Source organism: Myotis nattereri (assembly GCF_964212035.1).
Source record: "Myotis nattereri genome assembly, chromosome: 5".
Classification (NCBI taxonomy): domain Eukaryota; kingdom Metazoa; phylum Chordata; class Mammalia; order Chiroptera; family Vespertilionidae; genus Myotis; species Myotis nattereri.
Genome location: NC_138080.1, coordinates 23915172 through 24059350, shown reverse-complemented (window position 1 = coordinate 24059350; position 144179 = coordinate 23915172). Strand labels below are relative to the sequence as shown.

Here is a 144179-nt window from a genome sequence, read left to right as displayed (position 1 = left end):
AGTTTTGCCCCGAGGAACATTCATCCACATCTGAGGACAAACCAGAGAGAGTGTCAGGCCCTCCCTCTACTCTCTGCACATAAAGCTTCCTTCCCCTTCAGAAAACATACACCGATGACACCCCCACTACTCCCTGCTTAAATCCACCAGGCCTGACAGTACACAAAGTTGTTGTGACATTTTCCACTGTAGAAGCACCATAAGCTCAGAGCGCCCCTGCAAGGTGGAGAGGGCAAAATCGTGTGTGTGTGTGTGTGTGTGTGTGTGTGTGTGTGTGTGTGTCTGTGTGCGTGCCAGTGTCATCCTAAAGCTGTGCCTCCATTTGTGGGGAGGATGGATTGGGGGAGGACCTGTAATGGACTTCTAACCAGGGAGGCTGCCACTCTGAGAGCTCCCACGTGCTGAGGCTGTGGGCTGTGACATTGCTGTGCCCAGAGCTGCGCTCATGCCCTTATTAGAACAGAATCTAAGCTCAGCCCTGCCCAGCCTGGTTCACCATCTCCTCACGGCCTGCACCGGGCACACACCATTGCTGAAAGTGTTGCCCTTTCTCTGCCAAAGTCCTATGGCAGCTTCCTTTAAGATGGCCCAGAAACATAGAGAATTTGAGGTTCATTTATGGGATCTGAACTCTGAACCTTCACAGATGGTGTTGTGTGGGCCATTGGGGGACCCAGGAATCGGCTTCCAGCCTGGGCTGCAGCGGCACTCATAGCTGCCCTCGGTGTTGTGGCATTGGGCGGATTTGTGGCAGGAGTTTTGCCCGGAGGTGCATTCATCCACATCTGAGGACAAATCAGAGAGAGTTTCAGGCCCTCCCTCCACTCTCTGCACACAACCCTCCTGCCCTTTCTCTCAAAGTACACCAAGGACACCCCCAGTACAACCTGCTTAACAGCCACGTAGTCCAAACAAACTTGCGGTATACAAACTTGCGGTGATATTTTCCACTGTAGAAGCACCATAAGCTCAGAGCACCCCTGCAAGGTGGACAGGGCAGGACTGTGTGTGTGTGTGTGTGTGTGTGTGTGTGCCAGTGTCATCCCAAAGCTATACCTCTATCTCTAGGACAGGATGGACTGTAGCAGGACCTGTGATGGACTTCTAACCATGGAGGCTGCCACTCTGAGAGCTTCCACGTGCTGAGGCTGTGGGCTGTGACATCGCTGTGTCCAGAGCTGTGCTCATGCCCTTATTAGAACAGAATCTGAAGCTCAGCCCTGCCTGGCCCAGGTGCCTTCTCCTCACTGCCTGGGCTGGGCATACACCATTGCTGAAAGTGCTGCCCCTTCCCTGCCAAGCTCCTCATGGCAGCTGCCTTTAAGAAGACTCAGTCAAGTAAAGAAGATGTACATTTATGGGATCTGAAATGCGAACCTTCACAGATGGTGTTGTTCGGGCCACTGGGGGACCCAGGAACTGGCTTCCAGCCAGGGCGGCAGCGGCACTCATAGCTGCCCTTGGTGTTGTGGCATTGGGTGGATTTGTGGCAGGAGTTTTGCCCTGAGGTACATTCATCCACATCTGAGAACAAACCAGAGAGATTGTGAGGACTACCCTGAATTCCCAGCACACAAAGCTCCGGCCAGGTCTCTCAAATTACACTCTGGACACCCTCCAAACCCTGCCTAAAAGCCACCTAGTCCGACAGTATAGAAAGTTGTTGTGACATTTGCCACTGTAGAAACACCATAAGCTTAGAGCGCCCCTGCAAGGTGGACAGGACAGGACTGTGTGTGAGTGTGTGCAAGTGTCATCCCTAAGATGTGCCCTAACCTGTTGGGCAGGTTGGACTGGGCAAGGACCTGTGATGAATTTGTAACCAGGGAGGTTGTCATACTGACAGCTCCCATGTGCTGAGGCTGTGGGCTGTGGCACCCCTGTGCCTCGAGCTGCACTCCTGCCCTTATTAGAACAGAATCTAAGCTTAGCCCTGCCAAGCCCAGCCCACCATCTCCTCACTGCCTGCACGGGGCACACGTCATTGCTGAAAGTGTTGCCCTTTGTCTGCCAAAGCTCCTTATGGCAGCTGCCTTTAAGGTGGCTCAGCAAAGTAAAGAAGATGTGGTTCATTTATGGGATCTGAACTCCGAACCTTCACAGACGATGTTGTGTGGGCCATTGGGGGACCCAGGAATTGGCTTCCAGCCAGGGTGGCAGCGGCACTCATAGCTGCCCTCAGTGTTGTGGCATTGGGTGGATTTGTGGCAGGAGTTTTGCCCGGAGGTGCATTCATCCACATCTGAGGACAAACCACAGAAAGTGTCAGGCGATATCTCAACTCACTGCATGGAAAGCTCCTGCCCATTACTGAAATTACACTCTGGACACCCCACTAAACCTTGCCTAAAGCTCACCTAGCCCAACGTATACAACTTGTGACGTTTTCCACTGTAAAAGCACCATATGCTCAGAGCACCCCTGCAAGGCGGACAGGGCAGGACTATGTGTGTGTGTGTGTGTGTGTGTGTGTGTGTGTGTGTGTGTGTGTATGTAAGTGTCATCCCAGAGCTGGTTCCCCCTACTGTAGGGCAGGATGCAGTGTGGTAGGACCTGTGTTGGCCTTCTAACCAGGAGGCTGCCACACTGATAGCTTCCACGTGCTGAGGTGGTGGGCTGTGGGCTGTGGGCTTGGCACCACTTCATCCAGAGTTGCACTCCTGCCCTTATTGGAACAGAATCTGAAGCTCAGCCCTGCTCAGCTCAGGTCCCCTCTCCTCACTGCCTGCACTGGGCTCACACTATTGCTGAAAGTGCGCCCCCTTCACTGCCAAAGTGCCTTTTGGCAGCTTCCTTTAAGATGCCTGAAAAAATAAATAAGACAAGGTACGTTTATGGGATCTGAACTCCGAACCTTCACAGATGGTGTTGTGTGGACCATTGGGGGACCCAGGCATCGGCTTCCAGCCAGGGCTGCAGCGGCACTCATAGCTGCCCTCGGTGTTGTGGCATCGGGTGGATTTGTGGCAGGAGTTTTGTCCCGAGGAACATTCATTCACATCTGAGGACAAACCATAGAGAGTGTAGGGCCCTCTCTCCACTCCCTGATCTCAAAACTCCGGTACATTCTTTCAAATTACACCAAGGACACAATGCTAATCCCTACCTAAAAGCCACCTAGCCCGACATATACATAGTTGTGGATACATATTCCACTGTAAAAGCTCCATAAGTTCAGAGCACCTCTGTAAGGTTGGCAGGGCAGGGCTGAATGTGATCCTAAACCCTTGACCCCTACTGTGGGGCAGGATAGTCTATGGGAGGGCCTGTGATGGACTTCTAACAAAGCAGGTTGCCACACTCATGCCCTTATTAGAACAGAATCAGAGCTCAGCCCTGCCTGGCCTAGGTGCCCTGTTCTCACTCTCTTCACTGGGCACACACTGTTGCTGAAAGTGCTGCCCCTTCTCTGCCAAAGCCCGTTATGGCAGCTGCCTTTCAGATGGCTCAGCAAAGTAAAGAAGATGTGGTTCATTTATGGGATCTGAACTCCAAACCTTCACAGACAGTGTTGTTTGGGCCATTGGGGGACCCAGGAACCGGCTTCCAGCCAGGGCGGCAGCGGCACTCATAGCTGCCCTCGGTGTTGTGGCATTGGGCGGATTTGTGGCAGGAGTTTTGTCCTGAGCTACATTCATCCACATCTGAGGACAATCCAGATAGAGTGTCAGGCCCTCCCTGCATTCCCTGCACATAAGCCCTCCTGCCCCTTCTCTTAGAGTACACTTGGGACACTCCACTAAACCAGGCCTGATAGCCACCTAGCCCAACATATTCAAAGTTCTGGTGACATTTTCCAACCTTAAAAGGACAATTAAGCTCATAGCACCCCTGCAAGTGGGACAGGGCAGGGCTAGGTGTGTGTGTGCCAGTGTCATCGCAAAGCTGTGTCCCGTACCTGCGGGGCAGGATGGACTGGGGGAGGACCTGTGATAGACTTCCAATCAGGGAGGCTGCCACACTGATAGCTCCCCATGTGCTGAGGCTGTGGTCTGTGGGCTGTGGCCCCGCTGGGCCCAGAGCTGCACTCCTGCCCTTATTAGAACAGAATCTGAAGCTCAGCCTTGCCTGGCCCAGGTGCCCTCTCCTCACTGCTGCACTGGGCACACACCATTGCTGACGGTTTTGCCCGTCTCGACCAAAGGCCGTTATGGCAGCTTCCTTTCAGATGGCTCAGCAACATAAAGAAGGAGTGGTCCATTTATGGGTTCTGAACTTCGAACCTTCACAGGTGGTGTTGTGTGGACCACTGGGGGACCCAGGAATTGGCTTCCATCCAGGGTGGCAGCGGCACTCATAGCTGCCCTCGGTGTTGTGGCATTGGGTGGATTTGTGGCAGGAATTTTGCCCCGAGGTACATTCATTCACATCTGAGGACAAACCAGAGAGAGTGTCAGGCCCATCCTGCATTCCCTGCATGCAAGACTCTTGTCAGTTCTCTCAAATTACACTCTGGACACCCACTAAAACCTGCTTAAGAGCTACTTAGTTGGAACTGTATACAAAGTGGTTGTGACATTTTTCACTGTAGAAGCACCATAAGCTTAGAGCGCCCCTCCAAGGTGGACAGGACAGGACTGTGTGTGAGTGTGTGCAAGTGTCATCCCTAAGATGTGCCCTAACCTGTTGGGCAGGAGGGACTGGGCGAGGACCTGTGATGAATTTGTAACCAGGTAGGTTGCCATACTGACAGCTCCCACGTGCTGAGGCTGTGGGCTGTGGCACCCCTGTGCCTAGAGCTGCACTCCTGCCCTTATTAGAACAGAATCTAAGCTTAGTCCTGCCAAGCCCAGCCAACCATCTCCTCACTGCACCGGGCACACGTCATTGCTGAAAGTGTTGCCCTTTCTCTGCCAAAGTCCTATGTCAGCGGCCTTTAAGGTGGCTCAGCCAAGTAAAGAAGTTGTGGTTCATTTATGGGATCTGAACTCCGAACCTTCACAGACGGTGTTGTGTGGGCCACTGGGGGACCCAGGAATCGGCTTCCAGCCGGGGCTGCAGCGGCACTCATAGCTGCCCTCGGTGTTGTGGCATTGGGTGGATTTGTGGCAGGAGTTTTGCCCGGAGGTGCATTCATCCACATCTGAGGACAAAGCAGAGATAGTGTCAGGTGATATCTCAACTCGCTGCATGCAAAGCTCCTGCCGATTTTCTGAAATTACACTCTGGACACCCCACTAAGCCTTGCGTAAAGCCCACCTAACCCAACATATACAAACTTGTGGTGACGTGTTCCACTGTAAAAGCACCATAAGCTCAGAGCGCCCCTGTAAGGCGGACAGGGCAGGACTGTGTGTGTGTGTGTGTAATTGTCATCCCAGAGCTGGTTCCCCCTACTGTAGGGCAGGATGCAGTCTGGGAGGACCTGTGTTGGCCTTCTAACCGGGGAGGCTGCCACACTGATAGCTCCCACGTGCTGAGGTGGTGTGCTGTGGGCTGTTGGCTTGGCACTACTTCATCCAGAGCTGCACTCCTGCTCATATTGGAACAGAATCTGAAGCTCAGCCCGCTCAGCCTAGGTCCCCTTTCCTCACTCCCTGCTGGGCAAACACTATTGCTGAAAGTGCGCCCCCTTCACTGCCAAAGTGCCTTTTGGCAGCTTCCTTTAAGATGCCTGAGAAAATAAATAAGACAAGGTATGTTTATTGGATTTGAACTCTGAACCTTCACAGATGGTGTTGTTCGGACCATTGGGGGACCCAGGCATCAGCTTCCAGCCAGGGCTGCAGTGGCACTCATAGCTGCCCTCGGTGTTGTGGCATCGGGTGGATTTGTGGCAGGAGTTTTGCCCTGAGGAACATTCATCCACATCTGAGGACAAACCAGAGAGAGTGTCAGGCCCTCTCTCCACTCCCTGATCTCAAAACTCCGGCACATTCTTTCAAATTACACTGAGGACACAATGCTAATCCCTACCTAAAAGCCACCTAGCCCAACATATACAAAGTTGTGGATACACATTCCACTGTAAAAGCTCCATAAGTTCAGAGCACCTCTGTAAGGTTGGCAGGGCAGGGCTGAATGTGATCCTAAACCCTTGACCCCTACTGTGGGGCAGGATAGTCTATGGGAGGGCCTGTGATGGACTTCTAACAAAGCAGGTTGCCACACTCATGCCCTTATTAGAACAGAATCAGAGCTCAGCCCTGCCTGGCCTAGGTGCCCTCTCCTCACTGCCTGCACTGGGCACACACCATTGCTGATGGTGCTGCTGCCCCTTCCCTGCCAAAGCGCCTATGGCAGCTGCCTTTAAGAAGACTTAGCCATGTAAAGAAGATGGACATTTATGGGATCTGAACTCCGAACCTTCACAAACTGTGTTGTTAGGGCCATTGGGGGACCCAGGAATCGGCTTCCAGCCTGGGCTGCAGCGGCACTCATAGCTGCCCTCGGTGTTGTGGCATTGGGTGGATTTGTGGCAGGAGTTTTGCCCGGAGGTGCATTCATCCACATCTGAGGACAAATCAGAGAGAGTTTCAGACCTGCCCTCCACTCTCTGCACACAACCCTCCTGCCCCTTCTCTCAAAGTACACCGAGGACACCCCCGGTACACCCTGCTTAACAGCCAACTAGTCCTACAGTATACAAACTTGTGGTGACATTTTCCACTGTAAAAGCAGCATAAACTCAGAGCACCCCTCCAAGGTGGACAGGGCAGGACTGTGTTGTGTGTGTGAGTGTGTGTGTGTGTGTGTGTGTGTGTGTGTGCCAGTGTCATCCCAAAGCTGGACCCCAACCTGTGGGGCAGGATGGACTGTGAGAGGACCTGTGATGTTCTTCTAACCAGGGAGGCTGACACACTGATAGCTGCAATGTGCTGAGGCTGTGGGCTGTGGCACCGTTGTGCCCAGAGTGACACTCATGTCCTTATTCGAACAGAATCCGAAGCTCAGCCCTGCCTGGCCTAGGTGCCCTCTCCTCACTGCCTGCACTGGGCACACACCATTGCTGATGGTGCTGCCCCTTCCCTGCCAAAGCTCCTTATGGCAGCTGCCTTTAAGAAGACTCAGTCAAGTAAAGAAGATGTGTTTCATTTATGGGAACTGAACTCCGAACCTTCACAGACGATGTATTGTTTGCCGTGGGAGGATTTAGGAGCCCGATTCCAGCCAGGGGGGCAGTGGCACTCATGGCTGCCCTCGGTGTTGTGGCATATGGCTAATTGGCGGCAGGAGTGTTGCCCTGAGGTACATTCATTCACATCTGAGGACAAACCAGAGAGAGTGTCAGGCCCACCCTGCATTCCCTGCATGCAAAGCTCCTGCCAGGTCTCTCAAATTACACCCTGGACACCCCACTAAACCCTGCCTAAAAGCCACCTAGCCCGACATATACTAATTTGTGATGACGTTTTCCACCGCAAAAGCACATTAAGCTCAAAGCGCCCCTGCATGGTGGATGAGGCAGGACTGTGTGTGTGCAAGTTTCATCCCAAAGATGTGACCCACTCTGTGGGGCAGAATGGATTGTGGGAGGTCCTGTAATGACCTTCTATGCTGTGATGGCTGCCACACTGATAGCTCCCATGCACTGAGGCTGTGGGCTGTGGGCTCTGGCACCACTGTGTCTAGAGCTGTATTTCTGCTCTTATTAGAGCAGAATCCGAGTTCAGCCCTGCCAGGCCAGGTCCCCCTATTCTCACTGTCTTCACTGGGCACACACTATTGCTGGAAGAGCTGCCCCATTCCATGCCAAAGCCCCTTATGGCAGCTGCCTTTCGCATGGCTCAGCAAAGTAAAGAAGATGTGGTTCACTTATGGGATCTGAATTCCGAACCTTCACAGACAGTGTTGGTTGGACCATTGGGGGACCCAGGAATCGGCTTCCAGCCAGGGCGGCAGCGGCACTCATAGCTGCCCTCGGTGTTGTGGCATTGGGCGGATTTGTGGCAGGAGTTTTGTCCCGAGGTGCATTCATCCACATCTGAGGACAAATCAGAGTGAGTGTCAGGCCCTCCCTCCACTCCCTGCACACAACGATGCCTCCCCTTCTCATAAATTACACTGAGGACACCCCACTAGCGCTCGCTTACCTGCCACTTAGCCCAACATACACAAACTTGTGGTGACATTTTCCAGTGTAAGAGCACCATAAGCTCAGAGCCCCCCAGATAGGTGGACAAGGCAGGACTGTGTGTGTGCAAGTGTCATCCCGAAGGTGTGTGTCCCACCTGTGGGTTAGGATGGACTGAGGGAGGATCTGTGATGAACTTATAACCAGGCAGGCTGACACACTGGTAGCTGCAATGTGCCGAGGCTGTGGGCAGTGTCACCATTGTGCTCAGAGTGGCACTAATGCCCTTATTAGAACAGAATCCAAAGCTCAGCTCTTCCTGGCCCAGGTGCCCTCTCCTCACTGCCTGCACTGGGCACACACCATTGCTGATGGTGCTGCCCCTTCCCTGTCAAAGCTCCTTATGGCATCTTTCTTTAAGAAGGCTCAGCAAAGTAAAGAAGATGTGGTTCACTTATGGGATCTGAACTCTGAACCTTCACAAACGGTGTTGTTTCGGCCATTGGAGGACCCACGAATCGGCTTCCAGCCAGGGCGGCAGCGGCACTCATAGCTGCCCTCGGTATTGTGGCACTGGGTGGATCTGTGGCAGGAGTTTTGTCCGGAGGTACATTCATTCACATCTGAGGACAAACCAGAGAGATTATCAGGCCCTCCCTGCATTCCCTGCACATAAACCCTCCTGCCCCTTCTCTCAGAGTACACTCTGGACACCCCACTAAACCCTGCCTAAAAGCCACCTAGCCTGACATATTCAAAGTTGTGGTGATATTTTCCAACCTTAAAAGGACATTAAGCTCATAGCACCCTTGCAAGGTAGAAAGGGCAGGGCTATGTGTGTGTGTACAAGTTTCATCCCAAAGCTGTGTCCCCTAACTGTGGGGCAGGATGGACTGAGGGAGGATCTGTGATGAACTTATAACCAGGCAGGCTGACACAATGGTAGCTGCAATGTGCTGAGGCTGTGGGCTGTGGCACCATTGTGCTCAAAGTGGCATTAATGCCCTTATTAGAACAGAATCTGAAGCTCAGCCCTGCCAGGGCCAGGTGCCCTCTCCTCACTGCCTGCACTGGGCACACCCCATTGCTGATGGTGCTGCCCCTTCCCTGTCAAAGCTCCTTATGGCAGCTTTCTTTAAGAAGGCTCAGCAAAGTAAAGAAGATGTGGTTCCCTTATGGGATCTCCGAACCTTCACAAACAGTATTGTTTGGGCCATTGGGGGACGCAGGAATCAGCTTCCAGCCAGGGCTGCAGCGGCACTCATAGCTGCCCTCGATGTTGTGACATTGGGTGGATTTGTGGCAGGAGTTTTGTCCCGAGGTACATTCATCCACATCTGAGGACAAACCAGAGAGAGTGTCAGGCCTCCCTCCACTCCCTGACCCCAAACTCCTCCCCTTTCTCTCAAATTACACTCTGGACACCCCACTAAACCCTGCCTAAGAGCTACCTAGTGGGACAGTATACAAAGTTGTGACATTTTCCACTGTAGAAGCACCATAAGCTGAGAGCGCCCCTGCAAGGTGGACAGGGCAGGACTGTGTGTGAGTGTGTGCAAGTGTCATCCCTAAGATGTGCCCTAACCTGTTGGGAAGGCGGGACTGGGCAAGGACCTGTGATGAATTTGTAACGAGGGAGGTTGCCACACTGCGAGCTCCCATGTGCTGAGGCTGTAGGCTGTGGCACCTCTGTGCCTAGAGCTGCACTCCTGCCCTTATTAGAACAGAATCTAAGCTTAGCCCTGCCCAGCCCAGACCACCATCTCCTCACTGTCTGCACCGGGCACACATCATTGCTGAAAGTGTTGCCATTTCTCTGCCAAAGGCCTATGGCAGCTGCCTTTCAGATGGCTCAGCCAAGTAAAGAAGATGTGGTTCATTTATGGGATCTGAGCTCCGAACCTTCACAGACGGTGTTGTGTGGGTCATTGGGGGACCCAGGAATCGGCTTCCAGCCAGGGCGGCAGCGGCACTCATAGCTGCCCTCGGTGTTGTGGCATTGGGCGGATTTGTGGCAGGAGTTTTGCCCGGAGGTGCATTCATCCACATCTGAGGACAAATCAGAGAGCGTTTCAGACCTCCCTCCACTCTGCACATAACCCTCCTGCCCCTTCTTTCAAAGTACACCGAGGACACCCCCGGTACACCCTGCTTAATAGCCACCTAGTCCTGCAGTATACAAACTTGTGGTGACATTTTCCACTGTAAAAGCACCATAAGCTCAGAGCACCCCTGCAAGGTGGCCAGGCCAGGGCTGTGTTGTGTGTGCCAGTGTCATCCCAAAGCTGGACCTCAACTTGTGGGGCAGATGGACTGTGTGAGGACCTGTAATGTTCTTCTAACAAGGGAGGGTGACACACTAATAGCTGCAATGTCTGAGACTGTGGGCTGTGACACTGTTGTGCCCAGAGTGGCACTCATGTCCTTATTAGGACAGAATACGAAGCCCAGCCCTGCCTGGCCCAGGTGCCCTCTCCTCACTGCTGCACTGGGCACACGCCATTGCTGACGGTGCTGCCCCTTCCCTGCCAAAGCACCTTATAGCAGCTGCCTTTAAGAAGACTCAGCCATGTAAAGAAGATGGACATTTATGGAATCTGAACTCCGAACCTTCACAGACGGTGTTGTGTGGGCCATTGGGGGACCCAGGAATCGGCTTCCAGCCTGGGCTGCAGCGGCACTCATAGCTGCCCTCGGTGTTGTGGCATTGGGCGGATTTGTGGCAGGAGTTTTGCCCGGAGGTGCATTCATCCACATCTGAGGACAAACCAGAGAGAGTTTCAGACCCTCCCTCCACTCTGCACACAACCCCCCTGCCCCTTCTCTCAAAGTACACCAAGGACACACCTGGTACACCCTGCTTAACAGCCACCTAGTCCTACAGTATAGAAATCTGTGGTGATATTTTCCACTGTAGAAGCAGCATAAACTCAGAGCACCCCTCCAAGGTGGACAGGGCAGGACTGTGTTGTGTGTGTGTGTGTGTGTGTGTGTGTGTGTGTGTGCCTGTGTCATCCCAAAGCTGGACCCCAACCTGTGGGGCAGGATGGACTGTGGGAGGACCTGTGATGTTCTTCTAACCAGGGAGGCTGACACACTCATAGCTGCAACGTGCTGAGACTGTTGGCTGTGACACCGTGTGCCCAGAGTGACACTCATGCCTTTATTAGAACAGAATCTGAAGCTCAGTCCTGCCTGGCCTAGGTGCCCTCTCCTCACTGCCTGCACTGGGCACACCCCATTGCTGATGGTGCTGCCCCTTCCTGACAAAGCTCCTTATGGCAGCTGCCTTTAAGAAGACTCAGCCAAGTAAAGAAAATGTGGTTCATTTATGGGATCTGAACTCCGAACCTTCACAGACGATGTAGTGTTTGCCGTGGGAGGATTTAGGAATCCGATTCCAGCCAGGGGGGCAGTGGCACTCATGGCTGCCCTCGGTGTTGTGGCATATGGCTAATTGGCGGCAGGAGTGTTGCCCCGAGGTACATTCATTCACATCTGAGGACAAACCAGAGAGAGTGTCAGGCCCACCCTGCATTCCCTGCATGCAAAGCTCCTGCTAGTTCTCTCAAATTACACTCTGGACACTCCACTAAACCGTGCCTAAAAGCCACCTATCCCTACATATACTAATTTGTGATGACGTTTTCCACCGCAAAAGCACATTAAGCTCAAAGCGTCCCTGCGTGGTGGATGAGGCAGGACTGTGTGTGTGCAAGTTTCATCCCAAAGATGTGACCCACTCTGTGGGGCAGAATGGATTGTGGGAGGTCCTGTAATGGCCTTCTAACGTCTGATGGCTGCCACACTGATAGCTCCCATGCACTGAGGCTGTGGGCTGTGGGCTCTGGCACCACTGTGTCCAGAGCTGTATTTCTGCCCTTATTAGAGCAGAATCCGAGTTCAGCCCTGCCAGGCCAGGTCCCCCTATTCTCACTGTCTTCACTGGGCACACACTATTGCTGGAAGAGCTGCCCCTTCCATGCCAAAGCCCGTTATGGCAGCTGCCTTTCAGATGGCTCAGCAAAGTAAAGAAGATGTGGTTCATTTATGGGATCTGAACTCCAAACCTTCACAGACAGTGTTGTTTGGGCCATTGGGGGACCCAGGAACCGGCTTCCAGCCAGGGCGGCAGCGGCACTCATAGCTGCCCTCGGTGTTGTGGCATTGGGCAGATTTGTGGCAGGAGTTTTGTCCCGGGGTACATTCATCCACATCTGAGGACAAACCAGAGAGAGTGTCAGGCCCTCCCTGCATTCCCTGCACATAAGCCCTCCTGCCCTTCTCTTAGAGTACACTTTGGACACTCCACTAAACCGTGCCTGATAGCCACCTAGCCCAACATATTCAAAGTTCTGGTGACATTTTCCAACCTTAAAAGGACATTAAGCTCATAGCACCCCTGCAAGTGGGACAGGGCAGGGCTAGGTGTGTGTGTGCCAGTGTCATCGCAAAGCTGTGTTCCCTAACTGTGGGGCAGGATGGACTGGGGGAGGACCTGTGATAGACTTGCAATCAGGGAGGCTGCCACAGTGATAGCTCCGCATGTGTTGAGGCTGTGGGCTGTGGGCTGTGGCACCGCTGGGCCCAGAGCTGCACTCCTGCCCTTATTAGAACAGAATCTGAAGCTCAGCCCTTCCTGGCCCAGGTGCCCTCTCCTACTGCTGCACTGGGCACACACCATTGCTGACGGAGCTGCCCGTCTCGACCAAAGCCCCTTATGGCAGCTTCCTTTCAGATGGCTCAGCAACATAAAGAAGATGTGGTCCATTTTTGGGATCTGAACTCCGAACCTTCACAGACGGTGTTGTGTGGGCCATTTGTGGACCCAGGCATCGGCTTCCATCCAGGGCTGCAGTGGCACTCATAGCTGCCCTCGGTGTTGTGGCATTGGGTGGATTTGTGGCAGGAGTTTTGTCCTAAGGTACATTCATCCACCTCTGAGGACAAAGCAGAGATAGTGTGAGGCCTCCCTCCACTCCGTGACCCCAAAACTCCTGCCCTTTCTCTCAAATTACACTCTGGAGACCCCACTAAACCCTGCCTAAAAGCCACCTAGCCCAATATATACAAATTTGTGGTGACATTTTCTACCTTAAAAGCACATTAAGCTCTGAGGGCCCCTGCAAGGTGGACAAGGAAAGGACAGTGTGTGCAAGTGTCATCAAAAGATATGTCCCACACTGTAGGTAACGATGGACTAGGGGAGGACCTGCGATGGACTTCTAACCAGGGTGGCTGCCACACTGACAGCTCCCATGCGTTGAGACTGTGGACTGTGGCATTGCTGCGCCCAGAGCTGTACTTCTGCCCTTATTAGAACAGAATCTGAAACTCAGCCCTGCCCGGCTCAGTTCACCCTCTCCTCACTGCCTGCACTGGGCATGCACTATTGCTGATAATGCTGCCCCATTCTCTACCAAAACCCTTATGGCAACTTCCTTTCAGATGGCTCAGCCAAGTAAAGAAGATGTATACTTATGGGATCTGAACTCCGAACCTTCACAGATGGTGTTGTGTTGGCCATTGGGGGACCCAGGAATAGGCTTCTAGCCAGGCCTGCAGCGGCACTCATAGCTGCCCTCGGTGTTGTGGCATTGGGTGGATTTGTGGCAGGAGTTCTGCCCGGAGGTGCATTCATCCACATCTGATTTGTAATTACTCTAGTCTCTGTTGTTTTGTTCATATATCTATTTTTCCTCTTCCCTGTTCCTATTCAATATTCTTTTCTCTTTTTTTGGACTACTCAATTTTATTCTCTCTTCTCTTTCTCCTCCTTTTCTCCTATTTTCTTATTTCACTTCTTTAATTTAGGTCTATCTGCTCTCTTCTTCTTTTCAATTTTTTTTAATCTTCTCATTTCTTTTCACCCTCATTAATTCTAAGCCATGCTCCTTATCCTATTCCTCTTATTCTTTATTCTTATTTTCTGCATTTAAGTTCTGTATTTACAGGTTCTTCCCCCTATTATTTGGTGTTTTTGGTTTGTGCTTTTTGTTTATTTGTTTTTTGTGTTGTGTTTTCTTCCCATATTTTTTCTTTCCTTTTCTTTCTATCATTCTTGCTCTGTTTTCTCTTTCCTAATTCTCTTTTCTCTGGTGGTCACTTTTGTCTTGGCTATGAGGGTCTTGTGTACATTCTTGTTCTGTTTCTTCATTTTTATTTATTTATTTATTTATTTATTTTTGTATTCTGTGCTGTTCAATCAGCACCTCCACAAAAGCTGGCACAATAGGGTCAGAGGTGAGTCACATAATCAGATACCCTGAAACGAGACTCCACCCACAAATGGGACAATAACACTCAAGACCCAACAAAAACAGGAGAATCCAAATGACTCAAGTAGGGTGTCTTCCTAGAAGACCCAGCCCAGGAGATCTGAGAAACTGCACTACTGGGTCCCATAAAACAACTATTACATAAGACCAACCCAAATAATTTAGGTGGTATAGCAATTTGACTTAATACATAGAAACAAATAAAGGAACAGCAAACATGGGGAGGCAAAAACAATCCACAAATGAAATAAAAGGAGGAATCAGCAGAAAAGGAACTAAATGAAATGGAGGAAAGTAATTTGTCAGATAAAGAATTCAAAGTAATGGTTATAAGGATCCTCAAACATCTGAATGAGAATTACAGAAACTCAATGAGAAATATAATGAGCTGAATGAGAAGTACATAAACTTGAATAAGAATCAAAAGGAAGTGAAGAATGACATAGCTGCAATAAAGAACACCCTGGATGGTTTTAACAGTAAACTAGAAGAAGCTGTGGATGGAATCAGTGAGGTAGAAGACAAGGTAGAAAAAAATACCCAAACAGAGCAACAACTGGAAAAAAACAAACACTAAAAGGCAGAAAACTTTAGTCCAGCTTAGGGACAACATGAAACAAAACAATATCTGCATAATAGGGGTGCCAGAAGGAGAGAAAGCTGAGCATAGAATATAAAACCTGTTCAAAGAAATAATGACAGAAACGATCTCTTACTTGGGGAAGAAAAAAGTCACACAAGTCCATGAAGCACAGAGAGTCCCTATCAAGATGGACCCAAAAGGACCCACACCAAGATACACCATAATTAAATGGGCAAATATAAAACACAGGAAAAGAATCTTAAAGACTGCAAGAGAGAGACAGAATGTTACCTACAAGGGGTCTCCCATTAGACTATCAATGGATTTCTCAAAAGAAACACATCAGGCCAGAAGGTAATGGCATGAAGTATATACAAAGTGATGAAAATCAAGGTACTGAATCCAAGAATACTCTATCTAGCAAGGCTATCATTCAAAATTGAAGGTGAAGTCAGGAACTTTCAGAAAATAAAGGCTGAAGGAGTTTATTTCCACCAAACCAGCAGTAGAAGAAATGCTAAAGGGACTGTTGTAAAAAGAAGAAATCTAAAGGGAGGGAGGAACACAGGCATAAAGAATAAAAATGGCAACAAATGAGTACCTATTAATAATAACCTTAAACATAAATGGATTAAATGTTCCAATCAGAAGGCAAAGGGTAGCTGAATGGATAAGAAAACATGACCCATATATACGCTGTTTACAAGAGATCCACCTCAGAACAAAGGACTCATGAAATCTGAAAGTGAAGGGATGGAAAAGTATTTTTCAGGCGAATGGAAATTTTAAAAACTCAATGGTAGCTATACTTATATCTGACAAAAGAGACCTCAAAGTGAAGGCCATCACAGGAGATAAGGAAAGCCACCTCATAATACTAAAAGGATCAATACAACAACAGGATATAATTCTGGTAAAGATCTATATACCCAAACATGAGCATCCAAATATATAAAAAGTACTTCTGGAGAATACCAAGGGAGATATCACAGCAATACAATCATAATAGGGAACTTTAATATCCAACTGACAAAACTTGATAAATCTTCTAGACAAAAAAATCAACAATGAAACAGCAATCCTAAGTTACACACTCGAGCAGATGAAACTAATTGACATCTTCAGAATATTCCACCCCAAAGCTACAGCAAATACATTCTTCCCAAGTGCACAAGGGGCATTTTCAAAGACAGAACACATGTTAGGACACATGCTAAGTCTCCACAAATTCAAGAAAATTGAAATCATATTAAGTATCTTCTCAGACCGCAATGACATGAAATTAGAAATCTAATTTCTTATAAAAGCACCCAAAAACAATAAAACATATGCAGGCTACATAGCATGTTATTAAACAATGAATGGGTTACCAAAGAAGAAATAAAAAACATCCTGGAAACAAATGAAAATGAACACACAAAAATACAAAATCTATGGGGTACAGTGAAAGCAGTCCCAAGTGGAAAATTCATAGCACTATAGGCCTATCTCAAAAAACAAGAAAAGCTCATAAGTTATCTAACACTACAACTTAAAGAATTAGAAAGAGAACATCAAGAAAAGTTGAGAGTAAGTAGAAAGTAGGAAATATATGACACAGAGTCCAAAAACCAACCAACAAACAAACCACAAAAACCAATAAAACCAAGAGGTGGTTCTTTGAAAGAATAAACAAGATTAATGAACTTCTAGCCAGACTCACTAGGAAACAAAGAGGACTGAAAATCAGAAAGAAAAGAGGTGAAGTAACAACTGACCCCACAGAAATACAAAGGATCATAAAAAGAAATACTATGAACAACTTTATTCCAACAAACTGGACAACCTATAAGAAATGGACATATTCCTAGAAAAATACAACCTTCCAAAACTCAATCAGGAAGAATCAGAAAACCTTAATAGGTGGATAACCTCCTATGAAGTTGAAGTAAAAAACAACAACAACAAAAACAAAAAACAACAAACTTCCAGTAAACAAAAACACCAGTCCAGACAGTTTCATAGGGGAGTTTTACTAAATATTTATTTGGTTATTTATCATAACAAAAATAACATCTATCCTCCTCAAATTACTTCAAACAATCCAAGAGGAAGGAACACTTCCAAGTTCTTTCTATGAGGCTAGCATTATCCTAATACCAAAACCAGATAAAGACACTACAAAGAAAGAGAATTACAGGCCAATATCACTGATGAACATAGAGGCTAAAATCCTCAAGAAAATTTTTGGAAATCAGATCCAGCAATACATTGAAAAGATCATACACAATGACCCAGTGAGATTTATTTCAGTAATGCAAGGCTGATACAATATTCACAAATATATAAATGTGATACAGCACATAAACAGATTGTAAGACAAAAATCACATGATCATATCAATTGGTGCAGAAAAAGCATTTGACAAAATACAACACCCTTTTTTGATAAAAACTTTCAGCAATATGGGAATAGGGGGATCATACCTCAAGATAATAAAACCCATGTATGACAAACTTACAGCCAATATATTCAATGGGCAAAAACTAAAAACATTTCCCCTAAGAATAGGAACAAGACAGGGATATCTGCTTTCACCACTGTTGATCAACATAATAGTGGAAGTCCTAGCCATAGTGAAGACAAGAAGAAGAAATAAAAGGCATCCAAATTGGAAAGGAGGTAGTAAAACTCTGATTATTCACAGATAACATGATACTGTACATAGAAAACCCTAAAGCCTCCACCAAAATACTACTAGATTTAATAAATTAATTCAGAAAAGTAGCAGGATACTAAATTAACATCCAAAAATCCATGGCATTTTTAGTAACCAATAATGAACTCTCATAAAGAGAAACTAAAAAAATAAACCCATTTGCCACTGCAACAAAAGCATTAAAATACTTAGAAATAAACTTAACCAAGGAGGTAAAAGACCTGTACTCAGAAAAGTACAAGATGTTGAGAAAAGAGCTAGAGAAAGATATAAACAACTGGAAGAATATACCATGCTCATGGATTGGTAGAATAATCATCACAAAAATGTCCATGCTAACCAAGGCAGTCTATATATTTAATGCAATGTGTATTAAAATACCAATAGCATATTTCACAGACCTAGGCCAAACACTCCAAAAATTTATATGAAACCAAAAAATACCCCATATAGCTGCAGCAACATTGAGAAAGAAGAGCAACATTGGAGGGATCACAAGACAAGATATCAGGTTATACTACAAAGCCACTGTTCTCAAAACAGTCTGTTCCTGGCACAAGAACAGGCATATAGATCAATGGAACAGAACAGAGAACCCAGAAGCCAACGCAAGCCATTTGCTCAATTAATATTTGACAAAGGAGGTAAGAAAATACAATGGAGGAAAGATTGTCTCTTTCATAAATAGTGTTGGGCCCTAACCAGTTTGGCTCAGTGGATAGAGCATTGGCCTGCAAACTGAAAAGTCCCAGGTTCGATTCTGATCAAGGGCACATGCCTGGGTTGTGGGCTCGATCCCCAGTGGGGGACTTGAAGGAAGCAGCCAATCCATGATTCTCTCTCATCATGGATGTCTCTCTCTCTCTCTCTCTCTCTCTCCTCTTCCTTCCTCTCTGAAATCAATAAAAATATATCAAATCAAATAAAAAAATAGTGTTGGGAAAATTGGACAGGTACTTGCAATAAAAGAAACTAGACCACCAACTTACACCATACACAAGAATAAACTCAAAATGGACAAAATACTTAAATGCAAGATGTGAAACCATAAAAATCCTAGAAGAAACTATAGGCATCAAAATCTCAGAATCTCTTGTAGCAATATGTTTGCCAATACATCTCCTAGGACAATGGAGACTAAGGAGAAAATAAACAAATGGGACTATATCAAAATCCAAAGCTTCTGCAGAGCAAAAGAAACCATCAACAAAACAACAAGAGAGCCCACTGCATGGGAGAACACATTTGCCAATGACACATCTGATAAGATGTTAATATCCAAAATATACAGAGAACTCATGCAACTTAACAAAAGGAAGATAAACAGTTCAATTAAATTGGCCAAAGGACCTAAATTAATACTTCTCCAAAGTGGACATACAGAAATCCAAAGAACATATGAAAAAATGCTTAAAATCACTAATCATCAGAGAGATGCTAATCAAAATGACAATGAGATATCACCTCACACCTGGCAGAATGGCTATTATCAACAAATCAAGAAATGCCAAGTGTTGGTGAGGATGAGGAAAAAAGGGAGCCCTAGTACACTGCTCTGGGGAATGCAGACTGCTGCAGCCATTGTGGAAAACAGCATGGAGCTTACTCAAAAAATTAAAAATGGAACTACCATTTGACCCAGTGATCCCACTTCCAGGAAAATATCCTAAGAAAATCAAAACACACATCAGAAAGAATATATGCAATCTTATGTTCATAGCAGTGCAATTTACAATAATTAAGATGTGAAAACAGCTTAAGTGCCCATCAACAGATGAGTGGATAAAACAACTTTGGTACATTAACACCAATCTTGTCCAATTTGTGGCCTGCAGGCTGCATTGTCTCATTTATTTTGCCCCTGTTAGCCTTTGAGTTTGACATGCTTGATTTACACAATGGAATGCTACGTGGCTGTGTGAAAAAAAGAACTCTTACCATTTGCAGCAGCATGGATTGACCTGGAGAGTATTATGCTAAGGAAAATAAGCCAGTCAGAGAAAGAAAAGTAAAAAAGCTAATGAATAAAAATAGACCCAGAGACATAGAAGCATGGAATGGACTGTTGAACCTCAGAAGGAAGGCAGGGGAGGGTGGGTGGGAAGAGATCAACCAATGAACTTATGCATAACCCGTGGACACAGACCATGAGGTGGTGAGAACCTGAGGGGGCAAGACGGGGGCGGGCTGGTAGAGATTAATGATGAAAAAATAGGACTTACGTTAATACTTTCAGCAATAAAGATAAAAAGTAAATAGAAAGAATGAGTATAGTCTACCAACCACTATGTTGTGCTCTATGATCACATATACTTTCCCAGCATTTTTGGGAGGTAAGCACAATTGTCACTCCCGTTTACAGATGGGTAAACTGAGGCACAGAGAGGTAAAGAACATGTCCAAGGTCATACAGTTAACAAAAGGCATAGCTACTTTTGGTTTTCTCTATAAAAGGTAGGTGCTCTTTTAAAACACACGCGCACACACACACACACACACACACACACAATCACAATCACAGTAATATTATCACATCTCACCATTACCAGTAATTCTATATAATAAAAGCTTAATATGCTAAGTGTCTGGTCGACCAGTAGGCTGTTCAACCAATCAAAGCATAATATGCTAATGATATGCTAAGGCCCCTCAAAGGCTTGCAATGATGTGCACTGACCACCAGGGGGCAGATGCTCAGACTGGTAGGTTAGCTTGCTCTTGTGGTCCGGCAGATCGGGACTGAGCAAGATGGGCTCGACAGGCCCTGGAGCTCTCCCTTGTTCCCTTCCCAGCTGGCCAACCTTCTGTGTCCTCCCTAACCCCGATAGTGCACTGGTGGGGTCCCTCGGCCTGGCTTGCACTTTTTCATATTCCAGGACCCGTCAGGGATATTGGAGAGCCAGTTTTGGCACGATCCCACAGGCTAGGCCGAGGTTCCCCACTGGTGCACGGATTCATGCACTGGGCCTATAGTTTCTGAATAAGTGTCCTGGCTGGTGTTGCATACCCAGCTGTCAAAGTGCAAAACCAGGACCTGGGTCCTGGCTCAAAGGCCACCCCACCTCTCTGTGCTTTTGGGACAGGCACAGGCACACTTGTCCCCACTCAGACCTGGTGCTGCACCTGTATCCAGGGCCTGGCACACTGTATGCCGCAGGAATGGCTCTGGTGACTCCAAGCCTCATAGACGGGGAGATGGAAGATGCAAGACATTCTTACCTTGACATGTGTTCTCACTTGCATTATTAAACTTTGTTGCCCCAAAACCAGGCCTGTATCCTAGTCTGCATGTGCAGTAGTAGCTCCCCTTTGTGTTATAGCAGAGTGCGTCTTTTCCACAGGTCACTATCAGCCGTTGTTTACATTCGTCAATGTCTGGAATAAAATGGGGTAAAGGGTCACCTCCCAAAGCCATGTGTGCCCTCAGGGCAGAGAGCCTGGTTCCACACCTAGCATGGAGCCTGATGCTCAATCAGTGTCTTTTAGGAAATATTCAGACTCTCAGGCAGCCCTGATGTGGCTGGAGCAAGCCATTCCTGAAATCCACTAAATCAGCTCTGCCCTGCTCAGCTTTCTGTCTGTCACCTGGATTTGGATACAGGAGGAGGTGCTGAAGTGGTGGGTGGTTGGAAGCTCAGCATCCCCCTCCCCAGTCCTGGAAGGATAAACTGAGGCATAGATTCTGAAGCATAGTAATGATCCCTCCTTTGGAAAAACTGCTGTTTGAAATTTTCTGCTATTTTTAGATAGTCCCTTGCTCTGTAAGTCAACTATGTTATTTTTAGATGGTCTCTTATTCTGTAAAAATAACTATTTTAGTATGAATAATAGAAAAGACAAACTTAATTGTCTAACTTTATAAGTTAGCAATCTAACATAAGGAACTGATACGCTGATACTGATGCCAGGTATGGTATAGATATGTAACTAGGATTACAGGTGTCGGTATAGATATGACAGGTGTTTGCTAGATATGAGATATACTCAAGGTCACAAGCTGTCTGCAAAAATAACTTATACAAGGACCTGAGAAAATATAAAAAGAGAATGCTTCCTCTCTTGGGTGTTCAGAATTTGACAGAGGTAATCTGCTCTGAACCTGTGCACAATAAAGATGACTCCTAACTAATTGGCTCATTAAGGAGCCTTGTCCAGCTCGCTGATTAGTGATACAACAGTTCCAGGGTCCTGGAAACCCAGCTCCTCCCTCTGTACGAAGCCATGTTTATTCACTTCTCATTTTCCACCTTCATATCTTTTTCTTTCTCTTTTCTCTGTCCTTCATGATGGTCTGAGAACAAGGCTGAGGCTACCTTCTACCATCCTGTCTCCATGTAGCCCTCCACCACCCCAAGCCTCTGTACCTTCACAAGTCTCCCCGTGGTTGACTTTGTTCTTTCCAAATGGAGTTTGGAATCCTGGATCACAGTGACAGGCAGTGCCACTGACACATGAGGAGTCTGGAGGGCACTGCTGGGGACAGGCAGAGGCTGTGGGATGGAGACCATGAAAAGAAGATGCGGGCTGAGCCAGAGGATGAGTAGTGGTGTTGGGGAGGGCAACCCTGAGCTTCCTTCGGCAACAGGCCTTTCTCTGCCTGGGCTGAGAGGTGCAGATGGGGGTTGGGACTATGGCTGGGGCTGAGTTACTCCCAGCAGACTCACCCCTGGTGTTCTCGGATCCATCTTCCAACAGAATCAGCAAGACACACAGCGCTGGATCAGAGAGATGGAGGGTCAGGAGGACACAGAATGGGGAAGGGTGCCCTGAGGTTGACACATCTGAGGGAAGGGGCGGCTCACCCCTCCCAGGCTCAGGCTCTGTCCATTACTCAAGGAAAGAGTGGGCAGGTGGCACCTCCCTGGCCTCCAATGCCCATGGCCAGAGGGTCTGCACCCATCGCCTGATGGTGGCTTTCAGGAACTGAAGGATGGGTAGGGGCCCGAGCCTAGCAGGGGTCTTGGCTTCTGCTGACCCGTGGTCAGCAGTTCAGGAAACATACTGGAGCCAGATGGCCTTGGTTCTACTCCCAGACCTTGGTAAGGTGCCTCAGTTCGTCAGTTTCCCCTTCTGTAGAATGGGGATGAAGAGGAGACCCATTTCCTAGAGTGTAAGAGTTAAGCAGATTAAGTACTGCCTGGTGTTTCAAAGTGCTTACTGCCGTCCTTTCTTTATGTAAAAATGAAGGGGTTGGGCCAGGTGTCCTCTCAGATCTCCCAAATCTAAGGTGCTCCAGCCCACACCCTTCCTCTGGGACACAGGTGCAACACACTGCACCCACACCTGTCCACCACAACGACCAGCTTGGGACCCGGTGGTGACATTTCACACCCTGGCTCCCCGCACACAGGAAGATGCTGGGGGCTCATGTTAGGGGTGGAGCTACACAGGCTCCCCAATCCTCCTCTTCCTGCTGCTCAGGACACCCCATCCCAGGGCATGTCCTGGGGGTTTTCCTTAAGTCAGCAGGGGCTAGAGTAGAGGACTTCCTTGCTGTTCACCAGAGAGACAGACAAGGGGACAGATGGAGAGAAAATAAAGAGGAGGGAGGGAGAGAGAGAGAGAGAGAGAAGGAGAGAGAGAGAGAGAAGGCACTAGAGACTTAGAGGAGAAAGAGGGAGACAGAGATGGAGGGAAAACAAAGAGATGAAAGCGAGACAAAAGACAGAGAAATAGAGAGAGAAACAGAGGCAGAGTTAAGAAGACAGTGATCTAGAGAGATGGACAGAGAAATAGGAAACTCCTAGAAAGGGAGAGACACAAATGCCAGAGATTAGATGGAGAGACATGGAGAGATAGAGAGATTGAGAGCCAGATAGAGAAACTGAGGGAGAGATAGGGTGGGAGTGAGTGCGGTGCCTGGGCAGCATGTGGGGTGCGGGGAGGGCTTGAGGGATCCATCCAGTCCCTGCAGATCTAGAGATGCTGGGGAGGCAGCCCAGACCCAGATAATCCAGGGAGACCAGATGGGGGCAGCGGGTGGAGGGGTGGGGGCCAGGGAGGCAGGCAGGAGAGAGTCACTTCCTGGGCCAAATGAAGGGATAACTCATGGCTCCCAGTCCCCCATGGAGGGCCTCCCAGTCCCCCATGGAGGGGCTTCCAGGGGAGTTTTGGGGTCGGTCATTGTGAGCACAGCTTGAGGACCTGTGGAGGGTGCAGACTGGTGGGCCCCCTGAGCACTCAGTCCCAATGCCCAAGCTTGATGCCCCTCAGGCCAGCAGAGGGCAAAGATCCCCACACCCTCCCCGAGGCCCTCGCAGATGCGGTGAACAGGCTAGAACTCCTGTCTTCCTCCTCTCTGGCCACAGGGTTTGGTTAGTTCTCCCTTTGGTGGAACCCACTTCCTCTTTGTAGGACAGACCACAAAATGACCTTCCCTGGTGGGTTTTGGGCCAATTCGTCTACAGCTCCCAAAGCCCCAGTAGCAACATTTATACTCACAACTGCCCTATGAGACAGAGGGTCTGTTTATGTCCACTCTGCAGATGGACAACTGTGGCTCAGAGCCCCAAAAAGGGTTATAGAGAAACTGGTGAAGAGGGAGCTGGGGAAGATGGAAGTGAGGGGTCAAGATCTCCAGACCCTGCAAGGAGGGGGTATTTGTGTTGAGCTGGGCTTTCCTGCCCCACCACAGAGGCCGCTGGGCCAGACCTCCACCTGGGGCCCAGCACGTCACTCAAACAGGAGCCTGGAGAGGGGTGGCTGGTTGCTGCTCCCAGGCCCATCTGGTTTGCATTCCCCTAGCTGAGCCCTGAGCAGTCAGATTCCTGCCTGGGGCCCCTGTGGCAGGGGTGGGGCAGTCATTCTCTCCTTGCCCCTCCTTCTAAGGATCCCCCTCCTGCAGCCCATACCCAAGACCTACCAGTGATATAATAATAATAGTAACATTAAGAACAACAACAATAATGTTACTTAATTCTTACTGTGAACCAGGACTCAACCCTTAACACAAGCCTGTAAAGTGGAGACCAGCCTTGCTCTGCCCCATTTCACAGATGTGGAAAGTGAGCATCAGGGGCTCTGTGACTTGGCCCCTGACACGTCGCCGCCTTCAGCTGTGCTCCACACGGACTCGGCAAATTCACTAAAAATCATCTAATTGTAACCATGCAACAGTCAAATTACATGCTATGTAAATTACACCTCACCTTGATAAAAACAAACAAACAAACAACAACAAAATAAAAAACAGTTTACGCCTGGCACCCTGGGCCAGCACAGGCAGCCCCATCCCTGTGGCCTTTGGAAGTTCTGAGTGGCACCCCAAATGTCATTTTTTTTTTCTTTTTTAAATATATTTTATTGATTTTTTACAGAGAGGAAGGAAGAGGGCTAGAGAGTTAGAAATATCGATGAGAGAGAAACATCGATCAGCTGCCTTCCGCACACCCCCAACTGGGGATTTGCCTGCAACCAAGGTACATACCCTTGACCGGAATGGAACCTGGGACCTTTCAGTCCGCAGGCTGACACTCTGTCCACTGAGCCAAACCAGTTAGGGAAGCCAAATGTCATTTCTTAACTCTCTTTGTTGCCTGGTTGCCCAGGCAATGAGCTGCCCTGATAACCTGATAATCCTTGCAAAGTGGTTCTCAACCTTCCTAATGCCGCGACCCTTTAATGCAGTTCCTCATGTTGTGGTGACCCCCAACCATAAAATTATTTTCGTTGCCACTTCATAACTGTAATTTTGCTACTGTTATGAATTGTAATGTAAATATCTGATATGCAGGATGTAGTTAAGGGGTCGCGACCCACAGATTGAGAACCACTGCTAGAGCCACCCTGGGTGGGGCGGGAAGGGAGGCAAAGGGGAAGTCACAGCAGAGCTCAGGTTAAATCCACAGCAGCAAAGCCCTCCAAGGCCCAGCTGAGGCCCAGCTGGGTCTCTGGGAGCAAAAATGGGGAGTCTCTGGGCCATCCTCTACCACACAATGGGAGAAGTGTGGGGGTCACCCTGCTGTGGAAGTGTCCCCCTTAGCTCCGTAGCCCCAACTCTGCCATCTGTTAAGAGTGACTTCCTGAGGGGGTCACAGCACTCATTCGCCCCCTCTCTTCCACCTGCTTCAGTTTCCCCTCTTAGGGAGCAGCTTCCAAAGTGGATCTGGAAGGAGGTTGGAGATCTCTCTGGGGTGGGGAACAGACCCTTAGAGCACCAGAGGGGTTCCTGCTGGGCGTGGGGGTTCCTGAGCACTGCCAGCTGTTCTCCCATGTGCTGCGGCTCCCGCCTAACCATGTGGATTCCTCCATGTCAGTCCCAGAGCTTCCAGAGGTGCCTCTTATTTGTCCTCGGTGGGGGGTGGGCAGACAAGGAAGCAGAGGCATGGAAGGGGTGCTTCCAGTGGTTCCCTTGGTCCTCCCATAGGGGCCCCCAAATTCTCACCCTGTAGGATGTGAAAGGCGATGAGGTGGGAGCCTCCCATGGTCTGTGCAGGGTGGTTCTGTGTCACCAGGCTGGGCAGCTGTGCATCCTTCTGAGGCCTCCTGGCCTTTATACTGTGTGTGAAGGGGGGGGGGGGTGTGGGCACTGCCTCAGGGCGTTGTCTCCACACCCTCCACAGAATCATCTATTGTTTTGACTTCTTCACCCTGGCTCCTGTCCCCACACTCTGTTCCCCTCTGTCAACCGAAGAAACATTCAAATCTGTAGAGAATTTTTATGAGTTTATTTAAGCCAAACTGACAGCAATTGCCTAGAAGCAAAATCCCAACAGATTGAGAAAATTATCCAAGAATGGCAGTTTTGAAAAAAATCAATGGAGGAGAAAAACCTAGATGGCAGCACAGGTAAACACCGGAGTTTGCTGCCTCGCACAACCACTTCAAAAATACAACTAAAAGACGGAACGGACATCACCCAGAACCACAGGAAGGCTGGCTGAGTGGAAATTCTATAACTAGAAGAAAAGAGAAAAGCATACCGAGACTCAGAGGAGGCGCAGTGCGGAAGTAAAATAAAGAGGTGCGGAGGTGCATGCGGAACAGGCTGGCGGCTGAGGGCACGGTTGTCTTTTTCAATCGGGAGGTAGTCTCAGGCTCTGAGCTCCAGTTCCGGGCGAGTCTCTGGGGACCCAGACTCAAATGGGAGAAGCGGGACTGTCTGGCATCGGTCGGAACTCGAGGGCAGCTTTCTCTGCGAGGTACTTGCAGCAATTGCTAGGACACTGAGAAGCAGAGCCTCTGAAGGCAGGACTGAGAGCAGCCATAACTGGTTGCTCCGCCACCCTGTTGATCCCCTGGGACCCGCACCGCCCAAGCCTTGCACAGAGGCATTTGCTGGATAGCCTCAGGCAGAGGCTAGATTAGCACCTCCCTAAAGATCCAGGACAGAAGTTTTCCCACTGCAGACACAGCTGATTCTCACAGCCAATTGACCTGGAGGACAAATCCCTCCCAGTGTTACCTACAACAAGCAAGGCTTAACTACAACAAGATTGTGCACAAAGGGGGTACACCAAGAAAGCATAAAAAATGCGGAGACAAAGAAACAAGACACAAATGACAGAAATGGAGAAAAGCAAACTGCTGGATATAGAGTTCAAAACCACACTTTTAAGGTTTTTCAAGAACTGGCTAGAAGCCGCTGATAAATTTAGTAAGACCCTCGAAAAGACTGGTGAGACCATCGATAAATGTAGTGAGATCCTCAAGAAATCTAGTGAGACCCTCGATGTTGTGATAAAGGACCAACTAGAAATTAAGCATACATTGACTGAAATAAAGAATACTATACAGACTCCCAACAGCAGACCAGAGGATCTCAAGAATCAAGTCAACGATTTGAAATGCGAAGAAGCAAAAAACACCCAACTGGAAAAGCAAAATGAAAAAAGAATCCAAAAATACGAAGATAGTGTAAGGAGCCTCTGGGACAGCTTCAAGCATACCAACATCTGAATTATAGAGGTGCCACAAGAAGAGAGAGAGCAAGATATTGAAAACCTATTTGAAGAAATAATGACAGAAAACTTCCTCTACCTGGTGAAAGAAATAGACTTACAAGTCCAGGAAGTGCAGAGAACCCCAAACAAAAGGAATCCAAAGACAAACACACCAAGACACATCATAATTAAAATGCCAAGAGCAAAAGACAAAGAGAGGATCTTAAAAGCAGCAAGAGAAAGACAGTCAGTTACCTACAAGGGAGTACCCATGCGACTGTCAGCTGATTTCTCAACAGAAACTTTGCAGGCCAGAAAGGAGTGGCAAGAAATATTCAAAGTGATGAATGCCAAGAATCTACAACCTAGATTACTTTATCCAGCAAAGCTATCATTCAGAATTGAAGGTCAGATAAAGAGCTTCACAGATAAGAAAAAGCTAAAGGAGTTCATCACCACCAAACCAGTATTATATGAAATGCTGAAAGGTATCCTTTAAGAAGAGGAATAGGAAGAAAAAGGTAAAGATACAAACTATGAACAACAAATACACATCTATCAACAAGTGAATCTAAGAATCAAGGGAATAAATAATCTGATGAAGAGAATGAACTGGTGATTATAATAGAATCAGGGGCATAGAAAGAGAATGGACTGACTATTCTTGGGGGGGGGGGGGAAGGGGTGTGGGGGATGTGGGAAGAGACTGGACAAAAATCGCGCACCTATGGATGAGGACAGTGGGTGGGGAGTAAGGGCGGAGGGTGGCGTGGGAACTGGGTGGAGGGGAGTTGGTTTTGGGGGAAAAAGGAGGAACAAATGTAATAATCTGAACAATAAAGATTTAATTTAAATAAAGAATGGCAGTTTTGCACATTATTTTATACATTATAATCAAAGGAAGAGGCCTAAGGGGGTTATAAGAAATCCACTGGTGGTAGATCAGGGAGGCAGGCACAGAAATCTCTGGGATTAGATAAAAAGTAAAAGGAACAGACACAGACTCCTTTACGCGGGTGGGTACAAGAGAGGTAAGAGTTCACAATTCACATGGTAACAATAACAGTGAGAGGTTGTGTGATCTCTTGTCTAGGTGGGAGATTGTGCCCCTACGGGTCTGGAAAAAAGGAAATTACCCTGACATTGCAAAGGTATGTTATGTAGATGCCAAAAGACAGTAGACAAGCTCCGTTAAGGTAAAGATTGGCCTTTGTCAGGGAAGCTACAAGTCTAAGACTTGACCTCCTTCCATGACTAGTTTTGAGTTTAAAAGTTTTTATTTCAGACTATCCCACCGTTATCAGTGGAATTGGAGTTCATGGGGTGCTGCAAGGAACAGATTTGCTGAAGCCGCAGGGGGAGATGGGGTTTCACGGAAAGCTTTATTGATGATGAAAACTTAAGCGGGTTCCCCTCCAAGGCCTCATCTCTGTCCATCTCCTCAGGGAAGAAGTCCAAGCTTGTCTTCTGCAGGGCCAGAGTTAAGGTCATTCCCAGAACTTCTGTTCCCTATTAAAATCCAGTCCAGTCAGCCTGCTTAAGGTCACGTGCTATAGGTGGGAGCACTGGAAAGCAGGCGTGAGTGCGGGGCACAGACTGAGAAGGAGCACAAGAAGAAGAGAGAGAGGACTCGGGATTTGAACCTTCTCACATTGTGTGTGTTTCCATCCCCTGGCCCAGGGCTGAGAACCTTTTACCTACCAAGGGCCATTTGGATACTTATAACATCATTCACAGGCCATACAAAATTAGCAACTTAAAAATTAGCCTGCATTATTTGGTCCAACATTTAATTTCCTCACCCCTAATGCCTTGGCAGGGCTAGACCAAATGATTTTGAGGGCCCGACGTCCACACCCCTGCTAGCCAATCCATTGTTCTCCAGGCTAGACTGACAGGCGACCACCTTCCCTCTTCACCTGACTTCACTGCGCAGGTGCCTCTCTCCCCCTTTGCTCGATCCCTTCCCCAGCGGAGTGATCTGCAGGGAATGGACAGTGGTTCCCTGAGGAGCGTGAACCTGTAGGTTCCTGGTCAACTGCCCAGATGATCACCCCCAGCAGTGGCTGTTAGGATGACTGTCCTCTCTGCAATGCCCTCCGCTGTGCGGAAGATGAGGGGACCTCAATGTCCTGGCCCCTTCCTGTGCCACCAGCCCACGTCCAGCACCCTTCCAAGCCCCAGTTGAGGTGAGGGTCAGTTGGGGTCTCTGGGTGAAGGGGGACATAAGAGGGCGGCACAGCTATTGTGAGGCCAGACAGCTGTCCCCAAGCAGGAAGCACCAGAGAGTGAGGAAAGGGGGTGGGAGGCTGCTGGCCAGCCCTGACCCCAGACCCAGGGTCAGGTGGGTCAATGGACCCTTTGTCTCCTCCTGCAGGCTGGACACCTGGGTTCCCCCCAGGCCAGGTTTTCAGAATCCACTTGACCACATACTCCTGGTCAGACCCTGCCCAGTCCCAGCTGCCATCCTCCTGAGCCCTGACCCCCACCCAGCACAGCCCAGCCCAGGGAGTTGGAAGGCAGTGTTGAGCTGGGTCATGTTTATAGTTCCCTGGCACTGCTGAGGGAACTCCTAAACATAGGGTTTCCCTTCAAAAATTTATACACACACTCTGAATAATTATAAAGGCAGTGTTCATTAAAATACATTTTATTTTCAAAATTGAGTTGTCAGCTGTTCAATTGTGCATACATTATTTTGGGACACCCTGTATAGAAGCCCAGCTATTTGGGGCCTTGACCTGAGGCAGAGTGTGGGTGGGGGGACCACATGTGTGCCTCCGGGCCTGGAGCCCCAAGATTAGCCCAGGCTTCTGAGTTTCTGGGATTGGGACTTGGGGAATCTAGGGTTGGAGGGTAAGGAGTGTGTCTGCTTGAATGTGGACATAAATGGAGGTCGGGTGACGGAACCCAAAGTGATGAGAAGAGAAGCAAGAGGCTGTGATGCCTTGTGGGGGGACACCTTTCTGTCTCCTTCACCCCAAGTCCCTACTGTGGTAGGAAAATGGGGGGTGAGCTGTCAACCTTGCATGCCCTCTGCTTCTAGGAAATGAAGGCCTCAGGAAGCTGCGGGGACACCCACAAAACCCAAACCAACCCCAGTTCCTAGCAACCCACTTCCCCTTCCCCATCAATGCTGAGCTCACTGGGGGCTGGACTGGGGGCTGGGACATGGGCTGGGGTGGAGTGGGGTTATAAGCAGCTGCAAGACTCTGGGCAGTGAGTGCCTTGCCCCCGTCCCCTCCAGGTGGAGCATTGAGAGCTCCTAAAGGGGCAGCTGGACCTCAGAGTGTCCCCAGCTTCACCCCCTCCCAGTGATCAACAAGATAAAGGGAAGTAAGAGCCAACTGAAGGGTGAATTATTTAAAAGGGGCAACACCAATGATCTTTAATATCTTTTTTAAAATAAATTTATATAGATTTCAGAGAGGAAGGGAGAGGGAGAGAGAGATAGAAACATCAATGATAAGAGAGAATCATTTATTGGTTGCCCCCTTCACACCCCACACTGTGGACCAAGTTAGCAACCTGGGCATGTGCCCAGACCAGGAATCAAACCATGACCCCCTGGTTCATAGGATGATGCTCAGTCACTGAGTCCCACCATTTGGGCATACTAATGATCCTCAAGGCATCCCAGGAATATGATGGTAATTAAGACTTTAATGGAAGCCCTGACTCGTTTGGCTCAGTGGATAGTGCGTTGGCCTGCGGGCTGAAGGGTCCCGGGTTTGATTCCAGTCAAGGGCATGTACCTTGGCTGCGGGCACATCCCCATTAGGGAGTGTGCAGGAGGCAGCTGATCGATGTTTCTCTCTCATTGATGTTTCTAACTCTCTATCCTTCTCCCTTCCTCTCTGTAAAAAAACAGTAAAGTATATTTACAAAAAAGACTTTAATGGAACCTTAATGCTTCCTTAGTCACTGGATAGAGTAGATTGGAATATTACACAACTGTGAGAAAGAACAACAGGGATATACAATGAAATAGCTGAGTCTTAACAACATACTCCTTTCTCTATTCTAATCAGAGTTACGTACAAACATGTTAATTTGCTCAATGGATTTTGTAGTAGAATCTTATTTTTTCAGCTTTACTGAGGTACAATTGACAAATAAATTAAAATATATAGAAAAGGTATTACCTAATGATTTGATTGTAGTAGAATCTTGAGCAAAATGAAGTCCCCAGAGCCCCATACAAAAGCTACCTTTGTCATAAAGCTCAGACACAGAGAAAATGAAACAAAGTTTTGGCATACAGATGTACAAGAAAACAAACAAACAAAAATGAATGAGAGAATAAGAAACAAAATTTTAGGTGGTGGAGGAGAGAGCAGGGTAATCCCAGTTCTTAGTGGGGGACTGAAGTTTGGGGTCCTTATAGAATTAAAAATAAAGTAAACTAAAGCTGGTCATGGGAAATATTTTAAACATATTTTTTCTTTTAAATATATTTAAAAGAATATTGATTTCAGAGAGGAAGGGAGAGGGAGAGGGAGATAGAAACATCAATGATGAGAGAGACTCATTGATTCGCTGACCCATGCATGCTCCATACTGGGGATTGAGCCCGCAACCTGGGCCTGTGCTCTTCACTGAAGTCAGACCTGGGACCCTTCAGTCCACAGGACGACACTCTATCCATTGAGCCAAACCAGTTAGGACTGGTTATGGGAAATTGATTCTCTGAACCTGAGACCCTGTAAAACTTTTTTTGGAACTTTAAAAATGTTTAAATTTCTAATGAGAAGTGGTTAGAGGAAGAACAGGAATGTGAGATGCAAAGAGGTGCCCAGGCTGGGGGTGGCCCCAGTGGGGAAGGGATCAGCTGGAGGGGCATGGAGGGTGGTGGGCAGTGGAGGAACTGACAGAGGCCAACAGGAAGCTATGCAGTACAGAGCTGATAACACTCAGCGGTGATCTGGTCTCTTTATCGAAGCTCACAGCCTCTTCCCCATTCTGCAAGGGCTCCTGGGAGTGGTGGGCTGAGGGCTGACAGTACCCAGTGATGATGGGCTCCTGCATCCCAGGGACCCTGCAAGGGTCCCAGAATATGGGCCAGGGTGTGGAAGGAAGGGGGTTTAGGCTGAGTGCCCAAGTCAACCTCTCTTTATGCCTCAGTTTCCGCAGCTGAACCCATCCTCCATCACAGATTTTTGGGGTCTTGGGCAATGGTGCTGATGGCCATGACCAGGCTCAGAAAGAAGTGATGTATTCTGAGAGCCAGGGGCTTCAGTAAGAGTAAATCCATCCCAGCACTCTATCAATTGGGGTCTCCCTTCATCAGTTGTATACACATTTTGGCACTTACTTAAAAAGTTAAACAGAGTTCCCCCATGACCTAGCAACTCAACTCTTAGGTAAATACCTAAAATAACTGAGAGCAAGGACTCCAACAAATACTTGTACACCATGTTCATTGCAGCGAGATTCCCAATCGCCAAAAGGTGGAAACAAACCAGGGTCCATTGACAAATGAATGGATGAACAAATGCGATCCATTCACACAATGGAATAGTATTCAACCACCAAAATGAATGAAGTAATGATAGATGTGGTGGCCACCCAGCATGTAAATGTTTAATACCACTGAATATTCACTTTTAAATGGTAAATTTCACCTCATTGTGAATCTCACCCCAATTTTCAAAAGTCCTGAGTGGGTGATGGCACTGTCCCCCACCATCTGTGCTGTCACAGCCTCTTCTTTGTACCTCACAGGTTGCTTAGTTCATCTTTCTACTGTCTGAGATGAAGTAGGCGGTATCCTCCTCCTTTTATAGATCTGACAGTCACTTATTCACTCAACAAATGTTGCATCGCAGACACTGTTCTAGGCTCTGGGGGTGCATGTGGGAACAAGCCAGAGCAAAACCTCTACCCCATGAGGCTGATATTCCCATGTGGGAGATCATGAATGTGATACATGAGAATATTGTGGAGAATGTCAGGAATGGGAGCATTAATGAAGAGGAAGGGGGATGCTGGTGGGGCAGGGTTGCCAAACTAAGTAGAGTGCTGGGGAGGCCTCCCTAAGAAAGTAACATTTGAGGAAAGACATGAAGGAAGTGAGGAGGCAAGAGCTACGAAGATATCTGGGGAAGAATGTTCCAGACACATGATAATTAATATGGCAAACATTAAAGACAAAAAGAGATTCTTAAGTGCAGCAAGAGAGAGACAATCAGTTACCCACAAGGGAGTTCCCATAAGACTGTTAGCTTATTTCTCAACAGAAACACTGTAGGCCAGAAGGGAATGGCATGAAGTATTCAAATAATGAAAAAAAAGAAATGGTAAACAAGACTCCTCTATCCAGTAAGGCTATCATTTAAAATTGAAGGTGAAATAAAGAGCTTCCCAGACCAAAAAACCACCACCACCACCAAACAAAGGAACAAACAAACAAAAAACAAACACTAAAGGAGTTTATTAAGGCAAACCAGCATTGCAAGAAATGTTAAATGTGAGAAGATGAAGAAAGAGAGAGAGAGAGAAGAACATAGGCGTAAAGAATAAAAATGGTAATAAATAAGTACCTAGAAATAGTAACCTTAAATGTAAATAGATTACATGCTTCAATCAAAAAACATAGGGTAGGTGAATGGTTAAGAAAATATGAAGCCTATATATGCTGTCTACAAGAGACTCAACATAGAACAAAAGACTCACAGGATAAAAGTGAAGAGGTGGAAAAATATATTCCATACAATATAAAAGCAGGGGAAACAATACTTAATTCTGAGAAGCTATACTTCAAAACAAAAGTTATACCAAGAGACAGAGAATGATACTACATACAGGCAGTCTTCGGGTTACATTGGACTTGATGTACGTTGTTTTGTGGTTACATTGCCATCTCCCATTTATTCATAAAATTTTTTTTTTGTCATTTAATGTATATACATATGTGCTTTATGTTTTTTATTATTTATTTACCACAAGTAAAGGTCAGGAATTGTTATCTTTCTTTTAATTTTTTTTTACTGTTTAACTTCCTTACTGCTATGTATATGCTCCATGTGAGTGACATAGGGGCTTATGTAGGTGGGTTCTGACTTACAGTAAAAATCACATTATGTCGTGCTGTAGGAACGGATCTCCCACATAACCCGATGACCTACTGTACTAGTAATAATAAAGGGATCAATCCAACTAGAGGATATAACTCTGGTAAACATATATGCACCCAACATAGGAACAGCTAAATATATAAAAAGCACTTGCAGGACTTAGGCAGAGATAGACAGCAATGCAATCATAGTAGGGGACTTTAACACCCCACTGACTACACTGGATAGATCTTCCAGACAAAAAAATTAAAAAGGAAACAGTGACCTTAAAGACATACTACATCAGATGGATTTAATTGATATTACAGAACATTTCATCAAAAAGCTGCAGAATATACATTCTTCTCCAGTGCACATGAAACATTCTCAAAGATATACCACATGTTATGACAAAAAACAAGTCTCTACAATTTCAAGAAGATTGAAATCATACCAGCCATCTTCTTGGATCGCAATGGCATAAAACTAGAAATCAACATCAATAAAAACTCTCAATAACATTTAAACACATGGAGGATAAATAGCATTCTATTAAACAATGAATGGGTTACTAATGATATCTAGGAAGAAATAAAGAACTTCCTGGAAACAAATGAAAATAAACATGCAACAACCCCAAATCTATGGTACACAGCAAAAATGGTCCTGAGAGGGAAGTACAGAGCATTACAGACCTACCTCAAGAATAAGAAATATATCTATTTGTAAGAGGCCACGGGGCTGCAGGCATGGCCTGACCCCACTCCAAGTCATGTAAAGGAAATGAACTTGGCTTGCACCCCAGTTCTTGTGATCTAGGCAAGCAGACATTTTGTCATAGCAACTGTTTGACATAGCAACTGTCAAACATAGATGGAACTAGACAAAGCTTGCCCAGTCTTGCCCAGTCTGTAACGATCTGCTACTTCCCCATGATAGGCCAAGCCCTAGCAGTGATCTATGAAACATGACCAGCCACAGTTTAGCTAAAAAACGGTGTGCGTAAAAAATAAAGTGGCTGGTGCCTTGTGCCCGTCCTCCTAAACCCCGGTCTCTGGTGCTTTCATCCCACGCCGCCATTACCCTACGGGACCATTTGGGAGCGGGTCTCCACATCTATTAAACTATCTAACCCTATAACTTAAAAAAAAAAAAAACAGAAAGAGAACAACAAGTAAGGCTCAGAGTAAGTAGAAGGAAGGAAATAATAAAGGTCTGAGTGGAAATAAATGACATAGAGACTAAAAAATAAAAACACCACAACAATATAAAAGATCAATAAATCCTAGAGCTCGTTTTTGAAAAGATAAACAAGATTGATGAACCTACAGCCAGACTCATCAAGAAACAAAGTCAGAGGACCCAAATAAATAAAATCATAAAAGAAAGAGACGAAGTAACAACTAACACCACAGAAACACAAAGGATGGTTAGAAAATGCCGTGGAGATCTATATGCCAACAAACTAAACAACCTGGGTGAAATTGGGAAGAATCACAAAACCTGAATAGGCTGATAACAACTGATGAAATTGAAGCAGTAATCACAAAACTCGCAGCAAATGAAAGTCTGGACTAGATGGATTTATAGGCGAGTTTTAGCAAACATTCAAAGAAGAACTAAAACCTATCCTCAAACTATTTCAAAAATTGCAAGAGGAGCCCTTACCGGTTTGGCTCAGTGGATAGAGCAGGGGTCCTCAAAATTTTTAAACAGGGGGACAGTTCATTGTCCCTCAGACCGTTGGAGGGCCAGAATATAGTTTTAAAAAAACTATGAACAAATTCCTATGCATACTGCACATATCTTATTTTGAAGTAAAAAAACAAAACGGGAGCAAATACAATATGTATATTTGCATGTGGCCCGCGGTCCGTAGTTTGAGGACCCCTGGGATAGAGCATTGGCCTGCGGACTCAAGGGTCCTGGATTTGATTCCGGTCAAGGGCATGTACCTTGGTTGTGGGCATATCCCCAGTAGGGGGTGTGCAGGAGGCAGCTGATCGATGTTTCTCTCTCACTGATGTTTCTAACTCTATCCCTCTCTCTTCCTCTCTGTAAAAAGTCAATAAAATATTTTTTTTAAAAAAATTGCAAGAGGAGGGAAGACATCCATACTCTTTTTATGAGGCCAGCATTATTTTAATTCCAAAACCAGATAAAGACACCACAAAGAAAGAAAGTTATAGGTCAATATCCCTGATGAACATGGATGCTAAAACTCTCAATAAAATTTTAGCAAATCAGATCCAACAATACATTAAAAGGAAAATATACTGTGACCACTTGGGATTTATTCGAGGAATGCAAGGCTGGTACAATATTCACAAATCAAGAAACGTGATACATTACATAAATAAAATGAGGCATAAAAATCACAAGATTATAAAAATAGATACAAAAAAGCATTTCAAAAATCCAGTACACATTTTTGATAAAAACTCTCAGCAACATGGGAATAGAGGGAACATTTCTCAATATAATAAAGGTCATATATGACAAATCTACAGCTAACATCATGCTAAATTAGCAAAAACTAAAAGTGTTTCACTTAAAACTGGGAACAAGACATCATGTTCACTTTCACAACTCTTATTCAACATAGTACTGGAAGTCCTAGCCACAGTGATCAGATAAGGAGAAAAAAATAATAGGATCCAAATTGGAAAGGAGAAAATAAAACTGCAGTCATTTTCAGATTACATATTGTACATAGAAAACCCTAAAAACACCACCAAAAAAACTACTAGATTAAATAAATGAATTCGGCAAAGCAGTAGGATACAAAATTAACATGCGAAATCAATGGCAGTTTTAGACATCAATAATGAACTTTCAGAAAGAGAATCTAAAAAAAAATTCCCATTTACCATTGCAACAACAACAACAAAAGATATCTAGGAATAAACTTAACCAAAGAGTTAAAACATCTGTATTTGGAAAACTACAGGATGTTGAAAAAAGAAATAGAGTAAGATACAAATAAGTGAAAACATATACTGTGTTCATGGATTGGAAGAATTAACATCATTATAAAGTTCATACCTACCCAAAGCAATCTATAGATTCAATGCAATCCCTCTTAAAACACCATCAATTTGTTTCACAGATCTAGAACAAATATTCTGAAATTTTATATGAACAATGACAAAAAAGGACCCTGAATAACCCCAGTAATCTTGACAAAGAAGAACACAGTTGATATCAAATTATACTACAAAGCTTCTGTAATGAAAACAGCTGATACTGCCATAAGGACAGTCATATAGATCAATGGAACAGAACAGAACCCATAAATCAACCCATAGCATTCTGGTCTATTAGAATTACACAAAGCAGGCAACAGCATACAATGGAGTAGAGACAATCTCTTCAAAAATGATGTTGGGGAAATTGGACAGGCACATACAAAATAAATGAAACTAGAACACCAATTTACACCACACATAACAATGAATTCAAAATGGATGAAAGGCTTAAATTTAACTTATCTATAATAGTAAAAGCATAATATGCAAATCGACAGAATGGCCGAATAGCAGAATGACCTTCTGGACGACCATGCTATGACATGCACTGGCACCAGGCCAGCCAAGGCAGGTGCAATGTGATTGATCACCCCATGATCGCCCTGCAGAGGGAGGCTCAGGCCAGGGGGGCAATCAAACCGTGGGTGGTGATGGTGGGGGTGGGGCGTTGGTGGTCTGGGCCTCCCTCTTTGGGGTGATCATGGGGTGATGGCAGGGGCCTCGACCAATTGCATCGCACCCACCTTGGTCATCCGGACGGTCGTTCTGCTCTTCAGTTGATTTGCATATTATGCTTTTATTATTATAGATATGCAGAGGCCAAGGACTCAGGCATAGTGCAATGAAGGCTTGTGGTGGGGTGGAAGCTGGGACAGAGGGTGGTGTTGGGGAGGTGGGGAGAAATGGCAGACATCTGTAATACTCTCAAGAATAAAAATAAATTTTAAAAAATAAACATTTGCCCTGACTGGTTTTGCTCAGTGGATAGAGCATCGGCCTGCGGACTGAAGGGTCCCAGGTTTGATTCTGGTCGAGGGCATGTGCCTTGGTTGCGGGCACATCCCCAGTAGGGAGTGTGCAGGGAGCAGCTGATCGATGTTTCTCTCTCATCGATGTTTCTCTCTCATCGATGTTTCTAACTCTCTATCCCTGTCCCCTCTTCTCTGTAAAATATCAATAAAATATATTTAAAAAAATAAAAAATTAATTAAAAAGAAACATTTGAAGAAGGGAAAAAATATCTAGAAGGAAAAGTTACATCATTTACCTGACAATGTAAAATATTTTGAAAAGTCAAAACAAACATGAACACATCATGAAGTCATATGCAAAAACACTTGATATTTTAATATTAGAAAACACACCTTAAAGGTATTGAAAGCTGTTGACAAACTACTCCAAGCCCCTGAAGATTTCACACTCCTCTGCTGTTAAGGACACTTGAGGAAGAGGAGGAAGAGGGGGAGGAGGAGCTTAAGAGACTCTGCAGTATTCTGTCCTAAATAGGGGTATTATATGTTGTCTGAGAGTTTCACCAGTTGTTATGTAAATTTCAGTCCATCATAACTTAAGCAAAACAATGTTTTGCAAGTTAGTCTTAGCTCATAAGCCTGGAGTAGAGCAAGTTAGACTTTCATTTAAAATTGAAAAACAATATAGTATAAAGAGACATGTTTCTTTAAGCAGGCTACCAAATCTGATATTCCAGACATTGGTAAAAGCTAGCATAAAAGCTGCCATTGCATTCTGGCTAAACTGAAGGGATGCAGCATTACCCAGAGGCGATGCTTGATGGTAAAGATTACGAAGGGTAAACAGGGGGAGCTAGTTCAAGGTCTTAGGGAATCCACACACTTGGACTTCAATTATTTCTCTAGTATTACTAATTTTGTGAAAATAACATTAGATATTTACTTTCTTCCTCATGTGAACTTGAACTATTAAAACTGCTAGATTAGCCAACTAATAAATGTTAGGCAGAGCTTGGATTTTAGCTGAAATACATGACTGTGGTACTGAAAGGGGGCAGCAATAGAATGTTGGGAACCAGCTAGCATTGTAAGAAATAGTAATCATGCTCATGCTCTGTTAACCATGACTGTTTTATTCTGATTAAAGAAACACATTCTATCCTGGCTGGAGCTGACCTGGAGATGCAGCCCTTCCTCCCCATTTGGAGCTGCATATTACATTTAAAGATAAAGATTTGTGACAGAAACCAGAATCTCCAGCCCTTTGAAGATCCCAGCCCTTTTTTTTTTTTTTTTTTTTTTTTTTTGCAGACCTGCAGGACTTTATAAATCTCCGGCCTGCTTACCTGTTAATTTTGGCACTCCCTTTGGCTATTTCCCTATGTAACCCCAGCCCTTGCATATCACTAAGCCTTTGAAGACCCCCTAGTCCTTTTGCATATCTGTAAACTGCCCTTTTGCCGACTTCCTTTGTAGTTCTACCTCTATAAGCAGCTGGTTTATGGTGGGCTGCAGAGCAGATTTTTATGGATAGCCTGCTGCTCTCCCATACTGCCAGCAATATTGGAATAAACGATCAAATATGATTCAACCCTGTCTCTGCTTAATTGGCTCATGTAGTGACAGGCAGCAAGAACCTATTGTTTGTCCGGTTACAATAGCAGATACAATGGGTCCAAGGATGCCTATCACTCCTTGAGCCAAACGAAACCATATAATTATTATTGAGAGAGATATATGAGCATTTATTTCAATCATGCTTGCAGTATGGAGAGAGCAGTCACTCACCCTGGAAATTCTGCTCTAACATTTAATTTTAAACAAACTGTTACATAGAGTTAGTGGGTGGGGAAAAATCTAAAGCTAGTGAATTCCCAGAGTCCGCCTTCTTTCATTGTCCTTGCAAAGATTAGCCCTGGAATGCTCTCTCCCTTCAGATAGGTTCCATCCTTGATCTGGGCCCCAGGATACCTTGTCTCCAGGGCTGGATCTCCTTGTAACATGTCCGTCTGTTTCCCAGGGTCTGTAAGAAAACCTTTTGTCTATAGTAAGTGAATAATCATTAGACAATTATGGTCCTATTCTTACTACATGTCTCATTTAGTATTATCATTTCATATCTGTGAAATTAGTTTTATATGGAAGGTGTCTTATTGTTGAACTGTATTTGTCCTGTCCTGTTGTTATTTTCCCTTATGGATTTTTTGACTCTGAATTCTTTCAGGGAAAAGGGGCATAGGGTCTCTTTTGTAGCTGTCAATTTTTTAACTGAATTGTGTTTTTTATGTTCAGTTGTATGAGTTATTTCTATATTTTGCATTAACCCCTTACCAGCTATATCATTTGCAAATATCTTCTTGCATTTATTAGGTTTTTTTTTGTCTTGGTATTTTTGTTTTTGCTCTTGTTGCTTTGTGCTGTACAAAGCTTTTTGGTTTGATTTAGTCCCATTTATTCTTTGAAACCTTTATTGTTGAAAGTATTACATATGTTCCATTTTTCCCCCATTGACCCTGTATAGTCTGCCCCTGTCCCCCACCCCAGGCCTCCAACCCCCTATTGTCTGTGTCCATGGGTTATACATCTATGCATACAAGTTCATTGGTTGATCTCTTCTCATCTGCCCACCCTCCTCTGCCTTTTGTTTATTTTTGTTTTTGATGTCTGGCCAATTTTATCTTAAAGTCAGCTGATTAGCAAACATATCTCATTTAATACCTTAATTGTCCTATGCTATGAAAAATGACATATTACAATTTTCTGGGGCTACGATGCTAGCATGTTTTGGAGGTGCTCATCCTGCTACTATACATTATTTGGTCTCTCAAGGACCCTACATAAAATAATTAAAGGAAGCATTTTCAGGAGTATATCATATTATATTCTTCAAGAATCCTTAAAGTAAATGGACAATGAATTTATAACAGCCACTCAAATTATTGAATACCCTATTTTTAAAAAATTACATGCAACTATGATTTTGTTGTTGTTCAGAAAATCTAAAACTACCTGCACCTGACACTAACAGAGAACCACAGCCTTCTACTCAAAGAGTGGTCCTGTGACCAGAACCTGCAGCATCAACATCACAGGGGTGACTGTGTGATTCTCAGAATCTCAAGCCCACCGGGACCTGATCATTCAGATTCTGCCTTTGAACTAGACTCCCGGGTGACTCGTATGCACAGTGAAGTTGGATAAGTGCTTGTCTCTACTAGGTGTTGTCACCTTTTCATGCTGTCAATTGAGGCAGGATAATTATGTGTGTTGGGAATTGTTGGTGTCCAGCAGCATCCATCAGACATTGCCAAATAGCCCCTGAGGCACAGTCATCTCCACTTGAGAACCACTGCCCCACAGTGAAAGCTAGAGGCATCTTGAGAGAATTCCGTTCAAAACCCCATGTCTTATTAGTTTTACCTCTGAGAAGATCAGTAAATTCATTTGAGACCTGTTCCTGAAATGGGGAATAGAGAATGAACTTTTCTAAGAATTAAATCAGACAATTCTTATAAAATGCTTAGCTCAAGTCATGTGGCATAACAATGTCTAAGTAAATCTCTTGAAATTAATGAATATTTTAAAAATGTTTTTATTGATTTTTTTTGAGAGAGAGAGAGAGAGAGAGAGAGAGAGAGAGAGAGAGAGAGATACATCGATGATAGAGAAACACTGATTGGTTGCTTTCTGTATGCCCCCTACTGGGGATCAAGCCCACAACCAGGACATATGCCCTGACAGGAATCAAACCAGCATGTTCTCAGTGCTCTGGATCATGCTCAACTAACTGAACTGATGGGGAACATAAGACATTTTTTGGGGGGCGGGGGGGGGGGGAAGGTTAAGAATCTGAATCTGTGCCAGTAACCTGCCTTCTAACGCACACTCTTGCTAGCTGATAATTAACTCCATTTGTGAAAGATTTCAGGAGGCTAGCAGCCCAACTCTGTACCTAGTTAACATGTAGGAGGCTAGCAGCCTGACTCTGTACCTAGTTAATCAGTATCCCTAATGTACATTCCTCTTAGCCCATAATCAAGTCACTGCCCCTTCCTTAATTATCTGGTCTGGCAAGACCTATTTGCCCATATACTCCCAATTTACAAGGGCCATAAAACAAGAACATAACAGCTTAACTAGAGTGAGGTCACTGGAGCCATCCAGGATAGACATTAGATACCATCTAAATTAACCATTCTAAGTGACTCAGGAGGGGCTGTGAAAGTCCACCACAGAAGCTTGGTAGTTAGAAAACAAAGAAACTCAGAAATATATAAGGAGAAAATCTCATTGTCTAAGTTGTTTAGGATCTGGATCTTTGAGTCCCCTGAACTGTTATGCCCAGATTTCAAGATCCCCAATAGACCACACCAGGGAGCCAGCCGTGTCCGATGCAAAAGCAAAGAGTATTTTATTATTATAGACCCAGGTCTGGCTCCCAGCCTCCACCGACAAAACGGCAAGACAACAGTGCCAGCCCCGTGAGAAAAAAAGGGGTTTTAATAGGGGGGTGGAGTGAGGGGAGGAGAGATGACTGTGGGCCCTGCCGATTGGCCAGGTGCAAGTCCGGTCTTGTTACACAGGATGTGGTCATACCCATGACACGCACGTCCCTTGATTGTCATTGGTTAGTTTAAAGAAATCCTGGGCGTGGCTAGCAGAGGCTTGGGCTTCCGGGAAGAAGGTGCCCGCTGAGCACATGGCTGCTGCCCCAACATGGAGGATTCGGGGCAAGATGGAGGGCGCAGCCATCGCCCTTTCAGAACCACCAGCGCTGCTCTGAATAAAGGCTTACTTTCCTGAACCTCTGAGTGTTCAACTGTCCCTTCTTTGGTGCCAATTCCACAAGCCATACTGGCCTTGGTAATGAATACATTATGAGGTACTAAATGACAGCTCTTAACATGTGATATAAGTATAAAATCCCTAATGATTTTGACAAATGTGTCAGGAAGCCAAAGAATGTGGAGCCCTGGATTGCATATCAAAGGAACATAGTTCTGTCTTATTGAAGAGGAGAATAGCAATTTTCCAGAGATATCAGGTCAGTGTCCCACCCCAATCAGACACTGAAGAAATCGTGAAGTCAGGATGAGATAGAGTAGTAGAAAGCATGTGAGATTAAGACAGGGAGTCATAAGATTTGAATTAACGACTTCCAACCTGGCCGTTTAGCATCAGAGAATCATTAGGAAAAATTTCCTTTGTTTTTCCAGATGCCCAGAGTGAAATCATGTGCTTAGATCTTAGAAAACATGAGGGAAATGTGCCCGATAAGCTGTAAATATCCCACCTGTGCAGTCCTCAGCCTATACAACTCTGGGCAACAGGGAATGGCTATTGCTTTTGATTCCTAAACTGGCTCTGAAATGGATAATTCACTCCTTCCTGCTCTCTCCTGTGGGGCAGAGCTTCAGTTTCCATCATCAACCATCCAGGAAGCAATTCAGACTTGCACACAGAGACCTTCCTCTCAGAGACCCAATGAGTCTGGGAGGCCAGTAGGTACATCAGGAGAGGGTCAGAGAGGATGGAACCTGTCAGCCTTTACCTGACACACCTGGGAGCACAAACAGCCTAGCCCAGAGACAAGAGGTCACTCTGTCTGCATTCTTGGTTAAGTAACAATCTATAATTTATTGAACATATTAAGAAAGATGTGTGTTAACGTGAAAAAACCATTGAAACCTGTAAATAATTTTTTTTGAGTTTATTTGAGCCAAACTGTCGCACATATGCCGGGAAGCAGAACCTCAATGAATTGAGATAGTGCTCCGGAGAATGGAGGGGTTACATTTGTATTTATACATTTGCAATCAAAGGAGGAACATAGGTGGGTTACATTAAATTCATTGGTGATAGATTAAGAAGGAGGGATAAAGCAAAGCAGGGAAATCCCTGGGATTGGATAAAAAGTAAAATGATGGACACATATACTTAGGTGGGTGCAGGATCAATTAACATGATAATGAAGGAATTTGTGCTATCTGTCCTGGCGCCCAGCACATTTGCTTGTGCTCCAGGGGCTCCAGAAAAAGGGAAGTTACAAGTTACCCAGACATTCAAGGGTATGTTATCTTAGAGGCAAAAAGGCAAATGGGCTCAGTAAGGATCAAAGTTGATCTTGTCAGTGAAGATACTGGCCTAGGACATAACTGCCCACCATAACTGCTTTTAGTTAAAGTTTAATTTCAGACCATCCTTTGTGGTTACTTTAGGTCTCTGAGTCTGCTAGGCTGCCTCGCAGGCCTTCCCTGAGCTTGTCAGGTCAGCATTTGGCCCCTTTCGTCCACATGTGTTTGATTTATTTGCACTACAAGGGCCATAGTTGACAATTAAGTGATGGGTATGCCTATACAGTTGACTGACACTGCAGAATGAGTGAGATACATAAAGTGATTACAGTAAAATGAAAATGTATCTGAGATTCGTTTTTTTAGGAAGGAGGTAATAGGGTATTAGGTGGGAAGAACAGTGCATTGGAATGAGAGTGTTTGCATTAAATTTCAATGACAGTGTCTATTTGAGTATGTTTATTGAAAAAATCCTGACCAGTGGAGGTAGATGGCACCTTGCAGAGCAGTTCCTGAGACATTCATTGCAGTATTGCGGGAAGCCCATTCTAGCATGTCATAATTTCAAGAGTTTCATCAAAATGTTGATGGAATTTGGGGTCTCAATGCTATGCCCAGATTTCAAGATCCCCCAAGACAGACCACTAGGGAGCCGAGTCCGATGCAAAAGCATAGAGTCTTTTATTCAAGCCCGGGACTTGGTCCCCCCCATGCCTCCATTACTGGATGCAAGAGAGAGCCCCGAGTCCCAAGGGAACAAAGAATTTATAGGGCTTGGGGTCGGGGGTGGGGGCACACTCTGACCACTGATTTGGCCGATTCCGGTTGGTTGAGTGAGGGCCGGGGGCTAGTGATGCAAGGGCAGGGTGCAGCTAGGGTCTGGTTACACAAAGACAGGGGGGTGGCTAGCATACTCTTGGCCTTGGGCTAGTTTCCCCCGCTTTCCCATTGGCTGAGATAAGGGCAGGCTGAGTAACTGATACATTCAGCGGCTTTTTCTTGGAAGAGGGGATAAGGACACAGCTATCAGTCCTGTTCTGTCCTTTCATCAACAAGGGCTGAGTCACATATATATGTTGTCACCTGTTGGGAATGGCTGATGGCATTTCACCAGACCTGAATAGGATACATTAAAATGATTGCTTGGCTGCCAGACAGCTCAGAGCATCTTAATCTACATGTTATTGCCTCCTACTGGGGAAACACCTGAACAGCCATAGGCTAATACTCCATTCTGACAATGCTTGTGTATACCCTTTGAAGTGTATATCTCTGCCTTGATTCAGTACAAGTTGTGTTAATAAAAAGCATGGCGTCCTGAGAGGAGGAGACATTAGAACTTAGATGTTAGTTTCCTTTAAACTAGGCTCCTCTGACTCCCAAATGCCTTTCAAAATTATCTTTCATCTCTGGACTCTTATTTAATCTATGCACAGACTTCTCCAGATTGCTGAGACCTTCTTAATGCTGGAACAAGAACCCCAGCACAGTATCTCCTCTTATGCTGGGTATTCAAATCAGAAAATATTATTTAATAAGGCTAAAGAGGAATACTAAATAGTTTTGCTTTGAATTATTTTATTATTGGCTAGAATGCATATATTCTTGGACTATTTATCCATATCCTTTCTTTATTTTAACAACTAGTAGGAATTCCTATCCCACACTCAGCCTTTTCCCCCAGTGGTCATGCGTTCTCTACTTTTAATGAGAAATTCTGTCATGTTCTTGCAGAATATAAATTGAGGACTGGCCAACTTCCAGGGAAAGATACAGGGTGCTGAGAAAAAAGTCACTATAGTTATGTAGATGGAGAAATAGAGGTCACCTGTTGTACCTTAAATCTTAATGCCACAGAGGCAGCACAGTCCATTTACATTTATGCAGTGAGGCCTTCACTGTACCAACTGAAAATCTATTTAAATTTATTTTCTACTTCATGAGTGTCTTTAATATAAAATTCCCGTACCCAAGGAACCTAATGAATGAAGAGGCTTAAACTCAGTTTCCTCAGACAAATTTTATTGAATAAATGTCTTATTAGAATCCTATAGCTGCTGTAAGTATTCCCACGCTAGTTGTTTAAAACAAACAAACAAACATATACTCTTATAGAAGCTTGAATTGAGTCTCAGTGGCTAATATCCAGGGTTGTGCAGGCTGGGGTCCTTCTAGAGCAGTGGTTCCCAACCTTCCTAATGCCGTGACCCTTTAATACAGTTCCTCATGTTGTGGTGACCCCCAACCATAAAATTGTATTCCTTGCTACTTCATAACTATAATTTTGCTACTGTTATGAATCGTAATGTAAATATCTGATATGCAGGATGTATTTTCATTGTCACAAATTGAACATAATTAAACCATAGTGATTAATCACAAAAACAATATGTAATTATATATGTGTTTTCCGATGGTCTTAGGCGACCCCTGCGAAAGGGTCGTTTGACCCCCAAAGGGGTCGCGACCCACAGGTTGAGAAGCGCTGTTCTAGAGGCTCAGGGGAAGATCTGTTTCTCTCTAATCCTGTTAGTGTTGCTGGCCACCTGCATCCCTTGCTTCATGTTCCTTCTTCCATCTTCAAAGCCAGATGTACAGCATTTCAAAAGGTCTCTGAGACCAACTTTGTTGTCTCTCTCTTCAATGTTAACAGGACCACACAGCTAGGCCTTATTGATTGGTTTTGACATTTGTCATGAAATCTACTTTGCAAGAAGACTCTAGACCAGTACTCAGAGCAGTGGTGACAGTCTGCATGGAGAGCAGGAGCTTGCACCAGAAAGTTACACAACACACTGCTTCCTTTATTGATAAAATCTTGTTATGGAATAAATGTCAGTTGAACTAAAGCTTAGTGATGCTGTTGATTTACAGTCTATCCCAAGGTTCTTTTTACCTTCAGGGCCAATAACAGTTCATGCACCACATTTTGAGTAACACTGCCATGGACTATGAGCGCCTTGATGGCAAGGAACCTGCTATATTCATTTTTGTGTAACCGGCAGCCAAAGCACATGGACATAACAATGTGTATTGCACAGGAAGGGCTGGAGCAGGCAGAAATTTGGAAAGAAAAATTAAGATATGAAGAAGTGGGCAGTGGTGATTCTCAACACCTGGCATGTTAACTTGCTTCAAAGATGATGGATGGGTGGATGGATGGATGGATGGAATAAGTATGATTAAACTTATTTGTGACTGAGTCATGTTGTTCTAAAGAGCAGGGTAAGAGAAAAAGAGGGCAAAGAAATTGTTAGTACTCTGGATGTGTGCATCAATTACTAATTCTTTGCATACACCTTCATATTTTTGCCTTTTCCATATGCTATTCACACTAACATTTATTAATTCAGGTATCTACTGCTTAATGCCAGTTATTCCTAAAAAGCAGATGCACACAAAACTGTCTGTTTTGACTCTATAGTCCATTATTTTAAATGGGAAAGATTGTATTATATATCTTCACCAATTTCTTGAAATATAACCAAAACCAATTAAAGATTTATGTTTCAGTAATAAAGTATCATGTTAGGATATAAAATACTTAAAACATTGCTTCCTATTGACTGCAAAATAAACATAGTTGTTAATAGGTGTTTGGTAAGAAGTCATATTTCTACTCCATTGCTTACATTTCCAAGATTTTCTTTTTACTCCCTCAACTTTTGGAGGACTGACTCGTAGAAAATAACCTTTGCTTTTGGCAAAATGTAGAAGGTCCTGAGGAAACAAGTTCAGGACGAGCACACAATAGGAAGGAATGGCTGACATTGAGTGTGATGCTATGATGACCTCTCTTAGCACCAGCAATATCTGAGACATACACTTTCCTTTGTTTTCACGTGGGGCACTTTTTCTATAAAACATTTTTATTTGAGCTTGTTTGGAGGTTCTAGCAGGGGAGCGCAGCTACTCTTATACCCTTGACCGAAGACCGGTCCTCTCCTGGGGGGGGCAGGAGGGGGAAGGTCGTCCTCTTCGACAGAGCACGCAGCTTCGGGAGGGACGCACATGGATCGGTGAGGGAGGAGGGGGACACCTGCCTAGCCAGCCAGATCAGCCAAATCAACCCTGGCGATCAATGGGGTGACAGATGTCACAGCCAGATCGCCCTCACATCCTTTATTTGAAACTAGAGACCCAGTGCATGAAAATTCACGGGGAAAATTCATGCACTGGAAGGGGGGAGGGTGCCTCAGCCAGCCTGCCCCCTCTCACAGTCCGGGAGCCCTCAGGGGCGGGAGGCAACCCAGTGATCAGGGGAAGGTGATACCCCCATTACACTTCTTCTGCTGCCACTGCTGGCAGCACAAGCTTTGGCCTGCCCTGGTTACCTGAGCCTCGGGTGGCCCTGAATGGCTGGGCAGCTGCCATCTGAGACTTGCCTGCAATTCAGGCCGGCCCTGGGTGGCTGGGGGGCTGAGGAGACTGGTGGACTCCAGAGGCAGGCACGCAGCAAGGCCCTGGCGGAGTTGAGGGGAATGGCACCGCCATGTTGTGTCTGTGTGCACCACCATCTTTTAGGGTGGGGAGGTCAATTAGCATATCTTCTCCTTATTGGCTGTGGGGGCTGCAATCTTTGAGGGTGGAACAGTCAATTAGCATATTCCCTCTTTATTGGCTGTGGGAGCCACCATCTTTGTGAAAGTGTGAGGGTCAATTAGCATATTCCCTCTTTATTAGATAGGATAGTGTATTTAGCTTGAGGTATAAACTTTTCCTGTGTAATCATGGGCAAGAAAATATTATATTGAGATATAGAAATTTAAGCATTATCACCAGAAAAGTGCATTCTACTGGGAAAAGTTTAACCAGGAAGACAGTCTGTGGAATATACCCATATTTTTCTTTTATTTATTTATTTAATATTGGGGTAGCATTGGTTAATAACATTATAGGTTATAATGTTAACTTTAATATGTAATTTGACATAATTTAGCAATTTTTCTTCTGAGTATCTGAGGAACATAAAAAAACAATTAAAAAAGATATATATACCCTTATGTTCATTTTAGCACTATTTCCAATAGCCAAGATATGTAAACAACCAATGTGTCCATTGATGGATGAATCAACAATGAAGAAGTGGTACATATATACAATGCAATACTACTCAGTCATAAGAAGGATTAAATATTGCCATTTGCAACAACATCAATCTGGAGAGTACTATGTTAAGTGAAATAAGTCAGAGAGAAAAGGACAAAAATCATATGATTTCACCTGTTTTTCTTTAGTCACCCACTTTTAGTTTTCTTAGAATTGACTTAATTTCCTCCTTTATGCTGTCAATCCATCACCTTTTACCTGGGAAAGAGATAAAACCAAAATGATGTAAATGGCTAAAAATAAACAACTAATAATAAAAACATCAAGTCTTTTCTTAGTTTTTCTAAATTTTTTACTTGAAAAATTTTAGACCTATGGAAATTTGAGGAACATCCATGTACCTTTAACCAATTATTCTGTTGACACATTGATTTATCTCTTTGTGCACACATAAACACACACTTTCACTTAATATCAAATTTACAAACTATGTAATATATGAAATTCACATAGCATAAATTAAATCATTTTTAGGTGTACAATTTAGTGGCATTTAGTACATTTGTGATATGAATTCATCCTTCTAACTAGTTCTAAAACATTTGCATCAACTCAAAGAAGACTCCATGCTCATTATGTAGTCATTTCCCATTACCCTCTCCCAATCCTGGCAACCACCAACCTACTGTCTGTCTCCACAGATTTACCTATACTGGATATTTCATATAAATAGAATTTTCCAATATATAACCACTGTGTCTGAATTCTTTACTTAGCATGTTTTTGAGGTTCATCGATGTTATAGCATTTTATTGGCTGAATTATATCCCCTCAAAATTCATATGTTGAAATCCTAACTCTCAGGACCTCAGAAGATGACTGTATTTAGACAAAGCATTTTTACATTGTTTTATGACTTCATTGTTGTTAATCCTCACCCAAGGATATTTTTCCATTGATTTTTAGGAAGATTGGAAGAGAGAGTGAAAGACAGAGAGAAACATTGATGTGAGATGTGAGAAAAACACATCGATTTTATGTCTTTGATTGGAATTGGTCCACAGGTGATGCTCTATCCTCTGAGCCAAACCAACTAGGACAAAGCGTTTTAAAAAGAGGTTTTAAGTTAAAATAAGGACATTAGGGGGAGCTCTACCGCAACATGACTTGTGTCCTTACTCAAAGAAGGGAGATTGGGGTAATGTCAGCAAGATGGCAGAATAGGAAGCTCCAGACTTCCTTCCCCTCATGGATACATCAATTCACCAACAATACATGAATCCATTTCCTTTGTGAAAAATCCAGAGATCGCTTGAGAGGCTCCTGCACCCCAATTGAGTATGACACCAGCTGCATTGAAGCCAGTAGGGAAATTCATTGCACCATCCTGCCACAGGAGATGACTGAATTGTACCACCAACATTCTAACATTTTGAGGGTCTGCCTGAGGAACTGGGTTTTTTCATGCCTGATAATGGGCACTAATGGGAAGGTGCCACATGTTGGCAGCCAATTGGTTTTCTCCCTCACATTTCTCTCTCTCTCTCATCTTGAGTATTAGAAAAATATTTTAAAAAATTAAAAATGGCCGAAACCGGTTTGGCTCAGTGGATAGAGCATCAGCCTGCGGACTGAGAGGTCCCAGGTTCGATTCCGATCAAGGGCATGTACCTGGGTTGCGGGCATATCCCCAGTAGGAGATGTGCAGGAGGCAGCTGATCGATGATTCTCTCTCATTGATGTTTCTAACTCTCTATCTCTCTCCCATCCTCTCTGTAAAAAATCAATAAAATATATATTAAAAAAAATTAAAAATGGAACTACCTTTTGAACAATAATAGATACAGAGGCAGAGCTGCCTCAAACAGATTGTCAAACTGCAGCGGGAAGGCCGGGGAGGGTTGGGGGGCAGGAGGTATGGGGGTAAGAGATCAACCAAAGGAATTGTATGCATGCATATAAGCATAACCAATGGACATAAGACACTGGGGGGTAGGGGAGGCTAGGGGACTGTCTAGGGCGGGGAGTAAAAAAATGGACACATATGTAATACCCTTTGTAATACTTTAAGCAATAAAAATAAAATAAAATAAAATAATAATAAAAAAGAAAGTAAAAAAATAAATAAATAAATAAAAATAAAAAAATAAAAATGGAACTACCATATGACCCAAAGATTCCACTTCTGGGAATATATCTGAAGAAACCTGAAATACTAATTCAAAAGAATATGTGCATCCCTATGTTCATTGATTGCAGCATTATTTACAATAGTCAAGATTTGGCAGGAGCCTAAGTGTCTGCCCGTACATGAGTGAGATGTGAGATGTGAGGATAAAAAGCTGTTGGTACATTTACACAATGGAATACTATGTGGCTATAAAAAGAAGGAAATATGATTCTTTACAATAGCATGAATAACTGGAGATTATAATGCAAAATGAAATAAGCCAGTCAGAGAAAGACAAATGCCATATGATCTCACTTATATGTGGAATCGAGTGAACAAATAAATTTAACAAAATAGAAACAGAAGCATAGATACATAGAACAGACTGACAGCTGTCAGATGGGAGGGGTTTTGGGAAGCTGGGTGCAAAACAGTGAAGGGATTAATAAAAAAAAACATGGAAAAAAGTATGGTGATAGCAAAAGTAAAAGGTGGGTGGGTAGAGGTGGAGGTGGGCAAAGGTGGATAAATGGATGCAAAGAGAATTTGCTTTGGGTGGTGAGCACATAATGCAGTGTGCAGATGATGTTTTATTGAGTTGTACACTTGAAACCCGTCTGTTTCTTTAAACCAATATCACCCAAAATTCAACAAGAAAAATTTATAAATACTGCACTTCAGGAAATTATTCAGAACTGAACATAAGAGAAAATACACATAACAGGTTTAACACAGGAGTGGCATGATTTCATTTGTGTTTTGAAAGAATCCCTCTGACTTCTGTGTAAAGAGGCATTGGAAAGTGACAAGAGTAGGAAGTGTTAGTCAGTCAGGAGGGAACTGTAGTGGTTCACACGTGAAGATGACATCCTGGCTCAAGAGGGGGTGAGGGAGACTGAGCCATCTGGGCACATGAGGGACATACTGAGAAGATAAGAACAGTAGGGCTGTATAATGGATAGGTTGTAATGGGAAATATGATAACTGTGGAGTAACATTCAGGTTTCAAACTTGTGCAAGGGAAGGGATGTAGTGCCATTCAGAGAGGGAAAGACACCATGGGAAAGGATAGGATTAGGGAGAAGAAGGTGAGTTATAAATTGGAAGACTGAGTTTAAGGTGTCTTGATGACATCAAGGATGTCAAGTAACTAGAAATAGTTCTCAGCAGAGAGGTCAGAGCTAGAGAAAGAAATGTAGTCATCATTTGCATCTATATGGTGACTGAATCTATTGCTTAAGAAGAAAGAATTTAATGAGAATTGCAGTTTTTCTGGACTCAATCCATTGGTTGAAGCTATACAAGAAACAGAGAAAAGCTAGAAATACCGGAGAAAAACATGGAAGAGGGGCATGTAAGTAGATTCTAGACAGGATAAGGATGGAGTGTTTCACGAGAAAGAGTGATAAATAGTGTAAGAAGTTTCTGGAAGGATATTAGGAGCACAGAGATCATTGAATACATAAAAGATATTTGCTTTGGTAGAATGATGGGGGAAAGAAGCCAAAATACATGAATTGAGGGAATAAATTTAAGGCAAGGAAAGGGAGACAGAGAAAAGTCAACTCTTGGCTGGTAGCTAGAAGAAAATGGTAGGCCAAGTGGTACATGTTTGTAAGATAAAAAAAAAAATCAAACATGTTGCTACAAAATTGGGAATAAAACTTTTGAGAATGTGAGGGAAGAATGAAGGGTATAAGAGTGGGAGAAAGACAAGGAGAGAGGAGGGAGAGAGAATGTGTGAACAATAATGTAAGGATAATTGATAAGGCAAGAATGATGGGATTCAAAGTGAAGATGAAAGTTGTCTTTAGAGAGAAGGGAATAGTGTCAATGATACAGCAATGTGGACAAGATGCATGCTAATTTATGTGTGGTTGAGAGTGTAAAGTTCACAGAGTCATTATGATGATTTGGATTTTCTCTGTGAATATATGGTAAGAATATTTGCTGAGAAAGGGAAATGGGGTAGAAGATTCAACAGTGCAACCAGTGCTTGTGGAGGATGGGTGAGCAGGTGAAAGATATATAGGACTTCCTGGGAGTATAGTAGGTTCCTTATTTATTTATTAAGTTATTTTTAAATATGTTTTATTGAGTTGAGAGAGAGAGAGAGAGAGAGAGAGAGAGAGAGGAAGAAAGAAGGATAGAGAAATAGAAACATCAGTGGACAGCCTCCTGGCTGCCACCTACTGGGGATTGGACCCTCAACTCAGGAGTGTGCCCTGACCAAGAATTGATCCCAGGACCTCTTGGTTCGTGGGTCAATGCGCAACCACAGAGCCACAGTAGGTAGGCATAGTAGGCTCCTTTAAATGGGAAAGAACACTCAAAGGGTTTAATGGAAGATGGAAGAAGAGGTGCGAAACTACTAGTATAAGTAAGAGAACTTTCTATGTCTAAAAAAAAAAAATTAAGAAGAACTTGGTAAATCTAAACCACTGGTGATTCTTAGTAATCATTGCCATGAATTATCCCATGCAATGATGGCTTTTCATCCCTGTTTTTACAGTTGGTGGAGGGTGCTGAACATATAAGGCAGCCTCCTTAAGTCTAAAATGCTAGCTCATACTTACTTTCATTTAATTCTTAAATATGTACATCATTTCCCTCCATTTTTGTCTTTTTGTTGTGTGGTGCTGAGTGACTATGAGATAGAGGTGAATGGAAAGTAAGATATCTGGGTCTGAGTGAAATGTAAATCCCTGCTTCAGATTATTGATCCTTGCTTATTTAGTTAAACATGCATGGCACACAGCAAGTATTCAATAAGAGTGCTAATGTGGGATTCTGGAGATGGCGGCTAGCATGACAGAGGTGAGGGAGCGGATGTGAGTGAGTGAGGGTGTGAAAAGGGAATGTGTGGAAGTGTGTGGTGTGTGTGTGAGTGAGAGACAGTTAAATATGGCAGGAGTATCAGAGGGTGGAAGGCCAGGCTCTCCTGGATAGGGAGCACCTACCACTGTTGTGGAAGCTCCCCAGGCTGTGGGGCTTGGGCACAGAACCCACACCATCTTGAAGGGGAGAGCAGCCTCCTCTAGGAACTCATCAGCATCACCAGCCAGACTGGCCTTGGACATTGCCTGTGACCTTGCAGCCACACCAGCCCAAATCCTGCTTCCCCACCCACAGACATGCAGACCCTAAGACATCCACATCCAAGGGTGCACGGCTCCCGCAGCAGTAAGTGTGACTTCCCCCTCCCTGGATGCTGACCCCGGATACCTCAGTGCACAGGCCTCCTGAGCCCACTGCTCCATAGGTGGCTCCTGGGTGCCTCTGTGAGCCCCTGATAGGTGAGCTCATATCCAAACAAGGACGCATGGCTCTGGCAACAGAAACTTGATCTTTCCTTCCCCACCTCCCTGCACACAGACACTGAGGTCATGTGGCTTCAGTGCATGGGTCTCCCCTGAGATCACCACCCCGGAAGATGGCCCTTGGGCACCTTGGTAAGCAGCTGCTGGGCATGCATATCTAACCAAGGGCGCACATCTCCTAAAGCAGAAACTGGGAATTCTTCCTCCATGGGACTGGTGGCACACCATAGTCACTCTGATTCAGCATGTGGGCCCCACGAGCACACCCCTGGCAGACAGCTCCTAGGCCCCTCTATGAGCTGCCACTGGGCATGTGACTCTCCAACCAAGGGCACATGGCTCCCTCAGCAGGATCCATGACATCCCCCTCCTGGCTACCTACCTCTGGACACCTTGTTGAGTCACTGAGGATTTGCCTCCCTATACAAGGTCACATTGTTTGAGCCACAGACTCCAAGATTCCCACATCCCCAGCTGCTGGCTCCTGAATCCCTTTGTGAATCAGAGAGGGAAATCACTTTGGCCAGAGTCCCACTGCCTCAACCACAGACTATGAGACACCTGTCCCCTACTGTCATGGGCTCCAAGACCCTCATAATGATTTTCAGAGTGATGCTACTCCAGCATGAGTCACACAACACCAGCCAAAGTCACAGTACCTGAGCGTCAGGCCCCAGGAATCCTGTCTCCAAGGCTGTGGACTCTGGGAACCCACAGTGAGCATATACCAGTAAGACCTCAGGCAACCATTTCCACAAGAGCTGGACTCACGATCACATCCAAAACAGCTTGCACAATGAAGCCGGGGGTGAGTCACATTACCTATCCATGAAAAGACTTCATCCACAAATAAGAAACTAAGATTCAAGACCCAACTACACCAAGAGAACCCAAATAGCTCAAGTAAGGAGCTCTGCTAGATCAACAAGCCCCGGAGACCTGAGAGAACACACCACTGGATCACCAACTACATAGCACCACCTCCAAAAGAACCTCAGTAGCAAAGCAGTTGGATCTAAGACAGAAACAATTAAAACGCAATAAATGGGAAAACAAACAAAAAAAAACAATCCCCAAATGAAAGAAAAGAGGATCACCAGAAAGGGAATTAAATGAAATGGAGGCAAGTAACATGTCAGAGAAAGAATTCAGAGTAATGGTTGTAAGGATGCTCAAATAGCTAGATCCAAGATACACACAACTCAATGAGAATTATAAGGAGCTGAATAAAAATATCACCAACGGGGGACCAAGAGGAAGTGAAGAATGACCTAGCTGCAATAAAGAACACAATGGAAGGCTTAAACAGTAGACTAGAAGAGGCTGAGGACCGCATCAGTGAATTAGAAGACAAGGTAGGAAAAAACACACAAACACAGCAGCAACTAGAAAAAACACTTAAAAAGCAGGAGAGCTTAAGGGAGCTTTGGGACAACATGAAACAAAACAACATCTGCATAATAGGGGTACCAGAAGGAGAGGAAGCGGAGCAAGAAATAGAAAACCTGTTTGAAGAAATGACAGAAAACTTCCCTGATGTTGGGAAGAAAAAAACCACACTAGTCCAAGAAGCACATAGTGTCCCAAAAGAGATGAACTCAAAAAGGCTGACACCAAGACACATCATAATTAAATTGGCAAACATCAATGACAAAGTAAGAATTTTAAAGGCTGCCAGGGAGAGACAGAGTTACCTACAAGGGATCTCACATCAGAATATCAACTGATTTCTCAACAGAAACACATCAGGCCAGAAGGGAATGGAATTAAATATACAAAGTGATGCAAAACAAGGTACTGAATCCAAGAATACTATACCCAGCAAGGCTATCATTCAAAATTGAAAGTGGAATCAGGAGCTACACAGACAAAAAAGGGCTAAGAGAGTTTATTACCACCAAGCCCGCAATGTAAGAAATGCTAAAGGGACTGCTGTAAAAAGAAGAAATAGAAAGGCAAGAAGGAGCACAAGCATAAAGAATAAAAATTGCAACAAACAAGTACTTATGCTATATAATAAAATCCTAATATGCAAATCAACCAAACGGTAGAACGACCAGTCACTATGACATGCATTGACCAGCAAGGGGCAGATTATCAATGCAGGAGCTGCCTCCTGGTGGTCAGTGTGCTCCCACAGGAGGCTCATCACTCAACCAGAAGCTGGGCTCACGGCTGGCAAGTGCAGCAATGGTGGCACTCCTGCCTCCACTGCAGGTGGGCGGTAAGTAGTGAGGAGTACGGGACTGTGAAAGCCCCAGACTCCAAGAGGGATGTCTGACTGCCAGCTTAGGCCTAAGCTGGCAGGTGGACATCCCCCAAGGAGTCCCGGACTACAAGAGGGCACAGGCCGGGCAGAGGGACCCCACCCGAGTGCATGAATTTTGTGCACTGGGCCTCTAGTCAAAAATAACATTAAACATAAATGGATTAAATGCTCCTATCAAAAGACATAGGGTAGCTGAGTGGATAAGAAAATATGACCCAGAACAAAGGATTCACACACACTGATAAGGATAGCAATACTGATAAGTGTAGCAATATTTATATCTGACAAAATAGGCCTCAAAGTAAAGGTCATAACAAGAGATAAGGAGGACCACTTCATAATACTAAAGGGAAAAATTCAACAAGAGGATATAACTCTGGTAAACACATATGCACCCAATACAGGAGCACTCAAATACATAAAAAAAAAAACTGGAAGATATCAAGGGAGAAATGGACAGCAATATAATCATAGTAGGGTACTTTAATATCCCACTGATACCACTGAAAAAATCCTCTAAACAAAAAATTAGCAAAGAGGAAGTGCTGGAAAATGGCAGTGAAATAGGCGAATGTGTCCCAAGCCTTGTCCTGGAGCAGATGGAATGAGCAACTAAGTCAAATAATATCCACCCCAAATTGGTGAAGTAGACACAGATGATGAGACAATCCTCAACTAGGAAGGGCAGAGGATGCCTGGAGGTTGGTAAAATGAGGGCTCTGGGCTGGAAAGAATTGCAAGACCCCTGAGCCCAGAGGGTCAGAAGGAAGCCACATGGCATTGAGGCTGTGTCCTTTTGGACAAGCTTAGTGTCTGACTGTGGAAAGAAGGTCTGCAGCACTGCTGGCAGCAGGGGGTTCTAGATCTGGGTCCACAGTCACAAGAGACTGAGCCCAGAGGGACAGCTTGGATGGCTTCCCAAGCTGTGCCATGCCAGGGGGAGAGAGGATTGCAGTGGAGCAGCTCTTTACCCTATTTTTGGTCTTTGTTTTTATTCACTAAACCTAGTTCATAGGACCTTTCAAATATAAACACTCACCCGTGACTGGGGTGTACCTGGAGGTGCAGACTTGTGAAATCTGGGGAGAGGCTGGAGAGAGGAGAGGGTCAGGGAGTGGTGGCCACAAGTCTGGTGCTGAGTCACAACTGACATGCCAGACCTAGGCAGCCATTTTCTCCTGAAGAGATAGCCCCTCCCTGCAGTCTCCAGGCAACCAATACAGCCACACCCAGACTACACCCTGAGTGGCACAAAGGATACAAAAAAAAAATCTGAATAGTCCTTGAGAGTCCGCAGACCTGGCCTAAAGAGAGGTTCAATCCCAGCAATAGGAAACTGAGAAGTGGCAGACAGTACAGAAGAGTGGGACCTTAAACCAGCCCTCATGGGGAAATACAACTCGGTGGAAAGGAACGGCAGTTCACTTTTTCATTGTTATTTTATTTCATTATTTTTTTATTCTTTTTTCTTTATTCTTTATTTTTCTTTTTTAGTTTGTTTCTTTATTTTCTACTAGAGGCCCGGTGCACAAAAATTTGTGCACTCGGGGGGTCCCTCAGCCAGGCCTGTGCCCTCTCACAGTCTGGGACCCCTCGGGGGATGACCACCTGATGGTTTAGGCCCACTCCCTGGGGAATTGGGCCTAAGCTGGCAGTCAGACATCACTCTGGCAGCCCAGAAGCCCTCGGGGGATGTCCACTTGCCAGCGGGGAGCAGGCCTAAGCTGCAGTTGGACATCCTTAGTGCTGTTGAGGATGGGGGAGAGGCTCCCACCACCACTGTACTGGCAGCCATCGGCCTTGCTTGTGGCTGGGCATAGCTCCCCCTGTGGGAGCGTACTGACCATCAGGGGGCAGCTCCTACATTGAGCGTCTGCCTCCTGGTGGTCAGTGTGTGTCATAGTGACCAGTGTGTGTCATTCCCAGTCTTTCTGCTGTTAGGGTCAGTTTGCATATTGCCCTTTTACTATATAGGATGATCCAGATCAGGGTGGGGGTCCCGCTTGGGTGCCTGGCCAGCCTGAGTGTGGGGCTGATGGGTGTTTGTAGCTGGTCACATCCCCTTCAGGGTGGGGGTCCCCACTGGGGGGCCTGGCCAGCCTGGGTGAGGGGCTGATGGCTGTTTGCAGGCTGGTCACACCCCCTTCAGGCCGGGAAGCTTGATTTCCTCCATCACTGGAGCAACCAAGCTTTCTGCTCACTTCAGCTCCGTGGCTTCCGGCCGCCATCTTGGTTGAGTTAATTTGCATATAGTCACTCTGATTGGCTGGTGGGCGTGGCTTAAGGTGTAATAAAGGTACAGTCAATTTGCATGTTTGTCTTTTATTAGTGTGGATTTCATTTTTCATTATTCTTTCATCATTCTAATTTTTTATTTTATCCTATTTTAAATTAATTTTTAAAAATTTATTGTTATTATTTTTCTTCTCTTTCTCTTTCTTCTTATCCACTCATCCTCTTTCTACTTCCTCTATACTGAACTCAGATCCTCCCCATATTCATCTAATTCCTTAACCTTACTTTCTGTATATAAGCTCAGCCTCTACAGATTCTGCCCCCAACGTCTTTACTGAGTATTTGGTGTTTGTATGTTCTGGTTTATCTGTTGGTTCTCTGGAGTTTTCTCCATATATATAATTTTTTTTTCTTTTTCTTCCTTTTTCTTTTCTCTCTCTTCAATATCATTTGTGCTCTCCTGTCTCTCCCCTAATACTCTTTTCTCTGGTGGTCACTTATACTGTTGTTATTGGTGTCCTGAATACATTCGTGTTTGGTTGCCTTTGTGTCGTGTCTTGTCAAGTTGAATTTTGTCTTGTTTGGCCAATGTTCTAGAGAGCAACCTGCGAGCAACCTGCCCCACATAACCAGACACCAGAAGAGGAGACTCCATCCATGAATGGGTCAATAACACTCCATATCCAACTACAGAGGCAGGAAGAAGGCGGCAGTGAGGGAGAGGGCAAGAATGAGTGAGGGAGAGAAAGAGGAGTGTGTGGATGTGTGGTGTGTGTGTGTGTGTGTGTGTGTGTCAAAATTAGATCCCACAGGTCCTTTGAGGGTAGGCTGACTGGGCTCACCTAACCAGGAAGCCTCTGCTACCATTGCAAAGAGTCCTAGAGAAGCCAAATATTCTGAAGAGGTCATGCCTTTTTGAAGAAGAGAGCTGCTGTGACTGGGAGACCAGCCTCACCTCCACCCAGGGTGCCCTCAGACAATACCAGGACCCTACAGCTACTGCTACCAGGGACCTGTTGCCTCAGCTGTGATCCCATGGTCGCTGAGACTCCATCCACCCTGAGTGTGGGCTCCTGTGAGTTCCAAAGAATGCTTCCCTCTGGCTTGCCCAATGCTTAAGCCCAGGCTATCACAACCATGTGAGCAGCAGTTTTGTGACCAGCCCGCCTCCATCCGAGAAGCAGCCACCCCGTGAGCACCCCACACCTATCCAAGGAGCAGCAGCCATGCAAGCAGCCCTCCTCTGTATGAGGAGCAGCAGCCCTCTGAGCAACCTGCCCCAGTCTGAGTAGGAGCAGCCCCGTGAGCAGCCTGACCCCATCTGAGGAGCAACAGCTTCTTAGGCAGCCCGCCTTCACAAGCCAGAGGAACCACCACTGCTGTAAGCATAGCCCACCAGAGGAGCCACAGCCAACTGAGGCACAGCCCCCACATGACTCAACACCTACATCCTGTGGTGAGAGCAAAAATGGGGAGACAAAGAAACCACCAAAGGAAAGAAAAGGAAGAATTGCCAGAAAAGCAGCTAAGTGAAATGGAGGCATGCACTATGTCAGAGAGAGAATTCAGAATAAGCGTCATACAGTTCATAAACTGGATGGATGAAAAAATCAACAACTTATGTTGATTAAGTTATGTTGATTAAGAATTAAGAAGACATAAAGAGTGATATAGCTGCAATAAAAAAACACCATGGGAAGTTTCAACAGTAGACTAGGAGAAGCGGAGGACTGAATTAGCGAATTAGAAGACAGGGAAGCAAAACACACCCAAACTGAACTGCAATTGGAGAAAAAAATTAAAAGACAGGAGGAGAGCCTAAGGGATCTTTGGGACAACATGAAACAAAGCAACATACAAATAATAGGGTGCCAGAATGACTGGAAGAGGAAAAGGGTTAGAAAACCTATTTAAAGAAATAAACCTATTGTCAGAAAACTTCCTTGATGTGGGGAAGAAAAAAGTCACACAAGCACAGACAGTCCCAAACAAGATGAACCCAAAAAGAACCACACCAAGACACATCATAACTATGATGGCAAACATTCAGGACAAAGAGAGAATCTTAATGGCTGCAAGAGAGAGAGAGACAGAAAGTTAAGTACAAGGGAACTCCCATTAGAATTCAGCAGTTCTCAACTTGTGGGTCGCGACCCCTATGGCGGTTGAACGACCCTTTTACAGGGTCGCCTAAAACCATCCTGCATATCAGATATTTACATTATGATCCATAACAGTAGCAAAATTACAGTTATGAAGTAGCAACGAAAATAATTTTATAGTTGGGGGTCACAACATGAGGAACTGTTTTAAGGGCCAGAAGGTTGAGAACCACGGCATTAGATTATCAATTGATTTCCCAACAGAAACGCATCAGGCCAGAAAGGAATGGAAGGAAATTTACAAAGTGATGCAAAGCAAGGGAATGAATGCAAGAATACTCTATCCATCAAGGCTATCATTCAAAATTGAAGGAGAAATAAGAAGCTTCACAGACAAAGAAAGGCTAAGGGAGTTTATCACTACCAAGCCAGCAATGCAAGAAATGCTAAAGGGACTGGTATAAAAAGAAGAAATAAAAAGGGAAGAAGAAACACAGACATAGACACACACACAAAAAAAAATGGCTACAAATAAGTACCTATCTATACTAATAAAAGCCTAGGTGGCATCACGCCCTCACATGCGACATCATCACAAGATGGCCACCACAAGATGGCACCACAAGATGACTCCACAAAGATGGTCACTACAAGATGGCCACATGCACAGTGGAGGTGGGGCCCAGCGGCCACTCCACGCAGTGAGGCCTGGGGGTCCCACAGCTCTGTGTGACAAGGAGGAGGCCAGTCCTGACATCTCCACCGCCTCACACATAGGAGGCGTTTCCTGGTGGAGGAGGCGGGTTGCAACAGGGGAGGGCAGTTGGGGCGATCAGGCTGGCAGGGGAGGGCAGTTGGGGTGATCGGGTTGGCAGCAGAGGGCAGATGTGGGTGATCAGGCCTGCAGGGGAGGGCAGTTGTGGGAAATTGGGCCAGCAGGGGAGGGCAGTTGGGGCGATCAGGCTGGCAAGGGAGGGCAGTTGGGGGCCATAGGGCTGGCAGGAGAGGGCAGTTGGGGGCGATCAGGCTGGCAGGGGAGAAGTTAGGCATCAATAAGGCCAGCAGAGGAGCAGTTAGGGGGCGATCAGGCTGGTAGGCAGAAGCGGTTAGGGGCAATCAGGCAGGCAGGTGGGCAAGCGAGATGTTAGGAGCAAGCGGTCCCAGATTGGGAGAGGAATCCCAGATTGGAGAGGGATCCCAGATTGGAGAGGGTGCAGGCTGGGCTGAGGGACACCAGCCCCCCCCCCCCACCCCCATGCACGAATTTCATGGATGGGCCTCTAGTCAATAATAACTTTAAACGTAAATGGACTAAATGCTCCAATCAAAGGACATTGAGTGGCTGAATGGATAAAAAAACATGACCCATATATATGCTGTCTACAAGAGACCCAACTCAGAACAAGGAACTCACACCTACTGAAAGTGCATGATAGAAAAATATCTCTCAGGCAAATGGAAATGAAAAAAAAGCTGGGGTAGCAATACATATATGTGAAAAAATTGACCTCAAAGTGAAGGCCATAACAAGAGATAAGGAAGGCCACTTGATAATACTAAAGGTATTGATACAATAAGAGGATATAATCCTGGTAAACATATATAAATCCAATTCAGGAGCACCTAATACATAAAAAACTCCTGGAAGACATCAAGGGAGAGATGGACACAATACAATCATAGTAGGGGACTTTAATGCCCCACTGACATCACTGGATAAATCATCTAGACAAAAAAATCAGCAAAGAAACAGCAATCCTAAATGACTCACTAGTTCAGGTGAACTTAATTGACATCTTCAGAACATTTCACCCCAAAGCCACAGAATATATATTCTTCTCAAGTGCACATGGGACATTTTCAAAGATAGACCAATATTGGGTCATAGGCAAAGTCTCTCCATATTCAAGAAGATTGAAATCATATCAGGCATCTTCTTAGATCACAATGGCATAAAGTTAGAAATAAACAACATTTAAAACAATAAAAAAATTTAAACAAAGCTGAATAGCATGTTATTAAACAATGATTGGGTTACCTAAGAGATCAACAAAGAAATTAAAAACATCCTGGAAATGAATGACAATGAAAACACAACAACCCCAAACCTTTGGGACACAATGAAAGCAATCCTGAGAGGGAAGTTTAGAGCTCTGCAAACCTACCTCAAAAAACAAGAAAAATGGTAATAAATCATCTAACCTACAACTTAAAGATTTAGAAAGAGAGCAACAAGAAAAGCCCAGAGTGAGCAGAAGGAAGAGGATAATAATGATCAGAGCAGAAATGAATGACATAGAGACCAAAAAAACAATACAAAAGATCAATGAAACCAAGAGCTGGTCCTTTGAAGGACAAAAAAGATTGATGAACTTCTAGCCAGGCTCACCAAGAAGCAAAGAGAGAGGACCCAAATAAACAAAATCAGAAATGAAAGAGGCAAAATAACAACAGACCCCACAGAAATACAAAGGATTGCTTAAAAAAAATACTATGAACAGCACTATTCCAACAAACTAGACAACCTAGAGGAAATGGACATATTCCTAGAAAAATACAACCTTCCAAAATTCAATCAGGAAGAATCTAAAAATCTCAATAGGCCAATAACTATGGAGGAAATAGAAGCAGTCATTAAAAAGCTTCCAGCAAATAAAAAGCCCGGGGCCAGATGGCTTCACTGGGGAGTTTAGCCAAACATTCAAAGAACTAAAACCTATCCTCCTCAAACTAGTCCAAAAAATTCAAGAGGAAGGAACACTTCCAAGCTCATTCTATGAAGACAGAATTACCTTAATTCCAAAACCAGATAAAGACATTACAAAGAAAGAGAATTACAGGCCAATATCCCTCATAAACATAGATGCTAAAATCCTTAACAAAATTCTAGCAAATCTGATCCAACATTACATCAGAAAGATCATACACCATGACCAAGTAGGATTTATCCTGGGGATGCAAGGGATAGTACAATATCTACAAATCAAAAAACGTGATACATTACACAAATTGAAAGGCAAAAATCACATAGTCATATCAATCGATGCAGAAAAGGGATTTGACAAAATCCAACACCCTTGATAAAAACCCTCAGCAAAATGGGAATAGAGGGATCATACCTCAACATAATAAAAGCCATATATGACAAACCCACAGCCAACATCATACTCAATGGGCAAAAACTAAAGCCATGTCACCTAAGAACAGGAACAAGACAGGGATGCCCATTTTAACCACTACTGCTTGACATAGTACTGGAAGTGCTAGACATAGTGATCAGACAAGAAGAAGAAATAAAAAGCATCTAAATTAGAAAAGAAGAAGTGAAATTGTCATTATTTGCAGATGACATGATATTGTATATCAAAAACCCTAAAGATTCCATCAAAAAACTACTAGACTTAATACATGAATTCGGCAATGTAGCAGGATACAAAATTAACACCCAGAAATCTATGGCTTTTTTATACACCAATAATGAACTCACCGAAAGAAAAATTAAAAAAGAAAACCAATCCTATTTACCATTGAAACAAAAAAATTAAGATACCTAGGAATAAATGTAACCAAGGAGGTAAAGGACTTGTATTCAGAAAATTACGGGACGCCGAAAAAAGAGATAGAGGAAGGCATAAACAAATGGAAGAATATACTGTGTTCATGGATTGGTTGAATCAACATCATTAAAAATGTCCATACTGCCCAAAGCAATCTATAGATGCAATGCAATCCCCATTAAAATACCAATGGCATATTTCAAAGCCCTAGAGCAAACTCTCTAAAAATTTACCTGGATTAAAAAAAGACCCCGATTAGCCACAGCAATAGTGAGAAAAAAGAACAATGTTGGAGGGATCACAATACCAGATATCAAGCTATCTTACAAAGCCACTGTTCTCAAAACTGCCTGTTACTGGCACAAGAACAGACATATAGACCATTGGAACAGAACAGAGAACCCAGCAATCAACCCAAGCCATTATGCTCAATAATACTTGATAAAGGAGGCAAGAGCATACAATGGAGTCAAGACAGTCTCTTCAATAAATGGTGTTTGGGAAAATTCGACAGATACTTGCAAAAAAAAGAATGAAACTAGAACACCAACTTACACCGTACACGAAAATAAATTCAAAATGGATAAGGACTTAAATGTAAGAAGGGGAACCATAAAAATCTTTGAAGACTCCATAGGCAGCAAAATAGCAGACATATGTCATACCAATATCTTTACTGATACAGTTCCTAGGGCAATGGAAACTAAGGAGAAAATAAACAAATGGAACTACATCAAAATAAAAAGCTTCTGCACAGCAAAAGAAACCATCAACAATACAACAAGAAAGCCCACTGCATGGGAGAACATATTTGCCAATGTTATCACTGATAAGGGTTTAACGTCCAAAATTTACAAAGAACTCATACAACTTAACAAAAGGAAGATAAACAACCCAAACAAAAAATGGACAATGGACCTAAATAGACACTTTTTGAAAGAGAACATACAGAAGGCCAAGAGACATATGAAAACATGCTCAAAGTCACTAATCATCTCGAGAGATTCAAATCAAAATGACAATGAGGTACCATCTCACACCTATCAGAATGGCTATCATCAACAAATCAACAAAGGACAAGTGCTGGAGAGGATGCGGAGAAAAGGATCCCTGGTGCACTGCTGGTGAGAATGCAGACTGGTGCAGCCACTATAGAGAACAGTATGGAGTTTCCTCAAAAAATTAAAAATGAAACTTCCATTTGACCCAGTAATCCCATTTCTAGGAATGTATCCCAAGAAAACAGAAACACCAATCAGAAAGGATATATGCACCCCTATGTTCATAGCAGCACAATTTATAATAGCTAATATTTGGAAACATCCTAAGTGCCCATCAGCAGACAAGTGGATTAGAAAACTGTGGTACATCTACACAATGAAATTTTACACTGCTGTAAAAAAGAAGGAATTCGTATCATTTGCAACAGCATGGATGGAACTAGAGAGCATTATGCTAAGCAAAAGAAGCCAGTCAGAGAAAGAGAAATATCACATGATCTCACTCATTTGTGAGATATAATGAACAACATAAACTGATGGGGGAAAAAAGAACCAGAGATATAGAAGCATCGAACAGACTGTCCAACCTATGAGGGAAGGCAGGCGTGAGGCAGTAAGAGATCAACCAAAGGACTTGTACTCACGCATGTGAGTAAAACCAATGGACATAGACAGTAGGGGGTGAGGGCTTGTGCTTGGGTGAGGGGGTGGCAGATAGAGGTCAATGGGGGGAAAAGGAGACTCATGTAATACTTTAAACAATAAAGAATTAAAGAAAATGAAATTTAAGGCATATGATACTTTAAAATAATATCAATCAGAGAAAGGAGAAATATGTATATATATGTATGGTTTAATGTACAAGGTTCATATTTGTAAGCCTAAAAAGATGTTATATATTTTAAATACAACTAAGGATAATTTTATTTTAAAAAAAGACTACTAATGTGTAAAAGTCAAGATGAACACAGTTCCTCTGAAATAAGAGCAGCATATATATTTTCTAACTGAGACCATGGCTAATGATTAAGGAATCAAAGAGTAAATTCAGTGGGAGCCTTCCTAGGACGTCACTTACTATATACCCAGATTGTCTAGTGTGTTGGCATGAGGTACTCTATCAGTGAAGTGCTCTGGGAGCAATGCATGACCTTACCACACTGTGTTTAGGGACATCTGACATGGCTCTGCTGGAGAGTGTGTACTTCTCAGAGTCAGCTTTGGTTTTCCTGACTCCTTTCCACCAATTCCTGTATTGCTCCCGGACCTGCAGAGGCAAAGCATACTCTGAGTCACCTCACTGAGTGGAATGAGAGTGGAAAGAGTCCTGGGTGGGAGGTGGACAATGGTACCTGCTGGTTGAGGAGACAGTACACCAGGAAGATGAAGACGCCCTGCAGGCTGTTGATGATGGTGAAGAGATAGGCCATGGCGTGAGCAGCTGGACCCACCTGCAGGATTCCCAGACACCACGTGCAGCCCAAGATGAAGAGCTGAGCTATCGCTTTAAATGTCAGCATCCTGGGTAGGAGGAGAAGAGAGGCCCATATCCACCCAGAACAATAGAATCAATGCTGTTCTTGTCTCTACCCCATGAATGCTCCTGCCTTGCCCTATGGGTGATGAGTTCTTAGACTGCATTGTATCAGCTTTGACCTTTACTGTCAATGATTCTCCAAAATAGAAATGCTACTTGGGTCCAGGATGGCATTTGGATTAAACTGAATTATGTAAGTTTCATAATGCAAGTTTCAAAAAAAATCTATAATGCTTCATGGTGATGCCTAATTTTATTCAGCCAACATTGCTGAGTCTGTACTGTGTATCAGGAAGTGCTGGGCCTGGGCATTAAAAGTAACAGAGGCAAGATTTTTATTTTCATAAAGGTCACAGGCTATTCCAATGACTAATACAGCGGAATAATGACATGCAAAATTTAGAAAGGATAATGGAGAGGGGTGAGAGGGAGCCTGAACCGAGACTGAGTATGAAAGTGTAGACTGGGTTATGGGAGGAGTTATAGATTTTTAAGGGCACACAGGTTCTTTGTACATTTGTTGTAGGACTGCTGAAAAAAGTCCAAAGAATGTTTATCAACAAATGTCAATTATTCCTTTTTCTGAGGGAGTTATAAGGAGATTAGAGACAGAACATTGTGACTGGGAAGTCAGCAGCCCACCACTGAATCCAAGCTGGCTGCCATTGGAGGACAGCTGCATCTCTTTGCTCTTGGTTCCCTCAGAAGACCCCAAGAAGGGACGTCAGGGCTGCGGAGGCACATGGATTTGCTCTTGGTACCACACATGTCTGTGGGGTTGTCACCCTCTTCTCCATTTTACCTTGTATTCTTGAGGGTGGACACATCACTGTTGAGCGAAGAGAGTTTGCTTTTCAAAATCCAGAGGGTCATCAGAAAGAAAGCTAGATTGACCTTCAGGAAAACACACAAGGTTTAGTGAATAACATTTTAGTTTGTTATCTCTAGTCTAGCCCGTCCAACAGAAATTCCACATTTAAGAACTTTTCATATTTAGTAACAGTGTTAGAGCTTGTAGTTTTAGGAGCAGTCTTAGAAAACCAAAGCAAACCCAGACAGCCCGGGGACATTCTTGCTCATGTCATCCTCTCGCCTCGTTATAAGTCTAATGACCCTCAGCTGAGTATTAAGGATGCTCTGATGTCTTCACTCACAAAGAGGATGGCACAGACTGGTCCAAGGAAGCCCCATATAAATCCCTTTTCTGGGTGGAGCCAGCAGCTAAGAAAGAGAAAGAATTAAAAATGCATTCGTCCTTAGACATGTAGAACAATTATTCAAATTCATTCATTAATTCATTCATCAATAAACATTGAGTGTCTCTTCTGTGATAGGTGTGCTCGTTGGCTCTGAAGATACAGTCATGGAGAAAGTAAGTATGCTCTTCAATCCCACACATCTCACAGATAAAGAAACGGGAATTTGCCCTTACCGAGCAGGTTTTCCATAAAGGTGAGGCCTGGATGCTGCAGAAATGGCCACAATCACAGCTGGGACTCCGTAGCCCACAGGGAGCATGAACTTCTTCATGAACCTGCTCACACTGGAGTAGTTGACCACCATCAGGTTGCGTGCAGTGAGGAAGAGGTGCAGGCCCTCCAGCAGCATCCAGGTGAAGGAGGCCAGGTAGAGATAGTGTAAGGCACCTGCGATGATGGCGCACAGCACCTGGGGGAGGGGTGAGAATCACCAGGTGGGATTGTCAGGGTGGAGCATGGCCCCAGGACCTCTCCTATACTTTGCCATTTGGGAGAACTCTGTTGTATATAAATGAATTGTTAAAAGAAGGTAATATATATTTAATAAAAATATATTTAAAAGAAGAAAGAAAAGAAGAAGGTATGATTTCTAGTTGGGTCAATGTGAAATTGGATACTCACCCTTCTAATCTTCCCAGAACCCAAGGTCATTTTATTAAGGTGTCCAATGCACCATGGTCCCATATATTCCTCATTCCGTAATCAGGGCATGCATCCTTGGGATAGTGTCAGTACCTCAGGCTCAGTTTTGTCGATGGCCGTGAGGAAGAGCAGGTGGGCCAGGAAGAGGCAAATAGAGAGCTGCAGGTGGACTGAGGTGCTGGTGTTCTGGATGGCTTTGCACAGCAGGAAGGTGAGGGCCGCCAGGAGGAGGCACAGCAGAGAGAGGCTCAGCCCCACATAGGTGATCACAGCCAGGGCAGGATCATCATCCTGGGACCCAGGAAAGAGGAGAGAGCAGTCACACTCCCCTAATCTGGGTTAATGACCCTTCTACCATTTTCAGTTTGGGCAGAGTTCAGCAAAATTAGGAGTGGAGGAGCCAGGTAAATTTGTGATGTTTATGGACACTGTTAGAATTCTAGGGGGTCCTGAACTGATTAATTCAGACCCTGTAAAAATTGAGGGATAAGAGAGTACTCATTCAGGACCAAGCCCTGGAAATCATAGGGTGATTTTCCTTCATAACTAAGCTTATAGTTTATCATGTGACAGTCACAGTGGTGCACGGCTCTGTGTTGAGCACCATCCTCCATCCCCATGAAGTGATACTGTATGACAGAGTCTGTATCTGGAGACTCGATGTCCAGGGATCAACTCCCCACCTTGGACTTACTCGCCTCATCCCTGCAACACCTGTTCTTTTTTTTTTTTTTTAATATATTTTATTGATTTTTTTACAGAGAGGAAGGGAGAGAGCTAGAGAGTTAGAAACATCGATGAGAGAGAAACATCGATCAGCTGCCTCCCGCACACCTCCCACTGGGGATGTGCCCGAAACCCAGGCACATGCTCTTGACCGGAATCGAACCTGGGACCTTTCAGTCGGCAGGCCGACGCTCTATCCACTGAGCCAAACCGGTTCCGGCAACACCTGTTCTTTATATATTTAAATCCTTGGGTAAAAAAGGAAAAGTACTGATGATGGTGGTAGGTTAAATTAATATTTCTTACCTATTATTTACCATTTATTTATTTATTTTAAAATATATTTTTATTGATTTCAGAGAGGAAGGGAGTGAGAGATAGATAGAAACATCAATGAGAGAAAATCATTGATAAGCTGCCTCCGGCACGCCCCCTACTGGGGATTAAGCCTGTAACCTAGGCATGTGCCCTTGACTGGAATCAAACCTGGGACCCTTTAGTCCACAAGCTGATGCTCTATCCACTGAGACAAACTGGATAGGGCTCCAGCCTATTTTTTAAAGATTAAATTTTTCCCTTTCTGATTTTTCAAATCATCTTAAATCCATAATGATAAATTTCAAAAATTAATTTTGGTGTAAGTAGGTGAGAGAAGAAAGAGAGAGAGAGAGAGAGAGAGCGAGAGAGAGAGAGAGAGAGAGAGAAAGAGAAGAAATATGAAAGTAATAAAGAATATGAAAGTTAAATGTTCAAAGTTGGTGTATCTGATAAAGAGCAATATGGTATTATTTACACTATTTTTATTATTGCAATAAATCCGAAAGATTGACATTATTTTCTAAGTAAATATTTGAAAATAAATAGTAAGTTCTCCAGGTGATTTTGACACATACTAGGTTTTGAGCATCTTTGGTGTAAGGAAAGAAACTAACTTCTCTACCAGATAAAGAGCTCCCAAATCCATAAGAAATGTTTCAACAGGCCAATAGAGAAGTGGACTGAAAGATGAACAACTTGTTTCCAGAAACAGAAATACAAATCGCATTTAAATGAAGACATTCCATTCCATTCATAATGAAAGACATACAAATTTCCTAATATAACAATATATGTTATATTTGACTCTCAGATGGATAAAGATCCAAAACTTTGATAATGACCTTGTGAGAGTGTGAGGAATCATACAGCTTCAGGTAATGCTAGTACGAGTGTTCACATGTGTGACCTCTATACGCTAAAATATGGAAATATCTACCAATATAGGTCAGGGATAAGTAACCCAGCTAAAGGTAATATTTTATTTTATGCTTTCACCTAAACAATTTACTCTTTCTGCCTTTTTGTATATGCTTCTTGCCTTAAAACACAGTATTAAGGATGAAGACATCCTCTTATGCAATCCCCATATCTTTTTTTCTTTTTCTTTTTTAAGAGATGAGCAGTGCAATTTAGAGATATATCAGCATTCCATATTTGGAATTGGGAAGTATTTTCAATGTCATTTACTTTCATAAGTGTTGAGAAAAATCCTTGGTTTCCCCATTTAAAAATACTGATGAAAATCACCTCTTTCTCCATGTAATAAAAGTCAGGTTAAAACACTTAAGTATACTTTAGATCTGTTTCGTAAGCATCACCGGAGGAAATACCACGAGAATGGCATTGACATATTTAACAGATTTGGAGGTAAGTCTACCAGTGAATCTTGGAGCTGTGTCTCTAGGTGTCAGCGTGCATGCATGCAAGTGTGAGTCGCTCTTTGCTTTGCAGAGGTCAAATAACTGAGGTGCTGCCAAGTAGATAGCACATTCTTATTAGAGTTCTTGAGTCACCAGGGGAAATAAACTTTTCACTGTACCATTAAAAAACTTTGACATAGTATGCATACTAACTAGATACTCAAACCGGAAAACAATGCAGTGTGTCTAAATAATTACAACTTTATTTTTAGTAGGAAATGATCATGAAACAAAATTCCCACTATGAGAAGATTGGCTATGTAATTTACAGCACACGCATACAATGAAATGTGATGGCAAAAAAATAATGGAATGTCTTTTTGTAGATTAGAATAGAATAATCTTTTAGAGATAATAAATAAAAATAAAATGCACAGCCCTGAAAAATAACACTATGCGAGTAAAAAAAGAGGGACACAGAATAAATACAAAGTGACATCAGAGTAATGGCAGCATGAGAGAGGCCCTTGTCCTCTGCCTCTGAAATTTCAAGAAGTTAACCAACTATAATTCAACATACAAATCCCTGCTCAACACGGATGCATGCCTATGAGACCCGCACTTTGAAACATCTAAAAGTGGGCAACCAGGAATAAATGGGGAGATGAGGAGAGAGGACCTGCAGATGCAGCCCCTGGCTGGCTGGGAGAGGGGAATATCTGGTGGTAGTAGGTGCTTCCTTTGGCCAGGAGGAACAGAGAGCTGCAGGGGCTCTGGGAGTCCTGGGGTGCCCAGCAGTGCAAGCTGTGAGGGAGTGTCTGAGTCAGCAGATCCCTGACAGAGCACGTGGTTCTGCCATGCGGCTCCCCAGTGTCCAGCTGGTGGTGGTGTTTCACACAAAGAAACAAAACCACGGAGCCCTGCCTCTACTTGGATTTCCAAAACTCACCTCCCTTTGCCTTTGGAATTGGGTCCAGGAGCATACTATCTGTAAACCAAGAGCTATTGCAGGAAAACCGCTGTTTCCCTCTGTGACATCCCCAGGAGATGTGCTTGGGGTGGAACCCCATAGAGGTCAGGAGTTACCATTATGGTAAGGGCAAAACAAAACCCATACCCAAGCAGCATAGCTGTACTGTCTTACAGAAGCAGCAGTGGTTCAAGACTGGGAGATCACAGAGGTAAAACTATCTTGCAATTCAGCACAACCTACTGGAAAATATTAGAAAGACCTCTTCAGAGATAAATGCATAAGCAAAGGAGGACAGCAAATACCACGAACAAGGTAAGTAATGGGGATGACCAGAAAGAAAATGTAAAATCTCCAGAAAGCAAGCTGGAACACATGGAAATATCTTATATAATAAAAGCCCAGTGATGGAAATAGCAAAAGACCAGAATGACCAAAGACCAGAACAACTGCAGCCTGCAAACCGGCCGTCCCTTGCTGTGGTCAGCCTCGCCCCCCAGCAGGGACCGCCACCCTGATTGGTGGCATGTCGGGCCTGCAAATAGCTGGTGGCCCATCACCTGGTAGGTCCCGCCACCCAGCAGGGACTCCCACCCCAATTGGGGGTGTAACCAGCTTGCAAACTACAGGCTACCCCTTGCCCCTGCTGGCCCCACCCCCTGTGGGGACCCCCACCCTAATGGGAGGCATGGCCACCTGTGACCCCTTGCCACAGCTGGCCTCACCCCCCCCCAATGGGGACCCCTACCTTGATCGGGGGTGTAGCCAGCCTGAAAACTGCCTGGGGCATCTTGACATGGCTGGCAGGCTCCGAACCCCTAATGGCAAATGGGGAACTGGGGGTGGGTGGTGGCGGGGGGGTCGCCCAGCTGCCAACAGCTGGGAAAGATGGCCCTGATCACAGGCCAGGCCTAGGGACCATACCCATGCATGAATTTAATGTGCCGGGCCTCTAGTGTGATATAAATGACAGAGATTTCAAGATTGCAGTTCTAAAAGTGCTCAATGAGATGTGAGAAAATATAGACAGGCAATCTCATGCACTCAGAAAACAAATCAATGAACAAAATGAGCACTCTACCAAACAGACTGAAAAAAAGGAACCAATCAGAAATCCTAGAAATGGAGCATGCAATTAAGGAGATTAAGAGTGAACTACTGAGCATAGACAACAGAGCCAACTAGATGGAGGAAAGAATTCATGATATTGAAGATAGGAATCTAGAAATGGTGCAGGGGGAGAAGAGAGAGACTTGAGCACAAAGAAAAACAAAAGAGCTCTATGAGAACTATATGACTCCATCAGAAAAAGAAATAATAGAATTATAGGTATTTTGGAGGAGGAGGAGAGGGAGCATGGAATGGAGAGTCTATTCAAACAAATAGTGGATAAGAACTTTCTAAACCTATAGAATGAACTAGATCCTTGAATCAAAAAAGCAAACAAAATTCCTAGTTATCTCAATCCAAAGAGGCACTTGGTATTGAAGTGTCAAGAATTAATGACAAAGAAAAAATTCTCAAAGCAGCCAGTGACCTACAACGGAAAACCTATTAGAATTTCATCTGATTTCTCAACAAAAACTCTACAAGCCAGAAGAGAGTGGAACCAAATACTCAAACATCTGAAAGAGAAAAATTACCAGCCACGAATAATATATCCAGCAAAATTATCCTTTCAATATGACACAGAAATAAAGATGTTCCCAGACATACAGAAGATAAGGGTTGTTTTTTTCCACCAGAAAACCTCCATTGCAGGAAATACTCAAGAGAGTTATTCTACCTGAAACAAAGATCAAAAGGTCACAACTCTACAAGTAAGATCACCAAAAACTTACAGCATAAACAGGGATAATTTGTAACAACAAAACCATAAAGGGGAGGGGAAAAGGACTGAACTGGCAAAGGAGAATGAAGATCAGACTCACTCAAAAGAAAAAAGGCTAATGTATATAAGCAAATTTATTTTTTATAAACCTAATGGTAACCACACACAAATCTCCAAACCAGGACACATAGCTTAAAAAAAAAGAGGAAACAGAGAGAAGTATGGAATATCACCAAACAAAAACAACAGACAGAAACACAAAGGAAAAGCACCAATGGAGGCACAGAGCCACCAGAAAATAAAAGACAAAATGGCTATAGAAAAGCCTTATACATAAATAATTACCCTAAATATAAATGGTCTGAATTCACCTATAAAGAGGCACAGAGTGGCAGAGTGGATCAAAAAACAAAAGTCAACCAAAAATGCTGCAAGAGACACATCTAACCTGCACAGACAAAGGCAGATTCAAAGAAAATGGGTAGGAAATGATTCTACAAGTAAATAACATCCAAATAAAAGCAGGTATAGCCATACTTATATCTGACAAAATAGATTTCAAAATAACAAAGATAGCAAGATACAAAGATAGCCACTTTAAAATGATAAAGGGTACACTACATCAAGAAAACATAATACTTCTTAATATATATGCAACCAATCAAGGAGTACTGAAATATATAAAACAACTAATCACGGAATTAAAGGGAGAAACAGATCAACACAATCACAGTTGAGGACTTTAATACTCCATTGACAGCTCTAGACAAATCAACCAAACACAAAATCAATAAAGAAATATCAGCCTTAAATGAAACACTAGATCAAATGGACATATTGACATTTACAGAACCTTTCATCCCAAGACATCAGATTATACATTCTTCTACAGTGCACATGGAACATTCTCAAGGACAGACCATATGTTGGGTCACACAACTAGCATTAAGAAATTCAAGAAGATTGAATTATACCAAGCATATTCTCCAACAACGATGCCTTAAAATTAGAAAGCAACTGCAAAGCCGGACCTGCGTGCCTCCGTGGTTGAGCATTGACTTATGAACCAGGAGGTCAGGGTTGGATTCCCAGTCAGGACACATGCCTGGGTTGCAGGCTTGATTCCCAGTGGGGGGGCACACAGGAGACAGCCAATCCATGATTCTCTCTCTCTTATCATTAATGTTTCTATCTCTCCCTTTTCCTTCCTCTCTGAAATCAATAATATATATATTAGAGGCTTGTGGCACGAAGAGATTCGTGCAATAGGCCTTCCCTTCCCTTGGCTGCTGGCACCAGTTTGCCTCCGGCAACTGGGACCCAGACCTTTGCTCTGGCCGAGCTCTGGCCAGAGCCGGCACCGAAGCTGTCAGGCTTCGCTGCTCTAACCCCAGGGCCATCAGGCTTTGCTCCGCCGCTTGGAGCCTACGTATGCAAATTAACCACCATCTTTGTTGGGTTAATTTGCATACTCTCCTGATTGGCTGGTTAGCGTAGCAAAGGTATGGTCAATTTACATGTTTGTCTATTATCAGGTAAGATATATTCATATATAGAAATCCACTACAAAAAGGAAGTAAAGAAACCCTCAAATATGTGGAGATTAAACAACATACTGGAATTGAATCTGCAACCCTTCAGTGCATGGGCTGATGCTCTAACCACTGGGAAAACTGGTCAGGGCTGGAGAATATCTCGATGTGAGGGAGCTTCTGCTGCTAGTCTCCAGATAAGAGCATAGACACATTGTGAGAGGGCCTGAGAGAGGGCCACATAAGAAGGAATGCAGGGAGGACCTAGTAGCTGAATGTGACCCCTGCTGCCAACTAACAAGAGTGTAAAACCTCAGTCTTACAACCATAGGAAACTGAATTCTGCCAGCAACCAGAGAGCTCAGAGGAGGACAGAAATCCTCAGATGAGAGGCTTGTGTAAGACCCTGACCAGACAACCCAGGTGCACTATGTTTATTTATTGACTCACATAAATTACAGAATAATAAAGTATGTTTTTTAGGTGTAACATGCATGGGAACTTATTACATAGCAATAGACATTGAACAAAGTCCCTTCTCAAGTCTCTCACCTGCACATCATAGTGGGCCATGAGGACGGCAAAGCTGCTGAGGTGGCTGCATTGGCAGGTGGTGCTGGTGTCTCTGGTGCCCACCATCCAGCAGCCTTTGGAGGACCAATGACCACACCCCGTCTGGCCAGGCTCCCAGAAAACACAGAACACCTTCTGCCTTGGCTCCGGCATCACTGACTGTAGGAACAGAGCAAGGTGTGAGCTGGTGATTAGGTGCTCAGAAATTCTGACCAAATCCTGCTTGTGATGGGCTTCCCTGGGGAGATGATGCACCCATGGGAGAGCCCCTGAACTCCAAGACTATGTCCAGGACTCAGGCCTCTTCCACACCCACAGACCCGTTTCACCAGCACTCACATGCTTGAAGACAAAGGTGACTGGGGAGCTGAGGTTCTGAGTGTCCTTGTTGCTCACAAAGGCAGACATGACATCTGAGAGCAGGACGGGGGAGTCTTTCTGCAGCAGCCCCTTGTGTGTCTCATTCAGAACTGACTGCTCCTCAGTTTCCAGGTCCAGGCGGGCCCCAACCAGCAACTTGCCCATCCCTGGAGAGGAGACAAGGCCCACCACAGAAGGACCTACAAGACAAGGACAAGGTTGACATCTTGGGTTGTCCCAAAGGCCCCCTTCCTTCTGGGATGCATTCTCTCCTTTGAGAATCCACAGCCCATACTTCCCTTTAATACTTAATTCTCTGTTTGTCATGTCCTTTGGTGTCTTGTTCCACTGTGAAGCCTCATTGACCTTCTCTCCACCTCAGTCATTACCTGAGTCACCTGAGTCCTGCACCACATCCCAGTTCACCAGCATCTTTGCCTGATTATTGCTCAGGGTGACATTCTTGTCTCCTTGCTCCTTTACCTCCAGGGACAGTTCTATGAGTTGTGGAAGTTAAGGGAGTTAGATTAGTGACTGTGCCAGCAGTTATTGCCATAATACCATTTTTATGTATAGACATATTTTTATATATATTATGTTACACTATATACCAAGTGTTATCTGAAATATTGTTATAAATATACCAAATAATGCCATATCTATATATATAAAAGCCTAATATGCAAATTGTCCCCACAGGAGTTTCACTGGAAAACTGATCGCTTGCTATGATGTGTATTGACCACCAGGGGGCAGCACTGAATGAAGGCCCAGGCTGGCTGCCAGCAGCCAGGGGAGGGAGGCCCTGGCTGGCAGCAGGAAGGCCCCGATTGGCCCTGATCACTGGTCCCCTAAGGACCCGACCCATGCACGAATTTTGTGCACTGGGCCTCTAGTCTATATTATAACAATACACATATTTTTATAAATAATAATAATGATATATATATATATATATATATATATATCCACCAATCATCTGAATTTACAAAGGATTATAAGAGAAATTATGAGCAATTATTCAACAACAAATTATATAACCTGAATGAAATAAAAAATTCCTTCAAAGCTATGAACTATAAATGTAACTGAAGAGCTAGAGTCTGAACATACCTGGCACAAGTAAGGAGATTGAATTCGTAATTAAAACTTTCTAAAATTGCCCTAGATGGTTTGGCTCAGTGGATAGAGCATTGGCCTGCGGACTAAGGGTCCTGGGTTCTATTTCAGTCAAGGGCACATGCCCCGGTTGCTAGATCCTCAGTAGAGGACATGCAGGAGGCAGCCTATCAATGATTCTCTCTTATCATTAATGTTTCTCTCTCGCTCTCCTCTCCCTTCCTGTCTGAAATAAATATAAATATATATATATTTTTTTTTAAAAAAAACAACTTTGAAAAAGTGAAGACCTGCATTTGACTTATCATTTTAGAAAGAATTAACACAAATTCTTTTAAACTCCTAAAAAACAGAATGAAAAGGACCACTAAGTAATTTCATGAGGCCACAATTACTCTAAAAACAAAACCAAAAAAGACATCAAAAGAAAACAAGGCCCAGTAACACAAGCCCGGCCTTCTGAACAGAAGCTTCTCGGCGCAGAGGTGTTTGTGTCCAGGGAGAGCTGTCGATCCCGAGGCCGGCTCCAGCAATGGCCTTCGCAAATCTGCAGAAAGTGCTTATCGGTGACAGCCTGGACCCTTGCTGCTGGAAGATCCTGCAAGATGGAGGGCTGCAGGTGGTGGAGAAGCAGAACCTGAGCAAAGAGGAGCTGATAGCCGAGCTGCAGGACTGCTCAGGCCTTATCGTGTGCTTGGCCACCAAGGTGACCGCGGATGTCATCAACGCAGCAGAGAAGCTCCAGGTGGTGGGCAGGGCCGGCATCGGTGTGGACAACGTGGATCTGGAGGCCGCCACGAGGAAGGGCATCCTGGTCATGAACACTCCCAATGGGAGCAGTCTCAGTGCTGCGGAGCTCACCTGTGGGATGATCCTGTGTCTGGCCAGGCAGATTCCCCAGGCGACGGCTTCGATGAAGGCTGGCAAATGGGGCCGAAAGAAGTTCATGGGCACCGAGTTGAATGGAAAGACCCTGGGAATTCTTGGCCTGGGGAAGATCGAGAGAGAAGTGGCCGTCCGGATGCAGTCCTTTGGGATGAAAACTGTAGGGTACGACCCCATCATCTCACCAGAGGTCTCGGCCTCCTTCGGCGTTCAGCAGCTGCCCCTGGAGGAGATATGGCCCCTCTGTGACTTCATCACCGTGCACACCCCTCTCCTGCCCTCCACGACAGGCCTGCTGAACAGCAGCACCTTCGCCCTGTGCAAGAAGGGCGTGCGCGTGGTAAACTGCGCCCGCGGAGGGATCGTGGACGAGATCGCCCTGCTCTGGGCCCTGCAGTCGGGGCAGTGCGCGGGCGCAGCGCTGGACGTGTTCGCGGAGGAGCCGCTGACCGCGCCTTGGTGGACCGCGAGAATGTCATCAGCTGCCCCCACCTGGGCGCCAGCACCAAGGATGCCCAGAGCCACAGCCGGGAGGAGATCGCTGTCCAGTTCGTGGACATGGTGAAGGGGAGAGCCCTCGCGGGGGTTGTGAGTGCCCAGGCCCTTACCATCGCCTTCTCTCCGCACACCAAACCTTGGCTCGGTCTGGCCGAAGCTCTGGGGACTCTGATGCGAGCCTGGGCAGGGTCCCCCAAAGGGACCATCCAGGTGGTAATGCAGGGCTTATCCCTGAAGAATGCTGGGAGCTGCCTGAGCCCCGCAGTCATTGTCGGCCGCCTCAAAGGCTCTTCCAATCATGCGGATGTGAACTTGGTGAACGCCAAGCTGCTGGTGAAGGAGGGCGGCCACAATGTAACCTCCTCCCATAACCCCGCTGTGCCAGGAGAGCAAGGATGCGGGGAAGGCCTCCTGAGCGTGGCCCTGGCAGGTGCCCCCTATGAGGCTGTGGGCTTTGTCCAGGGCACCACACCTGTGCTGCAGGCACTCAACGGAGCTGCCTTCAGACCAGAAGTGCCTCTCAGCAGGGGTCTGTCTGCCCCTGTTCCTGTTCCGGGCTCAGCCCTCCAACCTGCTGCCTACCATGATTGGGCTCCTGGCAGAGGCAGGTGTGCAGCTGCTGTCCTACCAGACCTCGCTGGTGTCCGACGGGGAGACCTGGCACGTCATTGGCATCTCTTCCCTGCTGCCCAGCCTGGACGCCTGGAAGCAGCATGTGACCCAGGCCTTTCAGTTCCATTTCTGACCTTGGGGCTCACCGGGACCAGCCTTGGGGGCTTTGTGATCAACATTGAGAGGTCACATTCCCGGAGCTTGACACCACTTCTGTGGTCTGAACCCTGTAATAACCACCTAATAAATCAGCCCAGCCCACCCCACCCCACCCCCCAAAAAGAAAGAAAACAAAACTATAGATTATTAACTCTTATGAACATCGATGCAAAAATCTTCAACAAAATATCAGTAATAACTTTATCAAAGAAGGCTCATGACTTGTCCACTGAAAGCTATAAAATTGCTAAGGAAATTTAAAAACCCTGAATAAATTGAAAAGTATCCTGTGATTATGAATTGGAAGACAATATTTTAAACATGGCAATATTCTCAAAAGTGATCTACAGATTCAATGCAATACTAACAATATTCCAACAGCATTTCTTTTTTGCAAAAATGGAAAAGCTCATCCTAAAATTCATATGGTATTGCAAGAGGCCCCAATACCCAAACAATACTGAAAATGAAAAACAAAGTTGGAGGACTCACACTTCCTGATTTCAAAACTTATAGAGTAATCAGAGCAGTATGGTACTGCCATATGAGTAGACATATAAACCAACAAAATAAAATTGTGAGTCTAGAAATAAACCCATTTATTTATGTCAGCTAATTTTCAGCAATCCCCTTCAATGAAGGGGAAAGAATAGTTTATGCACAAGCAAAAAATGGAAGATGCAACCATACCTCACAAAATACACAAAAATCCAGTAAAAAGGCATCAAAGGCCTATATTTAAGAGCTAAAAATAAAATAGTTAGGCCCGGCCCATGTAGCTCAGCGGTTGAGCATTACCCAGGAATCAAGAAGCCGCTGGCTCAATTCCCAGTCAGGGCACATGCCCGGGTTATAGGCTCAATCCCCTGTGGTGTGTGTGCAGGAAGCAACCAATCAATGATGCTTTTTTCTCATTGATGTTTCTATCTCTCTATCCCTCTCCCTTCCTCTCTCTCTAAAAAAAAAATCAATAAAAACATTAAAAATACAATAAAAATAGAACAGTTAGTAGAAAACACAGGAATAAATTTTCATGGACTTGGGTTTGGCAATCAATTCTTAGATATGACACAAAATGTACAAACAAGAAAAGAAAAAATATCCATTTTGAGTTTATTTTTGTGAATGGTGTAAGTTGGTGGTCTAGTTTCATTTTTTTGCATGTATCTGTCCAATTTTCCCAGCACCATTTATTGAAGAGACTGTCTTGACTCCATTGCATGTTCTTGCCTCCTTTGTCAAATATTAATTGAGCATAGTGGTTTAAGGTCGATTTCTGGGTTCTCTATTCTATTCCATTGATCTATATGTCTGTTCTTGTGCCAGTACCAGGCAGTTTTGAGAACAGTGGCTTTGTAATACAGCTTGATATCTGGTACTGAGATCCCACCTACTTTGTTCTTCTTTCTCAGGTTTGCTGCAGCTATTCGAGGTCTTTTTTTTTTATTCCAGATGAATTTTTAGAAATTTTGTTCTAGGTCTGTGAAATATGCTGTTAGTATTTTAAAGGGGAGTGCATTGAATCTATAGATTGTTTTGGGTAGTGTGGACATTTTGATGATGTTGATTCTACCAGTCCATGAACTCAGTATGTTCTTTCATCTGTTTATGTCTTCCTCTATCTCTTTTATCAGGGTCCTGTAGTTTTCTGCATATAGGTCTTTTACCTCCTTAGTTAAGTTTATTCCTAGGTATCTTTATTTTTTTGGTGCAATGGTAGATTGGATTGCTTTTTTAGTCTCTTTTTCTGTAAGTTCATTACTTGTGTATAGAAATGCCATTCATTTCTTGGCATTAATTTTGTATCCTGCTACATTGCCAAATTCATTTATTAAGTCTAATAATTTTTTGATGGAGTCTTTAGGGTTTTCTATGTACAGTATCATGTCATCTGCGAATAAGGACAGTTTTACATCTTCTTTTCCAATTTGGATGCCTTTTATTTCTTCTTCTTGTCTGATTGTAATGGCTAGTACGTCCAGTACTATGTCACACAGGAGTGATGAAAGTGGACATCCCTGTCTTGTTCCTGTTCTTAGGGGAAATGAGTTTAGTTTTTGCCCATTGAGTATGATGTTGGCTGTGGGTTTGTCATATATGGCTTTTATTATATTAAGGAATAATCCTTCTATTCCCACCTTGCTGAGAGTTTTTAATCAAGAAAGGGTGTTGGATTTTGTCAAATGCTTTTTCTGCATCAATTGATATAACTATGTGATTTTTGTCTTTCAATTTGTTTATGTGATGTATCACATTTATTGATTTGCAGATATTGTACCATCCTTGCATCCCTGGGATAAATCCTACTTGGTCATGGTGTATGATCTTTCTGATGTACTGCTAAATTTGATTTTCTAGAATTTTGTTGAGGATTTTGGCATCTATATTCATAAGGGATATTGGCCTGTAATTCTCTTTCATTGTGTTGTCTTTATCTGGTTTTAGTATTAGAGTGATGCTGGCTTCATAGAATGAGCTTGGAAGTGTTCCTTCCTCTTTAATTTTTTGTAGTAGTCTGAGGAGGATAGGTTTTAGTTCTTCCTTGAATGTTTGGTAAAACTCCCCTGTGAAGCCATCTGGCCCTGGGCTTTTGTTTGCTGTAAGCTTTTTGATAACTGCTTCAATTTCTTCCATAGTTATTGCCGTATTAAGATTTTTAGAATCTTCCTGATTGAGTTTTCAAAGGTTGTATTTTTCTAGGAATATGTCCATTTCCTCCAGGTTGTCTAGTTTGTAGGAATAGAGTTGTTCATAGTATTTTTTAACAATCCTTTAAATTTCTGTGGGGTCTGTTATTATTTCGCCTCTTTAATTTCTGATTTTGCTTGTTTGGGTCCTCTCTCTTTGCTTCTTGGTGAGCCTGGCTAGAGGTTCATCAATCTTGTTTATCCTTTCAAAGAACCAGCTCTTGTTTTCATTGACATTTTGTATTTTTTTTTTTTTTGGTCTCTATGTCATTCATTTCTGCTCTGATCTTTGCTATCCTCTTTCTTCTGCTCACTCTGGGCTTTTCTTGTTGCTCTCTTTCTAATTCTTTGAGTTGTAGAGTTAGATAATTTACTGCCATTTTTTTCTTTTTTCCTTTTTTAGGTAGGTCTGTAGAGCTATAAACCCCCCCTTAGGACTGCTTTCATTGTGTCCCATAGATTTTGGATTGTTGTGTTTTTTGTTGTCATTAGTTTCCTGGATGTTTTTAGTGTCTTCTTCGATCTCTTTGGTGACCCAATCATTGTTTAATAGCATGCCATTTATTTTCCAAGTGTTTGCATTTTTTTGGATTGTTTTTATTGTAGTTTATTTCTAATATTATGCCATTGTGGTCTGAGAAGATGCTTGGTATGATTTCAATCTTCTTGAATTTGGGGACACTTCACTAATGACACAATATGTGGTCTATTTTTGAAAATGTCGCATGTGCACTTGAGAAGAACGTATATTCCATGGCTTTGGGGTGAAATTTTCTGAAGATGTCAGTTAAGTCCATCTGATCTAGTGAATCATTTAGGATTGCTGTTTCTTTGCTGATTTTTTATCTAGAGGATTTATCCAGTGATGTCACTGGTGTATTAAAGTCCACTACTATGATTGTATTGTTGTCAATATTTCCCTTGATATCTTCCAGGAGTTTTTTTTTTATGTTTTTGGGTCCTCCTGCATTGGGTGCATATATGTTTATCAGGGTTATATCCTCTTGTTCTATCAAACCCTTTAGTATTATGAAGTGGCCTTCCTTATCTCTTGTTATGGCCTTCATTTTGAGGTCAATTTTTTAAGATATAAGTATTGCTACCCCAGCTTTTTTTTCATTTCCATTTGCCTGAAAGATATTTTTCCATCCCTTCACTTTCAGTATGTGTGAGTCCCTTGTTCTGAGGTAGATAGCATATATATGGGTCGTGTTTTTTTTATCCATTCAGCCACTCAATGTCTTTTGATTGGAGCATTTAGTCCATTTTCATTTAAAGTTATTATTGAAAAGTACTTGTTTGTAGCCATTTTTATTTTTTGTGCCTGTGTTTTTTTTTTTACATTTCTATTTTTTCTTCTTACACCAGTTCCTTTAGCATTTCTTGCATTGCTGGTTCGGTAGTGATAAACTCCTTTAGCCATTTTTTGTCTGTGAAGCTCCTTATTTCCCCTTCAATTTTGAATGATAGCCTTGCTGGATAGAGTATTCTTGCATTCATTCCTTTGCTTTGCATCACTTTGTAAATTTCCTTCCATTCTTTTCTGGCCTGATGTGTTTCTGTTGAGAAGTCATTTGATCCCTTGTATGTAACTTTCTGTCTCTCTCTTGCAGCCTTTAAGATTCTGTCTTTGTCCTGAACATTTGCCATCGTAATTATGATGTGTCTTGGTGTGGGTCTTTTTGGGTTCATCTTATTTGGGACTCTCTGTGCTTGTGTGACTTTTTTCTTCCCCACATCAGGGAATTTTTCAGACAATATTTCTTCAAATAGGTTTTCTAACCCTTGTTCCTTTTCCTGTTGTCCTTGACCCCTATTATTCATATGTTGCTTTATTTCATGTGGTCTCATAGCTCCCTTTGGCTCAACTTAATATGAGAAACCATTAAAGTACTAGAGGATTCTACAAGCAGCAAAATAACAGACATATGCCAAAGCAATTTCTTCATTGATACTGCTCCTAGGGCAATGGAAACTAAAGAGAAAATAAACAAATGGGACTATATCAAAATAAAAAGTTTCTGCACAGCAAAAGAAACCATCAACAAAACAACAAGAAAACCCACTGCATGGGAGAAGATGTTTTCCAAAGTTATCACTGATAAGGGTTTAATCTTCAACATTTACAGGGAACACATACAACTAAACAAAAGGAAGATAAGCAACCCAATCAAAAAATGGGCAACACACCTAAATAGAAACTTTTCAAAAAAGACAGAAGGAAGGCCAAGAGACATATGAAAACATGCTTAAAGTCACTAATCATCTGAGAGATGCAAATCAAAACAACAATGCGGTTGTACCATCTCTCTCCTGTCAGAATGGCTATCATCAACAAATCAACAAATGATAAGTGCTGGCGAGGATGTGGAAAAAGGGGAACCCTTGTGCACTGCTGGTGGGAATGCAGACTGGTCCAGCCACTGTGGAGAACAGTATGGAGTTTCCTCAAAATACTAAAAATGGAACTCCCATTTGACCCAGTGATCCCAATTCTAGGAATATATCCCAAGAAACTAGAAACACCAATCAGAAAGGATATATGCACCCCTATGTTCATAGCAGCACAATTCACCATAGCTAAGATTTGGAAACAGCCTAAGTGCCCATCAGTAGATGAGTGGATTAAAAAACTGTGGTACATCTACACAATGGAATACTATGCTGCGGTAAAAAAGAAGGAATTCTTACCATTTGCAGCAGCATGGATGGATCTGGAGAGCATTATGCTAAGTGAAGTAAGCCAGTTAGAGAGAGACAAATATCACATGATCTCACTCATTTATGGAATATAATGAACAACATAAATTAATTAACAAAAACAGATCCAGAGACAGAAAAGCATAGATCAGACTGTCATATCCCAGAGGGAAGGTAGGGGCGAGTGGGGATAAGGGGGATAGATCAACCAAAGGACTTGTATGCATGCATATAGGCCTAACTAATGGACACATAAAACAGGGGGGTGAGGGCATGAGTTGGGGAGGTCGGGGGGGGGGGTTATGGTGGGATAAGGACACATATGTAATATCTTAATCAATAAAGAAATTTTAAAAAAAGAAAAGAAAAAATAAACAAAATGGGCTTTATCAAAATTTAATGCACCTATTTAATAAAGTAAAAAGACTATGAAGAAAGGGAAAAGAATCTATAGGATGGGAAAACATATTAGCAAATCACATATCTCATAAGGGTCCTCTAGCAAATATGTTAAGAACACTTATAAAGAAACAACAAAAAGCCAAACAACCCAATTAAAAAATAGGCATAGGACTTGAACAGACATTTCTCAAAAAAAGATACACAAATGTTCAATAATCACATGGAAAGATATTAAATATCACTAGTCATTAGGGAAATGCAAATCAAAACCTTAACGAGATGTCACCTGACACACTAGAAAGGCTTTAATAAAACCCAAACAAAATGGAAGTAACACATTTTGCTGAGGATGTGAAGGTTGGCACCCTTGGGGTAGGGAGTATGTATATGTACAATGGTGCAGTCATTTTGGAAAAATAGTTTGGTGATTTCTAAATGTTGGTCATATAATTAGCATATCACTCAGCAATTCCACTCTTACATATAGACTTAAAGAACTAAAATAGTTATTCAAAAAGAAACTTGCACACCAATATCATAGTAACTCTATTCACAACAGTCAAAGGGTGGCAACAATCCAATGTCCATAAATGGAAGAATGGATAAGCAAAAGTCGTGTATATATGCAATGGAATAGTATTCAACTATAAGATATATACTAACATGTGGATGACTTTGAAAACAGTATGCTAGGTGAAAGAAGCCAGGCTATAAGGTCATGCATTGTATGATTCTATTTATATGAAATATACAGAATCGGCTAATTCATAGAGACAGAAAACAGATAAATGCTTGCCAAGGGCTGGGGGAGGAAGAAATGAGAAATAACTGCTTAGTAGGTACAGTGTTCACTTCTGGGATGATGAAAATACTTTAGAAATAGAGGTGATGGCCTGGCCGGTATGGCTCAGTGGTTGAACATCAACCCATAAACCAGGAGGTCACTGTTAGATTCTGGATCAGGGCACATGCCCAGCTTTCTGGCTCAATCCCCAGTAAGGTACATGCAGGAGGCAGCTACTTAAAATATATATATATATATATATATATATATATATATATATATATATATATTTGATAATATTTCAGATATCTTCCATTTCCCCTTCCTTTACCCTCCTCGTCCCAGGCCATACCCCCACCCTCCAATTTTCACTACCCTATTGCCCGTGTCCATGGGCTATGCATATACGTATATCTTTGGTTTATCTCATCATTGATGTTTCTATCTCTCTCTCCCTCTTCCTTTATCTGAAAGCAACAAAAACATATTAAAAAAATAAAGAAATAGAGGTGATAATTGTACAACTCTGTGAATGTATGAAATGTCACTGAATTGTACACTTTGATTAAAATAGTGGATTTTATGTTATGTGAAATTTCCTCAATAAAACAAATTACTTAAATATCAGATAATATTAAATTGTATTCCTCCAAATTTAATAATTTGTTTTCTTTTGAAGCCATTTCTGTTTTATCTTAAATTATAAAGCATGATTACTAGAGGCCCAATGCATGAAAATTCATGCTCTGGGGAGTGAGGGGGGGCTCCTTCAGCCTTGCCATGTGCCCTCTCACAGTCCAGGAGCCCTTGGAGGGGTATCTGAATGATGGCTAAGCTGGCAGTTGGAGTGCTCACCAGCCTGGCTTCTGCTTGAGTGGTGCTCCCCCTGTGGGAGCGCACTGACCCCCAGGGGGCAGCTCCTGCATTGAGCATCTGCCCTCTGGTGGTCAGTGCAGGTCATAGCTGTTCTGCCATTTGGTCTATTTGCATATTAGCCTTTTATTATATAGGATTTCATCTCCTGATAATGTTACAATGAAACTGTTTAGTATTGATAACTTTTTTCATTTACTTTTCATCTTTTATCTTAATATGTTTATGAGAGTAACAGGGAGGTACAAGTGTGATCACTCAGCTCTAGTGCGATGAAAAGAGGAATGAGGTGAGGAGCAGGCAGAGCACAGCCTGGGGGCAGGCGGGGTTACTTGCCTGATCCTGCAGCTGTCCTGAAGGTCAGTGGCCCATTGGGCAATGCCTTGCTCAGCTCTCTCAGGATGTGCTCCCGGCCAGTGAGCAGGTTAGTGGCCACACAGTGCTGCTCTGAAGGAGGCAGAGTATCCAGGTCCCCTGGGGTCTCCAGCAGATTATCCACCTCCTGTATGATGTCCTGGAGGGATGGGGACTCAGAGTCAGTGGATCTTGTGCCAGAGAAGCTTCAGAAAGACCCTGCCCACTCAGCTTCTGAGAACAGATCCTAGAGCCTGTCTATTTGGGGACAAAGGTGGTACCCGATGGTATTCCCTGGGTCTTTGCTAGTGAAATCCCCACTCAGAGTTCAAACCCTGGTCATGACTACCAAGGACAATGCAAACTCAGTGGCCAGAACAAGAGGAAAGGTGTTAGTAGGTGTATGTGGTTCTAACAGTGAGTACAAATACTTGGTCTGCTCTTCCCACCCATCCTGGGACAGGGGGGCCTCAGAGCAGGGCTCCATTATGTTGGGGTCAGTCTCCTTCCAGATCAAAGCTTCCTTGAGTCTCTATGGGATGCCTCCACCTGCCTCCCCTGGATCCTGTCCTTACCTGGATGGTGTCCTGGGCCGAGGCAGACATGAAGTCTCTGCTCAGGTCCTGGACTCTTTCAAAGAAGCGAGAGAGACTCTGGGGAAAGAGGAGAAGAGGCCTTAGCGGGTCTCATCCATGGTTGGGGGAGCGTGTGGGAAATGGGTGGACGGTGGGCTGAGTGGAGGGACCTTGCATTCTGGTCCCGGCTGGAGTCACTCACCTGGCTCTTGATTCCAGGGGGCGGGATCCAGGTGGGGAAGAAGATCGCTGCAGAGGACAGAACAGCTGTCCACTAGGTGTGTGTGAGTGTGTGTGTGTGTGTGTGTGTGTGTGTGTGTGTGTGTGTGTTGGAGGCAGGATCTAGGGTCAAGCTCTACTTTCACACTGAGTAGTCCTTTGTTTATTCAGGAATATGGTCTCCTCCCCTCTCCGTGCCCCACCCCCTTCCCACGTCCAGTCCCCCTCCCCCCATGCCTTGGCTGGAGGTGATGACACCTGCTGACTGCACATCCCTGAGTGGTGGTCACAGGGGTTATGGGAAGTGTGCAGAGGCCTGACCCATAGCAGGTCAGCCCCCACAGAGGTACAGGTTGTGAGATATTAGGTATCCTTGTCCCAGTTAGTAATTAGCTGCTGCTTGGGGTCCCCAGGAGTCTTTCTCTTGGTACCCCAGCTCCTTCTGCAGGACCCCCAGATCTTTTCCCATTTAGTCTCAAAGAATGGAAGCCTGGCCTAGCAGGCCAACCCCAACATTCATTGCACTGGGTTCGTGTGGGTGCCCGTGAATATGTGATCAGGTGGCTTGAGCTGTGGGTCTTTGGGATTGTGGGATCTGAACTCCGAACCTTCTTCACAGACGGTGTTGTTTGGGCCATTGGGGGACCCAGGAATCGGCTTCCAGCCAGGGCGGCAGTGGCACTCATAGCTGCCCTGGGTGTTGTTGCATCGGGTTGAATTGTGGCAGGAGTTTTTCCCCGAGGTACATTCATCCACATCTGAGGACAAAGCCAGAGCGTCAGGCCCTCCCTCTACTCCTTGCTCGCATCCTTCCTGCCCCTTCTCTCAAATCCCTTAGCAGTTCACCCCGAGGACACCCCACTATGCCCCGCTTATCAGCCACCTAGACTGACAGGATACAAACTTGTGGTGACGTTTTCCACTGTAAAAGCACCATAAGCTCAGAGCGCCCCTGCAAGGCAGACAGGGCAGGACTATGCGTGTGCAAGTGTCATCCCAAAGCTGTGCCCCCACCTGTAGGGCAGGATGGACTGGGGGACTTCTAACCAGGGAAGCTGCCGCACTGATAGCTACCATGCGCTGAGGCTGTGGGCTGTAGCGCCTTGCGCCCAGAGCTGCAATCTTGCCCTTATTAGAACAGAATCCGAGCCCTAGCCATTTTGGTTCAGTGGATAGAATGCCATTCTGCGGACTGAAGGGTCCCAGGTTCGATTCCGGTCAAGGGCACATGCTTGGGTTGCGGGCTCGATCCCCAGTAGGGGGTGTGCAGGAGGCAGCCAATCCATGATTCTCTCTCATCATTGATGTTTCTCTCTCTCTCCCTCTCCCTTCCTCTCTGAAATCAATAAAAATATATTTTTTAAAAAAGAACAGAATCTGAAGCTCAGCCCTGCCTGGCCCAGGTCCCCCTCTCCTCACTGCCTGCACTGGGCACACACCGTTTCTGAAAGTGCTGCCCCTTCTCTGCCAAAGCGCCTTATGGCAGCTGCCTTTCAGATGGCTCAGCAAAGTAAAGAAGAAGTGGGTCATTTATGAGATCTGAACTCCAAACCTTCACAGACGGTGTTGTTCGGGCCATTGGGGGAACCAGGAATAGGCTTCCAGCCAGGGCGGCAGCGGCACTTATAACTGCCCACAGTGTTGAGGCACTGGGTGGTTTTGTGGCAGGGTTTTTGTCCCGAGGTACATTCATTCACATCTGGGGACAAAGCCAGAGCGTCAGGCCCTCCCTGACCCCACTTCTCATTGCCTGAGGATCCCACCATCAGTACACATGGCACCACCTGGTGACCTTCAACTTAACCCTCAAAGCATGTTACGGTGGCCTCCCTACAAGATGGACATGGCAGGGACCATGGTCTCCAGTTTATAGGTTGCAAATCCAGGAGGGAAACTGAGTCATGAGGGTTGAACTTCCTGAACAAGGACTCCTGCCTACGTCTTCCTGACTGCTGGACCAGGTCTCCTTCTGGGAACCAAAAGTCACAGCTCTGGCCTAACTCACATGGGAATTGTTATCACATCCTCCAGTATAGAGGGTGCCTTCAGGGGGTCAGAAGAGGCATTTTCACCATCCCAAGGAAAGATTAGGAAAGGAAAGGGTCTGGGGGTGCTCACAGGGGCTCCACAAGGAAACCCCAGGCCCAGAAGGTCCTGCCACCGCCCTGCTCTGTGGCAGGACTTTTCGCAGAAGCGAATCCTTAGGCAGGGCCTTGGCAGGGAACCTCAGAATCTTCTCCTGCCTCCTGGGGCTGCGGGACCTGTGTCGGCTCCTTCCCCAGCTCCATCCAGTCCATCCTCACAGCGTCCTCCCGGGGCCTCTACCTTTGCACAGCTTTGGGTCCTCTGGGTTCAGCTCAAATCCTGGTGGGCACATGCAGGTGTAGCTTCCATGGATGTTGACACACTTGCGGCTTTTACAGATTCTGGGGTCCAGACATCCGTCCATGTCTGCAAGGGGAAGAAGAGGGTGATGGATGCCTGCAGCCGTGGGCAGCCTTCAAGGCTGGGAGTCACCCACGTTTCCTGGCATAGAAGTGTCTAGAAGGCCCCACTGCCTCCTCCCAGGTGAGTGATGCCTTTTCTAATTCACATGGAGGTGTCCTGTGGGTGAGCATGGTGGCCTAGGTGCTCTGTTGTCCAGATGTGGCCAGAAGCGGTCCAAGTCCTCCCTCTGACTCCCTCCACCACCCTCCCCACCCCAACCCATCTCCGGGCAGCTCCCAGGTAGGACAGGGACATCACTGCCACCTGTGTCCCAGCCTGAGGACTTGGGCAAAGGCCAGGGTGGGCTTTCCTGGAACCAAGTGCGGGAGAAGTGCTGCAGGCCCTCAGCAGGCTCCTTTCGGTGGCCTTGGTCCTGACTCCCCTGGGTGGTGCTGTGGGCTGAGCTCTCCTTGGAATCCTGGTGACTCTGGTGAGACAGCGCTCTCCCATCCACACGACTTTTGAGACTCCAGCCCATGGAGATGGACCGAGAACCAACCCTGAGCCTGACCCCTACCGGACAAGGCTTTTAGGCCGGGGCCCAGAATGTGAAAATGATGCCAGATAGGCCAAGGGTCACCTGGACAGTGGGTGCCAGGCCATGAGAGCAGTGGGGCTGACATCCAGTCATGCTTTCTTGGGGTGTGAAGGTGGCCCTTCTGATCCCCCTGAAGGCATCCCCTGGACTGGCAGGGAGTGATGAGAATCCACATGTGAGCTTGACCAGCGGTGGGCAAGGGCTGGGTGCCTGGAGCGGGGAGCAGCGGCTGATGGGTGAAGAGTGGCAGGGGTTTCTGTCATCTGGCTCCTTGTTCTCCCACCGGGGACACAGACCTGTGGGCCTTGCCTAGAGGGGCTCAGCCTCTGCCTTCTGTCCCCCAGTGGTATGGGCCCCCATGGCATGTGGGTTGATCTCCTTGGAAGAAAATTGAGCCTGAGGCAATGGTCCCTGATAATAGCTGGTTTCAGGCTCTTCTGTCCTCAGCAGGGTGGGACTGTGGACCCTGCTCAGAGCCTCCAGGATCCCTGGTTCAGCCTCCTCCTCCTCTCTCCGTATTCTGCACTAACCCCTCTTTCTGAGTGAGTCGAAGCTTCTGCCTGACCACTGCTGGCTCCATCTGCCCCTGCGAATGCCTGAAGCCCCTTCCCTGCTCCCCTGGAAAGTGAGAAAAGCCTGGTGATATGTGCAGGCCTGGCTCCTCCTGGGTCTCTGGTGAGGGGATAGGCCAGGCCAGCTGTTCTCTGAGCACCCACCCCTGGCGTATGGTCTCCTGGGATGTCCAACCCAGAGAGGGTGTGTGAGATCTAGAGGGGAGGCAGACCTGTTGGGCACCTCATCCCAGGGCCAGACTGGAAATACAACTAAATTAGAGAGCATTCACCAGGAATTACCAACTGAGGTCCAGCTGAGCATGTGACTTATAACAAGGAAGAACAGTAAACACCTGGTGACAGGTAGGAAGGGGGAGGTTGTGAAATGAGGGGAGCTGAGAGAGGAGGGAGCACTGTGTTACAACAGCATACAATGGAGCACAGATGGTCTCTTCAATAAATGGTGTTGGGAAAACTGGACAGGCACATGCAAAAAAAAAAAAAAAATGAAGCTAGACCACCAACTTACACCATACTCAAGAATAAACTCAAAATGGATAAAAGACTTAAATGCAAGACGTGAAACCATAAAAGTCCTAGAACAGCGGTTCTCAACCTGTGGGTTGCCAACCTGTGGGTTGCTCAACCCCTTTCACAGGGGTTGCCTGAGACCATTGGAAAACACATATATAATTACATATTCTTTTTGTGCTTAATCACTATGCTTTAATTATGTTCAATTTGTAACAATGAAAATACATCCTGCATATCAGATATTTATTTATTTATTTAATTATTTTATATATTTTATTGATTTTTTACAGAGAGGAAGGGAGAGGGATAGAGAGTCAGAAACATCGATGAGAGAGAAACACTGATCAGTTGCCTCCTGCACACTCCCCACTGGGAATGTACCCACAACCAACGTACATGCCCTTGACCGGAATCGAACCCGGGACCCCTGAGTCCGCAGGCCGATGCTCTATCCACTGAGCCAAATCGGTTAGGGCCATATCAGATATTTAAATTATGCTTCATAACAGTAGCAAAATTACAGTTATGAAGTAGCAACGAAAATAATTTTATGGTTGGGGGTTACCACAACTTAAGGAACTGTATTAAAGGGTCGCGGCATTAGGAAGGTTGAGAGCCACTGTTATATATGTGTTTTCCAATGGTCTTAGGCGACCCCTGTGAAAGGGTCGTTCGATCCCCAAAGGGGTCGCAACCCACAGGTTGGCGACCCACAGGTTGAGAACCGCTGTTCTAGAAGAAACTATAGTCACCAACATCTCAGGTAAAAATGAACAAAAATAGACCTAGAGACGTAGAAGCATGGAACAGACTGTTGAACCTCAGAAGGAAGGCAGGGAAGGGTGGGTGGGAAGATATCAACCAATGAACTTATGCATAACCCATGGACACAGACCATGAGGTGGTGAGGGACTGGGGGTGAGGCGGGGGTGGGCTGGTATAGGTCAATGGCGGAAAAAGGGGACTTAGGTAATACTTTCAACAATAAAGATAAAAAATAAAGAGAAAGAATGAGTCTAGTCTAAAAGCCCAACAGCCTCCACTGTGCTGTGCTCTATGATCACATGTACTTTCCCAGCACTGTCACTCCCTTTTACTAATGGCTAAACTGGGGCACAGAGCAGTGAAGAATGTGTCCAAGGTCATACAGCTAACAAAGGCAAAGTTACTTTTGTTTTCATTTGTGAAAAATAGGTGTTGTTTTTTTTTTAGACACAAAGCCACAATAATATTATCACATCTCGCACATTACCAGTGATTTCTGAATAAGTGTCCTGGCTGGCGCTGCATACACAGCTGTCAGGTAGCAATACCAGGACTTGGGTCCTTGGCTCTCATGCCACCCTCCTCCCTGTGCTAGTGGGACAGGCACAGGCAAACTTGTCCCCACTCAGCCCTGGGGCTGCACCCATCACCAGGGCCCAGCACCCTGTATGCCGCAGGAATGGCTCTGGTGACTCCAAGCGTCATGGACAGGGAGATGGAAGATGCGGGTCATTCTTACCTTGACACGTGTTCTCACTTGCATTACTGAACTTTGCTGCCCCAGAAACAAGCCTGTATCCTTGCATGCATGTGCAGTAGTAGCTCCCCACTGTGTTATGGCAGTCTGCGACTCTTCCACAGAGGGTCCCTGGCTTGCCTTGTTCACATTCATCAATATCTGCAACAAAACGGGATAAAGGGTCACCTCCCAAAGCCATGAGTGCCCTCAGGGCAGAGACCCTGGTCCCATCCCTAGCATGGAGCCTGATGCCCAACCAGTGTCTTTTGGAAAATAATTAGACTCAGGCAACATTGCTGTGGCTGGAGCAAGCCATTCCTGAAACCCACAAAATCAGCTCTGCTCTGCTCGGCTTTCTGTCTGTCACCTGGATTTGAATACAGGACCAAGTGCTGAAGTGGTGGGTGAGTGGAAGCTCTGCATCCCCCGCCCCAGTCTTCCCTCTGTACGAAGCCATGTTTATTCACTTCTCATTTTCCACCTTCATGTCTTTCTCTTTCTCTTTTCTCTGTCCTTCATGATGGCCTGAGAACAAAGGCTGAGGCCACCAACCACCATCCCGTCTCCATGTAGCCCTCCACCACCCCAAGCCTCTGTACCTTCACAAGCCTCCCCGTGCTGGAGGATGAACTCCCCAGATGAAGATTTGAATCCCTGATCACAGCGACAGGAAGTGCTATTGAAACATTTGGAGTTTGCAGGGCACCACCGGGGACAGGCAGCGGCTGTGGGACGGAGACCATGATAAGAAGATGAGGGCTGAGCCAGAGGCTGGGGAGGGGTGTTGGGAGGGGCAACCCTGAGCTTCCTCCTGAAACAGGCCTTTCTCTGCCTGGGCTGAGAGGTGCAGGTGGGGGTTGGGACTCTGGCTGGGGACTGAGTTACTCCCAGCAGACTCACCCCTGGTGCTCTGGGGTCCATCTTCCAACAGAATCAGCAAGACACACAGCCCTGGAACAGAGAGAGGGAGGGTCAGGGGGCACACAGAACAGGGAAGGGTGCCCTGAGGGTGACACATCTGAGGGAAGGGGCTGCTCACCCCTCCCAGGCTCAGGCTCTGTCCATTACCCAAGGAGAGAGTGGGCAGGTGGCACCTCCCTGGCCTCCAATGCCCATGGCCAGAGGGTCTGCACCCATCGCCTGACGGTGGCTTTCAGGAACTGAAGGATGGGGAGGGGCCCGAGCCTGGCAGGGGTCTTGGCTTCTGCTGACCCGTGGGCAGCAGTTCAGAGAACATACTGGAGCCAATTGGCCTTGGTTCGACTCCTAAACTTTGGTCAGGTACCTCAGTTCCTCAGTTTCCCCTTCTGTAGGATGGGGATGAAGAGGAGGCCCATTTTTCCTAGAGTGTGAGAGTTAAGCAGACAAGTACTGCCCGGTAGTCAGAGTGCTTACTGCCGTCCTTTCTTTATGTAAAAATGAAGGGGTTGGGCCAGGTGTCCTCTCAGATCTCCCAAATCTAAGGTGCTCCAGCCCACACCCTTCCTCAGGGACACAGGTGCAAGCACACTGCACCCACATCTGTCCACCACAACGACCAGCTTGGGACCCAGTGGTGACATTTCACACCTTGGCTCCCCGCACACAGGAAGATGCTGGGGGCTCATGTTAGGGGTGGTGTTGCACGGGCCCCCCAATCTTGCTCTGGCTGCTGCTCAGGGCACCCCATCCTAGGGCATGTCCTGGGGGTTCTCCTTAAGTCAGCAGGGAGTCTAGAGATGAGGACCTGTTCATCACAGAGACAGATAAGGAGACGGATGGAGAGAAAAATAAAGAGGCAGAGAGAGACAGAAAGACATAGAAGGCACTAGACTAGAAACTTGAAAGAGGAGAAAAAGGTGGAGAGAAAATGAAGAGATGAGAGAGAAACAGAATACACAGAAACGGAGAGAGAGAGGCAGAGTTAAGAAGACAGTGATCTAGAGAGATGGACAGAGAAATAGGGAACTCCTAGGAAGGGAGAGACACAGATGCCAGAGATTAGAGAGAGAGAGAGATGCGGAGAGATAGAGAGACTGAGAGCCAGATAGAGAAACAGAAGTGGAAGGGTGGGAGGGAGTGAGGAAGGGTGGGCTCCTGGGCAGCATGTGGGGTGCGGGGAGGGCTTGAGAGATCCATCCAGTCCCTGCAGATCTAGAGATGCTGGGGAGGCAGCCCAGACCCAGATAATCCAGGGAGACCAGATGGGGGCAGCGGGTGGAGGGATGGGGGCTAGGGAGGCAGGCAGGAGAGAGTCACTTCCTGGGCCAAATGAAGGGATAACTCATGACTCCCAATCCCCCATGGAGGGGCTCCCAGTCCCCCATGGAGGGGCTCAGTTGTGAGCATGGACGGTGCTACTGGGGCTTTGGGAGCTGGGGACCAATCGGCCCAGGACGCACCCTGCCAGGGAAGGTCACTTTGGTCTGTCCTACAAAGAGGAAGTGGGTTTCCACCAAAAAGAGAACTAACCAAACCCTGTGGCCAGAGAGGAGGGCGATAGGAGTTCTAGCCTCAGTTTACTGAGTTTAAGAGGGTCTCAGGGAGGGGCTTCCAGGGGAATTTTGGAGTTGGTCATTGTGAGCACAACTTGAAGAGCTGTGGAGGGTGCAGACTAGAGGGCCCTCTGAGCACTCAGTCCCAACGTCCAAACTTGATACCCCTCAGGCCAGCAGAGGGCAAAGATGCCCACACCCTTCCTGAAGCCCTCTTAAATTCAGTAAACTGAGGCTGGAATTCTTGTCTTCCTCCTCTCTGGCCATAGAGTTTGGTTAGTTCTCTTTTTGGTGCAAACCCACTTCCTCTTTGTAGGACAGACCAAAAATGACCTTCCCTGGCAGGGTGGGTCCTGGGCCAATTGGTCCTCAGCTCCCAAAGCCCCAGTAGCACCGTCCATGCTCACAACTGCCCTAGGAGACAGAGGCTCTGTTTATGTCCACTCTGCAGATGGACAAACTGAAGTTCAGAGCCCAGAAAAGGCTTATGGAGAAACTGGTGAAGAGGGAGCTGGGGAAGATGGAAGTGAGGGGTCAAGTTCCCCAGACCCTGCAGGGATGGGGTTCTCTGTGCTGAGCTGGGCTTTCCTGCCCCACCACAGAGGCTGCTGGGCCAGACCTCCACCTGGGACCCAGGAAGCCACCCAAACAGGAGTCTGGAGAGGGGTGCCTGGCCCTGCTCCCAGTCCCATCTGGTTTGCATTCCCCTAGCTGAGCCCTGAGCAGTCAGATTCCTGCCTGGGGCCCCTGTGGCAGGGGTGGGGCAGTCATTCTCTCCTTACCCCTCCTGCTAAGGATCCCCACCCCCCTCCGCCCCAACACCCAGACCCACCAGTGAAATAATAATAATAGTAACATTTACAACAACAACAATAATAATGTTACTTAATTCTCACTGTGAACCAGGACTCAACCCTTAACACAAGCCTGTGAAGTGGAGACCAGCCTTGCTCTGCCCCATTTCACAGACGTGGAAAGTGAGGATCAGGGGCTCTGTGACTTGGCCCCTGACACATCGCCGCCTTCAGCTGTGCTCCACACGGACTCGGCAAATTTACTAAAAATCATCTAATTGTAATCAAGCAACAGGCGAATTACATGCTATGTAAATTACACCTCACCTTGATAAAGCTATAAAAAACAGCTACGCCTGGCACCCTGGGCCAGCACAGGAAGCCCCATCTCTGTGGCCTGGGGAAGTTCTGAGTGGCACCTCAAATGTCATTTCTTAACTCTCTTTGTTACCTGGTTGCCCAGGCAACGAGCTGCCCTGATAACCTGATTACTGACAATGGTTAGAGCCACGCTGGGTGGGGCGGGAAGGGAGACAAGGGGGAAGTCACAGCAGAGCCCAGGTTCAACCCACAGCAGCAAAGCCCTTCAACGCACAGCTGAGTCCCCGCTGGGTCTCCGGGCTTCCCCTGCCACACAATGGGAGAAGTGTGGGGGTCACCCTGCTGTGGAAGGGTCCCCCTTAGCTCCCTAGCCCCCTCTCTGCTATCTGTTAAGAGTGACTTCCTGAGGGGGTCAGAGCACTCATTCGCCCCCTCTCTTCCACCTGCTTCAGTTTCCTCTCTTAGGGAGCAGCTTCCAAAGTGGATCTGGAAGGAGCTTGGAGATCCCTCTGGGGGTGGGGAACAGATCCTTAGAGCACCCGGGGGGTTCCTGCCCAGGCATGAAGGTACCCTGGCACTGACAACTGCTCTCCCATGTGCTGTGGCTCCCGCCTAACCATGTGGCTTCCTCCATGTCAGGCCCCAGAGCTGCCAGCGGTCCCTCCTATTTCTCCTTGGTGGGGGTGGTGTGGGGAGACTGGGAAATGGAGGCACCAAAGGGGTGCTACCAGGGGCTCCCTTACCTCTCCCAGAGGGTCCCCAAATTCTCACCATGTAGGATGTGAAAGGCGATGAGGCGGGGACCTCCCATGATCTGGGCAGGATGGTTCTGTATTCACAGGCTGTGCAGCTGTGCATAGTTCTGTGGCCTCTTGGCCCTTATACAGTGTGTGAGTGGCCCAGAACTGGTGGGGCAGCTGGAAGCCAACAGGAAGTGAGTGAAAACACAGATGGGGGAGGGGGGTGGCAAAAGCACTACCCTCCTCCTCCCCCCCCCCGCCCCCCCGCCCCCCCCCCCCCCCCCCCCGCCCACACACACACCACAGTGGAGTGATCTGCAGGGAATGGACAGTGGTTTCCTGAGGAGCGTGAACCTGTAGTTTCCGGTAAAGCTGCCCAGATGATCATTCTTATTTCTGGCTTTCCCTTTGGTCTTTCTATGATTAATATTAACTAGTTAATTAGGACAATATCACAATGTGGTTATTTTATATCTCTGAATTTGTAAGACCTGCCATGCAGGCCTCCCTGAGCTTGTCAAGTTTAGCATGTAGCCCCTTTTTGGTCCACACTTCCCAATGACACAAGGGTGTCTGGGACTGCCTGAGTCAGGCACATCCCTCCTCACTCAGTGTAAACGTCCAATGGTGCAGAGAACTCTGCAAGCTCTGCCCTGTCACCTCCCTGCCCTCATCCCCCTCCTCAGCCCCTTAGTCACTTGGTTACTGTATTCCTTGTGGAAAACAGCAGGGACGCTTGACCTCAGTGTCTGACCTTTGCAAGGGCGGCTATCTCTGCCTGGAGCACCTGGCCCTGATAACCTTCTGGCTCCCTCCCTCCTGTCCTTCATGTCTTTGCTCAAACATTCCCCGACCTATCTCCCAAGTCTGATACGTAATCCTCCCTCATCTGCAGCAACCCGATTGCTCCCCACTTTCCCCATTCTTTGTAGCACCTCATCAGACCCCATCATGGAACTTACCTGCTTCCCTGTTTACTGTCTGCCCTCTACCCCACAGACTGTGAGCCCCCAGGGCAGGACTTTGACCCCTTTGTGTCTCTGCACCTTGCAGGTCCCAGTGAGTGATCCCATCCCTGCTGCTGCCCCCACTGAAGGAAACCCCCTCGGGCTTCCTGATCTGGCCCCACTGGAGTGTCCACATTACTCCCCCTCCTTCCTTGAAGTTCCAGCCCCGCTGGGCAGCAGCCCCACCTCCTATCACTGCCACTAGTCGCCCTCTGTGGGTTAATCAGCGGGGCTATCGTGTCTGGCTTGCACCTGCCTTGGCCTGGCACCGCCCACTCACCTGCTCCACCATCCCACTGCGGTCTTGCTCTTGTCAGGGCTCATTGATGCCCCGGCAGTGCCTTCACTGCCACCAACTGCCAGCACTGCATTGCCAACGCCCACCATGTTCCATGCCGCCCCCTGGTGGTCAGTGCACAACATAGCCAACAGTCAAACTCTCGGTCGAACTCCCGATTGAGGGGACCATTTGCATATTAGGCTTTTATTATATAGGATTATATTATACTAGGGGCCCGGTGCACGAAATTCGTGCACTGGGTGTGGGGGGGGGCGTCCCTCAGCCCAGCCTGCCCCCTCTCACATACTGGGAGCCCTCAGGCGTTGACCCCCATCGCCCTCCAATCACAGGATCGGCCCCTTGCCCAGGCCTGACGCCTCTGACAGAAGCGTCAGGCCTGGGCAGGGGACCCCCAGACCCCTCCGATTGCTGGCTCTGCCCCTTGCCCAGGCCTGATGCCTCAGCCAGAGGTGTCAGGCTTGGACAGGGGACCCCCATCTCCCCCCTATCACTGGCTCTGGCCCCCGCCCAGGCCTGAGGCCTCTGGCCCAGGAATCATGCCTGGGCAGGGGACCCCCATCTCCCTCTGATAGCTTGCTCCACCCCCCGCCCAAGCCTGATGCCTCTGACCCAGGCTTCAGGCCTGGCAAGGGGACCATCATATCCCCCCAATCCCCGGCTCCGCCCCCCACCCAGGCCTGATGCCTCGGCCAGAGGAGTTGACCCTCATCACCCTCCGATCACCAATCACTGGATCGGCCCCTTGACCAGGCCTGAGGCCTCCGGCAGAGGTGTCAGGCCTGGGCAGGGGACCCCCAGCTCCCCGCGGTTGCAGGCTCCTCCCCTGCCCAGGCCTAACGCCTCTGGCTGAGGCGTCCGGCTTGGGCAGCGGGGACCCGCAGCTGCAGCGGCCCCGTGATTGTGGGCTCCGCTTTAGGCCCAGGCAAGGGACCCCTAGCTCCCGGGACTGCCAGCTTCGACCGTGTCCAGCTCCCATCGCTGGCTCCACCCCTACTTCCTGCTATCACTGGCCAGGGCGGCAAAGGTGCCTGATTCTCCGATCATGGCTGGGGGGCAGGGCAAAGGCGGCCCCAGGGCCGCCTTTGCCCTGCCCCCCAGCTCTTAGCTCCCCCCTGGGTTTCCGATCACTGTCAGTGGCAGGGGGCTTCTTCCTGCTTTCCCTTTCGCCTCCCTGCATTGTGCCTACATATGCAAATTAGCCGCCATCTTGTTGGCAATTAACTGCCAATCTTAGTTGGCAGTTAACTGCCAATCATAGTTGGCAGTTAATTTGCATATAGCCCTGATTAGCCAATGAAAAGGGTATCGTCGTACGCCAATTACCATTTTTCTCTTTTATTAGTGTAGATTATTTTCATTATCACAGCTGCAACAGGAACAAATCTCATAGTGGCTAATAGTCACCCAGCACTTACTACATGCCTGGCCCTCTTCCAAGCACTTCTACTCACTTATCTTCCCAGGAGCGCTAGAAGGCAGGTGCTGTGATTTGCATGAGATAGATGGGGAAACTGAGGCACAAAGTGATGAAATGACTTGCACAGTCACAGGGCACTCCTCCTCCCCACCTCCCATCTCCCATCAGAGGTCCTGGGCAAAACCCATCTCTTCCACTTTTGGACCATGTGGTCTCAGGCTGGTTAAGTGACTTCTCTGGGCCTCAGTTTCTCCATCTGTGAAATGGTCAGAACCTCGGCGAGTACAGGTGAGGGTCGTAGGGGAGTGAACAAGTTTCAGGGGCTCAGAGTGGATGTTATGTGCTGTCAACCCCAGCAGTTAGTATGGCCATCTTCTCTGCAATGCCCTCTGCTGTGCAGAAGACAAGGGGACCTCAATATCCTGCCCCCCCTTCTGGTGCCACCAACCCATGCCCAGCACCCTTTCAATCCCTAGGAGAGGCGGGGTCAAATGGGGTCTCTGGATAGAGGGGGGTGTAACAGGAAGCCCCGTGCCTGGGACACAGTGGCAGAGGAAGGGGCCAGCCATCCCCACATGGATGAGCCCAGCTGCTGGCTCCAGGAGCAGGATGCCCCAGAGAGTGAGAAAAGAGGATGGGGGGCTGCTGGCCAGTCCTGACCCCAGAACCAGGGTCAGGCAGGACAATGGGCCCTTTGTCTCCTCCTGAGGACTGGACACCTGGGTTCCCCCCAGGCCAGGCTTTCAGAGTCCCCTTAACCAGATACTCCTGGTCAGACCCTGCCCAGCCCCAGCTGGCATCCTCCTGAGCCCTGACCCCCACCCAGCCCAGCCCAGCCCAGCCCAGCCCAGGGAGTTGGGAGGCAGTGCTGACTGGGCCATATTTATAATTCCCTGGCACTGCTGAGGGAACTCCTAAATATAGGGTGTCCCCCAAAATGTATACACACACTTTAAATAATTATAAAGGCAGTGTTCATTAAAATACATTTCATTTTTAAAATTGAGCTGTCATATGTTCAACTGTGTATACATTATTTTGGGACACCCTGTATAGAAGCCCAGGTATTTGGGGCCTTGGCTTGGGGCAGAGTGTGGGTGTGGGCACCGCATGTGTGCCTCCTGGTCTGGGTTCCCAAGACTTGCCCAGGCTTCTAAGTTTCTGGGATTGGGACTGAGGGAGTCTTGGGGTGGAGGGTGTGGAGTATGTCTACTTGAATGTGGACATAGATGGAGATTAGGTGGTGGAGCCCAAAGTGATGAGAGGCAAGAGGCTGTGATGCCTTAGGGGGGGAACACATTTCTATCTACTTCACCCCAAGCTCCTTGACCCCAATCAATCTTTATTGATTTCAGAGAGGAAGGGAGAGGGAGAGAGAGATAAAAACTACAAAGTGGGGTTGAGCTGTCATCCCTGAATGTTCTCTGCTTCTAGGAAATGAAGGACTCAGGAAGCTGCAGGGACACCCCCAAAACCCAAACAAACCCCAGCTCCTAGCAACCCACGTCCTCTTCTCCATCAATTCTGAGCTCACTGGGGACTGGGATGGGGCTTGGGACATGGGCTGGGGGTGGGGTTGGGTTATAAGCATCTGCAAGACATCTGGGAAGCAGGTGTCCCCCCTTAGGTGGAGCATGGAGGTCTCCTAAAGGGACAGCTGGATCGCAGAGTGTCTCCAGCTTCACCACCTCCCAGCCATCTCCAATATTTAGGGAAGTAAGAGCTAACTGAAGGGGAAGTTATTTATTTATTTATTTATTTATTTATTTTAAAAATATATATTTTATTGATTTTTTACAGAGAGGAAGGGAAAGGGATAGAGAGTTAGAAACATCGATGAGAGAGAAACATCGATCAGCTGCCTCCTGCACACTCCCCACTGGGATGTGCCCGCAACCAAGGTACATGCCCTTGACCGGAATTGAACCTGGGACCCTTCAGTCCACAGGCCAATGCTCTATCCACTGAGCCAAACCAGTTAGGGCAGAAGGGTAAGTTATTTAAAAGGGACAACACCAATGATCTTTCAATATCTTTTTTAAAAATATGTTTTTATTGATTTCAGAGAGGAAGGGAGAGGGATAAAAAGATAGAAACTACAATGATGAGAGAGAATCATCAATTGGCTGCCTCTTTCATGAGCCCTACTGAGGATCAAGCTCTCAACCTGGGCATGTGCCAGGACCAGGAATCGAACCATGGCCTCCTGGTTCATAACTTGATGCTCAGTCACTGAGCTACATTGTCTGGGCACACCAATGATCTTTAAAGCAGCCTAGGAGCATGATGGCCATTAAGACTTAATGGTATTACATACGGACACATATGTAATACCCTTTGTAATACTTTAAGCAATAAAAAAAAGAAAAAAAAAATAAAGTTTAGAAAGCACATTAAAAAAAACAAAACAAAAAAACCCCCAAAACTGCATATTTATCCATATGTGTAAAATTGGAAGATTTTAAGAAATTAAATAATAAGATTATTTAAATCTTAAAACAAAAAACAAAAAACACTTAATGGAACCATAATGCTCGCTCAGCCACTGGATAGAGTGGATTGGAATATTACACAACAGTGAAAAAGAACCACAGGGGCAGGCAATGAGATGGCTGAGTCTTAGTAACATACTCCTTTCTCGATTTTAAACACTACAAACATGGTAATTTGCTTGATGGATTTTATAGTAGAATCTTATTTTTTAGCTTTACTGAGTTACAATTGATAAGTAAAATTAAAATATATTTAAAAGCATGACCTAATAATTTGGTTGTAGTAGAATCTTGAACAAAAAGAAGTTCCCAGAGCCCCATACAAAAGCCATCTTTGTCATAAAGTTCAGACACAGAGAAAATGAAACAAGATTTTGGCATACAGATGTACAAGAAAACAAACAAAAAAAATGAGAGAATAAGAAACAGAATTTGAGGTGGTGGAGGGAGAGAGCAGGGTCATGTCCCAGTTCTTGGTGGGGGGTAAATGGAGGGGGTCCTTATAGGATTAAAAATAAATAAATAAACTAAAGCTGGTCATGGGAAATTGATTCTGTGAACCTCAGACCCTGTAACACTCTTTCTGGAACTTTTAAAACGTTTTAAGTCTCTAATGAGAAGTGGTTAGAAAGTGGCATTGAGGAAGCACAGGAAGGAAAGATGGAAAGAGATGCCCAGGGTGTGGGTGGCCAGAGGAGGGAGGCCCAGCTGGGGAAGGGGATCAGCTGGGGGAGAGGGGAGGGGGCAGTGGAGGAACTGACAACGGCCAACAGGAAGCTGTGCGGTGCGGAGCTGGCAACACTCAGTGCTGTTTGGTGTCTTTCTTGAAGCTCGGGGCCTCTTCCCCATTCTGCAAGGGCTTCTGGGTGTGGCGGGCTGGGGGCTGACAGGATCAGTGACGATGGGCTCCCACCTCCCAGGGACCCTACAAGGGAGTTCCAGAATGTGGGCCAGGGTGGGGAAGGAAGGGGTTTAGGCTGAGTGCCCAAGTCAACCTCTCTTTGTGCCTTAGTTTCCCCAGATGGACCCCTGCTCCATCACAGGTTTTTGGGGTCTTGGGCAATGGTGCTGATGGTCATGACCAGTCTCAGAAAGAATGATGTATTCTGAGAGCCAGGGGCTTCAGTAAGAGTAAACCCATCCCCAGCACTCTATCAGATTGGGTGTTCCTTCACCAGTTGTATACAACATTTTGGCACTTCCTTAAAAAGTTAAACAGAGTTCCCCTATGACCTAGCAACTCAACTCTTAGGTATATACCAGAAAGAATCAAGAGCAAGGACTCCAACAAATACTTGTACACCATGTTCATTGCAGTGAGAGTCCCAGTCGCCAAAAGGTGGAAACAAACCAGAGTCCATTGACACATGAATGGATGAACAAAATGCGATCCATCCACACAATGGAATAATATTCAGCCACAAAAGGAATGAAATTCTGATAGAGGTGGTGGCCACCCAGCATGTAAATGTGCTGAATACCACTGAATTATTCACTTTTTATTTTTTTAAAAAAATATATATATATATATATATATATATATATATATATATATATATTATTGATTTCAAAGGAGAAGGAAGAGGGAGAGAGAGATAGAAACATCCATGATGAGAGAGAATCATGAATCAGCTGCCTCCTGCACACCCCCTACTGGCGATCGAGCCCCAAACCTGGGTATGTGCCCTTGACTGGAATCAAACCTGGGACCTTTCAGTTCGCAGGCCAACACTCTATCCACTGAGCCATACTGGCTAAGACTGAATTATTCACTTTTAAATGGTAAATTTCACCTCATTGTGAATCTCATCCCAATTTTTAAAAGTACACTGTGAGTGATGGCACTGTCCCCCACCCCCACCCTGGGCATCTCTGCTGTCACAGCCTCTCCTTTGTGCCTCACAGGTTGCCCCTTAGTTCATCTTTCCACTGTCTGAGATGAAGTAGACATTACCCTCCTCCTTTTACAGATCTGACAGTCACATATTCACTCGACAAACACTGCATCCCAGGCACAGTGCTAGGCTCTGGGGGTGCATGTGGGAACAAGCCAGAGCAAAACCTCTACCCCACGGGGCTGACAGTCCACGTGGGAGATCATGAACGTGATACATGAGACTGTTGTGGAGAATGTCAGGAATGGGAGCATTAAGCAGGCTAATGAACGGGGAGGGGGATGCTGGTGGGGGCAGGGTTGCCAAACTAAATAGGATGGTGGGGAGGCCTCACCATGAAAAGTGACATTTGAGGAAAGACCTGAAGGAAGTGAGGAGGCAAGAGCCATGAAGATATCTGGGGAAGAATGTCCCAGGCAGAGGGAAACGCCTGTGCAAAGCCACTGAAACAGGGGAGAGCCTGGTGTGGAAGAGCCTGGTATGTGTCTGAAGCAGAGTGTGTGTGTGTGTGTGTGAAGCAGAATATAAGACTGGAGAGATAATGGGGTGACATTATATGCAGCACACAATAAAGTTAGAGTTGAATTAAAAAATACTTAGCCCTCAGCTAGACTGGAATTGTCAGCCCTGTGCGGGCTCTTTCCTGTAACCCCCATTTCTGATAGCCTCTGCCGAATGCCTGGGGCATCAGAACTCGCCATGGCAGGTCCCCCTACCCCAAGAACAGCACAGACCTTTCCACACCAGACATGAACTAGGAAGGACCATGAGCCATTTTACAGGTGGGGAAACAGGCTAGAATGGGGTGGGATTATGCAGGATTACATAAATACAGGCAGCACTGGGGATCCTGATATTCTCTACCACACTGGGGTAGGAATGTAGACTCTGGGTAACTTCCTGCATCCAGCCCCCATCATCACTCACCTGAACCAGTGCAATAACCTCCCTGTCCCCCACTTCCACCCTCACTCTCCACAGCAGCCAGAGGGCGCCTGTGAGCACCCAAGACAGGGACCATTCCTGGTCTTCTCAAGAACCCTCTATGGCTTCCACCTCACTCAGAGCGAAAGCCCAAGTCCTGTCACGTGGCCCTGAACACTCTGCCTTGTCCCCATTCTGCCCTCATTATCTTCAGCTGTCCTCACATACTCTGTTCCAGCCACATAGGCCTCCTCACTGTTCCTCAACACTTCAGACATGTTCCCACCTCAGAGCCTTTGCATGGGCTGTTCCCTCTGCTTGCTCTGCCCTTCCTCCCCCAGACATCCACACCTTGCTTGTCTTACCTCCTTCCGGTCTTTGTTCAAATGTCACTTCTTGAGGATTCCAAGATGGCTGCAGAGTAGCAGGAAGCTACATCTGCTTGCTTCCAGCATTGGTCCAGGCTTATGGCTAAACTGCAGAGAACTCAGCTTGAAACACCAGTTGAAGTATAGCTGATCTGAAATATTGTGAATGGGGAGCAAGGAGAGGGTTACAGGAGGAGACTCAGAGAAGGTAAGCCAACTTCTGCAGCGGCATTGCTGGGAAGTTAGAAGGAAGGTGCAGCAGCACAGCCCATGTCCCTGGGAACATGGGGCCCCAGCCCCATCCAGGGTTCCCCAATTAGAGCAGAAGAGAAGGAAAGGGGAGCCCATTTTGCATCGGGCTATGGGAATTAGTGGTGATCAGGCTGTGGGAGACTCAGCCTGCACTATCGCAGGCAAAGAGCAATTGCTTTGTTACAACACCAGCCTGGGATGTTTGCCCCTATCTGTGTCTGCAGTAAGGGTCATGTGGCAGAACTCAGGGATGGTGGAGAGGTCTCACCAGTACACCCACCAGTGAAACTGAGGGACCCTTTATTCTCTAGAAGAACATTTAGCAGAGAGTAGGATGGGGATTGGACAGTGTGATCCAGGGAAAGAGGATTGGTCCTGCCCACCTCAAGCACAGGGAAGGCGCCTCTTCCCTCATCTGCAGAATAGCTAATACTGCCCTGCCCTGCTGGGACATGAGGCAAGTAGGAACAGCTCTGGATTTGAAATCTGTTCCTGTGTGGCTGGATCTGGTGGCACAGAGGACTTGGACATTTGGACTGGTTAGAGCCAAGGTGAGGCCTCTCCCAGTGGGGGTAGTCTGAAATATTGGAGTTACAAGCAGGGCTGAATTTTTAAAATTTTTAGCCCCTTCTTCTTGGGATGGTGGTGAAGGGTTGCCAGAAAGCCAGATGTAGCTGAGGCATTGGAAGGAGAGAAAGTGCCGGTCCACCATTCTACAATCTATAGACACCACTCTCTCTAATCCGGTCTATTTAAGCCATCCTGGCTAGGACCCAGATACCTCATGCAGGGAACAGTCCATGCAAAGTCTCTGGGGGAAGGGAGAATAGCTCAGAATAGTGACAATTAAGGTGCAAGACCTGACACAGACCCAGCCTCTGAGTTACAAGGCCTGCACTTGGAACTACTTGGGTTTTTGCCCTACTGTGCTTTTGTCAGATGGCCCATGGCTAGGCAAAGGCAGTGACTCACTTTAGCTTGGACTAGAAAACTTCCCAGGAGTCACAGGACCAACACACCAATGTGCCAGATCCAACAACATTGCAGTAAAATCCAGTGAGCTCCACAAATAGCAGATTCAAAGCACCTGTATAATAGTTGGCACAATGTGGTTGGGTGTGAGCTTCACTATCAGCAAGCCTGAGGTCTGAGACCACCCACAAATAAACAGCAGCAATCAAGACCCAAGTGCAACAGAAGGACTCACATAACCAACACAGAAAACCAAGCTACCCAGCTCAGAAAACCAAGGAGACTACAAAACTGGGTCCTGAAAGAAGGACACCCTACCAAGACTGGAAGGCACAGCAGCCTATCCAATACACAGAAGCAAACGCAAAGGAATAGCAAAAATTGGAGAACAAAGAAACAGGTCCCGAATGGAATAGCAGGAGGAATCCCCAGAAAAAGAGTTAAGTGAAATGGAGGCAGGGAATTTATCAGAAACAGAGTAGAAAGTAATGGTTTTTAGAATGCTCAAAAGCATGAAAAAGGACATAGAAACCATGAAAACAACCCGTTTGAAATGAAGAATAACATAGGTGAAATCAAGAATACACTGGGAGGAATTTACAGTAGGTTAGAAAAGGAGAGATTAAATCAGAGAATTAGAAAACAAGGTAGACAATATAAGTCAATCAGAGCAGCAAACAGAAAAATACTTAAAAAGCATGAGAACAGATTGAGGGATCTTTGGGACAACATGAAACATAAAAACATCCACATCATAGGGTTGCTAGAAGGAGACAAAATTGAGCAAGGGATGAAGAATTATTTGAAGAAATAATGACAGAAAACTTATATAACCCTGTGAAGATAAAAGTCACACAAGTTCAGAAAACACAGAGTTCCAATGAAGATGAACCCAAAGTGACCTGCACCAAAACACATCATAATTAAAATTGCAAACATTAAAGTCAAAGAGAGAATCTTAAGTGCAGCAAGAGAGAGAGACAGTCAGTTACCTACAAGGAAGCTCTGATAAGCCTATTACCTGATTTCTCAACAGAAACACTACAGGGCAGAAGCGAATGGCATGAAGTCTTCAAAGTAATGAGAAAGAAGAAACAGTAAATAAGATTCCTCTATCCAGTAAGGGTATCATTTAAAATTGAAGGTGAAGAGCTTTCCAGACCAAAAACCCACCATCATCACCACCAACAAACAAACAAACATAAACAAACACTAAAGGCATTTATTAACCCAAACCAGCATTGCAAGAAATATTAAAGGGATTTCTGTAAGAAGACGCAGAAAGAGGGAGAGAAGAACATAGACATAAAGAATAAAAGATGCAATAAATAAGTACCTAGAAATAGTAATCATAAATATAAATAGGTTAAATGCTTCAATCAAAAAACATAGAGTAGGTGAATGGTTAAGAAAATATGAAGCATATTTATGCTGTCTACAAGACAGCATATCAACCATCTTCTTGGATCACAAGAAGATGGCATGAAACTAGAAATCAATTTCAATAAAAACTCTCAAAAAATTCATACACATGGAAGCTAAATAGCATGCTATTAAATAATGAATGCTTTACCAAGGAATCAAGGAAGAAATAAAAAATTTCCTGGCAAGAAATGAAATGGAACATGCACCAACCCCAAATCTATGGGACACAGCAAAAAAAACGGTCCTGAGAGGGAAGTACGTAGCATTACAGACCTATCTCAGGAAACAAGAAAAAATCTCTAATAAATTATATAACCCTATAACTAAAAGAACTAAAAGAGAACCACAAGTAAGTCCCAGAGTAAGTAGAAGGAAGGAAATGATAAATATCAGAGTGGGAATAAATGATATAGAGACCAAAAGAACAATACAAAAGATAAATGAAACCAAGAGCTAGTTTTTTGAAAAGATAAACAAGACTGATGAACCTATAGCCCGATTCATCAAGAAACAAAGACAGAGGACCCAAATAAATAAAATCATAAAAGAAAGAGATGAAGTAACAACTAACACCACAGAAATACAAAGGATTGTAAGAAAATGCTGTGGACATCTATATGCCAACAAACTAAACAACCTGGGTGAAATTGATACATTTCTGGAAACATCCAATCTTTCAAAACTCAATTCAGAAGAATCACAAAACCTGAATAGGCTGATAACAACTGATAAATTTGAAGCGGTAATCATAACACTCCCAGCAAATGAAAGTCTGGACTGACTGGATATATAAAGGAGTTTTATCAAACATTCAAAGAAGAACTAAAACCTATCCTCAAGCTATTTCAAAAATTTCAAGAGAAGGGAAGACATCCATACTCTTTTTATGAGGCCAGCATTATCCCAATTCAAAAATCAGATAATGACACCACAAAGAAAGTTATAGATCAATATCCCTGATGAACATGGATGCTAAAATCCTCAACAAAATATTAGCAAATCGGAACCAACAATATATTAAAAAGAAAATACACCATGAGCATTTGAGATTTATTCAAGCAATGCAAGACTGGTACAATATTCTCAAATCAATAAATGTGATACATTACATAAAAAATGAAGCATAAAAATCATATGATCATATAAATACTAGTAGTCACAGAAAAAGCATTCAACAAAATCCAGTACCCATTTTTGATAAAAACTCTCAGCAACATGGGAATAGAGGGAACATTCCTCAATATAATAAAGGTCATGTATGACAAACCTACAGCCAACATCATGCTAAATTAGCAAACACTAAAAGTGTTTCACTTAAAAACAAGAACAAGGCAATCACGTTTGCTTTCACCACTTTTATTCAACATAAAAAAAGAAGCATTTGAAGAAGGAAAAAAAAATATCTGGAAGGAAAAGTTACATAATTTTCCTGACAATGTAAAATATTTTGAAAAGTCAAAACAAAATGAACATATCATGGAATCATATGCAAAAACCTAAGATATTTTAAGATTTAAAAACAGACACTGCAAAGGAATTGATAGCTGGTGACAGATTGCTCCAAGCCCCTGAAGATTTCACACTCCTCTGCTGTTAAGGACACTTGAGGAGGAGGAGGAGAAGCAGGAGGGGAAGGAGGAGGAAGAGAGATGGAGAAGGAGGAGGAGGAGGAGGAGGAGGAGGAGGAGGAGGAGGAGGAGGAGGAGGAGGAGGAATTGTTTAAGAACGTTTGCAGCATTATATCCTAAATAGCCTGTCCCATCTCTTATACTAATCCGCTCTTTGCTATTTCCCATCATTTATTGAGGAGACTGTCTTTGCTCCATTGTGTGCTCTTGCCTCCTCTGTCAAATATTAATTGACCATAAAGGGATGGGTTGGTTTCTCTACCCTCTTTTGTGTTCTATTGATCTATATACCTGTTCTTATGCCAGTATTAGGCTGTTTTAATGACAATGCCTTGTAGTAAAATTTGATATCAGGAATTGTGATACTTCCCACTTTGTTCTTTCTCAATATTACTAATTGGTGTCTTTTTGGTTCCATATAACATTTTGGAATATTTGTTCCAGACCTGTGAAATACGCCATTGGTATTTTAATAGGAATTGAGTTGAATCTATAGATTGCTTTGGCAAATATGGACATTTTAATAATGTTAATTCTTCCAATCCACGAACACGGTATGTGCTACCATTTAATTGTAACTTCTTCAGTTTTCCTTTTTAAAGTCCTATAATTTTCCAGGTGCAGGTCTTTTACCTCTTTGGTTAAATCTATTACTAGGTACCTCCTTTGTTTTTTTTTAATATAGTAAATGAGGTTGTTTTCTTAGTTTCTCTTTCTGAGGGTTCATTATCGGTATATAACAATGCCATAGATTTCTGGATGTTGATTTTGTATTCTGCAACTTTGCCGAATTCATTTATTAAATCTAGTAGGTTTTTGGTGGAGTTTTTAGGATTTTCTATATACAATGTCATGTCATCTACAAATAATGACAGTTTTACTTCTTCCTTTCCAATTTGGATGCCTTTTTTTTTTTTTTTTTTTTTTTTTTGTCTGATCACTATGGATGGCTAGAGACTCCAGTGCTATATTGAATAACAGCGGTGAAAACAGATATCCCTGCCTTGTTCCTAATCTTAGAGGAAATGCTTTTAGTTTTTGCCTATTGTGTCTGATGTTTGGCTGTAGTTTTGTCACAGATGGCTTTATTATGTTGAGGTATGATCTCTCTATTCCCACTTTGATGAGAGTTTTTATCATAAATGGTGCTGGATTTTATTGAGTGCTTTTTCTGCATCTACTGTTATGATCATGTGATTTGTAACTTTCATTTTGTTTATGTGATGTATTGTTGTGCCCAGATTTCAAGGTTCCCAGGACCCCCAGGGAGCCCGTCAGTCCGATGCAAAAGCAAAGAGTCCTTCATTTCGAACTAGTTTGGCTCCCCGACCACACTCACTGATACAACAACGGTAGCCCAGTGGCCGAGAGAGCCAGGCCTGATGGGATTGTGGGTTTTATAGTAAGGGCAGGGGAGGGGACTGTGGGCCCCGCCAATTGGCCAGGCGCGAGTCGGGTCTTGTTACACAGGATGTGGTCATCTCTCTGGCGCGCACGTCCCTTGATTGTCATTGGTTAGTTTAAAGAAATCCTGGGCGTGGCCAGCAGGGGCCTGGGCTTCCGGGAAGAAGGCACTCTCCTGAGCACATGGTGGCCGCCCCCAAAATGGAGAACCCAGGGCAAGATGGAGGGTGCAGTCCTCGCCCCCCCCAAGGGCGAGCTGAGCCCGGGCTCCAGGGGCCAGTCCGGTTGCCAGAGGTCCAGCAGATCGACCAGTTCCAGCCCAGACAGGAAGTCCACGTCCTCCATCCCGTTCCCGGGGGTGCCAGCGATCGCCTCCTCCTCCATCTCCTTGGGCGAGGGCACGCGCCCCGCCCCGCCGCCGCTGCTGCTGCGTGGGTCCGGTCCGGGGGCGGCGGGTGGGTGGCAGCCTGCGCCGGGCTCCCGCCGTGGGCTGGGGAGTCGGTGCCCGAGGCCACCAGCAGTGTGGTCAGGCCCAGCGACTACTCGCCCTTTCAGTATCACATTTATTGACTTGCATATATTGTACCAACCTTGTATCCCTGGAAAAAATCCCACTAGATCATAATGTATGAATCTTTTAATGTATTGCTGGATCCAATTTGCTAATATTTTGTTGAGGATTTTAGCACCTATGTTCATCAAGGATATTGGCCTGCAATTTTCTTTCTTTTTGTATGTGCCTTTATCTGGTTTTGGTATTAGGATATTGTTTGTTTTGTGAAAATAGGTTGGGAGACTTCCCTTCTTTTGAATTTTTTGGAATAGTTTGGGGACAATAGCTGTTAGTTCTTCTTTGAATGTTTGGTAGAATTTACACGTGAAGCCACCCAGTCTACAACTTTTGTTTGCTGAAAGATTTTTGATTACTGCTTAGATCTCATTAGTTATTATTGGTCTATTCAAGTGTTCTACTTCTTCCTGATAAAGGTTTGGGAGATTGCATGTTTCTAGGAATTTGCCCATTTTGCCCAGGTTGTCTATTTTGTTGGCATATAGTGGTTCATAATATTTTCTTACAATCCTTTGCATTTCTATTATGTTAGTTGTTAACTTTCCTCTTTCATTTCTGATTTGGATCCACTCTTTTCTTCTTGATAAATCTGGTTAAAGGTTCATCAGCCTTGTTTATCCCTTCAAAGAATCAGCTTTTGGTTTCATTGATCTTTTGTATTTTCTTTCCTTTCTTTCTTTCTTTCTTCCTTCCTTCCTTTCTTCCTTCCTTCCTTCCTTCCTTCCTTCCTTCCTTCCTTCCTTTCTCTTTCTCTCTCTCTTTCTTTTTCTTTCTTTCTTTCTTTCTTTCTTTCTTTCTTTCTTTCTTTCTTCTTTCTTGTTCCTATGTCATTTATATTTCTGTTCTGATTTATTTCCAGGTACTTTTAAAAATATATTTCTTGATCTCATTGGTAACGCATTCATTGTTTAACAACATTCTATTTAGCCTCCATGTGTTTGAGTATTTTTGAGCTTTTATATTTTTCATGGTTGATTTCTAGTTTCATGTTATTGTGGTCAGAGAAGATCGTTGGTAGAATTTCAATCTTCTTAAACTTATTGAGACTTCTTTTGCTTCTTTTTAAACTTATTGAGACTTTTATTGTGTCCTAACATGTGGTCTATCTTTGAGATTGTTCCATGTGCACTTGAGAAGAATGTGTATTCTGCTACTATGGTGTGAAATGTTCTGTATCTATATATATAAAAGCCTAAGTGACCAGCCAGTAACTATGACATACACTGACCACCAGGGGACAGATGCTCAATGCAGGAGCTGCCCCCTGGTGGTCAGTGAGCTCCCACAGCAGGAACTCTGCTCAGCTGACAGATGGGCACCAGATGCTGGGCTCACAGCTGGCAAGCACAGCTGCGGCGGTGTGCAGCATGAGCCTTGCCCATGGACACTCCCTCTGTACACCTGAGCAGCGGTGGTGGCGGTAAGTGCAGGGGGCCGGGATGAGCAGGAGCAGCATGGCGCCCAGCCTGGACTCGGGCTCCGCCCCTGCCACCTGCCGCTTCACGCACTACTTCGTGCTGTGCAGGATCAATGCAGACAGCAGGCTGGAGCCTGATGAGATGTCAGGTAAGGCCAGGCTGCAGCGGCACGGAGGTCCACTGATCCCAGCAGGCCAGGCCAAGGGACCCCATTGGTGCATGAATCTGTGCACTGGGCCTCTGGTATATCAATAAAATCCATCTGATCTAGTGTGTCATTTAAGGTCACTGTTTCCTTTAGATTTTTTGTCTGGAAGATCTATCCATTGATGACAGAGGAGTGTTAAAGTCTCCTACTATGACTGTATTGTTGTCGATCTCTCCCTTAAAGTCCATCATTGATGTTTGTCTTCCTCTCTCTCTTCCTGTCCCTTCCTCTCTGAAATCAATAAAAATATTTTTAAAAAGAAAGCTACTCAGTATAAATAGATATAATTATCATGCTGTGGGCAGGATTTATAAAGCATGGGCTGGGGAGGATTTGCAAGTTATCAAGCAGTAGAAGACATGTTTTCTGTACCTATTCCATAGTCATTTGACCAATTTGTTTTTATGTGGTCTCATAGGTGATGAGGTTATCTGCTTTCTCCTCTTATATGGCACCTTTTCTATATTATTTGGGGGCTTTGGGTTTTCATGTCTTTTTTGACACACCCTGTGAGCACACTCTGGTCCTGGTTCCGGTCTTCATACAGCCCTCAGACCAGGGGTAGCTGCACTCATACACTCCAAGGTGGCTCTTACAATATGAGGCCAGAACTCAATCACGAGAAAATACTAAGGAGGAAATCTGTTTCCATTCACAGCACACCATTGCAACAAGAATAAAAAGCATAAGTGGTAGAATGTACAAGGAAGTCCCTGTGCCTGAGGTGTCAGCCATAGCAGACAGACCACTTCACTCCTCAACTTGTCTGCACCCACTTGTCATCACCCTCTCTCATGCTCATCCTTGCAAACAGGCTTCACTTTTTTTGAACATTTGAAACAAGCACCTTCCTCAAGCCTTTGCACTGGCCAGTCCCTCTGCAGGGCACATACGATCCCACAGAGCTGTGTGTCTTCTTTTCTCTCTGTGTTAAATAAGAAATTGGAGGGCCAAAAGCTTTTCTTTAAAAACAAAAGAGGGTTTATTGAGCCAAATGCCAGCCAGCAAAGGACCAGGTCCTGGGGCATGAAGTCTAAACCAGCAGCAGCAGAGCGAGGCAGAAAAGACATGTCTCCTGTCTTGGAGTTGACGGGCTCTCTTACACTTTATGTTTTGTGGAAGAAACACGTAAGCTGTCTTAAAAGAATTTACATTGGCTACTGATGGGGGTCAGGAAGAGGTGAAGCGGGGCAGTTCTAGGACAGGTACACAAGGAAGAATAGTTACTTCTTTTGATTGGTTACAGGCAAGTGTCTGAAAGCTCATGCAGTGCAGGATGCAGGGGCATCTAGTGGTCACTACAGAAGTTGATTCAAAGTTTCAACTTACATTCATTCAGTCTTGTGAATGTGAGCAGTCTTTTGTAAGTGGGCCCACAGCTTTTAGCTGGTTGATTACTATTGTCTTTATCTCTCATTTTCTGGCCCCGCTGTTACTTAATTTAGGACATCACAGAATTTTTTCCTGCTCACTTATTTGAGGTCTCTGTTTAAGTGTCTCCTTGTTTACAGATCTACCTACACACCATGAAAAATAGAACTTCCTTTAGATGTGGAACTCTCCTTTAGACATGGTTTGCTTTTCTTCATACCACCTGCCCCCACCTGAAATAATTTATCTTATTATTTGCTTTACATTCCTTCTTCCTGAATGGACAGTGCCTAAAACATGGTCAGCACTGAATTTAAGTTCCTGAGAAACATAAGGAAATTATCAGTAAAACTAGAATACATGATCCCCTCAGAGACATAGGTGATTGGGACAAATATTCCATATCAGGGGTGGCATTAGATATCCCCTAAATGGGACCATATCCATACACAAAATATTAAAATTAGTATCTTGACTGTAAAATAGGAATTGTCGCATTTCAAATATGTGAGAAATGCAACTTTGTGTGAAAATCAGTCAAGTTATTTCCATCTTTCCTGGTAGTCACCTCTAACACATGGAATCAGTTGAATCACACAAATTTCAGAGTGTCTTCTTTTGGGATTTTCAGAGAAACCAGAATTGCAGCCCCTCGTATTTGGACTCTTCCTCTCCATGTACCTGATCACTGTGTTTGGGAACCTGCTCATCATCCTGGCCGTCAGCTCAGACTCCCACCGCCACACACCCATGTACTTCTTCCTCTCCAACCTGTCCTTGGTAGACATCTGTTTCACCTCCACCACCGTCCCAAAGATGTTAAGATGCTGGTGAACTTCCAGACATGGAGCAATGTTCTCACCTATGAAGGCTACAGCACCCAGATGTATTTTCCCATCCACTTTGCAGTGTTGGACAACTTTATCCTGACTGTGATAGCCTATGACCAGTTTGTGGCCATCTGCCACCCCCTGCACTACATGCTCATTATGAACCCTCGGTTCTGTGGACTGCTGGTTCTGGTGTCCTGGATCATGAGTGTCCTGAATTCCTTGCTAGAAAGCTTACTGGTGTTGAGGTTGTCTTTCAGCTCAGACTTGGAAATCCCCCACTTTATCTGTGAACTCAACTTGCCTGTTCTGACACCTTTCTTAATAACACCGTGGTGTATTTTTTAACTGTACTGCTGGGTGGTGTTTCCCTTGCTGGGGTTCTTTACTCTTACTCTAAGATCATTGTCTCCATATGTGGAATCCCATCAGCTCAGGGGAAGTATAAAGCATTTCCTACCTGTGCCTCTCACCTCTCAGTTGCTTCCTGATTTTATGAAACAAGCCTAGGTGTTTACCTCAGCTCTGCTGCTACCCAGAGCTCATACTCAAGTGTAGCAGCCTCAGTGAAGTACACAGTGCTCACCCCCATGTTGAGCCCCTTCATCTACAGTCTGAGGAACAAGGACGTAAAGAGGGTCCTGGAAAAATTCTGTGGAGGTAAGCTTTTTCAAGAGCCATCTGTTCTAGGGTGAAGAATTGACCATGAATTTGGGGTTCAAAGCTCAGACCCAGAAATCTGACACAAATTATCCAGTCTTTGGGCCATATGCAGTTAGAAATTCTCAGCTATCTCATGGATTAACATAAATTACTTTAGCATAATTTATTCTCTTTTGATATGTATCATTCCAAGTATTTTTTTCTATTGTTTTCCTGAAAGAATAGTCATGAATTTTACTACTCCTATGGACAAAATTATACTTTGCTACTAAGGTCATTTACACACTTTTATTGTAGACAAAAATCTGAAGCCACAGTTTCACCTCTATGTTCAGCATTATTTTCTATAGCACCGCCTTTACTGCTTTTCTTGATAATGTACACTTTAACATGCTTTATAGCTCATTTACTGGTTTTATATTTTTCATTCAGCTGAATGTCCACATGACTACCATAGCCACTGGCAAAAAGTGACTATGAAATACATGTTTCCAAGAACAGTCTACATGGAAACATACATTTTATTTTTAAAAAAATATTTTTATTGATTTCAGAGTGGAAGGAAGAGGAAGAGAGAGAGATCGAAACATCAATGATGAGAGAGAATTATTGATCAGCTACCTCCTGCACACCCGCTACTGGGGATCGAGCCTGCAATCTGGGCATGTGCCCTTGACTGGAATCGAATCTGGGACACTTCAATCTGCAGGTCAACGCTCTATCCACTGAGCCAAACCAGTGAGGGCAAAAACACATATTTTAATAAATAGACTGACATTATATGTTTAGGGATAAAGATGAACTTCCATGTGGTGAAGCAAAAATAGCCATATAATTTATTTCTATACAAAATATTTTTCATGCTGCATAGCTATTCATTTATTTGTGGGATATGGCCCGGATCCATTGCTCAGTTATTTGGAGCATCGTTCCATGCACCAAAAAAAAAAGGTTGTGGCATATACTTAGTTTGTAGGTTCCATTCCCAGTCAGGGTAAATATGGGAGGTAATTGATAGATGTTTCTCTCCCACAACACAGAAATAGGTATTTGGAAGAGGAGAGAGAGTTGATGACCTTATGCTCAGTGATAGAAGCCAGTCACAAAAACAAATATTGCATGATTTCAATTACTAGTAAATGACCTATCTAACGTAGTCAAAGTCATACTATAAACTGAAAATAGGATGATGGTTGTCAGGTGTGGAAGGAGGGGAAATGGGGAGTTAGTGTTTAGTAGGTTTTAGTTTTGGAAGATGAAAAAGTTTTGGAGGTAGGTTGCACATAAATGTACTTAACACTTCTGAACTGCACACTTAGAAATGGTTAAGATGATAAATTTTGTTTGTGTTTTTACCATTTACTTTTTTTTCTTAAAGGAAGGGAATTCTGACACATGCTACCACATGGATGACCCTCAGGACATTATGCTGAATGAAATAAAACCAGTGATAAAAGGACAAATACTATAAGACTCCACTTTTATGAGGTACCGAGGGGAGCCCAACTCATAGAGACAGGAAGTAGGATGATGGGCGCCACAGGCTGGGGGAGGAGGAGGAAGGGTCAGTGTTTAATTGACAGAGTTCCAGATTGTGAAGATGAGAAAGTTCCAGAGATGAATGCTGGTGATGATTGCATGTAAATATACTTAATGCCAGTCAAATGTCCACTCAAAAAACGGTAAAGATGACAAATTTTACATTACATACATTTCACACATTAGAGAAAAAGAATCCAGGGAAGGAGGCTAAGAAGGGCCACATATTCTTTTCTTCTCCTTTTCACCCAGACAGTAGCCAGTTGAAAAGGAAAATCTCTGATGCTTTAAACCCCTGAGTTTTGAGGTTTGCTTGTTACTCGAGCAGACCTGAGTCTGCCCTGACTCATATGTGGCAGCTGATACCCAAATCCTCTCCATGTGTGCTGATGCCCTCATCTATGAATCCCAGGGATGGGACTAGGGTGAGAAGTGAGGCACTTGCCTCAGAAGCAAAATTTAAGGGGGCACCAAAGAACTCAATAGTCAAGATGACTATTATTTGAATGCAGTGTTTTAAAAAATCAAAATTATTGCAAAACATGCATGTGATTGAAGTAACAAAATGTTGAATTAAGAATGAATCTGTCACAGCAATGTAGAACTGAGGCCAAGGGAACAATCAATCTTTGTGCTTCTTTGGTCTCACTGTAATCCCTGCTCTGCTGAACACCCGGGATGCTCTGCCTGGGGCTTTCTGTGGCTCATGTGGCTGCAGATCAGAATTGATAGGGAGTTAGCTTCTCTGGGAATGACCCTCCATCACTTTTGGTAGCTCAGAATTGAGCTCCCTCACTCCTCAACGGTATGTCCTATACACTCTCTCAGAGGTCCCAGGAGGGTTTGAACCCCAGGTGCCCACCACAGAAATGGGCTCATTCAAACTCATTATTTTCTGCCTACATCTCACCTTCCTTTTCTACTCGTGCTTTCTAAGATCCCCTTCTTATAAAGTATCTGCACTCAAACCTTGTCTCAGACTCTGCAGTCTGGGAAGCCAGCCCAAGCCAGATGACTATTGCAGTTTTATTTCAAACTTGCAAACACTGTAACTCCTGATTCACCCCCTAATCTCTAGATAAATCTGTTGTTAGTGATTTATTGCTGTGCAACAAGTTGCCCCAAATGTAAGACCTTAAAGTAACAGCAAACAGTTATAACCTCATAGTTTTTGTTGGTCAGGAATGAGGTATGGCTTCTCTGCTTTCTTTGCTTTAGAGTCTCTAATGGGCCACTGTGTCAGCTGAGTGCTTGATGAGGGAAGGGTTCATTCCCAAGTCCACTCAGGTGCTGTTGGCAGGACTCAGTTCCTCACTGGCTGTTCAGTAGGCAGCTCTCGGCTCCTCATCTCATGGGTCTTTCTACAGGGCAGCTCACAATGTGACAGCTGGTTTCACCAGAGCAAGAGATAGAGGAAGAGGGAGAAAGAGAGGGGAAAAGGAAAGAGAGAGAGAGAGAGAGAGAGAGAGAGAGAGAGAGAGAGAGAGAGAGAGAGCCATGGGAGCAAGATGGAAATCTAAGTCTCCTGTAACCAAATCTTAAAAGTGACATCTCACCACCTTGGTCTTACTCTACTATTAGAAGTGAGTCATGAGGCCTTGCCCGCACTCAAAAAGAGGGCTGTGTGGTACCAACAACAGCTCAGTTGTTCAGGCCCCAGGTATGGGTGTCATCCTGTCCATAAGACATTCTAACCTTGTTCCAAATGGACCTTCTGATCTCACCTCCTTCCCTCATCCTGTCTTGGCCTCCTTTTCTTCTTGGAAGCTCAGTCCCACCTCAGAACCTTTGCACCTGCTATTCCCTTTGCCTGGAACTCTCTCACCCCAGATATCTGCATGGCTTCTCCTTAAGGGTCTTTCACAGGCTTCTGTCCAGGTGATGGTGGGGCTGCAGTCTCATCTGAAGGCTGGGTAAGATAAGCACCCACTTCCTTCCAACTTTAGCTTTAATATGAATTCTTTCCATATGCATTCCTGGTCCACTATTTAGTCCTGTGCAGTAAAGAGTTAACTAGAGGGCTTGGGGTTCTCCAATCCTACACTTTCCAAAGGAAGGCCGGTCTGCATGATGCACTTACCTTCCTCTGGGGTGGTCATCTTTAAGGTCCTGCAGTGTCTTGCTTGATCAGAGTATCTGTGTACCTCAGACCTAGACCATGCCAGAGAGTCATGCTCACAATGTGATTCATGGTGGAGGCCTTGGGCCACCATGCAATGTCAGCTTGTCCTTTGAAGGGACTGAGTCAGCACATGAGTGGTCAGCCAAGTCCATGTGAACAACTTCCAGTAAAAACCCTGAACACCAAGGCTCAGGTGAGTTTTCCTGGTTGGAAATAGTGCATATTGTCACATTGTTGTTGGGTAAGTTGAGAGTTGGGACTCCACTGGGAGAGAACACTTGGATGCTCATGTCTGGTATCTCTTCAGTCCCACCCATGTGCCTTCTCCTTTACTGATTTTAATTGGTATCCTTTCCCTGTAATTAATTGTGACCTGGAGTATGCCAGATTTTATAGGTTATAAAAATGAGTGAATCATTCACCCACATTCCAAGCCAACATTTTCCCTCCTGCCCACTGGCCACCACAGGCCTGGCTCCTCCTTGGGCAGTCCCAAATTGCCCTGGCAGGGCTGTGTGTGGCCAGAGTCACAGGGCAGGTATCCAGCTCTCTCTGGCACTTTTCAAGTCCTCCTCTCCACCCCTGGGCATGCCTAGTTCCCTCCTGCCTCTGCATGTCAAAGGCCTCAGAGGGGTCTTCTTAACTCATTTGTACTTCACTGAGCACTGACCCCTGCCCTAGCTAGAGGGGAGACAGAGTGACCACCATTTAGAAACTTATATTTATAGAGGCCTTTCTGGGCCTTAATAAAGCAGCCCAGCCACCTCCCAGTGGTCTATGAAAGAGGCTCTCATGTTCCTGTTTTATAGATAAGGAGACTGGAGCACAGACAGGTGAGGTTGCTCACCCAGGGGCACACTGCCAGACGGTAGCAGAGTTAGGACCTGACCCATGACCACTCTGGGCTTCTGCTCTCATGAGAGCCATACACAAGGTTCCAGTTTTTCATTTTTGTCTAGAGGAGAGAGACAGAAAATAGCAAATGAGCAAGAACATACTATTCAGTGACAACAATGAAATGATTTGTTGATGATAGCCATTCTGGCAGGTGTGAGATGATACCACATTGTTGTTTTGATTTGCATCTCGTTACTTCTTAATACTAAATATATCCAACTTTTGTTATGCTTTCTGTATTTGAAGTGTTGGTGTATCCCTTCACTCGTTATGAAGATGTACAATAAGGAAGGCATGTCTGTCTTTTGAACAAGCTTATTTTTGCTGGCATCAATGGAATGTGTGAAGGGTTTAAATGCTGCCAGATCCAAGAAGAGTTTTCTTCTTCACAGTCTCTCACCTGAGCTTGTTAAATCTCTATTCCTCCTCTTCCATTTCATTCTTTGTCCCCTGATCTCTCTCTCCTCTACATTATTTAACAAATTTTTATATGTGTGATTAAATTCAGGGCAGAAAATGGCCATCCCAGTATGGAGCCCCAAGTTTGTCTGTCTATGGAAGGCTTAATATTTGGAATTCCTGGAAACATTTCTACATTTGACAGGTGAAAGATCACTGCTCTGGCCAATTGTGTTGTACTCATTCCTGGCATAATCAGTATGGCTGGGGTGAGACAGACATGGAAATAAACTAGGTCGTGGTGTGGTGGTGGTGGTGGTGGTGGTGGTGGTGGTGGTGGTGGTGGTCATGGTGTGTGTGTGTGTGATTTGTGGATGTGAGCAGTTCTCAGACCAGGGGTAGCTGCACTCATACATTCCAAGGTGGCTCTTACAATATGGGGCCAGAACTCAATCAAGACAAGATACTAAGGAGGGGATCTGTTTCCATTCACAGGACACATTTGCCACAAGAATAATAAGAGCTTAAGTGGTAGTATGTACGAGGAAGTCCCTGTGCCTGAGGTGTCAGCCATAGAAGAGAGGCCACTCAGTCCTCAACGTGTCTGCCACCACTTCTCCTCACTCTCCCTCATGCTCATCCACCTTCTAACCTGGCGTCACTTTTTTTGAACATTTGAAACAAGCACCTTCCTCAGGGCCTTTGTACTGGCTAGTCCCGTTGCAGGGCTCACACTTTCCTACAGAGCCTTGTGTCTCCCTTCCTCTCTTGTGTTAAAGAAAAAATTTTGAGGGCTGAAAGCTTTTCTTTAAAAACAAAATAAGGTTTATTGAGTCAAATGTAGCTTTGTCTGGAAGGGTGTCCTGAAGACGTCTGGTCTAATTAGCATATTACCCTTTTATTAGTATAGATATTTTGTCTTGAAAGTAAACTTAAAGAAATTTAAAGAAGATAGAGGAGACAAACTTCAATCCAGTTGCATTCTTTTGCATGTGGCTTTCCAGTTTTCCCAGCACCATTTATTGAAAAGACTATCTTTACTCCAAAGTGCGTTTCTGGCTCCTTTGTCAAAAATTATCTGTCCATACAGGTGTGGTCTCTCTATTTTGTTCCATTGATCTGTGTATCCGTTTCTCTACCAATACTATGCTGTTTTGATGATCATAGCTCTGTAGTATGAAGGGAACCCTCATTCACTGCTGGTGGGAATGTAGACTGATACAACCACTATGGAAAGCAGTCTGGTGATTTATCAAAAAATTAAAAATAGAGCTACCATATGACATAATAATCCCACTCCTGGGTATATACCCAAAAAACTCGAAATCACTTATATGCAGAAATATATGCACCCCTTTGTTTATTGCAGCATGATTCATGGTGGCCAAGAGTTGGAAACAGCCAAAGTGCCCTACATTAGAAGATTGAATAAAGAAGATGTGGTATATATACACACAATGGAGTACTACTTGGCCCATAAGAAAGGATGAAATAACATCATTTCCAACAACATGGATGGGCCTTGAGAACATTATGAGAAGTGAAATAAGTCAAACAGAGGAGGCTAAGAACTATATGATTTAACTCATATGTTGAATATAAAACTGAAACTTATGAACACGAACAGCAGTGTGGTGGTTGCCAGAGGGAGGGGTGTGGGGGAAGAAAGGGGTCCTAATATGAGGTGACAGGAGAAGATTTGACTTTGGGTGGTGGGCACATGGTCCTATATACAGATTTTGTAAATTAGTAATCCACACATGAAACCTATATGTTCATGTTGACTAATGTCACCCCAATAAAATTAAATAAATAATAATAAAAAATAAAGAAGATAGAAATAAAAAGAAAGAATTTTTGAATTAACACAAAATGAAAAGATGTAAAAATATAGACATGAAGATTTAAAGTAAATGGTAGACATGAACTTAAATGATGAATTATTTTTCCTATGTTAATGCCTGGAGCACATTTACATTTATGCAATAAGAAATTACCAGCTAAAGTGGCAGAATATCACCAAATTGATTACAAATTTATTTTACTTAAGGGGGGATTACAACTCAGAATGCCTTTACCCAGGGGAGGCTAAATGAATGAATTGAGACACTTGATCTCAGCTTCCTGAAGAAAATTTTCATCGGATAAAGGTGTATGCACTTTTTAATGCTAATGTAAAATACCACACAAGTGATTTAAAACAAACACATTCTTGATGTTACAATTCCTGAGGTCAGAAACAGGAAATGGGTCTCAGTGGGCTAAAATCAAGATGTTTGCAGGGCTAGGTTTCTTCTGGAGGATACAGGGAAGAGTCTCTTTACTTTCCTATTCCAAGCTTAAATTAGAGTGCAAAAAATCTAAATATGTTTCTTATAATTAACAAACTAGGGGCCCAGTGCATGAACTCGTGCACCTTGAAAGGAACCATGGGCTGCTTGGCTGTCGTAGGTACAGGGGTGGGTCTCAGCCCTCCATGCCCCCGCCCAGCCCCTCCTGCCATGGCCCTGGTCCCCTGTCTGCCAGCAGCCCCACTCTTGCCACTGCTGCTCCCATGCGCTGATGGCACCAGCCCTGCTTGCACCCGCTGAAGGTGTGGAGCAATTGGGGCTGACACCAGCAGTGGGTGTGAGCAGGGCCAGCACTGTCAGCAGGTGGGAGCAGCAGCTGATGTCCTGATCACCCCTCAGGAGCAGGAGGAGGTGAAGAAGCCCTCAGGGATGACCAGGGCTGGCAGCTGCCACTCACACCCACTGATGGCACCAAGCTATTGGGATCGGTGACAGGTACCAGCAGCAGGTGCAAGTGGCAGTTCTGGCGCTGGCTGCGGGTGCGAGTGGGGCTGGCGCTGGCAGTGGTTGCGAGCAGGGCCATTACTGGCAGCGGGTGCGAGAGGTGGCTGCCAGCCCCAATCTCCTCCCTCTCCATGGCCCTCCTCCATCTCCCCTCAGGAGCAGGGATAGGTGGAGAAGCCCAGAGGGGTGATCGGGGTTGGCAGCCACCACCCACACCCGCTGATGGTGCCGAGCGGTTGGGCAGGCAGCAGGTGCGAGTGGGGCTGGCAGCAGGTGCAAGCACTGGGCAGGACCACGGTGCACAGGAGCAAATAATTTTCAGTAACCACCAAAGGCTCGCCCCAATGACAGCAACCACATCCTGCCTTGGTCTGGCGCCCCCACCCACCTGCTCCACCATCCCACAGTGGCTGAAGCCCACCATGTTCCACACACAATCCCTGGTGGTCAGCGCATGTCAGAGTGACTGGTTGTTCAGTTGTTCCGGTTGTTACGCTGTTCGGTCTATTTGCATATTAGCCTTTTAATATATAGGATATTTCATAGTGAGGGACTAAATGCTAGCTCTTAACTTGTGATATAAGGTTGAAATGCCAAATTCTTTTGGCCTATGTGTCATAAAGCCCACAGTGTGTAACACTCAAAGTTTATATCAAAGGAACTTAGTTCTCCCTTTGTTGAAATAAAAAATAGCAAATTTCTGTAGATATTAGGGGCTATTTCCCTATCACAAGTCAATATTTGGAGATTCAAGTGTTCTAACCCATATTACATCCTCAATCTTAAATTTGGAAAAATTTTAAATCAGGGTTGGGATAAGATGCTGGGATGTTGGTCCTCTGAAACCCAACAAATGTTATAAGGAAGAACTAGTAAAAACTGGACTCACTTGAATCCTAAGCTGGTCTTTTGGGAACACAGAATCTCCAGGAAAACATTTCCTCCTGTCCAGACCCACAGGGAAATCAGGTGCTTAGAAGTTGCAGTAACAAGACAGAAATGCACCTAATGAGCAGACATGGGGAGCTGTAAATATCTCCTCATCTCCAGACTTTCAGGTGTGTGATCTTGGGCTGGATGGGACCTGGCTGTTGCTTTTGGAATCCTAAGTTTGTCTAGGAGACCTGTGCTTGCCTCCTTCCTGCTGTCTTGTCTGAGCAGAGAACTGCAGTCTCCATCATCACCCATCCAGGAGATTGGACTTTCCCATGAAGACCTTCTCCTCAGAGTTCCCAATCAGGTGAGTCCAGAGGTCCAGTAGGTACTACAGGGAAAAGTCAGAGAGAGTCAAAGCCAAGCACATGTACATGAGGTCTTTTGACAGGCACCAGCCTATGGATTTTGTTTGCCTGATTAACTAATTAATGACTGATTTATGATGCTAAAAGGATAAGTGAACACTGAACTAATTACTAATAATTAACTGATGGAAGACCAATTAGAGGTGATAATCTGAGGCGTAAAGTATTTCAAGTAAAAGTAGAATGTGTACAGTGAGTTTTGCAACTAAAGGGAGTAGGAAAATAGAGCAGTAGGTATGGAGGGATGTACAGTTAAGTGAGGGCAGGTCTTTATTTTTATCATGGCGTCTGTTCAACTACATTCCTATTGATGAGAAAGATCCAGGTCCAATATATTCTTGCAAAAATTACCTTACAACAGTAGTTCATGGGACATACATTTCACAGGCTCTTCTTTCACTCTGGTATTCAATTCATATGAAAAAGAATGTATTTGATAAGTATTAAGAGGTATGCTAAATAGTTAAACATATCAATTACTTCATCACCTGTGATCTGAATATATTTGTGGGTTAGTTATTCATTTGTTTTCTCTCATATAAGTCATCTGTAAAGTCCTGATGTTAGTGTGGTGGGGTCAGAGTATCTTTATTCCTGTTTTTTTATTGCATTCTTCTAAAAAATGAATTGGAGGTTTCTTTCACCCACTTTGTAGTTTGTTATTGAGTACCTTCATGTAAGTATATGTGGGCAATTGTGAGTGTTTATTAATAGTGTGGGCTCAAATCTGTCATCAGTTATATTGTATTCTCTCCATTGCTTTTTAATTTCTTTTTTTATTGTCTAAAGTTTTACATATGTCTCCTTTTTCCCTGATTGACCCCCAAATTTTACTTTTCATAATGAAAAAAATTGAGTTCTTACTTTTATACTTTTCACTTGTGAATCCTTTCTTTCAGCAAAAAGGAAAGTGAATGTTCTATGTATGTAGTGCTAATAAACAACCCTACACACATTGCCAACTTGTTTCACATCTCCTTTTCTCATCTCCATCTTCTCCGTTTTGTTCTTTTTAGCTCTTTGTTGTTAGCTCTATTTACAAAACAGTCATCATCTTCTACCATCCTCTGGAAGGCATTCTCTCTTTTTTTTTTTTTTTTTTTTACACTAAAGATTAACTTTACCTTCATTAGCATATTTGAATCCAATATCTTTAAATGAGAAGAAACTATAACTTAGATACTGCTTTCCTCCAAATTTAAATCCATTCTAGCCTGGCCAGCATGGCTCAGTGGTTGAACCAGGAGGTCATGGTTTGGTTCCTGGTTAGGGCCCAGGTTGCAGGCTTAGTTCCCATTGGTGGGTCTGTAGGGGGCCACCAGTCAATGACTATCTCTCATCATTGATCTTTCTATCTCTCTCTCCCTCTTCTGTCATCTCTGAAATCAATAAAAATGTATTTCTAAAAAATCTATTCTATAATATTCTTTTATTTAAAAGTTATTGGAAATTAAAGTTGGAGTTAGTGGCCATGTTAATGTTATTAAGTAATTATTATTAATTATCTTTATATAGGTTAATTTGACTCACTTAATTTTGTTTCATACTGTAGGCCATACATTCTTAGTTTTAAAAAAAATTCTCTTCTGTGTTATGCATACATATACACTCATATGCATTTGTACAAATGCATAAATAGCATCCTGTTCCTATCAGAAATTCTCTTTATGTGTTGTACACTCTTTTTTTCTATGTGCCCACTCTTCCTTATTACTCAACAATACCTTATAACCTTTCCTCCAATCAACTAATATGATGCCAATTCATTATTACTATGTGCACATAATATTTTATGTGATGGCTGTTGTTCACACTTGAAAGCCTTCCATATATATTCTCAATGCATTGCTACTATAACAATTATATAAAAATATTCTGAGGTTGTTACATTAAAATTCTGGTTCTCCACCAGTTGCAGTATTGCTCCCCCAAGGGACATTCAGCAATGTTCAGAGACATTTCTGTCTGTCACATGGAAAGTGTAGGTAGAGTCCAGGGATGCACAGAAGAGACCACACCACAGACAATGATCTGGCCCAGAATGTCAATAGTGCAGAGACTGAGAAACCATGACTTAAAGAATATATGTACTTGTAATATTTATAGCGTCTTCAGATTTGTTTCTCAATGTTGTAACACTTTACTGTTCTGCCAGAAAAGAAAATAGAGTACCCCTTAGCTACCTGTTTAAAAGTTCCAGTCCCGGTCAATGTGACACCATTTTAAGGCTTTCCCCAGGCTGAGAGATGTGAATTTTTTACTGTTTTCTGAACTTTTTCTGAGTTTGATCAAAGATTCATATATTTTATGGTCTTGCTAATTTGAATGTTATTTTATATACCTATTATTCTTTCATTATCAGCCTTTTAAATGATTTCTAAACATTATTATGGTGGGGGAGGTAGAGGAGGTAAACAGGGAGATAAACAGTGATGGGAGGAGACTTGACTAGGGATGATGAACACATATACATATGATACATTATAGTAATGTACACTTGAATACTATGTAATTTTGTTAACCAATGGTATCCCAATAAATTCTATGGAATTTAAAATTAAAAATTAATATAAATATAAATTATTATTTCTCAATTGACTTTGGTGGATATTTTGGCCATAAAAGAGTTTTACATTCGAATTAGTTAAATATGTCTGTTTCATTACTTCTAAGTCTGCTGATTTAATTACAATGGTTTTGCCTACCCACACATATTAATATGTAGTTTTATATCATTTCATCTGAACTGGTTACACTTAACAGTGAGTAAGCAATCCCTCTGATTTTTTATGATATGACTGAGGTAGAGAACAAGTTCATTTTCTTCCAGGTTGGTATTTTTCCAGTTTTTATTCAACAATTCAATGTTTCCAAATGTACTGAAATGCAACCGTATCACGTCTTCAATGTACTTATAAACTGGACCTAATTCCTGATTCACTCAACAAATAATGGAGCATCTGCTGTTTGTCACAATTTCTAGAAACATTATAGATTATCTTCTATGTCTATGCCACTGCCAATTTGACTACTAATTCATGTTGGTAACCCTAAATTATTGCTATTTATTACATCTTGCTTTGGTTAGTTTTTGATGCTCCACTTAATTTTCTTCAATACAGTTGCTTGCAATTCACTCTGTTTAACCAGATTTCATTCTCACTCTCATGCCTTTCATTTGATAACTTCACATTTACGTAAATGTGTTCCTATATAAGTGCGCATATACTCACAAACATTTGTGAAAATACAAAGGTGAACAAAAGGGGTGAAGCTCTGCTTGTCTGGATCTGGCACTGTGATGGTGAAGTCAGAGCACAATGAAAAAATATTTGTCGAAACCGGTTTGGCTCAGTGGATAGAGCGTTGGCCTGCGGACTGAAAGGTCCCAGGTTCGATTCCGGTCAAGGGCATGTGCCTGGATTGCGGGCATATCCCCAGTGGGGGATGTGCGGGAGGCAGCTGATTGATGTTTCTCTCTCATCGATGTTTCTAACTCTCTATCTCTCTCCCTTCCTCTCTGCAAAAAATCAATAAAATATATTTTTAAAAAATATTTGCATGACAATGTGCTCAGGATAAAATCATATGAAGAAAGTTATTCAGTGTAGCAGGATGGATCATCATAGCATGTGCAGGACTTATTGATCATGTCCTGGGAGGCCTTTGCATGTTGGATGAAGACCACAACCAGAATTAGACTATGCCCATTGATTTGTAAAAACATGAGATCAAACCCTAAATCCAAGAAAAGCAGAGATGCCACATAAGAAAAGTGAGTAAGGGCTTCCCTCATCTACCATCAACCATATAAAAACTTATTCGTCAAAGAAGTATAGAAGAGGCATAGGAAAAGCTAGTCTTCTACTGCTTGTTATTAAAAATATCCAACCAGTGTTGCTTTTATATATTTCCTTTTGTGAGTTATTGCTTAAATTTTTAGGTCAGTTTTCACTTGGGGTAGTTACATCATATATCTATAAATATATTGTCTTTTATTTATTTTTATTTAATTCTTTATTGTTTAAAGTATTATATAGGTCTCCTGTTTCCCCCATTGACCTCTCCCTGGTCATTCCCCCCTGTCCCCAGCACATGCCCTCTCTCCCCTACTATCTGTGTCCATGGGTTCTGCCTTTGTATTTTAGTAAAATTAATTTTTCTTCTTTATTAGCTTTGCTTGGCTTTAAAGGGTGTATTATTAGGGTTGGAAATGTTCCAGAATCCAAAGAAGATTTTTCTTATTCACTGTTTCTCAGGGACCATCTGAGCTAATTAGACCTCTCCTCTTCCTAATATCCATGTTATTGCTCTCTCCCCTTCTATGTTCATTTAAACTACTATTTATATTTTTTTAACTACAGGACAGAAAATGTGCATAGTAATATGAAACTCCAAGGGTATTTGTCCATAGAAGGCGTATATAAGAATATCTAAAAACTATTTTAAATTCTTTTTGGAAAAGAAATTGATTTGGACACCTTGACCTGTATCTGCTCATAGCCTACATAGTGTGGGAGGGAGAAGGACATGGAAATAACACAGATGAAGAGTCCATGGGTTTCTGCATTGTGTGTGTGTGTGTGTGCGCCTGTGTATATGTGCCTTGTAAAGTGAGAGCAGTCCTCAGAGCAGGAGTGCCTGGACTGATACATTCCAAGGTGACTCTACTTTCAGGAGGAGATAGTAAGGATGAGATCCTTTTCAATTCGCAAGATGCTTTTGCAACCAGATGAATAAGTGCAAGATTTACATAATGTGCACAAGACACTCTCCAGGACTTGACGTTCTAAGAGCAACAAGCAGGCCACCTTGTTTCGTAATATCCTCTGACACCATCCCTGACCCTGCTCTGCCGTGCTCATTCCCCGTGACACTGGCTCCTTTTGAGCCCTGATTTTCTAAACAATCTTCTTCCTTAGGGCCTTGGCACTGGCTGCACCTTCTGCCTGGCAAACAGTCCCCCTCTTCTCCCCCATAGTCTTCCCTGAGGTATCTGTTAAGTGTCGTCGGTTGGCCTGTCGTGGCTAAACACTAAAAAAGACAGCACCCGGTATCCACTTTCTCCATTTATTGTGATTTACTTTTTGTTTTAGCAGCTGCACTATTGAGTATGTTTTATTATTTTTTAATTTGATAATATTTTTTCTCCATCATTAGTTTATAGAGAATTTATTTTTCAGCATCCCATACTCTGAACAGTGCCCGGAACATGGTCTATAGTCAATATATATTCCACAAATGCATGAAAGATATCCTCAGTAAAACAGCAGTATACATTATGTTTGAAGCACAGGTTGATGGAAAAGGAAATTCTAATGACAAATGACAATGGGGATTCCATAATGAGGAACAAATCACACACCAAAAATGGAAATTATTTTCCTGATTCTAAAACATAAATGTGTCATTTATTCTCAGGTACAAATGCTTACTAATGTGACATTTAGTTATTCATTTCTTCTATTTTCTGATAGTCACTTCTGACACATGGAACCAGGCAATGGCACACAAATTTCAAAATTTCTTCTCCTGGGATTTTCAGAGGCACTGGAACGACAGTCCCTCATATTTGGGCTTTTCCTCTCCATGTACCTGATCACTGTGTTTGGAAATCTGCTCATCATCCTGGCTGTCAGCTCAGACTCCCACCTCCACACTCCCATGTACTTCTTCCTCTCCAACCTGTCCTTGGTGGACATTTGTGTTACCTCCAACACCGTCCCAAAGATGCTGGTGAACATCCAGACACAAAGCAAAGTCATCACCTATGAAGGCTGCATCACACAGATGTATTTTTTCATACTCTTTGCAGTGTTGGACAACTTTATCCTGACTGTGATGGCCTATGACCGGTTTGTGGCCATCTGCCACCCCCTGCACTACATGGTCATCATGAACCCCCGGCTCTGTGGACTGCTGGTTCTGCTATCCTGGATCATTGGTGCCATGGTTTCCTTGCTACATAGCTTAATGGTATTGAGGTTGTCCTTCTGCTCAGACTTGGAAATCCCACACTTTTTCTGTGAGCTCAAGCAGGTGGTCCAACTTGCCTGTTCTGACAACTTTCTTAACAACATTATAATGTATTTTTCAGCTGTGCTGCTATGTGGTGGTCCCCTTTCTGGGATCCTTTACTCTTACTCCAAGATCATTTCCTCCATACGAGGAATCCCTTCAGCTCATGGGAAGTATAAAGCATTTTCGACCTGTGCCTCTCACCTCTCAGTTGTTTCCTTATTTTATGGCACAGTCCTAGGTGTTTACCTCAGCTCTGCTGCTTCCCAGAGCTCACACTCAAGTGCAACAGCCTCCGTGATGTACACCGTGGTCACACCCATGCTGAACCCCTTCATCTACAGTCTGAGGAACAAGGACATAAAAGGGGCCCTGCAAAGATTCCTTGGCAGGTAAGCTCTTCAAGGGCCAACTGTACTAGGCTGAAGAATTGCCCAGGAATGCAGGGTGGAAATCCTCGGAGCCAGAAGTTCTGATACAAATAAAGCCAATCTGTGGACTAGACGTAATTGGAAATTCTCAGTTATCTCATAGATTAACATGAATTACTTTAGCATCATTTATTATCATATGGCATATTTCATTCCAAGTAATTTTTCTATTGTTTTCACTGAAAGATTGCCATGAATTATACTATCCTTATGGACAAAATTATACTTGGATACTAAGGTCATTTGCATAATTTTATTGTAGAGGAAAATCTGAGACTATAGTTTTCACTTATTTGTTCATCATTATTTTCTATAGCACTACCTTTACAGCTCTTCTTGATAATGTAGACTTTAACATCTTAGTGTGTTTTATAGCTGGTCTCCTGGTTTTATCTTTACATTCTATTATTCAGCTGTGTGCTCACATGCCTATCATAGCCACTGGTAAAATTGGCTATCAAACACATGTTTTCAGGAAGAGTCTACAATGAAATACACTCTAATATGGTTAGGGTCAGAGATGACCTTAAATGTCATAAAGCAATAATAGCGGTACAATATTTGACTGTACAAAACTGACTTTCATGGCATTTGTGTAATTAATAAAGTGTGGAATATGTTTTCCATGGGTAAGGCTCCTTATTTATTGGGGTGAAAGATTATGTGGAGATTACGTGGGATATTTTATGATTTTTTTCTGAACCATCTCACTGTTTTTGCTATACAACTTTCTTTTTATATAATTTTTAAAAGTGAGCAGGTGAGAGAAGAGAGAGAGATCCATATCCATATGAGAGAGAAATATTGATTGGTTGTCTACTACACACATTAAAATCAAGAATCCAATCCACCACCTGGAAATGTACCCTGACTGGGAATAGAACCAGCAACCTTTCTGTGCATGGGATGATGCTCAACCAACTGAGCCACACAGGCCAGGGCTCCTTGAAAGCTTTAAATGTGTTCCCTACTATGTGACTCTTTCTAGTCTTCTAAATTCACTATCTCCCCTTTTCTAAATTTTTCAAATCCACCAAAGGAAAAGTGAGTGAACAAACTCACTACCACACAATAAGTATGTTTATACTCAGGAATATCTTCAATCTTTTTAAAAAGTATATATTTTTACTGATTTCAGGGGGGAAGGGAGAAGGAGAGAGAGATAGAAACATCAATAATGAGAGAGAATCATTAATTGACTGCCACCTGCACACCCCTACTGGGGGTTGAGCCCAAAACATGGGCATTCCTTGACTGGAATGGAATATGGGACCTTTCATTCCCCAGGACGATGATCTATATACTGAGGCAAACAGGCCAGGGCAATATCTTCAATCTTCATGAGCAAAGGATGAATCCTGCCCAGTTGTTATGTGAAGATTTTCTTGCAAAAACATGCATGTCCTTCCATCCTGTCTTGACTGCCTGGAAGGGAACCTCAATGGAATCACTTTTATCTAAAATGTATTGGAATTACCGTATGATTGTGAGTGCTGTCCTCAAATATCAGCACAAATGCCAAAAGTAAGAAGTAGCGGATTATTATAATTCCCCTCAATTCTTTTTTTTTCCCCTCCTGCCTCCACCGTCCAGCTTGTTTCCCTCCCGCCTCTGTCGCCTCTACTTTGCTCCCTTCTACAGTGCTTCACTTACTTCTACATTCCCCTAAATTCTTTATGCTTTGATTATAATATCAATCCACTATTGCTATAAAACAAGCCATCCTAAAAGCAAATAGTTTGATATAATTCCTTTGTTTTACAATGGGTTTGTGTAGTGGGGTGGTGTTCTGATCTCTGCTGGTCTCCTCATGAGTCTGCAGTCAGCTGTGGGTCAGCGGGGGTGTCTCTGCTGACCTTGGCTGGGCTTTCTAATGTATTAGGGGCTCAGCTATGGTGACTGATCTGGGCGGGGGGCTTGGCTGGAATAAATGAGCTCAGTCTGCATGTCCTCTCCTTCTCTGGGAGGCCCCCTGGGTTTGTTCACATGGCTCAGCCAGGGTTCCATGCGAGAGCATATTCAATTGGCCAAAACAACTAAGAAATCCTAATTCCAGCCCAGATTCAAAGGTGGCGAAAAAGACTACTCCTCTGGAACTCAGTCACATTGCCAAAGACATGAGAGCAGATAAAGAATTGGAGCCATCTCTGCATAGAGTCTACCATTTGTGTCAATTTTAATTCAGTAAAGTTTTATTTCTGCATCTGCCCTCAAAGGCTGAGTGATCTTAGAGAAGAAAGTGAGAGTAAATACATATTTAATGAGCAGATGTGCAAATCCTACACTAGAGGGTCAAGCCCCTTCAAATGTCAATATCCCCACTTTGCCACTTGTCTCCCACTTACCATTTCTAGGCTGAAAAGAATTAGAACTTTTTCCTTCAAGATATTTTGAGTCCAGGGACTTAACTCATTAATTAACAGAGCTAGAGAGCTGTTCGGTTTTTTTTGATAACCATCTTTTATGGCACCCTCCTGTAGATTGCTTTACTTTTCATTGTGCTGCTCTTAACATATTCATAATGATTTCCAATATGATAATTGAATTTGTGGGGTGTCAAGGTCCTGATGGAAGGAGATGACATTTGAATTGCACATACAGCAGAGAAATAGGTATTTGAAAGAGGAGAGAGAGTTGCTGACCTTATGCTCAGTGAGAGATGCCAGTCACAAAAAGACAACTACTGCATGGTTTCACTTATATGGCATATCTAAAGTAGTCAAATTGAGCCAGGCCAGTGTGGCTCAGTGGTTGAGTGTGAACCTATGAACCAAGAGATCATGATTCAATTTCTGGTCAAGGCTCATACCTGGATTGTGGGCTCGATCCCCAGTGGGGTGTGTGCAGGAGGTAGCCAATCTATGATTCTTTCTCATCATTGATGTTTCTCTCTCTCTTCCTCACCCTTCTTCTCTGAAATCAATAAAAATATATTTACAAATAAAAAAAAAGTTGTCAATTCATAGAAACAGAAAATAGAAAAGTTGTTTCCAGGTGTGGGAGGAGAGGGATTCAGGAGTTAGTGTTTAGTAGGTATAGAGTTTCAATTTTAGAATATGAAAAAAAGGTTTGAAGGATGTTTGCACAACAATTTGAATGTACTTAACACTACTGAACTGCACACTGCAAATGGTTACAATGGAAAATGTTATTATTTGTCTTTACCACTTAAATTTTTTTTTTAAATATATTTTATTGATTTTTTACAGAGAGGAAGGGAGAGAGAGAGATAGAGAGTTAGTAACATCGATGGGAGAGAAACATCGATCGGCCGCCTCCTGCACATCTCCCACTGGGGACATGCCCGCAACCCAGGTACATGCCCTTGACCGGAATCGAACCCAGGACCCTTCAGTACGCAGGCCGACGCTCTATCCACTGAGCCAAACCGGTTTCGGCGCCACTTAAATTTTTTAATAAAAGGAAGTTCTCACACATGCTACAACATGAATGACCCTTAAATACATTATGCTGAGTGAAATTAATCAGTCATGAAAGGACAAATACCATATGACTCCACTTTTATTTTTTAAATTTCTTTATTGATTAAAGTATTACATATGTGTCCTCATCCCCCATTACCCTATGTACCTCCTCCCCCAGTCATGCCCTCACCCCCATGTTGTCTGTTGTCATAAATGTTTCCTTCCACGTCCTGCGTGGTTCAGGGTTCAATATCTGGAAGAGGAGCCGCACACAAATGAAATAGAAAAGACAAGAGATAATTTGGAAATATTGGGGGACCAGGCGGGTAAGTCCAACTCAGGAGGAAGGACTTCCACCCGTGCTCAGTCCGCACCGACCTTTTATAGTCTGAGGTAAACAATGCAGTGGTTACCATAGTTACAGTTCTTCTGAGTTTCACCTGTTTTGATCATGTTTACACTCCCTGCACTTCCCTCAGCCCATTAGCTTCCCAGGTAAGATCTGGGGAGTGTTATAAGGTCAAGCCTAATTATGCTAAGAGGACTGAGCCCTCTAAGCTAGGACTTGTTTGTGACTTTGCCAGCAGGTCAGTCCGAGGCTCAACCCTATATCAGTTTCCCACAGTCTGTGTCCATTGGTTAGGCTTATATATATGCATGCATACAAGTCCTTTGGTTGATCTCTTCCCCTTACCCCCACCCTTCTTTACCTTCCCTCTGAGGTTTGACGGTCTGATTGATGCTTCTCTGTCTCTGGATCTGTTTTTGTTCATCAGTTTATGTTGTTCATTGTATTCAATAAATGAGTGAGATCATGTGATATTTATCTTTCTCTGACTGGCTTATTTCACTTAGCATAATGCTCTCCAGGTCCATCCATGCTGTTGCAAGTGGTAAGAATTCCTTCTTTTTTACCACCCCGTAGTATTCCATTATGTAGATGTACCACAGTTTTTTAATTCACTCATCTGCTCATGGGGACTTAAGCTGTTTCCAAATCTTAGCTATGGTGAATTGTGCTGCTATGAACATAGGGGTGCATATATCCTTTCTGATTGGTGTTTCTAGTTTCTTGGGATATATTCCTAGAAGTGGGATCACTGGGTCAAATGGGAGTTCCATTTTTAGTTTTTTGAGGAAACTCCATACTGTTCTCCACAGTGGCTGCACCAGTCTGCATTCACACCAGCAGTGCATGAGGGTTCCTTTTTCTCCGCATCCTTGCTTGGTTGTCTCCTTATTTTATTGTATGATGCTAGGTATGTACCTCAGCCTACCCACATCTCAGTCAAGTGCAATTGCCTCAGTGTGTACATCATGGTCACACCCATGCTATACCCTTCATCTAGCAGTGGTTCTCAACCTTCCTAATGCCGTGACCCTTTAATACAGTTCCTCATGTTGTGGTGACCCCCAACCATAAAATTATTTTCATTGCTACTTCATAACTAATTTTGCTACTGTTATGAATCATAATGTAAATATCTGATACACCGGATGTATTTTCAGGGGTATTCTACAGTCTCAAGGACAAGGACATCAAAAAGGCTCTGAAAGGAATCTTTGGGAAGAAAACTACAAGCAGGACAATTGTCCTAAGACTGAAGATGTGCCCATGATGGCAGAGGTCAAAGACTCAGAGTCAGACATCATGATGATCTTCAGACTATGGAAGTAGAACTTGCTCTTTCCATTTATTTCCTGGACTTTTTGTTTCTTTGACCTCAAGCTCTCTATTCAACATTTGTAACTCAATTAAGTTCTCTGCTCTCTTAGATATTCAACAGCTTTTCTCTTTGTTGTTTTTCTACTTTCCTAAATTTATTTCCATCATGGATCAGATATATTTGGAAAATTATATTTACCTAATGAGACAATATGGATATTTATAGAATAATTTTTCTCAAATGACATATATAATGTAAATTTTTTTTTTTTACTAAAAGAGTCATACTGAATTGCACTTCTCCTATGGAAAAACTACATTTACCAGTAACGACCAAGGCAATTTATACAGTTTTGTAAGAGAGGCAATTCTGAGACCTCTGCTGTTCACTTTTATGACTGACATTCTTTTGTATATCACTATCTCAACTGCTGTTCCTGATAATGTAGACTCTGACCTACCAGTGACAGCAGTTCTCAACCTGTGGGTCGCGACCCCCTTTGGCGGTCAAACGACCCTTTCACAGGGGTCGCCTAAGACCATCCTGCATATCAGATATTTACATTACGATTCATAACAGTAGCAACATTACAGTTATGAAGTAGCAATGAAAATAATTTTATGGTTGGGTCACAACATGAGGAACTGTATTTAAAGGGCCAGAAGGTTGAGAACCACTGAGTGGTCACTGGGTTTTATTCTCCTCATTAGGATCCTGTTCTCTTTCAGCTCAGTGTTCATTTTCCTAACTTAGCCACTTGCAAAATGATTATCAAATCCAAGACTCCAAGAGTACTCTTCATTGAAAGATAAATTTTGATAAATAGTTGGACCTAATACAACCTTAAAATCACAGGTTAATTCAATCTGATGAGGTAAATTTTTATATAACACATTGTATTTATATGTAAAATATTTATTCTTCATCTTATGCATCTATTCATTGGAGTATGGAGGAATGGTGCCCATTTTTAAGTGGGTTTATGCATATGATTAAATATTGGCTGGTTTTCCCCTGTTTTATTGAATATCTTAATGTGTCTCCTTGATATATTTCAGTGCTTCCTATTACTGTGACTCTTTGATTACTATAAGAACATAAATTCCCTCCTTCTAAGTTGTTCATAACGATGGAAGGAATGGTGAATGATCATTATCAGTTTCATCCATTATATATCTCTATGATGCTCAGGATTCTATTCATCCTTTAAGATCAAAGAATGACTCAAGAGTGAAATTGCATTCTTCTTTGGTTGTATAAAACAGGGTCACCAGTTTTCCTACACAAACATATGTGTTCTTTCCACCTCTCCTGGTTACAGGGACATGAACCCCCAATGAGAGTTTTTCAATACATTTATCTGAAATAACTAACATATTAACAATGAATGCTGTCTTCTAAGAAATAATAAGAATATAAATAAATAATATTAAAAATGTTAAGTGCTCTAGCTGCTGTGGCTCAATTGGCTGGGTGTTGTCCCATGCACTGAGAGGGTTGATTCCCCATCAGGGCATATGCCTGGGTTTCTGGCTCTATCCCCAGTGTAGGAGGCAGCTGGTCAAAGTTTCCATCTCTCCCTCTCCCTTTCTCTTTCTAAAATCAATAAAACGCACATTTTAAGAAAAAAAAGTGTTATTCTCCCTTAAAATTTCTAATTTTGTTTGTGTTTCCTAACTTTTTTTCTTGATTATATTTATTAAATATCAGTATATTTTGGATTTATAAATTCTGTTTTTAAATCATTAATTCCTGTCTTTGTCTTTGTTATAAACTTAGTCTGCTCTCCTGAAATTTGTTTTGTTCTTTTAATGAATTCAATTTAATTTTCTGCTTTATTTTTTTAAATGAAAAACTTTAAGGATATTTTACAATTGATTACAACGTTGGTCACAACCTAATTTTTGACATATAGAGCTGTCATTGTAGTCTTTTTTTCTAAATGTATTTGTATTTATTTCAAAGAGGAAGGTAGAGGAACATAGAAACATCAATGATGAGAGAGAATCATTAATGGGCTGCCTCCTGCATGCCCCCTACTGGGGATCAAGTTGGAGGCCCAGGCATATGCCCTGACCTGGACTCAAACCAATCGAAGCACAACCTTCAGGTTCATGGGTTAATGCTCCACTACTGAGCCACACCGTCTGGGATCACTGTAATCGTTTAAAAAGTAGTTTTAATAATTCTCTTTTGACCAAGTTGCAATTGAGATTACTTTAAAAATTTTCCCAAAAAGTTCTTTTCAGTTGAGTTTTATGGCCTTGTAGTTAGAGAATATATTTTAATTTTTTCTTCTGATGTTTTGAAATGTGTGGCTAAGAAGATAACTGACTTTTGTCAATGTTCCATGGGTGCTTAAGAAGGAGATGTATTATTTGCTTTTAGGCTACAAAGTTCAATATTTATGAGTTAATTAAAATAGTTTATAATTCAGGAAAAAAAGAACTAGTACAGACAGTAATCAACAGCAGATAACTACTGTTCTCACTTATATTTACCTTGATTATTGTATCAGTAAGCTATTGCTGCAAGACAAGCCGTCCTACAAGCAAATCATTTAATACTAGAGGCCTGGTGCATGGATTCATGCACTGGCAGGGTCTCTCAGACTGGTCTGCGGTGATTGGGCTGAAACCAGCTCTCTGACATCCCCCGAAGTGTTCCAGATTGTGAGAGGGTGCAGGACTGGCTGAGGGATCCCACCAGTGCATGACTGGGGCTGGGGAGGGACCATAGGAGGGCTCCAGTATGTGTCAGGCCCATCTCACCCAGACCCAATGGCCAGACCCCAGTAGCAAGCTAACCTACCGGTCAGAGCGTCTGCCCCTCAGTGGTCAGTGCACATCATAGGGACTGGTAGAAGGTTGAAAGGTCAGACACTTTGTATATTAGGCTTTTATTATATAGGATAATGCCATTATTACCAAGTGTGATTGTGTGGTAGGGAGCTTTTCTGAACTCTGCCGGTCTCTTACTGAGTCTATACTCAGTTGTGAGTCTCTACTGTGTTTTTTACGTTTTTTACCCAACAAAAGATGGTGGGTTAATTTGCATACGCAGATACCTAGCGGTTGGAGGCTGGGCAGGACACTTGCATCATTGCCATGGCGATGATGCAGGCGTTCTGCACTGTCCCAGTGGCTCCGGGCCTCTGGGCTGCATGGGAAGGCAGAAAGGGAGCTCAGGGCCAGAGCTAAGGGGGAAAGGTGGCTCCGACCAGAGCGAAGGCGGTGCCAGCAGCCAGGGGAAGGAAGGCCCATTCTTGCATGAATCTTCATGCATTGGGCCTCTAGTATATATATACATCTTTAAATGAGAACATTTTTCCTTTGATTTTTAGATAGAGTGGAAGGGAAGGAGAGAGACAGAGAGAGAAACATCCATGTGAGAGAGACACATCGATTGATTGCCTCCTGCTTGCACCCAGACCAGGGCCCGTCAACGAGCCTGCAAATGAGATATGTGCCTTAGACTGGAATCGAACCCAGGATCCTTCAGTCCTTAGGCTGATGCTCTATCCACTGAGCCAAACTGGCTAGGGCTCATATTTCCATTTGTACATGTCAAGAAAGTACACAGTAAATTTTAGTGGCTTCTTATAGTAATTGTTAAACATTTAATATACCTGAGCAGAAATTTCCAATGAAATATGGCCAAATATCTCACTTATTGCTTGCAACATTTGCATTGGGAATAGTAAACATAACTTCAGACGAATGTTGCAAACAATAAATGAGGTATATGGCCATTTTTCATTGAGGCCAAATAAAATGTTCTAAGGAAAAATGTGTATGTATATGTGTGCTTATCCATATACATTTTTATTTCAAACAAACTCACCCACTTATATGAACAAACACACAGATTCATTTATAAGCACATATTTTATGTTGAAAGTAAACATAAGAGAAATTTAAAGAAGACAGAGGAGACAAAATGCAATCAAGTTGCATTTGTCTGCATGTGGCTTTCCAGTTTTCCCAGCACCATTTATTGAAAAGTGCATTTCTGGCTCCTTTGTCAAAAATTATCTGTCTGTACATGTGTTGTTTTATAGCTGGGCTCTCTATTCTGTTCCATTGATCTGTATATCTGTTTCTCTACCAATACTGTGCAGTTTTGATTATCATAGCTCTGAAGTATGAAGGGAACCCTCATTCACTGCTGGTGGGAATGTAGATTGATACAACTACTATGGAAAGCAGTCTGTTGATTCCTCAAGAAATTAAAAATAGAGTTACCATATGACCCAACAATCCCACTCCTGGGTATATACCCCAAAAACTCGAAATCACTTATACGCAGATATATATGCACCCCTTTGTTCATTGCAGCATTATTCATGGCGGCCAAGAGTTGGAAACAGCCAAAGTGCCTTACGTTAGAAGACTGAATAAAGAAGATGTGGTATATATACACACAATGGAGTACTACACGGCCATAAGAAAGGATGAAATAACATCATTTCCAACAGCATGAATGGGCCTTGAGAACATTATGAGAAGTGAAATAAGTCAAACAGAGGAAGCTAAGAACTATATGATTTAACTCATATGTTGAATATAAAACTGAAACTTATGAACACAAACAGCAGTGTGGTGGTTACCAGAGGGAGAGGTGTGGGGGAAGAAAGGGGTCCTAATATGAGGTGACAGGAGAAGATTTGACTTTGGGTGGTGGGTACATGGTGCTATATACAGATTTTGTAACTTAGTAATCCACACATGAAACCTATATGTTTATGTTGACTAATGTCACCCCAATAAAATTAAATCCTATCTAATAAAAGAGAAACATGATAATTAGCCATACCTCCACTATCCTTCCCATTGGCTAGTCAGGGTGATATGCAAATTAACTGCCAGCCAAGATGGCGGCCGGAAGCCAGGCAGCTTGAAGCAAACATGAGGCTTGCTTGCTTCAGTGACAGAGGACTCCAACATTCCCCGCCTGCCGCTGCCAGCCTCTGAGCTTGCAGTTTGAAACATTGTTACAAATATAGAAGCTAAGCAAAACCCCAGAAACCTGCTTTCAGCCAGCCGGGATCTCAGAGCAGGAGTTGAAACAGTGTTTCGATTATAGAACCCAAACAAACCAGATACCTGCTATCAGCAGCCGAGGCCTAAGAGCTGGAGCCAAGCCTCAGAGCTAAAGCTGGCACAGAATGAAAAAAAAAAGAAAAAAAGGATTGGTTGGGAGCTTCAGTCACCCGCCAGTCTGAAAACAGC

The 144179-nt window shown here is 44.4% G+C and overlaps 3 protein-coding genes and 1 pseudogene across 4 annotated transcripts; 3 read left to right on the top strand and 1 right to left on the bottom strand.

The window, feature by feature from the left end:
- Nucleotides 1-49411: 49411 nt before the first annotated feature.
- Nucleotides 49412-96016, bottom strand: LOC308520158 (adhesion G protein-coupled receptor E2-like; the record flags this gene model as incomplete). The annotated part of the gene is made up of 19 exons (XM_081092699.1): nt 49412-49890; nt 67443-67553; nt 67639-67807; nt 68626-68717; nt 68978-69044; nt 69256-69491; nt 69818-70015; nt 77015-77194; nt 77375-77595; nt 77785-77892; nt 88451-88628; nt 89044-89121; nt 89246-89292; nt 89871-90020; nt 90815-90961; nt 91588-91713; nt 94880-95038; nt 95780-95830; nt 95974-96016. The coding sequence occupies 19 exons, from the start codon at nt 96014-96016 to the stop codon at nt 49864-49866; spliced, it is 2388 nt and encodes a 795-aa protein (XP_080948825.1). The 3' UTR covers nt 49412-49863.
- LOC308519472 (D-3-phosphoglycerate dehydrogenase-like) lies at nt 79047-80642 on the top strand (the record flags this gene model as incomplete). The annotated part of the gene is given in 3 exon segments (XM_081091465.1): nt 79047-79842; nt 79845-80431; nt 80433-80642. Coding segments are annotated over 3 exon segments (1593 nt in total).
- A 19302-nt stretch (nt 96017-115318) lies between the features above and the next one.
- Nucleotides 115319-118386, top strand: LOC308520157 (olfactory receptor-like protein OLF4; annotated as a pseudogene). The gene is made up of 2 exons: nt 115319-115430; nt 117460-118386. The product of its transcript is annotated as an olfactory receptor-like protein OLF4 (transcript).
- Nucleotides 118387-132888: 14502 nt separating this feature from the next.
- LOC308519485 (olfactory receptor 7A5-like) lies at nt 132889-133821 on the top strand (the record flags this gene model as incomplete). Its single annotated transcript, XM_081091482.1, has 1 exon — nt 132889-133821. Exon 1 carries the CDS (start codon nt 132898-132900, stop codon nt 133819-133821), a length of 924 nt encoding a protein of 307 aa, XP_080947608.1. The 5' UTR covers nt 132889-132897.
- Nucleotides 133822-144179: the final 10358 nt, after the last annotated feature.